Here is a 144,179-nt window from a genome sequence, read left to right on the forward strand (position 1 = left end):
CCTAAGATCCAAGGGTCTGGGTCTGTAGTCACCTAGGCAAATTGGTGAGGCTTTTTACCAAACCTTGTCCAGGAAGTGGGGTGCAAGGTTTTGGGAAGTATTTTGTGGGGAAGGACGCGTCCAAACAGCTCTTCCCCAGTAACCAGTATTAGTTTGGTGGTGGTAGCGGCCAGTCCAAGGGCAAAAGGTAAAATAGTTTGTACCTTGGGGAAGTTTTAACCTAAGCTGGTAAACGTAAATTTAGGAGGTTTTCATGCAGGTCCCCACATCTGTACCCTAGAGTTCAGAGTGGGGAAGGAACCTTGACACCATGCCCTTAGACTATAGAGCAAACTCATTAAATCTCTAAGTGGTCTCAGTGCCACTAGATGGGACAGAACACCACACCCAGAAGGTGTGTGGATTATACTCGCACTTGATCCTTCCTAATATATTATTAGGATTACAGGAAATAGCATTAGAGGTTCAAGTAGAGTTTTGTAACACACATTTGGCAAAATCTAATTTACTTTCAGCCTATACCAGGGACACAAGGCACCCTACATATTTAAAGGTAACCCACAATAAAGAAGTTTTTGAAGTCATTCTTGCTTCTCCCTGAGGAATAAAAAGCTTGAAAATTATTTTAATCTTAATAATTCCAGCCTTCTGTACCTGATCTCCCCTGAAGACTCAATGGACAACTGGAGGACTTGTTTATAACATTCAAGCAACATAGCAAATGAAAATTTGATTCCATCTGTCTCTGGGTTTTCTGTAGAGTCCATCATTATTCTGTCTAAGGCTCTAATCCTGCAAAAAGTGTAAGCATGAGTTTAATGTTCTAGTCTCATTGAATTCCCCATTCACTTGTGTAAAGTTAAGCCTATATGTTTTTGGAGGATCAGAGGCTTGACTCAAAAGGTAAGTGTTTTTTATTCAGACAGTTGTAAAAAAATAAATAGGTGCACCAAAACATTTTAAACAATTGTAAGAAAAAAAAAATCTGTTCAAGATTCAATATCTGTTTTCAGTTAAAAGCTGAGAAAACTTCCAATCATTTCTCCAGTAAGAACAGGAAAGACAAGAATTAAAATACCTGATATTTCTGAAATAAAAGCAGAATTAAAAAAAAAAAAAGACACCCTAAGAAAAAGAAAAGCCAAGCAGTACCTCAGGAAGCCCCTGGAAATCGTAAGATATAAAAAAGGAAGCACAAGTCTCTCTCTCTTTAGGTCATCTTGAGGAAATTGCAATTATTTTAGTACAGGATACTATTTCTCCATCATTGAAACAGACAGACATTTAATAGTAGAGAAGTTTGTTTGTTTTACTTCAGTGAGCAAGGAAGAGATGCTAAGTACTGCTTGCATGAAGTTTGTTCCACTTTAGTACCTCTTGCAACCCTTACAAAGCTAGTGAGCCTGAAAGTAGTTCTCTAATTTGCATATTAATACACATTACCTCACGCCTATGTGTATATTATACATACAATTTCACTCTCTCACCACAGAATCAGAAGCTCAGCTACAATGGTGGGCATATTATAAGAGCCAGTAAAAATACTAACATTTTATTGGAATCATAGAATATCAGGGTTGGAAGGGACCTCAGGAGGTCATCTAGTCCAAATCCCTGCTTAAAGCAGGGCCAATCTCCAGCTAAGTCATCCCAGCCAGGGCTTTGTCAAGCCTGACCTTAAAAACCTCAAAAGAAAGGAGATTCCACCACCTCCCTAGGTAACACATTCCAGTGCTTCACCACCCTCCTAGTGAAAAAGTTTTTCCTAATATCCAACCTAAATCTCCCCCACTGCAGCTTGAGACCATTACTCAACTTAGGAGCCCTATGTCCTAGTGAACTGAAGTTAAAGACTTGGACTTATGGTTTAAAAATATTATTTACAGATAATCTCCTATATTGGGAACTCCAGTGACCACAAGAAGTGGAGTCCAGACACCACAAAAGATTGGGGCGGGGGAGGGGGAGGAGGGAAGAGGAAAAAAAAAACAAAAAACTGTCCAGCCAAACCAAGACAGAAAGCTAGTAAAGAAAAAAGCCACACAAATTATGTTAATGTTAACAGTCCCCTGCCTGGGGTCACGCTCACAGGGGTAGAGAAGGGCATCCTTATTTGCCATTAGTGTGCTGAGAATCTGGTGTGTTAAAGTTTGTGGTGTGTGTTTAAAGAGTTTTACTCATCCCATCATGATTGTTCCATTAATTTCAGGAAGTTATTAGTTTCCTTCCTCCTCCCCCCCACCCAAAAAAAAAAAAATCACTAAATCAAAACTCACTCAGTTACTTTGCAGACAAATAAAATTTTAAACTGTCTATACTAATATAGTCGCCTCTTGAGGCTGGCTATGCCTATATTCATCCTTTCTAATTTAACAAACAACACAAGTAAGTGGGGACAAAAACTAGAGAGGCAAAGGCACAAAATAAGATTAAACTAGTTAAAGACAAAGGATAACAAGAAAACATTCTACAAATACATTAGAAGCAAGAGGAAGACCAGGGACAGCAAGGCCCATTACCCAATAAGGGGGGCAAGCAAGAACAGAAAATTTAGAAATACCAGTGCTAAATGACTTTTGTTTCAGTTGTTTTCACCATAAAGGTTAGTAGCAATTGGGCATCTTGTGAATGCCAGTGAAAATGAGGTAGGATCAGAGGCTAAAATAGGGGAAGAACAAGTTAAAAAAATTACTTAGACAAGTTAGAGGTATTCAAGTCACCAGCCTGATGAAACACATCCTAGAATACTCAAGGAGCTGACTGAGGAGATATAATTGCTAATGGCTCAATCTTCAAAAAAAAGTAATGGAAGATGGGAGAGATTCCACAGGACTGGAAAAGGGCAAATATAGAGCCATTCTACAGCAAGGGAAATAAGGACAATTCAGGAAATTACAGACGTGTCAGCTTTAACCTAAGATACTGAAATACTATGGAACAAATAATTAAGCAATTTGCAAACACATAGAAGATAGAGTGATAACTAACAGTCAGCATGGACGTCAAGAACAAACTTCTAGCAGATCACAGAGCAGCAATAGCAGGATCACAGTTGTGGTCGGTTATCAGATTCAGATTCTCATGCAACATACTCTTTGAGATAAGATAAAAATCTTTAACACTTGATAGGTTACCCACCCTCTCGCAGTTTACATATATATTCCATTTCAAGGGTAGCCCATTAAGGTTAAGACTGTCACTTGCAAAGAGATGTGTTACTTTTTTAATGTTCTAATGGTTTTTGTGCTTCTCCCTTGAAACAGTGTGTCCTCTTTTAGGCCTGTTAAAAATTGTGCTTCTCTCATACAGCTGGCAGATTGGAAGCAATGGAATTAGACTGGTTCAGAGAGAAGAGTTTGTGCATCTCTATTCAGGAAATTTGTCTAGCTTTTTGTACTCTTTAGTATAGCAAAACCTACATCCATTTAAGAACAGGCACCCAGAGCACTACAGTAAAATATTTACATAAAAATACAAAGATCAGACAAGAGGTATAGCCACTCAAAATCCCTAACTGTGACAGAGGGGAGAATACTATGATCAAGTCTTAATCTTTTATCCTTCTCTTTTGAAGAATTAAAAATACAGAGCTTCTTAAATCTTACTGTAAGGCAGGTTTCCTTGGATCATTCTTCTGTTTTTAACTTCCATTTTTGAAGTGTGAACAACAGAACTGGATGCAGTATTAAAGTACTTTTTTCGCCCATGCTGTATAGAGAGGCAATACCACATGAACCACTCAATAGTCTCCTGCTTGTACATCCAAGCATGTGTTTTCCATCCCTTTCAAAGCACTAAAACATGTCAGTGAAATCAATGGAACGTAAGTAATCTTAAAATTAAGCACGTGCTTAACTGATATGCTGAATAGGGATGGACCTTAAATATTATGCTTAAGTTAAGCAGATGCTGAAATGCTTTGCTGAACCGAGGCCATGGACTAATGTACTATGGCTCTCAACTGCTTTTCATGTAGTTTTTCTTGCTTGCTTTTGAATTTGCTTGATAGAATACTTTTTGATGCAATCCTTTTACAACTTAACCCCAGACACAGTATCTACCTCTATATTTTAACTCCGTATTGGTATTAGCTACTTATAGAGCCCAAAACACTATAACATTGGAAACATTTGTAACACAGTTGGAGTGATCAGTTTTAACATGGACAACAGGGACTGAGAAATTCTCCTCATTGTTTCATATTTTATTAAGTTTGCAGTCAATGAGCTCAGTCCTTGGTTCCCAGTTCATCCACTCTGCACTATTCTGGAAGTACAGAGCAGACAAAGCTACTCTAAAAGGGCAGCCAAGAATCACCCCTGTGAAGGGGTATCCTTGTTGGTGTAAAGCCATTTATAGACAGCTCTACACCTCACCTTCTGCCCCCTTCTATGAAGATGGCTATAGCATTCTAGCTGCAATCCAGACCAGTGAGATGTTATCACCCATGCCCTGCAACCTTGGGTGCCTCACAATGCTTTGCTGTTGTAGCTTCCAACTTGAGTTGCTCACAATCAGTTTGCAGGTCACACCCTGAGTGCGTGTGTATAGCCAGAACCCTGGCCCAGCAATTCTGACCCCAGCAGCCTGTGAGCAGCACACCAGCCACACACTGGCATTCAGCAGTCTTAGTTACTACTTGCAGTGTGATCCCAACACACTCCTACTCCTGAATTTTCCCCCCAAAACGTGGGTTCTGCACTGTTCAGCCATCTGATATTTTAGGTCCTTTGCCCCATAATGGAATAAACAACAATTTGCTACTTTAATTGGCATTACCAAAAATTCCCAACACTGGATTAGTTTTGATTAAGAAATAAAACAAGTTTGACTGCAAAGATACTTGCACTCATTTAAAATCTAAGGCACTAAAATGCCTTCTAGTACTAAAGTTTGAACTAGACTTGCTTCAACGTGAAGTCCTTACCCCACGTTCCCAGCAACATTGCTGACCAAATTCGCAAGTCAGCATCTGCTCCCGAAGTCCAAAGGGCTGGTTTCATTTGTCTTCTTAAGTGAAAGAGTGAGTGAGATAGAAAGCAAGAATATCTGGGGTGGTTTTGCCCCTCACTTCTATAGTCCAGTCCCCCTTTGAAGTGGAGTCTTCTGAAGATTACTCCATAAAGCAAAGTTTATTCAAACAGTAAATTAGGCAACAGGAGTCTTGGGGTGACTGTGTCCCCATGCTCACCCCTCCCGTGTATACTGATTTGCCCTTGTCTTCTTGCTTTCTCAAGGACCTTGTCTACTAGTTATATGTAAACTGAGGTAAGCAAACATTCCTTTGTTTAAGATAGACCTGCTTAACCCACTCCTGCTTAATCAGGACTACATAGGTTTGAATGTGCGCTACCATCCTCATTCAGGGGGCATTCATAACTTTACATATAAATGTTGCTACATACATTTCACCATGATATTGACCAGCAAGTTATTTGTAATCAAATGAACCTCTCAAGGCATATTTTGTACAACAATTACAATGGTGGTATAGGGTGTAAATACAGGGTGCAATCAGTTGCAGATAGAGAGAGTCAGGCCAGAGTCATGACCAAGGGCAAGGTGTGCAGGAGAGTGGGAGCCAGAGCTTATAATGCTCTGCCCGATTGTTAACTGCCCCATGAGATCATTACAGCTGTCATAATTGACAGCAGCAGTTAGGCTGTTCTAAGCCCCGAATCAGAGAATGAGAAAAAAAATTATAACTGTCTAAATAGTTAGATTTTCTGCCTTAGTATTGCAATACTTTTCATGGGCCTGACTATCCCAGAACTATTTTACAGTTTAGGATTTATTATTGGGCTCTAATCTTGTTTCAGATAAAAAGCTAGTTTCAAGAATCAGCAACTGTGTCACCTCTGACCCAAGCAGCATCAAATTCCTGCTCCTTCTTCATTTTGCTTTACATCTTGACTGAGACTTAAAATCAAATGCTCCTTTAGAATCAACAGGGCTTGTATGTCTTCATTCAAACAGCAGAGTGAAAACAGATTAGAAAATCCATTAACTTTGACAACACACACATTGATTTATCATCTTAGTATTGCAAGTAGGAAGCAAGCCAAATTGTTTTTTAGAATGATGGACATGTTATAACATTCTGGACCTCCCCACCCCCCAAGGCAGGGTTTGATTGGGCTAAAGTGATAAAGAAGAACTAATGCATATATGCTTGGCCATCCCCAAAATAGCATTAGCATATATATTCTGAGTTATGAATATCCACTTGAGTATTGCACAGATGCTGCTTGGGGCATTTCACTGAACAGTGTGACTGGATGTGCAAGCCCCTTGTGTACACACAGACACACTCTCCAGTCATACTTGCAGTTCCTGCACTCCCTTTAATGTAGGGAATGCCCTTACATCTCACAGGGGAAAGAGCAGAGAAGAGCTGGGGCCACTGCACAAGCCAGTAGAGCAGATGGCAGAACTGGGCCCTTAGTGGACTCTAAACTATTGACTTTTCCAAGACATGCTTTAAAAAACCAAAGCCCACCCACACTATTTTAACCAGGGACACTCAATAGCAATAGCTGTATATGAACCAATTTTCCATCTAACATTAAACAATATTGATCTGAAAAAACGAGTTGTCTTAGTGATTGGCTAGTTCTCAAGCTGACATATGAGAAAATGAAAACAGGTAAATAAAACTTGCCGCATAAAAAAAAACTTAGCCAGTCATTATCAATGCAAATATTGTGTAGCTGCATTCAGCTAAGGCAGCAATTGCAGATCAAAACATCTGGCATTTGTGAAGCCATCCTTTGTTACACAGTCTCTCCTGATTGCAGCAATTATATATAGTAATGCTACCCAACTCTTAATGTCCTTTTGATTCAGAAAAAATTACAGCTACTTGGTCATACTTATTAGTTGAAAATAACTGCTTGTCAGTTCAGGAATTTTACCTTTGCTTTATGGACAAATATTTATGACTAGAGGCAGAAGTGAAAGTAAGCCAGTACAGTCCGGTACAGCATATTTAGTATGCCATGCCGCACCAGACTGGCTTCCCCAGGCTGGCGATTTAAAGGGCCCGGGGCTCCCTGCAGCAGCCAGAGTCCCTTTAAAGTGCAGCCCGAGCCCCGCTGCCGGAGCCCTAGGGGAGTGGCAGCAGGGTTTTGGCAGTGATTTAGAGGGCCCGGACCTCCGCTGCGGTAGCCCTTTAAAACACCCCGGGGCTCCCAGCTTCCTCTGCAGCAGGTAGCTCTGGGGGGTGATTTAAAGACCCCTGGTGCTCCACCCACAGCCAGAGTCCCGGGGCCTTTAAATCTTGATTTAAAGGCTCTGCCTTTTCTGGTTGAGGCCATGCCCCCTGCTCAGGACTCCGGGCGTACTGGTGAGTCCTTTAAGTTACTTTTACCCTGACTAGAGGACACTGTTTCAACACTGATTTTAGCAAAACAAAGGTTACTGTAGTGTAAGAGGTTTACTCATTTATTACTTGAGAGAATAATACAGAAGTAAGGCATACATCCTCCTTGAATCACTTAATCTACTAGCTATATCTATTCTGTCCCACCAACTTCATTTTTTTTTGAAAGTATAATATCCCCATCTAGTGGTTTTCAAACAAACCTGGTTTTAATCTCTACCCACTAAGAACCTCATGCCACAGTTTAGCAAGATACTTAAGCCTGTGCCTAATTTTAAGCACAAGTAGTCCCATTAAAGTCATGTGCTTAAGTATTTTGCTGTATTGGGGCCTGGGTACCTGACCCTGATCTCACTTATAACTGGAAAGGCTTTTGAAGTAATGATCAAAGAAATTTTTTTTTAATTTGAGAATTAAGGATTCTGAGTGAGGGGACAACATCTAGTGGTTATGAAAGAACATAAGAGTGGAGTTCCCCAGATATTGTCATTCCCCCTCCCCACATTTCCATCTACACCATTATGGATAATTTACTCAGCCAATGTGCATCAGAAGGAGGAGATCCTGTTTTCCATTCCGTTAGCCAAAAGAGTCAGTCCCATGAAACGGAAGTGCTGCAAGCCATTTTTGACTTCCATTGGATAAGTTAGCTTGTTCCATAGACTTATGGTGAAATCCTAGCCACATTAAAAATCAATAAGATTTTTGCTATTGCTTTCAGTGGGGCCAGGATCTCAATCCTAGTACCCAAACTTGGTGATGCTGTTTGTCTGTTCAGAACTGAAGGGCCTTTGAAGATAGGTGCTCCAGTGATTACATATTTTATGGCAAATGTACAAAATGTTTTAATAGTCCCTTGGAAGGTAACAAATATATTTTATACCAATAGTCTGGACTCCAGTAATATGTATGGAGTATTTTATCCTGGAACAAAATAGGTCCTAAGAAACTAGAGTTGTCCTTGATGTACTGACAGATTCCGAGTCCCTTTCTTTACCTGTGAGGATATGAGCAATTCTTCACTCCATTTTCCTTTAAAGTGGTGATAAAGTTCTTACTGGAGTGAGTTGATCCATTTATAAGTTTCTGTTTAGTTCCAGTTTTGCTGCAGTGACCCTCTAATGGTGATTCATTGGAAGAAGACCAAGCAGTGCCAATTTCTTTCTGCTATTTTTGATATGAAGGATTGCATGAAGGCAGTCATTTGTATTTGTTGTGAGTTAAAGACATGGAGGCCAATTTATTTTCCTGAAATATGTCCCTATTCATTGGTGCCCCCTTACCTGTCACACTCATCTTTATATAATAGTTTTATCCTTAGTTCTGAATTATGGGCTGTTCTCTGCTGGCAAGAGCCATGTATAGATTGAGACCTACTAAGGGGCACTTGATATAAAGATGAAAACTCAGTGTTTTCCTAACAAGCTAGGAAGATGCAGTACAGCAGGCAGGGGAAGGTATGAAGCATTCCAGAGGGAGCTGCAAGATTTGTTTTAATCTTAAGCCAAACTAGTGTTATTGGGGGAAACAAGGGAACCATTTTACACAAAAAAAAAAGACATGCCAGATTAAAAAGAAAAAAAAATAAGGAACCAGTCCAGTCAATGGGAGCTTTGCTATTACTTTCAATCCTATTCAGACTTTGGGTTCAGTAGACTAGACTACTTTTTAAAAAAAAAAAAGTTTATTTGTGACAATCACAGCTGCTTTAACATATAAGCCAAGATTTTATTTTATTCATGCATTTATAGAATGAGACCACAATCCTTAGAGAAGTAATTCCAGCATGTAAGTGATCCAAGGTCAGATGTTCATTTTTATTATCTCTAGCCTGATTAGTCAAAATAAGAAAACCTGTTGCCACTTGTCTGCACCTTTGTTTAGCTGCTTTATCATAAAATATATTCAAGGTTTATAGAGGGAATGTTTGTTAGTCTTGATCTTACTATTCTTGCCACATAGGTAAATTTAAAATGGGAGATTTATAAAAGAAGGGATCTGATGTTTACAAGAGATCCATTAACCTAATCTCTTTCTGTTCCCCAGCCTGTTCCTTATGGTCCTCAAATACCAGAGGTCCTTTTCTTTCCCCCCATCTGGGCCCAGCTACCCTGCAAGTACACCATGATTTTGCAGCTGGGTTGTGACACTCACCAGTGTTGCTAACTTATCATGAGTCTCACTCCATTCAGTGTTGGTCTTAAAATCCCCAGTTCCTAATGAACGATGTGAATGCACCAGAATCTCAGCTCCCACTTAAATTTAGATCTTAAAGTTGCAGAAGGCTTGAAACTATGAACTCAGGGCTCAGAAAAAAGGTAGCAGATACAATAAAAAAAAAACAACAAATCAGTCATACTTCAAGAATCTCATTATGTTTAAACAAATCTCATGAATTGGGGACAGGTGTGTCCAACTCAGCTGTCCCCTATAGCCTCAGTAGAGGATAATGTCCTTAGGACATGCACACAGCATAGTACCAGCAGCACTAAGGCCATGCACTTTGAAATGTCCTGCCACACACAGGCCTCAGAGGGTGGAGAACTCACTAAACTAGCTACACAATCATGATTAGTGGGTGTGACTAGAGTGAGGGTTTTCTACTCACCACTTGACAGCACCTCCTCCTGGTGGTTCTGGGGATTAGTTCTGCCAGGCTGATTGCAGCTGCAGGATGCGATCTTTGTCACTTCCTGAGTCTCTCACTCATGCTGCAGTCCTTCTCTTACTCCAGGAGCTGTAGTGCTCTCTTTGTGACTCAGCCCTCCAGCCAGGTCACTAAGTGGTTTCCCCTTCCAGGGTAAAGTCCTTCAAAGTTTCTTCTGTTCAAGTGGTATCGGGCAATCCTCATGACCACTGCCCTGATACTATCATTCTTGCACTGCTACAAAACAGTACCACCCTACAGTAGTTGGAACGGATATCTAGGCCCATCCTCTACTCTGGGTTCAGGTCAGTCCTGTCCAGTCCAGTCTAGCACCCTTTACCAAGCAATCAAGGTCTGCAGCTTCCCTAACTTTACTGTTCTTACCTCTAGACTGATTCCACTCTTCCTGGTCAGACCCCTTTTTTCTAGATCCCAGGAATTCCTATCTCTCCTTCCCTCATGGAGGATAACTGCCAGTCTTGGCTTTGTGTAAGCCCTTGCTTGTTCCCTCACAAGTGAGCTTACTTCCAATTAGTGGCCTCTTCCTAGCCTAAACTCTCCCCTGTTTGCTGCTTAATTGGCTGATTGGGCCCACCTGGCCTCATTCAGCTGGTGTGGGGAGTACACTTTATCACAGGGCGTCACATCCATAAAGCAGAATAACAGCATGCTGAACAAGCTGGAGTAAGACAACCATTGACCAACCTTGGCTACTAGGAAGGGAAAAGCATGGTGAGCTGTCAGTTACTAACAGAATATTAGCCGTGTTTTGTGTGGACACAGACTATGCACAGAGCCATCCATTCTCCTAATTAGTTACAAACTCAGTTCAAAGTTATAGTGTAAAGTGGACTCTTGCAGATGGTTCTCTCATGTTACCCCCACCATCAAGAATAGCACCTCCATGTCTCTGTGCCTAACAGAATGACCATTTTCAAAGCACATCTCAAACCCCATCTTTTCTCCAGCAACAGTTTCTCTAAAATAATAAATAAGGGCAGGAGTAGGGGGATTTTTAAAAGTCCTTGCAGGATTCAGGATCATGAACCCTATTGACAGTTCACAATCAAAGTCCAAGAAGACTAAGCCCATGATTCAGGAAAGCAGCCTATTCATCAGAGCTCTTAAACACATGCTTAAATACTATTATGAATAGGAGCCTGTCATAAATATAAAGGGAAGGGTAAACCCCTTTGAAATCCCTCCTGGCCAGAGGAAAACTCCTTTCACCTGTAAAGGGTTAAGAAGCTAAAGGTAACCTTGCTGGCACCTGACCAAAATGACCAATGAGGAGACAAGATACTTTCAAAAGCTGGGAGGAGGGAGAGAAACAAAGGGTCTGTGTCTGTCTGTCTGTCTGCTGTTTTTGCTGGGGATAGACCAGGAATGGAGTCTTAGAACTTTTAGTAAGTAATCTAGCTAGGTATGTGTTAGATTATGATTTCTTTAAATGGCTGAGAAAAGAATTGTGCTGAATAGAATAACTATTTCTGTCTGTGTATCTTTTTTGTAACTTAAGGTTTTGCCTAGAGGGATTCTCTATGTTTTGAATCTAATTACCCGGTAAGGTATCTACCATCCTGATTTTACAGAGGGGATTTCTTTACTTCTATTTACTCCTATTTTGATTAAAAGTCTTCTTGTAAGAAAACTGAATGCTTTTTCATTGTTCTCAGATCCAAGGGTTTGGGTCTGTGGTCACCTATGCAAATTGGTGAGGCTTCTTATCCAACATTTCCCAGGAAAGTGGGGGTGCAAGTTTTGGGAGGATTGTTCATTGTTCTTAAGATCCAAGGGTCTGGGTCTGTAGTCACCTAGGCAAACTGGTGAGGCTTTTTACCAAACCTTGTCCAGGAAGTGGGGTGCAAGGTTTTGGGAAGTATTTGGAGGGGGAAAGATGTTTCCAAACAGCTCTTCCCCAGTAACCAGTATTTGTTTGGTGGTGGTAGCGGCCAATCCAAGGACAAAGGGTGGAATATTTTGTACCTTGGGGAAGTTTGACCTAAGCTGGTAAAGATAAGCTTAGGAGGTTTTCATGCAGGTCCCTACATCTGTACCCTACCGTTCAGAGTGGGGGAGGAACCTTGACAGAGCCTCTGTAAAGTTTAAGAGATTTTTTTTTTTAATATTTTACTTTGTAGGGTAAATAACTGAATCTTTTAGCTTTAAAAGCATTATTTTCTCCCTTTCTCCCTCTCTCTTTAAGACCTCCCACTGAAAAAAATGTTTTTGAACAAACCTTTGAAAAGATCTACAAGGCTGGATATTCTACAATGCCAGGAATCTCTAAATATTTCTAAACATCATCTTCCAGGTTCTTCCATCTTGGAACCTCATACTGAAGAACAAAAATCAAACAAAAAATTGCATTGGTATATTTTTCTGAACTTTTTTATGAAACCCATTAAAAGCTGAAAATTACCTTCTAATTTTAGAGTCTTCTAAAAACTATCCAAGAGACTGTGAAGAAATGGGAGAGATGGACCAAATATTTCAATCTGATTTATTAAAGTTTAGTGAGGCCCAGGAAGACTACTTGTAAATTGTTAATAAGTATTCCAATATTAACTGTATATAAACTTGCTCCAGGTGATCCTGACAAAGCTGGACAATATTGTTTGGTTGTGGATTTTGTAAACTGTTTGCTCACTCATCCCTAAAATATTAGGTAACATTTTCAAAAACGTATAACGATTCCTTGGTTAAGAGTTCAGAGAGTTGCTGCAAAGCTCTTTACTTCAGGACCGCAATATTAGCCTGGGGAAGATAAGTGCTTACGGAGTTGTTCCTTTACCTTGTCAGTACAGCATTTGTTCAAATAGATGCCTAAGGGTATAGTCTTCTATAAATGTGCTGCCTACATCCCATTAATTTAATGGGAGTTCTATTTGCTCTGAGAGGGGAATGTACCCGTGGGTTACCATCTCTCTGTGGCTTTTAACTGTATTTACAACAGTATATAGAAATAAGTGAGTGTGTTTGCCCATAAGAATGAAAGTAAGAGAGAAATATGTTGGTGAGTATAATGTGTAGTATATCTAAATTGGAAGCATTTCAATGAGTTATATAAACTTTTGGCATACTCTCCCTGCATGCTCTGAGTTTAATAATAGTGTGACACCAGGAATGCTGGGAAGAAAGTTTATTTGCTGATACAAGAAATGCCCATTGACTTCAGTGGAAGCTATCGATATAGTGTGAGAGATAATCCAGGCCTTGTTATTTTAGTTAATAACATTGTCTTGGTTTCAGTGGCATCTAAACAATATGATTGAATAGGATAGATGTCAGCTATCACACCTGATTAAAAATAAAGACAGAAGATTACAAAATAAAAGAATGAATCCAAGGCAGAAGTCTTTTAAAAGGAAACTTGAACTATACAGGACCCTTTACTTCAAGCCAGATTCTGATACCTTTAGTCATGTTGAATAGTACATTACTCCAAATAGAACTCAATGTGGCTACTTATGGAGTGAGGTGCCATGTGATGTGAGGAAAGGTGATCAGTCTAGCTCCTTATATTTGCAACAGAATAGTAAAGTGCATTGTCATGGTGATTCACTGCAGGACTCTGAAGATGTCAGACCCTTTCCAATAGGACAGTGATCCCGCCTCCAATAGGACAGTGGTTCCGCGCCCACCTTTCCCCTGTCAGGGCCAGGAGCGAAGCCATGGCTCCGGGGGGGCACAGACAGGAGTAGGGCCAAAGCTGGGGCTGCAGCTGAGGGTGGGTCTGGGGCCAGGGCCAGAGCCACGGCCGGGGTCGAGGCTGGGGGCAGGAGCCAGGCCGTAGTAGCGGCTGGCAGCCGGGCCTGCGGCTCCACTCCCAGCCTCAGCCCTGGTCCAGGAACGAAGCCACAAGCAGGGGCCAAGACTGGGGGAGGGGCCAGGAGTGGAGCTGCAGCTAGGCCATGGTGGGGCCAGCAGCCTGGCCAGGTACGGCTCCATGCTGAGGCTGGGGACGGGGTCAGGTGCAGAGCCAGGAGCTGGGGTAGTAAGGAAAGACCAAGATGACAGTAATGTGCTTATGCACTGACTCATTTTAAGAACATGGACATTTTGGTGGTTCAAGTAAAAGAATTTTGCAGGAACAAAGGACTTGCCAGACCCTGTCACACCTGTGGTCCATCTAAACCAGTAGCCTGTCTGTGGCCAGCACCAGATGCTTCTGGGGAAGGTGCAAAAAACATATAGGGCTAGATTCACAAAGAAAATTGTGATGATGCTGAGCATCACTACATGTAACTTTTAGGCATCTAGAAATCACTTGATTTACAATGCCTGTGTTTGGTGCCTAGCTCCCTATGCAATGAATAGGAAGTGAGAGGCACTTCTGAATGGGACTTACAAAACCAACATGCAAGGCAGCTCCTTACCTACATTAGCCCGTGGGAGATGCCAAACCAAAGGGTGTGTGCTAAGTCATTGGAGTAGAGGGACTGGATCTTGAGTTTCTCACCTCTGGAATGCGCTAGCTACAGAGTCAATCTTGTGCTTACTCTTGCTTTCTGGCCCAATTATTATTTATTCACAGTGGAATAGTTTCAACAGGAGAGACACTCCCCCCCCCCCCCCCGCCATATCTGAATATCCCATGGCACTCACCTGAAAGGTGGCAGATTCCCTGTTCAAATCCTTTCTCCCCCTCAGGGACTGGAACTGGGGTCTCCCACAATTGCAGGTGAGTACCCTACCTACTGAGCTAAAAGTTACGAAGCAGGGACACAAGGCCCCAGAGGATCCTGGTGCAAGAATAGGCTAGGATACCTTTCCCAAGTCTGAAATTTTCCTTACCCCCAACATCACATCCCTCAGCCTACCCCACCGCCTCATAGAATATCAGGGTTGGAAGGAAATTCAGGAGGTCATCTAGTTCAACCCCCTGCTCAAAGGAGGACCCATCTCCAATTTTTGCCCCAGATCCGTAAATGGCCCCCTCAAGGATTGAACTCACAACCCTTGGTTTAGCAGGCCAATACTCAAACCACTGAGCTATCCCTCCCGTCTCATAACATCCTCCATTCCTCCCACAGTCCCCCCTATACCCTCCACCCACTCACTCGGCAGCCTTCCAATCACTCCCCACAATCCACCAACAACTCACCCCCAGCCCCTCACCCACTGCTTCCAGAACCTTCCTGGCCACATGTCAGCACACCCCCGGCCTAGCACTCTACTCCTCTCCCAAGCTAGGGCAGCTCCCCCAAGTCCTGGCTGCCCAGCGGCTCTGCTCTTTGCCGTTGGTCGCCCCGCACTCACGTGGTGCAGTTGAAATTTGAGTGATGAGTGACGTTGTGACTGAGCACACAGGTTTGCAGCACCACTCTGGTTTGGCCTGCCTGCCCCGCTGTCATGACCTGTGCTCCAGATGAAGTGCCGGAGCACCATTTCCTCTGAATGGGCCCCCATATGATCCTCGTGGGCCCTGGCGCCATGGGCAGCGGATCTAATAGGCATGGGGGAGGCTCTGCCTCCCCTGGTGCGGCCGTGGCTGCCAGACCCTCAGTTGTGGGGTTTGGCAGCGAAGTTTTTGTTTTATTATGCCCCCTGCAGGTACCAGGGCGGCTGAGGAGACCTATACCACCTCCTCAGCCACCCCAAAACCTGCATGGGGCATATCAAAAAGCATCTTCTACAGACGCTTTTCCCCTGCGCAGTGGGTGGGTTGGGTCTGGGGAGGGGAGGCACAGCATGGCTGTGGCCAGTCCTGGGCTCCTCCAGGTGGGGGAGGCTCGGGGCTTTGGCCAGTCCAGCCAGGGCTCCTCTAGGCCAGGGAGACTTGGCTCAGGGCTTCAGCCAGCCCGGCCTGGACTCTTCTGGGCAGGTGAGGGGGGGGCTCAGGGCTTTGGCCAGTCCAGGGCTCCTCCAGGCTGGGGTGGGGGCTCTCCAGGCAGAGGGGGGGGCTTGTGGCTCTGGCCACGGGGGCAGGGCATGAAGGGGGTCTTGTGGCCATCAAGAGGGCGTGGGCAGAAGGGATGGCTCTGGGGGCTAGCCTCCCCAGAGTGGGGCTTCACCCGCCACCCATGCCTGGCATGACTGCACCACTTGCCCCATTGTAGCTTTGCCACTGGCTGGTGGCAGTGGCATGTAAGTTTGTCTATAGGGGCCAGTCTGGTAGGTGAGCTCCAAGCCTACATACCAGAGCAGGCCCCTCAGAGGAGTGAGGCAGATGAATGTCTATCTTCCTCTGAGGGAATTGTTTTTGGCATCTGGACACATGGTGTAGGGCTTCAGTGCACATGCTCAGAGGTAGAAACATCAGCACCTAGGCAACTCTAGGTGCTGAGCAAGTTTAAGCATCTACAGGATTTGGGGCAGCTAAGCGGAGGTTTTTGTGAATTACAGTGGGGGCTGATTCTGGGATTTAGGCACCTAAAGTCGCAGTTAGGTAAGACCTTTTGGGAATCCAGCCCATAAAGTGCAGTAGATAAGCTACATGGAACTCCACCTGTTCACCTAATATTTCACAGAATAAAACCAAAGTAATTGGGCTATGAGGTGCTCCTTAAATCTAATCACTTAAATTATTTACTGCACTATTCCTGCTTTGTCAGGACTTCATTTGTATTGGTGTAAGATCACCATCTAGTGGTGTGCAGGCAACATTGTTTTTATCAGTTGAAGTTAAGCCGACAACTGTAATTCTTCCCTAGCTAGCTTTTTCCAATGGTTCATCACCATGAACGTTAAATGTTTGTGCCTAATTTCTAACTGAAATCTCTCTGGCTTCAAATTCCAGCCATAGGTTCTGATTATGCCTTTCTCTGCTAGATTAAAGGGTGCTTTAATGCTTGCTATTTTCTCCCTGTGACAGTACTTACACACTGTAATCAAGTTACCTTTTGATCTTCCTTTTCATAAAATAAACAGATTGAGCTCCCTAAACCTCTCGCTGTAAGGAACTTTGTCCAGCCCTAAAAGCACAGATACCCCAACAGTTGGTGTGATATAAAGGAACTTGAAAAACTAGTACGCTTAACAGTAAAAGGCAGGGTGGGAGTAAACAATATTTATCCCTGTTACCCCTTTCCTTGTGGATAGGTTATTTTAATGGAGTATTGCAAGTTCCTTGCTTCTTCCCCTGAAGCGTCTGGTACTGGTCACTGAGAAACCACTGGACCACTAACCTGGTTCAGTATAGCAGTTCCTATGTTCCTGACACCACATATTCATGGTTACAGCAGCTCATGAAAAATAACAATTGTACTTTTGTACTTCTGTGTGATCTTCCACCCAAGGATCCTGCCAAGCTTCATGGGCATTATTAGCTAAGACTCATGGCCCCAGTGTGAGATAAATAGGTATTATTATCCTCATTTTACAAACTGGAGCACAGAGGTACAGAGAAACTAAGAAATTTCTCCAAAGTCACATGGGAAGTTTGTGGCAGTGCTGGGAGTAAAACACAGGTCACCTGGAGCTGAACATAAACTACAAGATTAGCTTTCCCCTCAAACAGTTTCAAAGATCTGGAAGCCAACCTGAACAATTAAAGAAATTAACTTTATTCATTAGTTATTTCATATAGTAAGTAAAAAACAATGGGAGTTCATGAATAAAATCATGTTTAACTCATAAGGAATTATATACAGTACCATATCTAAATTTATACAGTGTCTGTACTTTCTTACAGTGTACTCAGGAAGATAACATATTTTTCTCAGTCCGAAAATTAAACAGAATTTTCCCCCTCTAAATAACAGATTATGTTTCCAGTTTATATTATAAAACATTTTGCTAAAAATTGAGGGTGAGATTTTCAAAGGTGTAAGTAATTTCTAAGTAATTTAGAAGCGTAGGTCTGATGGAAAGTCAATGGGATCTTTGCTCCTAATTTTTGAAAAATCCCATCCAGAGGCAACATGCAGAGGAGAACTGCATCAGTACAAATAACTCAGAGACTATATCTTGTTTCCACATGCTGAGCCTCAGATGATTTAGACAGCAAAAGATTCAGACACATTTTGGTTAACTTTACAATAATATCGAAGTGTCTGTCTAAAAAAAGTATAATAAAATATGTGGGGGAATGAATGATATTGAATATTAAGTTCTATTAACTATAGTCTTGTTTGTTAAAATAGTTGTAGAACCTGTTAATATCAACCAGCTGCTGGTGTATTCACTCTGTCCCTTTTCATTTATTCAGTCATGCATTCAACTCATTGTTCACGGAGACTGTTTATAGATTATGTTTTGCAATAGACCTCAAAGAGTGAGGCAGCTGAATGCATACGATAGAAAATAGAAAAAGGCATTGCAAGGTTAACAACAATTATCCAAGGTTCAAAGCCAAAAACTATTTCTTCCAGTCCATTGTCATACTCTGGGCGGCAACCAAATGCTGGTGGAATCCAAAGCTGCATGGAAAGAAAACAACACTGGTATCAGTCATTATCTTCATCACGTGATGCTTGCCTATAGTGATTGTGGTATAACGTACTCATTCCTTCGATACTGCAAATGAACCAATATCATTTGGTGTCAAAGATCACTGAGCCCAATTCTCTATTCACATGGATTTCAGCAGTTACTCCTCGTTTATTCCAGTGTAAGCAAGTGGAGAATCAGGCCCTCTGTCTTGCTTAAAGCTAACAGATGTGGCCTGAGTTCCTTTCCATATAGTACATTAAGAGGTGGCTTGTAATGCAAAACTGTGTACTTACAATATAATGTATATTGCTTAGTTCCATAGCAAGATTTCTGGAAAGAACTGTCAGTTTTTAGGGCCAGATTTTAAAGGTATTTAGGGGTTGTTCCATTCAACATTCACAGCCTAAGTGAATGAGACAAGTAAGTCCTATTTTCAGGAGTTATTTAGGCATATAGTAGACTAAGTCCTGCTGACTTTCAATGCAACTTGGGCTCCTGAGGGCCAGAATTTTAAATGTGTTTAGGTGTCTAAAATGCAGATAGATGCCTAGTGGGATTTTCCAAAGTACCCAGGCAGAGTTAGGTGCGTAGGGACTTTTGAAAACCTCACTAAAAAAGACCTGTCTGCATCTTTAGATACCTAAATATCTTTAAAAATCTGGCCTCAGGCACCTATCTTCATCTTCAGATACCTAAATAACTTTAAAATGTTGCCCTTGGGCCTTGCAGTGCTGAGCAGAGCAATGCCTAAATACCTTTAAAACTGGGGCCTTAGTGACTTTTATAAAACAATTCCACAGCAAGTAAATGAACCCTTATCAAGGAATTCTTGTCTCAATGTGTGTACATAATTAATAGTTACTTTAAGGAGAGCTACATTTGTGCATTGAGTTGACAGATAAATAAACCCCTTAGGCCACGTTACACTGAAGTTTTTAAAAAAAAAAAAAAAATTCCCACAGGTGGTATCACAGGGACAACTGAACCAGTCTTAGCACTAGCGTGAGCCCTACTATAAACAAGGATCCCATGGAAGGGCCCACTTTTACCATCATATTAAACCTATAATTTGGGGCTAGTTATTTCACAGAATATGGTCCTATCTTGAAAGGTGATGAGTGCTTTCAGTTGAGGAAGTACAGTATGTTGCAGAATCAGGCCCATAGTGTTTCTGGTTTGGGGAAGTTGCGTGGGTGGGAAGTTATGAACACCAGAGTTACAAACTGACCAGGAAACCACAGACAGCAACTGGTCAGGCAGCAACAGAGTTTTTTCTTAAAGCAAATACGGTACAGTACTGTATTAAACATAAATTATTGAAAAAAAGAGTTTAAAAGATTTGACAAGGTAAGGAAACTGTTCCTCTATTTGTTTCATACAAATTAAGACTGTTAAAAGCAGCATTTTTCTTCTGCATAGTAAAGTTTCAAAGCTGTATTAAGTTAATATTAAGTTGTAAACTTTTGAAAGAACAGCCACATTTTGTTCAGTTACGAACAACCTCCATTTCTGAGGTGTTCATAACTGAGGTTCTACTGAATGTACAGTACATTTTTACATAACTATGTACAAAGTTTAGCCTAAAAATGTAGTAATTGGGGAAGCAGCTGCTCATACACAAGCTAAAAAAAGGGACTTTAAGGGGTTTTGTATTGTCCATGTCCTCAAAGCAAATCTGTCTGGCAGAGCAGGTAGTAGCACTGGCTAGTCACCCACATACAGTCTCACCTGAGACTCGGACAGCTAGCCCAGGCTGCTGCTAGCACCACTGAGACTACACTGCTATTTTTAGCACACTAGTTCAATCAAAAAGTTAATGTATGTACCCAAGCTGGAAATTACATCTCCAGCTACAGTGTAGATGTACCCTAAAAAGGAAACTGTGAAGTCATAATGATGTGGCTATGTCATCATTCTCAGAATGGAGAGGGGGCTGGCTGACTGACATGTAATGGCAGACAGCTAAAAAGTGACCATTTTTAAGTGCTTATACAAATTCTAGAAGTCTAAATAATAATATGGGGAAACTAGAGTGCCTTATATTAAATGAGGATATGGAAATAATAGGCATCACAGAAACTTGGTGAAATGAGGATAATCAATGGGACACAGTAATACCAGGGTACAAAATATACTGGAAGGACAGAATAGGTCATGCTGGTGGGGGAATGGCACTATATGTAAAAGAAAGCATAGAATCAAATGAAGTAAAAATCTTAAATGAACCAAATTGTACCACAGAATCTCTAGGGATAGTAATTCCATACCTGAATAATAAGAATACAGCAGTAGGGATATACTACCGACCTCTTGACCAGGATGGTGATAGTGATTGTGAAATGTTCAGGGAGATTAGAGAGGCTATAAAAATAAAAAAACTCAGTAATAATGAGGTATTTCAACTATCCCCTATTGATTGGGTACATGTAACCTCAGGACACAGAGATAAAGTTTCTTGACGCTTTAAGTGACCGCTTCTTGGAGCAGCTGGAACCCATAAGAGGAGAGGCAATTCTTGATTTAGTCCTAAGAGGAGCACAGGATCTGGTCCAAGAGGTGAATATACCTGGACCGCTTGATAATAGTGATCATAATATAATTAAATTTAGCATCCCTGGGGCTGGCAAAACACCACAGCAGCCCACCATGGTAGCATTTAATTTCAGAATGGGGTATTACACAAAAATGAGGAAGTTAATTAAACAGAACTTAAAAGGCACAGTGCCAAAAGTGAAATCCCTGCAAGCTGCATGGAAACTTTTAAAGACAGCATAATAGTCTCAACTGAAATGCATACCTCAAATTAAAAAACATAGTAAGAGAACCAAAAAAGTACCACCATGGCTAAACAACAAAGTAGAAGAAGCAGTGAGAGGCAAGAAGGCATCCTTTTAAAAAATGGAAGTTAAATCCAAGTGAGGAAAATAGAAAGGAGCATAAGCTCAGGCAAATGAAGGTAAAAAATATAATTAGGAAGGCCAAAAAAAATTGAAGAACAGCTAGCCAAAGATTCAAAAAGTAATAGCAAAAAAAATTTTAAGTACATAAGAAGCAGGAAGCCTGCTAAACAACCAGTGGGGCCACTGGACAATCAAGATGCTAAAGGAGCACTCAAGGACTATAAGGACATTGAGGAGACACTAAATGAATTAATCGGTCTTCACAGCTCAGGATGTGAGGGAGATTCCCAAATCTGAGCCATTCCTTTTAAGTGACAAATCTGAGGAACTGTCCCAGATTGAGGTGTCATTAGAGGAGGTTTTGGAATAAATTGATAAATTAAACAGTAATATGTCACCAGGGCCACATGGTATTCACCCAAGAGTTCTAAAGGAACTCAAATGTGAAATTGCAGAACTACTAACTGTGGTTTGTAACCTGTCATTTAAATCAGCTTCTGTACCAAATGACTGAAAGATAGCGAATGTGACGCCAATTTTTAAAAAGTGCCCCAGAAATGATCCTGGCAATTACAGGCCAGTAAACTTGATTTCAGAACCAGGCAAACTGGTTGAAACTATAGTAAAGAACAGAATTGTCAGATACATAGATTAACATAATTTGTTGGGGAAGAGTCAACATGGTTTTTGTAAAAGGAAATCATGCCTCACCAATCCAATAGAATTCTTTGAGGGGGTCAACAAGCATGTGCACAAGGAGGATCCAGTGGATATAGTGTACTTAGATTTTCAGAAAGCCTTTGACAAGGCCCCTCACCAAAGGCTCTTAAGCAAAGTAAGCTGTCATGGGATAAGAGCTAAGGTCCTCTCATGGATCAGTAACTGGTTAAAAGGTAGGAAACAAAGGGTAGCAATAAATGGTCAGTTTTCAGAATGGAGAGAGGTAAATAGTGGTGTCCCTCAGGGGTCTGTACTGGGACCAGTCCTATTCAACATATTCATAAATGATCTGGAAAAAGGGGTAAACAGTGAGGTGGCAAAATTTGCAGATGATACAAAACTACTCAAGATAGTTAAGTCCAAAAGAGACTGCGAAGAGCTGCAAAGGGATCTGTGATGGGGCATCTGCCCCACACTGGCTCATAAGGGGTTAATAGAGCCCTAGGGTGGCTGTGCAGGAGACAGACAATTAGAGAGGGGCTGTGAGGAGCAGCCAATCAGGGCTGGGCTGCCCCATATAAGAAGGGCTGCAGAGCAGCTTCAGGTTTCAGAATAGCAGCCGTGTTAGTCTGTATTCGCAAAAAGAAAAGGAGTCTCTAAGGTGCCACAAGTACTCCTTTTCTTAGAGCAGCTTCAGTTGCTCCCTGGAGACCAAGGAGGAAGAACTGGATGCCTTGAAGGAAGAAGAATGCTAGCATTTTAGACAGAGACAGGCAGGATCAGGGGAGTCAGAGTGAACTCCTGGCTGACTGCCAAGACTGGCATGCTGAGGCCCTGAGATAAGGGCGGAGATGGGGCTGCGGGGAAGTGGCCCAGGGAAGTAGACTGAGACTGGAGGAGATGCAGCATGGGGCTGTCATCTACAGAGTCCCTGGGTCCTCCCCTCACTCCCCCCTCACCACTGAGGAAGTGGCTGGACTGAGGGACTGAGATAGTGTCCCCGCAGAAGGCGGGATCACAGTGTGGCACAGCCAGAGGGCTGCGTCCTGAAGGGGACATTGCAGTCCTTGGAGGGAAATGGGTCTTGGAGCAGAAGTGATGGTGGTGAGACGCTATCAGAAGAGGGCACACCCTTAGCAGAGCTGATCCCTGGGGCATCCAGCAGGGGGTGCTGCAGTGGCAATTCCCACCCCATCACAGAATCTCACAAAACTGAGTAACTGGACAACAAAATTCAAAGTATAAATGCAAAGTAATGCACATTGGAAAACATAATCCCAACTATACATACAAAATTATGGGATCTAAATTAGCTGTTACCACTCAAGAAAGAGCTCTTGGAGTCACTATGGATAGTTCTCTGAAAACATCCACTCAATGTACAGCTAACAGAATGTTGAAAATCATTAAGAAAGGGATAGATAAGACAGAAAATATCATATTGCCTCTATATAAATCCAAGGTCCGCCCACATCTTGAATACTAAGTGCTGATGTGGTCTCCCCATCTCAAAAAGGATATATTGGAATTGGGAAAAGTTCAGAAAAGGGCAACAAAAATGATTAGGAACAGCTAATCATGGAACCGCTTCCATATAGGCGAGATTAATAAGATTGGGACTTTTCAGCTTGGAAAAGAGACGAGTAAGGGAAGATATGATAGAGGTCTATAAAATCATGACTGGTGTGGAGAAAGTAAATAAGGAAGTGTATTTACTCTGCCTCATAACACATGAACTAGGGGTCACCAAATGAAATTCATAGGTAGGAGGTTTAAAACAAACAAAAGGAAGTATTTCAACACACAACACATAGTCAACCTGTGGAACTCTTTGCCAGAGGATGTTGTGAAGGCCAAGACCATAACAGAGTTCAAAAAAGAACTAGATAAATTTATGAAGGATAGGTCCGCCAATGGCTATTAGCCAGGATGGGCAGAGATAGTGTCCCTAGCCTCTGTTTGCCAGAACCTGGCAATGGGTGACAGTGGATGGATCACTTGATGATTTCCTGTTCTGTTCATTCCCTCTGTGGTACCTGACATTGGCCACTGTCAGAAGACAGGATACTGGGCTGGATGGACTTTTGGTCTGACCCAGTATGGCCGTTCTTATGTTATGTTCTTATCATAGAATACTAGAATATCAGGGTTGGAAGGGACCTCAGGAGGTCATCTAGTCCAACTCCCTGCTCAAAGCAGGACCAATCCCCAATTTTTGCCCCAGATCCCTACATGGCCCCCTGAAGGATAGAAGTCACAATCCTGGGTTTAGCAGGCCAATGCTCAAACCACTGAGCACAGTGGTTGACTGACAACCAATAAATTGACTGACAACTATTGAGTGGCCAATATGAAATGGATTGGGAGTCTTCTACTGGAATACTCTCGCCACTATAATAGTCACTAATTACATCCTGTCTTGTTAGCAGTCGCAACAGAAAGACCAAGGATGGAGACTGAATTACTCTTTTCTCCTCTGTAAGTAGTCCTCCATATCATTTTGGGGGCACATTGAGAGGGCAGAGTTTCAGGGATCACTGCCTGTGTCATTCCTGTACTGTGGATAAACAGACTTTAATCTCCAAGGTTAAATACCTTGTCCCATGCCTATTCCGCTTCTAAGTAGACATTATTACCCAATGGTGCAGACAATCCACCTCCTTTCACAAGCACTAAAATTCACTTATTATAAAGAGTAAAACTGAGTAACATTAATATTCTTCGTCTTGGTGGTTTTAGAGAGCTTTTTGGTATTAATTTTGTGAATTACATTCAGAATACCTTACCGAAAGATTACACAGGAATAAAAATGCTGCAATGTTCTTCAGGATTCTCCTCTTATTGTTAACTGAGTTTCGACTGTAGAGTGAGAAATCTGAGGTTGAGTGTCTGACTGGACTGCTAGCTTGACTCCTGACTTCATCAAAACCATCACCACCACTTCTTTCTCTCATGTAGATATTCTCATTTAACATGTATGGAAACTTTCCATTGTCCATATCAGCTGCTCCATTGTAAATTTCTTTGTATGATGGGGTAAATGACAGGGTGCTCTGACTGGATACAGTTACTATTCGAAGAGTTTTAATGTCATCATTCACCTTTTCCTGTTCACGATGTATGGACTCAATGATAAAGAGGTTCTGAATATATTTCTCAATAATAACCAGGATGGAATAAGGCAGATTGTACCATGTGTATTTTGGATGGGCCTGGGCACAGATAGTCGCTAGGATAGAACCCCAAGAGAGGAGCCAGGAACCTGAAGCTGTGCCAATTAATAGATCTGCATCAAGTTTCCTGGCAGGATTTTTTGAATTATCCATTGATCTTTCTTCTAGTCTGTAAATTAGAAGGGCGACAATTCCAGCTGCACACATAAGAGTCAGTACGGAGATAGCATATAAGTAAAACATAGTAAGTGCTAACTCACTCTTGATTTTCGAACGTCCTATCTGAATTAAGTACACGACAACGATCGCTATTGTGCTAATCAGCACAATCAGTCCAAAAATCGTGCCCACTGTTATGCCATGAAACTTGAACGGTATTTTGTATTGGTGGTGGTGTTCTACTTTGCGTCCAATATTCTTCCACAGGACATAGAGCATTGTGGATGCTAAAATATGATACTCTATGTTGAAGGGATATAGGTAATACATTCCTTGAGAAAATATCGAACAGAGAGTTGTTGTACAATTACATTGGGGTGCATGGTCATCTAAATCTAAAAAAGGAGAAAGAGATTAGATTTTGTTGTGCAATAAATGTTTTTTCTTTTAAATGAGACAACACCATAACAAGGAGAATGATTATTTCAGTCAGACAGCTCATGTCTTACATTTAGTCACCTGAAAAAAAAAATTAGCTGGGTGTTGGACACTAAAAGCACTAGTCTAAGAGCAACTTTTGCACCTCCTCCAAAACTTGAACGACAGCCTTATTGCAATTTCTAGGCAAAATCCTCATCAAAAGTGAATGTTAAAATTTCACACACATCTCTTAAAGTTCAGCACGGTTTTGATGAGAACAATGTATTTAAAATATTTAAGATTCCAAACCAGTAGGGGCTTGATTCTGCTGCCATTCTACAGATGAAACTCCTACAGAAGCTAATAGGAGTTCCATATCTGGAACAGATGCAGAATTCAGTCCTAACTGTGTAGGGCCTAGTTCCCCTTTCAGTTATACACCACTGTAACTCCACTGACTTTATTCCTGATTTACACATGTATAAGTGACAGGATAATTGGTCCTTATATACTTACACTTAAATATTACCAATATTTTAATTTAAAATAAAATATTTAAAAATCAATTCCCTTCCCATTTATCTACCAAACTGTGAATTATGGCTTCTACCAGCTATTGTTGGGAAAACACAGGCTCAGTCTTGTCAGGCTAGTAAAGGAGAAACTAATTATCACTTTTATTTTGCATTGAATTTATCTGTAATATGTAAATTTATATATGGGACACATTTTCAAACAGGTCACAACTATAGTGTACTTCGACTTTCTGAAAGCCTTTAACAAGGTCCCTCACCAAAGACTGTTAAACAAACAAACCAGCCACGGGATAAGAGTGAAAAGTCCCCTCATGGATCAGTAACTGGCTAAAAGATAGGAAACAAAGGTTAGGAATAAATGGACAGTTTTCACAATGGGGAGAGGTGAATAGCGGCATCCCCCCAAGGATCCATACTGGCACCTGTGCTGTTCAACAAAAGAACATAAGAATGGTCATACTGGGTCAGACTGTTGGTCCATCTTGCCCAGTATGTCATCTTCTGACAGTGGCCAGTGCCAGATGCTTCAAAGGGGAGTGAACAAAACAGGCCACTTTATCCAGTGATCCACTTCCTGTCACCCAGTCCCAGCTTCTAGAAGTCAGGTGTTTCAGGACACCAAGTCCACATACACTATATCCATTGGATCACCCTTGTTCACATGTTTGTTGATCCCCCTCAAAGAAGTCTAACAGATTGGTGAAACATGATTTTCATTTACAAAACCGTGTTGACTCTTTCCCAGCATATCGTGTTCATATATGTATCTGATCATTCTGTTCTTTACTATAGTTTCAATCAATTTGCCTAGTACTGACGTTAGGCTTACCAGCTTGTAATTGCCAGGATCACCTCAGTAGCCTTTTAAAAAAATCAGTTACACATTAGCTACCCATCAGTCATCTGGTTCAGTGGGTGGTATAAGTGGTAGGTTACATCCCAGTTAGTAGCTCTACAATTTCATATTTGAGTTCCTACAGAACTCTTGGGTGAATACCATCTGGTCCCAGTGACTTACTGCTCTTTAATTTATCAATTTGTTCTAATACCTCCTTTACTGACACACCAATCTGGGACAGTTCCTTAGATTTGTCATCTAAAAATAGTGGCTCAGGTATAGTAATTTCCTTCATATACTCTGCAGTGAAGACCAATGCAAATAATTCATTTTGCTTTTCTGCAATGGCCTTGTCTTCCCTGAGTGCTCCTTTAGCACCTCGATTATCCAGTGGCCCTACTGATTGTTTGGCAGTCTTCCTGCTTCTGATGTACTTAAAAAAACATTTGCTGTTAGTTTTTGTGTCTTTCGCTAGTTGCTCTTCAAAGTCTTTTTTAGCCTACTTAATTATACTTTTCAATAAATCGGGCTTGCCAGAATTTATGCTTCTCTTTTCCTCAGTACAATTTGACTTCCAATTTTTAAAATATGTCTTTCTGTTTCTAACCACATCTTTTATACTGTTGTTTAGACGTGGTGGCATTTTTTGGTCCTCTTACTTGTTTTGTTTGTTTTCTATTTAGTTTGAGTCTTTATTGTGGGTTTTTTTAAAACTTCCATGCAGCTTGCAGGCATTTCACTCTTGTGACTATTCTTTTTAATTTCATCTAACTAGCCTCCTCATTTTTGTGTAGTTCCCCTTTTTGAAGTTAAATGTTACTGTGGTGGGGGGGTTTGGTATTTCCCCCCTACAAGGATGTTAAATTTAACATATTCATAAATGACCTGGAAAAGGGGGTGAATAGTGAGGTGGCAAAATTTGCAGATGATACAAAATTATTCAATACAGTTAAGTCCATAGATGACTGTGAAGAGTTACAAAAGGATCTCCTAAACTGGGTAACAGTGACAAAATGGCAGATGAAATTTAGTGCTGATAATTGAAAAAAATGCACATTGGAAAAAATAATCCCAACTATACATACAAAATGATGGGGTCTAAATTAGCTGTTACCACTCAAGAAAGAGATCTTGGAGTTATTGTGGATAGTTCTCTGAAAACATCCATTCAATGTGCAGCAGCAGTCAAACTATCAGAATGTTAGGAACCATTATGAAAGGGATAGATAATAAAAATATCTAAAAAGAAAGTATCATAATGCCACTATATAAATCCATGGTATTCCCTGGAATACTGCGTGAAGTTCTGGTTGCACCATTTCAAAAAAGATATATTAGAATTGGAAAGGTGTAGAGAAGGGCAACAAAAATGATTAGGGGTATGGAACAGCTTCCATACATGGAGAGATTAAAAAGAGTGGGACCGTTCATCTTAGAAAAGAGACGACTAAGGGAGGGTATGATACAGATCTATAAAATCATGAATGATGTGGAGAAATTAAATAGGGAAGTGTTATTTACCCCTTCACATAACACAAGAACTAGGAGTCACCCAATGAAATTAATAGGCAGGAGGTTTAAAACAAACCTAAAGAAGTAATTCTTCACGCAACACACAGTCAACCTGTGGAACTCATTTTCAGGAGATGTTGTGAAGGCCAAAAGTATAACTGGGTTCAAAAAAGAATCAAGTAAGTTCATGGAGGATAGGTCCATCAATGGCTATTAGCTAAAATGGTCAGAGATGCAACCCCCATGCTCCCTAAACCTCAACCTGCCAGAAGCTGGTACTGGACCAGAGGAATCATTCAAATTGCCTTGTTCTGTTCATTCCCTTTCTCTGAAGCAACTGGCATTGGCCACTGTCAGAAGGCAGGATACGGGGCTAGAGGGACCATTGGTCTGACAGAGTATGGCTGTTTTTATGTGTTAATTTGGTTCTAAAATTTCACCCACAAATATTTGTGCCTGTGGGTTTTTTGTTTTTAGTGCAAACTACACAGAGGTGCAAACAAATAGAATTCTCAAATCATTACTTGGTGTGGAACACATGTTAATTCAGAGATTGACTCATGGATCACCTGTTCCAGTCATCCACAATTGCATGGACTATCTTTTACCATTTGCAATTGCATCTCCTCTGTGGCAACCACAGCCATTTATTACATAGAAGAGTAATACAGTAAAACCTCAGAGTTATGGACACCTCGGGAAGAATGGAGGTGTCCATAACGCTGAAATGTGCGTAACTCCGAACACGACTTTATGGACTTCAGCCACTGGGGGAGGCGGGTTGGGGCTGCAGTCGCGGGGGTGGGACAGAGCTCTGGGTAGGGGGCGGTCAGAGCTTCTGACCCTTGGAAGCACTAGGGCTCAGGCCTTTAGATCTGGAGCGTGCGCTGGGGCTTGGGGCTTCAGCCCTGTGGCTCTGCTTCCAGTTTCAGCCTCGCGGGCGGCGGGGCACCAGGGCTCAGAGCTTCAGCCCCATGGCTCCGCTCCTGGCTTCTGCCAGTGGGGGCGGGGCTCAGGGCTCCCCATGGCTCCACTCCCAGTTTCAGTGGGGTAGAGGGGACACACCAGAGCTCGGGGCTTTAGCTATGGGGGGAGCGCTGGGGATGAAATCAGTGCTTCCCTTGTAGCTAAAGCCCCGAGCCCCGGAACCACCCATGGGGCTGAAGCCAGGAAAGAAGTCACCAGTCTGAAGCCCCAGGCTGAAACCAGGAGAGGAGCCATGGGGCTGAAGCCCCAAGTCCCAGTGCTCCCCCCAGATCTCGAGCCCTGGTGCTCCCAAGGGTCAGAAGCCGTGACCCCCACCCTGCCCAGAGCCCTGACACCCCTCACCTGTGGCTGCAGCCTTAACCCCCACTCCCCAGCTGAAGCCCTGAGCCCCAGGGCTAAAGTCCCGAGGCAGTAAAGTATTTCCTTTTTTTGTGTCTCTGCATGTCTCCACTGCTGCCTGATTACTTCCGGTTCCAGAGGGTGTCCAGTTGACTGGTAAGTCCAGAACTCTGGTGCTCATATCTTTGAGGTTCTGAATGTTTTGAATGGATTTTAGCTGTCTCTAAATGCAATTTAACAGATGGAAACTAGGAAGGAAGCCAATAACCTGCTTTCTGCTGGCCACTGGCATGTATTCCACAGACCACCAGTGCTCTATGCAGTACAACTGGAGAAAATCTCTGAACTACATATCTAAATACTGGATCTGCAGCAGCAATCAGGTAATGTGGCATCTGGATTCTATTTGTACCTATATGGGATAGAACTTGTAAATTGCAGGTATAAAACTGTGGATCCAATTTCAGAGGTAGTTTTTGAAAATGTGGACTATATTATTAATAGGGTGACGAGGTGTCCGGTTTTCGGAACACCCAGTCGAAAAGGGACCCTGGCAGTCCAGCCAGCACCAGCTGCTGAGGGGGGGTGGTGCCTGCAGGCGAGAGCAGCGCACAGAGCCACCTGCTTGCCTATCCCTAGGAGTTGGACCCACTTCTGGGGTGTAGAGCGGTCTGTGGTGCCAGGACAGGCAGGAAGCCAGCCTGAGTTCCCGCGCTGAGCTGCTGACCGGAAGCTGCCGCAGGTAAGCCTGTGCCCCAGCCCCATGCCCCAATCCCCTGCCCCAGCCCTGACCCCCCCCAACCAGAAACCCCCTCCTGTACTCCAAACCCCTCATCGCAGGCCCCAGCCCAGAGCCCTGACCCCTCCTGCACCCTAAACCCCAGCCCTGAGCCCCCTGCAACCTGGAGCCCCCTCCTGCACTTCAAACCCCTCATCTCCAGCCCTACCCCAGAGCCTTTACCCCCAGCCAGAGCCCTCAGCCCCTCCCACAACCCAACTCCCTTCCCCAGCCCAGAGTCCCCTCCTGCACCTTGAACCCCTCATTTCTGGCCCCACCCCAGAGCCTGCATCCCCATTTAGATTCCTCATCTCCTCCTGCACCCCAACCCCCCTGCCCCAGCCCAGTGAAAGTGAGTGAGGGTGGGGGAGAGCAAGCCACCAAGAGTGGGGGAATGTAATGAGTTGGGGTGGGGCCTCAGGCGAAGGGACGGGGAAGGGGGCATGGCTTCAGGGAAGGGGCGGGGCAAGCATGTTCGGTTTTGTGCCAATAGAAAGTTGGCAATCCTAATTATTAAGTGTATTTTTTACCAGTTTTGGAATTTACCTTGAACTCTACTGGGAGCAATGGAAAATTGCAAACTAACTATTTTCAGCTAATCCTCAACAGAGGGAGGCAAAAATGTGGTTGGTTTGGGTTTTGGTTTTGAAAAACCAAAACCAGGGGTTGTCAAGATCCAGGTGCTACTGGATTCACTAGGAAAAAATATTTACACCAAAGCTGCAAGCATATTCCCTCCTTGCATATATCTGGCTCTCCTCCCCGTCACCTGCAGTGAGGATTAGTATGATTCCAAAAATCCTACAGAACAATTTTGGGAGCAGAAGAGAAGTACCCTCACTTGCAGAGTGCATTTATCTCCCATTTAAACTGCTGACTACCCTCAACTTCCCTTAATTTCATTGGGAGTTGAAAGCGCTCAGCACCTCAGAGGATCATGTTCATAGTTTGTCAAAGTCTGTGACATATTATCAGTGGAGAAAATTGTCCAGTATGAGAAGAGACTCTTATAATACAGAAGGCAAACCAGCACTGACATACAGAATCTTTACTTCGGTAGCGCTAATTGGAGGGGGCTGGGGAAGGGGCGAAGGAGAGCAAATGCTGCTCCACCCCATCCCGAAGGGTTTTGCACTTGCTTAAAGTTCCATAGGCTGCAGAGCAGGGAAGCAGGTGCACAGCCTGAGCACGTTGAAGCAGTGGTTCAATACTAAATAAGTACAGCTGCTGCCAGAGTGGTCTGGAACATCGCTTTGGCTGTGCAGTCGCAATGCCACTGAAATTTGACCTCCCCTCCCCGCCAACCCCTAGCCTGGTGCACCGGAAGTCTGTTCCTGTACAGTGGAGTGCAGGGAAGTCTGCCGAGAATTCAACTCCTGGTGCCACTGGCTCATATACTGTGTTAGTAAGAGAGAGGAGAGACTCCCCAGTCAAGGAAGACCCTGCAGGAAAAGGACCAGAACAGGGTCCCGGGTGGGGGTGGAACAGGGTCTGGAATTTGCTTCCCCTCCTTAAGAAATATCTGCTTGGTGCCACCGGAGCAGTTCCATTGAATTCAGTGGGACTCCTCACCTGACAGGCTTTGCAGGATTGGGCCCATGTCATGAGAGATGCTTACCACTAGTAATATGGCAACAATTAAAATCTCTTTTAACTACATGCTTTGTTCAATTACCCTCTGTGCTTTCTTACTGGATAGGTGCTTTGAGGATTTTATACATCAAAATAAATGTTAACAACATGCCTTTTTTAGAGTCTGTGGACATTATTGTTACTCTGGTCCTGATTCACTAAGGTGCTGAGAACCGTCAGTTCCCACTGAAGTAAATGGGAGTTGCAGGTGATCAGGACCATTATTCTTATGTATGGACCATTGCAGGTGATCAGGACCTTATTATGTATGGTATGATACTTACCGTTGACCTGGTGGGATACCATATGTAAGGGGACTGTTGCCCCCTTACTAACAGTCAGTGGGAGTGTTTTGGTTGGCTAGCTCCCAGTACTAAAAGGGGAAGGGTCGCTGGGAAATCAGGACCCTGAGACTGGCAGTCCCCAGGAACAATAGGGAGAGGCCAATGCTCCAGGTCAGCCCGAATGACAGGGCAGGCAGGCTAATCACAGAGTCAGGAGGCCAGGGAGATCCCGTCCTCCGTGTGAGCTGGATTTGCCTGGGTCAGACAGAGTGGGGCTGAGCTAAGGAGAAAGCAAGGGCCCAAGCTGAGCTGCGGAGCAAAGCTGTGCCAGATCCAGAGAGAGCAGACCCTGTCCTGGGAGCAGAGCTGCAGCCGCAAAGCCAGAGGCACACCCCAGAGAGAGCTGACTTGCCCTGGGAGCAGAGCTGCAGCAACCAGAGCCAGAGGGGCCAGAAAAGCAGCCCAGGCAGCAGGTCAGTGCTGGGAGCAGAGTCACGGAAGCAGCCTGCAGAGCAGACCTGTCCTGGGAGCAGAGCTGGAGCAACCAGAGCCAGAGGGGCCAAAGAAGCAGCCCAGGGAGCTGGAGGCAGAGCAGCAGCAGTGCAGAGATAGAGTGGTGGAGCTGGGGCTGGAGCAGTCCGGAGCTGGGTGTGGTGAGCAGCTGAGGAGAGCGAGGGGGACCCTGGGCAGCGGGCCCAGCACAGGGAGACGCCTCAGCCAAGGGGCTCTGCAGGCCAGGCTTGGATCATAACCCCGACAGGGCGGGAGTGACACTGGGAAGAAGGGTCCTACCACTTAGAGCCTGAGAGCGTGTGGCCACCACCAGAGCAAGTGTCCAACCCACAGCATCCCTGCAGCACAGCCAAGGCCTGAGAAGAAGGCCTGGGTCTTACAAGGAACAGACTGTGAACTGCCCTGACATTCCAGAGACACTGTTTGTGATGTTCCCTGCCACAGAGCGGGGTGATGTTTCCTTTAGCCTTTCCCATTTTTCCTTATTCTTTTTAAAATTAATTGTTGATTAAATAACTTTAACTTGTATGTAAAGGTCAGTGGGTCAGAGAAGTGCCCATTGCAGAGAAAGTACCCCGGAGTGGGGACACCCTAGCTCCTGTCCTAGGTGACCACAGCAGGGTTGGGGGTCGAGCCCCCCAGGAATCCTGGGCCCAGCTTTGTTGGGGTTACAAGGACTCTGCCAGACAGGAGAGTGGAAGGGGAGTCTTCAAGGGCAGGGAGGCCACTGGGTAAAGGAAATGGGAGCAAAGACTCAGATCCTTTCGTTAGTCCACTTCACCGGGGTAGTACAGAAGCCAGGAAAGTTCCCCACAAGAGCGGGACTATTCCCCCGCTTACACATATTTAGAATGATCATGCATTGTAGCAGAACTTCCAAAAATGTACCAACCCTTTAGCTTACCTATTGTTATGTTTCCAAAACCAAGTGTGATTAGTCTTTCCTTGTGTTCATTGAGTAGGTGTTTTGATTCTGTTAACACTCCATTTGTCCACAGGAGTAAATTTGTAAACACGGAATGGATCACCCCAAACCTAGAAAATAGATTAGTTATCGATACAATCTGTACAAAGGATTTCACCCCATCTATCTTAAATGGAATACATCACTTTTTACTGGGTACAACAATTGACACTAGTTTACTCCTCAATAGCCATAAAACAAATGCTAAATAGTCTTCTTACGGCATGCTTCATGGTGAAACAGGTTAGAAAGGTGAGTCTTTCAGGATGTTATAAAAAGGCAGTGGTTTAATCTATTAAATTGCATTGTAAGTAGGATGCTGCTCTTATTTGCTACAATCCCTTGTACAATGGAATTGTTTATATGATGGCATTATGGAATAGCATACGTCATTCTTTGGAAATAGTCATATATTATATGGCAACTTTCTGGATGGGTTTTTATGAATGTTCACATTTATGACAATGATTTACTAATCTAAACAGGAATTGATTAGTGTTAATAGGCTCTACTGCTCCCACTCCTGCACAGGTACCTCAAAGCATTCTGCACTCCTTCCTCACACCCACTGTAGTCATCCTTTCCTTACAGAGATTCCTCTGCCTTCTCCAGATTCCACTCCATTCATTTCCATCTACTGAACAAGATTTCCTGGTTAAAATTGTCAAAGCCACATAGGGGATTTAGCCACACAGTTCCAATTAAAATAAATGGGAATTGTGTGGTTAAGCACCCTAGAAGGCTTTGAAATCTCAGTCTCAGAATGTGATCCAGTCTGGGGCAAGAGAAAGATGTCTGGGGTAAGCAGTGAGATAATGGGTCAAAACATAACAGTAATTACAAACTGTGATGTTTTGATCCATTATTATAGAATGCTATGGTAGTTTTTCCAAGAGTGAGCCAGTCTTGGTCCCTCCACTTCCCACTGCTTACCACAGACTTCTTTCTTTTGCACCAAATTTCCAATGTGTTTGCATTCCTTCTTCTAGTCAGCTTCTCTGATCAATTCTTTATCTTGCTTTTGCACAAAGTCCCAGATTCAGAGGTAACACACTATAAGCAATCCACTTATAAATAGATCTATTTCAATAGCTCACATTGCAAGCCTTATTTTGAAAATAAACTAAAAGAATAGTATTTTACATGTTTAAACAAACAGAACAATATGTTTTAATGTCACCCTGTATAGAGGTACTGTAGAGCATATAACAAAGGCTCTATTGTGCTGCTGCAGTGAAGCTAATAATGGAAGTAAAGAACTAATACATCACAAATGTTTTCAAGAGCATTCCCACAGTTGTATAAACTGCCCCCAAATCCAACTAACAGTATTAGTTAGTGGTATTGTGTGCGGATTTTCACAGTTGTGATGCATAAAATATGAGTTTTTAATTCAGGACTCAGGAACCTGTCTAAAAATGAAAGCCAAGTCTGGTCCAGATATTTATTATTTGTATAACAGTAGCACTTGGAAGCCCCAATCAAGGTCAGACCTCATTGGCTCTGTATAAAGACACAATAAGAGAAAGTCCCTGGCTCAAAGAACTTACAATTTAAATTGACAAGACAAACAAAGGTGGGAGACCAAACATAGTGAAAGTGACCTGCCTAAGGTCACACAGCAGGTCAGTGGCAGAGCCAGGAATAGAAACCAGCTCTCCTGGCTCCCAGGCCATTGCTGTATCTATTGGACCACGCTGCCTCCCTTGCTCAGGACAGCACACTGGATCACCTCATACTGTCCCTCACTCTTTCTATTTCACTCCTCACCGTGACTGTGTAAGGTAGCCGAGTAATATGCGGAACATGATACAAAGAGACTTGCTAAGAGCCACAGAGGGGGTCATTACTGCTGGCAAGATTTGGATTTATGAATTCCTGGCTCCAACTACTGAACTTGGATCACTGGACCACACCTGTCTCTGCTCAATACATCAGAAAGCCTTATAATCATAGGACTTGACTTATTTTCTTTTCTATATGTTTACCTAATTCTCATTGGTGTTCATGGGATTTATACACAAACCTAAAGAGAACAGAACCCATAGGCAAGGTTTCTGAGTCATTTTCTTATTTTGTTTTCTATAAATATTTGGCCAGCTCCTGTAGTTTGTTTAGCAGTGATGTTTCAAGATGAGCATTATGACATTTCATAGAATCATAGAAGATTAGGGTTGGAAGAGACCTCAGGAGGTCATCTAGTCCAACCCCCTGCTCAAAGCAGGACCAGCCCCAACTAATCATCCCAGCCATGGCTTTGTCAAGCTGGGCCTTAAAAACGTCTAAGGATGGATATTCCACCACCTCCCCAGGTAACCCTTTCCAGTGCTTCACCATCCTTCTAGTGAAACAGTGTTTCTTAATATCCAACCTAGACCTCCCCAACTGCAACTTGAGACCATTACTCCTTGTTCTGTCATCTGCCACCACTGAGAACAGCTGAGCTCCATCCTCTTTGGAACCCCCCTTCAGGTAGTTGAACACTGCTATCAAATCCCCCCTCATTCTTCTGCAGACTAAACAAGCCCAGTTCCCTCAGCCTCTCCACGTAAGTCATGTGCCCCAGCCCCTTGATCATTTTCGTTGCCCTCCGCTGCACTCTCCAATTTGTCCACATCCTTTCTGTGGGGGGGGGGCCCAAAACTGGACACAATACTCCAGATGTGGCCTTACCAGTGTCAGAGAGAGGGGGATAATCACTTCCCTCAATCCGCTGGCAATGCTCCTACTAATGCAGCCCAATATTCCGTTAACCGTCTTGGCAACAAGGGCACACTGCTGACTCATATCCAGCTTCTCGACCACTGCAATCTCCAGGTCCTTTTCTGCAGAACCGTTGCTTAGCCAGTCAGTCCCCAGCCTGTAGCGGTGCATGGGATTCTTCCATCCTAAGTGCAGGACTCTGCACTTGTCCTTGTTGAATCTCATCAGATTTCTTTTGGCCCAATCCTCTCATTTGTCTAGGTCACTCTGGACCCTATCCCTACCCTTCAGTATCTACCTCTCCCCCAAGCTTAGTGTCATCCACGAACTTGCTGAGGGTGCAATCTATCCCATCGTCCAGATCATTAATAAAGATGTTGAAAAAAACCGGCCCCAGGACTGACTCCTTGATGCCGGCTGCCAACTAGACATCGAGCCATTGATCACTACTCGCTGAGCCCGACAATCTAGACAGCTTTCCATCCACCTCTGTCAGGCATCACCAGATAAACTTGTTGGCTTACATCTGTGGCGCTTCATCATTGTACAATACCACACATGATGACAGTAGAATGGACATTCTTTTTTATTCTTGCTAGAGATCTTTTGACATTTAGGAGTGGAGGTCCACTGAAGTCAATGATGCCACATGAAGATCTCGGGTAAAACTTTCAAATGTACCTATGTGAGTTAGGAGCTTAAATCCTACTGAAAGTCCATAGGACTTAGGTTTCTAAGTTACTTAGGCACTTTTGAAAATTTTATCCCTGGCCACTGTAAGTCTTTTTGCTGATTTCTTCCCCTTTCTCAGTGCTGTTGCCTATATTTTTTATTACTTTTTCAATCATGGTTTAATTTTGTCTCTGCTGAAATGCTGCCCACCTGTGCAACCATAGTTTTAAGAAGTATTTTCATAGTTACTACATAGTTTGACATTTCCATCTATTTAATTAAAAATAAAAAGAGCTATCACTAAGATATACAAGATGCTGCTCTGTATTCCCACATGAGAGGCCCCGTTGGATCCTTAAAGAAGAAGAAAGCCAAAAACGATGGGGTGGGAAAAGCAGGAATTGACACTAAGGGTTTGATCCTTCCTTCCTTCCTACCTGACTGTGCAGCTGCAATATTTTCTGAGTGCACATTAACCTTATGCAGGCAAAACTCCCGCTAAAGTTAATAGCAGATTTTTAGGATTGGACCCTAAAAGAAGAATGTATTTTTTAAGGTAATTGTAAGGTAACTAGACAGCTCAGGAACTTGGGGATGGGGTATAAAAACATTTGTCTCATGATCATTGGTTCAGTTTGCCTGCAATGGGAAATCAGATGATGATCTCCATCCTCTGGCTGTAGCACAGTTGATACTTCTGCAAGCAGAGAGGAGACTGCTGCCAGCACTATTGGTGATGTTCCTTCCAAGCCAGAATTCAGACACACTGAGCCTAATTTACAGGGGTGCTGAGCTCCCATAACTCCAAGCGAAGTCAATACAGGGAGTCATTATTCCTGGAAATTGGCCCAACTTTTAGGGAGCTGGGTAGGAAAGGTTTAATTGCTGCTGTCTATTCTATATGTATTTTGTGAATAAAGATACAGGTATAGTCTTTGTAATCTATGACTTTATACTATCTACCTTAGGCACTTATCTGGTCTCCATTAGTGTAGTATCTGAGCACCTCACAATCTCTAATACATTTATCCTCATAACAGCCCTGTGAGGTAGGGAAGTGCTATTAATTCCATTGTACAGATGAGGAACTGAGTTAGAGAGAGACTATATGACTAGCCCAAAGTCACTCAGGAAGTCTATGGTAGAACAGAGAATTGAATCCAGGTCTTCCAAATTCCGGGCTAGTGAATATAGTCCTCTATTTCAAGATCATCTGAGTTTATTTAGTGTTTCCAATTAATGGGATATGTAAATCACACTGTAGATGCCAAGGTCTGCCATCAGATGTGTACACAAATCCCTCTGACTTCAATGGGAGCTATATGGGCATACCTCAGAGCAGAATTTGTCCCACAGTATATTTGCACATTCATATCTGGTCCAAAGAAGGCATTCCCCCATAACAATTTAAGATGTTGTCAAACGTGTGTCACTGAATGCAAGCTCCTACATACAGTGGCTGATGCCAATACCCTTCAGACAGCTAAATAAATTAAACATGAAACATATAGGTGATATTTCCTTACTCTGAGAAGGGTATGTGTAACTCCCAAGATGAAAAGTTACTTTGCTGTAGCAATCATGTTACATGATTCAATTAGTGGGAAAATAAGCATATTCTTTGACTATTTTTGTTAAAGAAGTATAAACGCTGTTTAAATTGAAAATATAAATTAAAAAATAATGATTCACCCTCTCACTTACTCCAGTAAATGGAATTGCACCTGATTTACACAAACATAAGTAAAAGGAGAATCAGACTCCAAAAGTTTTCACTATCTGCATTTTTATATGATAATACAGTACATGTTAAAACAATATACATACAAACTAGAAGTAATGTTCTAGAGCTAAATCATATTCATTTTACCTTTCAAGTGTTTTGAAAGACTGGATAATATCCTTGGCATGACACCAAAGAAAATACACCTAAATGGAAATACAGATAAAATACAATCAGTTCATTTAGGTAAATGTCACTATATTTGTGAGTATTAACAATGAAGGTGGATATACAGGAAAACGCTGATGGCCAGATTCTCTGCTGGTGTAAATTGGTGCAGATCCATTGCCCTCAGGCTCAATTGATCTGAAATGTCCCTTGGTCCCCTGTGCCATTCACCCAGAACTGCCTGCCACTCAGAAATCTAACATCTCTCATGGACACAAGACAGTGGAATAGATTGCAGTAGAAGCTTCATTAAATATGTCTCATCCAAAATATATCCCATACTTTGAGTTTCTGTATCTGGAAAGACTTTTATTTTTCAAGCAGTGGTGAAAAATGTGAAGGAAAGTACCAGACTGACAGCACAGAAATATAAAGTCCGCTGTCCTAGGGGTAGGCAGCCGCCAAAGGCGGCATGCGAGCTGATTTTCAGTGGCACTCACACTGCCCGGGTCCTGCCCACTGGTCCCTGGGGCTCTGCAGTTGACCTGGGGTACCGGCCACTGGCCCCCTGCCAGTTGGGGTTCTGTCCGCCGGCCCTGCTTGGCCCGCTCCTGGCCCCGGGTCCTAGCCACCGGTTCAGAGGGCTCTGCTGCTGGCCTGGGGCAGTGAGGGGTGCAGACAGGGGCAAGAGGGGGCACAGTTCAGCACCCCCACCTTAAAAATTGTTCCAGCGCCACTGTACTTGGATATTTTTAAGTCCTGATTTGCTGCTTACATCACTATCACGCCACGTGGAACAGTGCACTGCATTTGACATTGAGATTAGAATGTATATGCAAGAACTGGAATCAGAATTTTCTGACAGATTTCAAGACTTCCAGAGATTTGGCCCAATGCTTTCTTTTCTAATTAAACCTGAAAAGTTCAACAAAAGCGACTTAGATTTGTCTGTATTTCAGTGGGCAGGTGTTGAAGATTTCAAAATGCAGCTCATTCAGTTAAAAACTCAGAATTGTGGGCAAAGTTTGGAGATCTGCGGAGTGCACTTGAAGCTACCGAGAGAGATCATGGGGCCTCTATTCTGACCTGCTGGACGTCCCTGCCAGTGAAATTTAACTGTTTGAAGAAAACTGCATTTGCAATGCTTTCAGCATTTGGATCCACATACCTGTGTGAATGGTATTTTCACACATGAAATCTGTCCTCTGTCCCTCTCGGAGCTGGTTAACAACTGATCACTCAGAAGCCTGTGTGGAGCTTAAAGTATCCAAATACGTGCCAGACATTGGAAAACTCAGCAAACCAAAAGCAAGGGCAAGGATTACACTAAACTGATAAGAGCTGCATTTTAATTTAATTTTAAATGAAGCTTAAACATTTTAAAAACCTTATTTACTTTACATACAACAATAGTTTAGTTATATATTATAGACTTATAGAAAGATACCTTCTAAAAACGCTAAAATGTATTACTGGCACGCGAAACCTTAAATTAGCGTGAATAAATGAAGACTCGGCACACCACTTCTGAAAGGTTGCCGACCCCTGCTCTGTCCACAAGACAGGTATTGCAACTGCAACAGTAGCAGTGCTGCCATGAGCATCTATCCTTCTCCGAGAGGAGCATTTTGATGGGTAAGAGGTTCGAACTGGTTCCCAACCCATATAAAAGAGTGTTTCTTGCCTGAGGCTGCCAATTAATAAAGGGCTTTTATCTTGCAGCACCTGTCAATTAGCAACCAGTATTATTAATTTAAAAGGTATGGGCCAGTACATTTACATTGGGCTTTACAGCCTGATCAAGGGAGATGAATCCCCTGCCCCAAGTCTAAAGTCTAAAATAGACAACAATAACACACATGAGACAAGTTACGAGATAACATTTCAGATGAGAGATCATTGGTGAGTGGAACAAGGTAGGAAGAATTCCAGGAAGATGAGAGATTTTAGGAGGGCTATGAAGGAGATCACAGTGAGGGCTCCCAGTGGACAAGAAATGGGAGACTGCTCCATGAATGAAGTGGCTGCATGAGCAAAGGCACGAAGCCAAAAGAAGGAAATGGAAAGGAGCGGGAAGAAGAGGAGAATGAGAGGAATGTAGGAAGTGAAAGTAAGAAGTGAGATCAGAGATGCAGCCAGCAGTGAGATTTATGTAGGGCCTGGTGAGGCTGAGAATGTTGAGAATGATGAGGTAAGAGACAGGTCAATGAAGGGATTCAAGGTGGAGGGGTGCTGTGAATAGCCCGCAGGGAGGAGAAGTGACATACAGAAAGCAGGAGAGAAGGTTGGTAGTAATCAATCTGAGAGACAACTACAGCAGATACAAAAGTTGTAGCGGCCAAGAGAGCACAGAAAGGTCAGTTTTGGGGGATATTAAAGAGGCAGAGCACATCAATGGAGACTGGGTCTGAGAGGTGGGAATGGGGGGGAAGAAAGAAGAATCAGATGATACTGAGGTTGTGGAAGGATAATGGAGTGAGACTTCAGGATTTAGTTCCCTATTGATGCAGTCTAGTGGAATGAATGAGGAATGCAAGGTGATAATAGAAAGATACACCAGATTCCACAGGGATGCTGGCATGGAATCTGGAGACATCAATCTCAGTTAGGTTCCCAGAATACTGAAGTTTGACAATAGAGGAAGTGCTTGAAAAGAGGTCAGGCATAGAATCACAGAGTTTAAGACCAGAAGGGAACACCAGATCTAGTCTGACCATCTGCATATTACAGGCAACCAACACTCACACCCTAAACCCAATAACCAAAATTAGACCACTGTATTACAAGCCCAGGAGGACTATTATTTGCCACAGGCAGAGAACAGGAGAGACTGAGGTGCACCAGTGCCCAAGGCCCCTGCAATGGCAGGGAAATGATTAAGTGAGATATACCCAGATAATCTTGGCAAGTGACCAGCATCCATGCTGCAGAGGAAGGCAAAATACCTCCAGGCCACTGCCAATCTGACCTGGAAGAAAATTCCTTCCTGGTCCCACAAATGGCTGGTGATCATGTGATATTTGGGACCCTGACCATGTGAGCTCCCTGAGCTGTGCCAGCCAGACAAGGACCTGAGTGAGAGAGCTCTCAGTGTCATCTCACAGCTCTGGCCCATTGCATCCAGCGTCCCATCTCCAGCTGTGGCAAGCAAGGAGATAAAAAGCAAATAAAAACAAAAACAACCCAGCATAATTGAGGGGCTTGGAGTGAGAAGAGAAGAATCCCTTCCTGATTCCTGCAGATGGCTTGCTGAAACCCTGAAGCATGAGATTTTAGGGACATCAGACTGGAAGTGAGCCTCAGGGCTTGCCCCTACCATCACAAGTAACCCCATCATACAATCACACTCATAAATTTGTCTAGCCCTCTCTTAAATCTAATTAAATTGTTTTCCCCCACAATTCCTACTGGGAGGCTGTTCCAGAACCTCATTCCTCTGCTGGGTAGAAACCTTCTTCTAATTTCCAGCCTGAATTTGTTCATAGACAGTACATACCCATTTGTTCTTGTACCAATATTGTCCTTTAGCTTAAATAGCTCTTCACCCTCCCTGGTGTTTACCCACCGATGTATTTATAGAAAGCAATCATATCCCCTCTCTGCCTTCTTTTTACAAGGCTAAAAATGCCAACCTTTTCCAGCCTCCTTTCATAAGATAGGTCCTCCATTCCCCTGATCATCATACGAACAGAAAAATGGCCATACTGAGTCAGACCAATTGTCCATCTACAGCAGTATTTTGTCTTCCGACAGGGGCTATAACCAGATGCTTCAGAGAGAGTGAACAGAGCAGGACAATTCATAGTAGTGCTTTTCTACACCTGTTCCAGTTTTATTCATCTTTCTTGAATATGGGTGAACAGAACTGTACACGGTATTCCAAAGGAGATCTTACCAGTGCCTGGTATAACCACATTAATATTTCTGTCTCTACTGGAAATGCATCACCTGATACATCCTAGGATTACATCTGTCTTTTTTGCAGTCACATCATGTTGATGATTCATAGTCATCTTGTGATAGACCAACACAACCAGATCTTTATCCTCCTCTGTTTCTTCCAACTGATGAGCCCCTAGCTTATGGCAAAAAAATGCATTAGATCCTAAGTGCATGACTTTGCACTTTTGAATTTCATCCCATTTGTATTACTCCGGTTGTCAGTCATCCAGATCTTCCTGTATAATATTCCAATCCTCCTGTGTATTGACGATGCCTCAAAACTTTGTATCATCAGCAAATTTCACTAGCAGATGTTGACTTTTTGTGCCAAAACCACTAATAAAATTATTGAATTAGATTGGTCCCGAGACTTATCCTTGAGGAACTCCACTATAACCTCCCTCTAGTCCAATAATTCACCTTTCAGCACAACCCATTGTTTTTGCACTTTTATTTACCTTATCATTCACCGCCTTGTACTGATCCTCAGCTTCTCTAATTTCACTAATAATTTCCCATGTGGTATCAAGTTAAATGCTTTACTGAAGTCCAAGTATATTAGATCTAATGCCCTTCCCTTACCTAAAAATGGTTCACTCTTCTCCACAGAACTTTTAAAAACAACATTGCCTGTCTGCTCTGTCTGCTAATGGTCCCAGCGAAATGGAGTTCTGAGAAGTCGAAAACACATTAGGTGGTTTTATAATTAACAGTAAATTAAGGCTTAAATTTTCACAAATGTCCATTCATTCTGGGCACCTCAATTTTTGGTGCCAAACTTGATATCCAGGGCCTGATTTTCTGCAGCCCCCATTAACTTCTGCTAGAATTATGCATGATCAGCACCTCTGATTTAAGGAACTCAAAATTAGTGGACACTTTTGAACATGTGGGCCTAAGTCTACACAGCATTTCATTGGTAAAATTGAGAATTCTGATCTCCAGCCACCTAACCAGAAGACCCACATTGCTGCCACATTTGCCCATCTGTTCAGTGAAACATTTGCCAAATTTAAAAAGGGACTAAACTAGAACACTGGATCAAAAGGCTTCCAAACTTTATGAAAGTTTTGAATGAAATCCAAATTTTCTGGCACAGTTCTTATACTGTGGCCCATCGCCATGTTATCTATGCACCTTCTGGAGGTGCATTAAGTGACCTGACTAGCATCAGTTATCTGTGTTTTTTATTTTTCCCTTCCTCAGTACAGCGCTGCATTGCACATGGAATCGGAATTGGAATTCTGCTTCAGAGCTGGTTGTGCAAGGGAATGGAAGCTAGTTGGGCCTCCCCCAACCACACACTGTGCTCAGCCCTCATACACATGCATAATCTGGCTCACCATCCAGGATGGAGAAATTGTAAAGGATCTTGATTCAGGTATTCAACATTATGGAGGCTATTGTGAAATCTCAACAGTCTCTCCCTTTTGACCTATTACATAATAACAAGGGAGTTGTCTGTAAGTTTAAAATACTAGAAAAGGAAACCCTTCTTTATGCAACATGTAATCAAATGTGGAATTCATTGCCACATGATGACATGGAGACAAATGGCTGGACTTAGAATACAACTGGATAACTGTACACTCCTCATTGGCTACGTTTGCTGCTATCCACAACGTGATGTGCGTAATCAAATAACATGCTTCAGGGTGAAAACCATCATTTACTTGTCTTAGGAAGGAATTTCCCCAGATGAACAAGCATTGCACAACTACATAAGTACATTATGTAGGAGTTTTGCCTTCCTTTGAAGAATTAGATATTCATTACTGTCAGCCGCAGGATACCAGACTAGATGGATCGATGGACTGAACCAGTATGGCAAGTTCCTGTGCAGAAGCAACAGTGAAATGCATGTTTCAGAATAGCAGCCGTGTTATTCTGTATTTGCAAAAAGAAAAGGAGTACTTGTGGCACCTTAGAGACTAACCAGTTTATTTGAGCATAAGCTTTCGTGAGCTACAGCTCACTTCATCGGATGCAGTGATGAAGTGAGCTGTAGCTCACGAAAGCTTATGCTCAAATAAATTGGTTAGTCTCTAAGGTGCCACAAGTACTCCTTTTCTTTTAGTGAAATGCATTTGTCTCATTTCATATAAAAAAAATTATGACAACTATGTGCCTAACTTGAACTACAAAAAGGTATGTCGTTCCAAATGTGGGACCAAATTTTTAGGAGACCTTCTTATCCATGTGAAACATTTATATATACATCTCTATATGTGAGGAGCTAGTTCATTTTCAGATACAAACAGGCATTTTTGGATACAAATTGGGTAACTTCTTGCTCAACTGCCTGGTCTGCATGCTCAAATCCCAGTTTGCATGCAGAAAGGGGTATGCACACACAAAAAGTTTAGCCCTTAACTACTTATCTCCTAATGTTTTTATAAACTAATTTAGCAAAAACAGAACAAGAGGAACAGACAAAAGTTATGCTTGGTGAGAAAAACAGACATAATAACAAGCTAAAACTGGTTGCTTTTACCTGTAAAAGCGTATGCACTGCATGTGTGACAGGAAAAATGCCTTCAGTTGCTGATAAACAGTTTGAAAATCCAATAAAGTATCCAATTTTAAAAGAGTCCAGAATTAAAGTAATCACTGCAAATAATGTAATCCCACCTAAGACAAAACAAATATTAGAAAATGTTAATATACAGTTAACCTGTCTTCAGAGAATCTGTACTAATAAATGAAAATTCATGTTTTGAAAAGGCTATCCCTACTAATCAGTAAAATAAGTAAATGGTCATAAGATCAGTTTACTCCATGCAATAAAGCTCTGTAATTCATGAAAGCTCCTTCACAATCTATGACTTAAACATAACCACAATACATGAATAGCTCATGCAGTATGTAGGGACCAATCTTACAATTCCCAGGGAGTTGAGGGCATTCAGCATCTTGTAGAAGCTGCTCAGAACTTTGCTGGATCAGAGCCTCAAGTAACTGTAGCACAGAGCCAGTTATACAGTCAAATGAATTAATGCACTATATAGCTACACAGCAAACTATACCATTCACAGAGCTGAACAATAATGTTACAGTCTCCTGACCCAAGAGTCCTACACTGGGTAGTAATACAATCACTTGGTATGCCATCTCAATTGTTCAGAAGGTTATACTGAACCACTATAAGTCAGAGACCAAAAACTGTATGCTTTCTTTTTACAAATGCACTCAGATTTCAGACTTCATCCTGAGATCCATTACTTTAACATACATAAATAAATAAATAGTTTGTCTAAATTTTTATATAATGTTTTTAAAGGGTTTTTTTAAATGTTTCCTTTACTGGGTTTTTTAGTATAACTCCAATGTCTTTCACTTCAAAGATCTAAATGGGAACTCATTGTGGAAAGCTATATGATAAGATACAGCTGTGTTGCTATTGAACCTTATTGTACCAGCATAATTAAGTAACAAGACACAACAGGAGATAAAATTACTGAGCCAGACTCTGAGACCTTTATTCAGTTTTTTTCCTAAGTCCTTACTCAGACAAACTCCCATTGACTTTAACTTAACTTTAGCTGAATAAAGCCCAGGTAAAAACTGGCTAAGGACCCTCAGAACGTAGATCACTGTGTCTTTGTCCCTATTTCTTATTGCTCAAAGAGAATTGTGATCTAAAGATGGTAAATGATCTCACAAGAGTTGACTTTATTAAGTATTTATATTATACTTAAAGGTCCAAATCCTGCTCACCTTATTAACATGAGATGTTCCACTGGAATTATTGTTTTGGGGCAATATATATTTTGTTCCCTAAAATTAAAGTTAACAAGTCAACGAAGGAGACCCTTCATTTTTATGATAACATGTTAAATACCCTACTAAAGATGAGCTATTTATTTGAATGAAAATTTTTAAAATATAGTGTAATTGTTGCTGTTTGGGAATTATTCATATTTACAGTGTACTCACCTGTTCATTACAAATGAACAAGAAGCTCCATCATGGGTTAGGTAGTACCTTCTATTGGACCAGAAGTTGGTCCAATAAAAGGTATAACCTTACCACCTTGTCTCTCTAATACCCTGGGACTGACACAGCTACAACAACACTGCATATAAGAAGCTCCAAATCTGGTGCAGTGGAGAAGAAAATACATCAGTCACTTTGCTACAGCCATTTCTAAAATAACACAGTTTATTCAATTTGTTAGCTCTTTGTCAATATACAAATACAGATTTGGGGACAGAATGCAATGTGAAGAATTTCATTTCCATTAGTATTTTTAGTTTTAATATTTTACAAATACTTGCTATATAAAGAAACCAAAGACCAAAATCCCTAGGGTTATACCTTACACCAGCAGAGAATTTGGCCTCAACTTTTCACTTTTATAGTTCAAAAACTAAGAGCCCACTCTGCAAACACCCGTGTGTGTGCGTAATTTTACTCAAGCGAGTATTCCCACTGAGTTCAATTGAACTAGTTATTATGTGAGTGACGTTACTCACATATGGAAGTGTTTGAAGGATTGGGCCCTAGGTTTAACTACACGTATTGTATAATTTTTCATTATGTACACAAGTAAATTGTACTGTAAGGTGGTAGATTCTAGACTGCTTTAGCAGTTAGTCGTTTAGGTTTCCTTCTACAAGGAATTAATATTGTTCTAAAGGGAATTAGCATTGTTAATTCCATTAAAATAACTTGCAGGATTAATTTCTAAAAATACCAGGAAACTACTACCAAAAAAATGCAATTTTAAAAATCAGTCTATTTGGATTTTTTTTCTAATGGTTTCAACATGCCTTGAGGATTTATTTCTTTTTGAATATAATTATCTCATCAACAGGAAACAAGATACTTCTGCTGCAACAGTTTATATCACATTGGAGAAAAACTTATGTGGTTCTTGTTTAATAAATTCTTATACATAGACTGACTTGATGTGTGACTGGAAATGATTTAAGACCTTAATCCTGATTCCAGTGGGAAAACTCCCATTGAGTTCAGTGGTTTAGGCTCAAATCCTAATATATAATATTTATATATTATAAATATATGTATACACCATTTTCTCTCACTTTAGTTAAGTACTATATATAGTAAATATATTTATAATGTAGATTTATAATATTTTATCATTTATAATTATATATTTATAATTTAAAATGGTGTGAAATGGTGAAGCAATGTAGTTGGTGAAAAGGATGCACAGTCCTAGGGTCTGATTCTGCAAGCTCTTTTTCATTACTTATGAGAAGAGTTCAACTGACTTTAAGGCATTACTAAGGTGAAGAAAAAGAAAGAAAGAAAATCAGGTTTAAACACACAAAAGCAAAAATAATCATATCTTAGATTCCTGATCAGACCCCTCCACTACGCACATATTTGTTTTTGCATGAATCAGCTATTGTATATTTACTGTAACTCCCTTCTGTGTAACTTTGTATTACACATGGTCATAGATTTCCTTTAATGAGGGTTCTAGATTTCAAGTGTTTTAGACAATTATTCTAAATGGTCAGTGGAGAAACACTTACTTCCCCCCATACAGCGTAATCATGATTTATGTCATAATGAGTATTTCTGCACACATGCTTCCTTTGGTTCTCTTTAAATATGCTATGGATTCAAACTTGCTCCCACTGAAGTCAACCAGAGTTGTGCCCATTGACTTCAAGGAAGCCAGGTAGGTCTTCTGTGACTCATAAATAAAAATATTTTATTTGGGCTGGTTCAAACAACAAGTAGTACAGCTAATGTCTCAGGCCAATACACCAACAACATATACAAAATGCCCAACATTCAAATTTAAGGCTAAGGGTCATAGTCCACGTTAACTAGGCTGGCCATAATTTATGTATAACTTGTGCTGTTGGAGAAATAGGATAAACTTGCTCATGGGAACAATTTGTTTGTTTCTCCCTTTTTTTTCATAAGATGTCCACCTCATTTGACTGATCTTCATTGTTTTCTTGTGTAGTGCCTATGGCTCTTTTTTAACCATGGGATCAAGACAGGAAAATGCCATACTGGAGTAAGTCAGGCAAAGGACTTCATTTATGCATCTTTCTTGATAAGCTTTGAGGAAATGATTTCTTGGGGCATGCTCATATAATCCTAACGGAAGCAAAACAGCAACTGAAGTCAATAGAAACATTGCCTACATTAAGACTTCAGGAGATGTGCTTTGTATACCATACAAATTGGGAAAGAACAATGCTCTAAGGTTCAAACTGCCAATATCTAGTCACAAAAGGATCTGGTTAGAAATGGATATAAAAAGATACATAACTATATAAAAAGATGTTTTTGTTCAATAATTCTCATCCAACATTTATGCTGGTAAAATGCAAGCCATAAGTGATACAGTAATTACAGTTTTTCACCATGGTATTCACTGATTAAAGAAAATGCATAAAATAGGTCATTTATTGGGTATCAAAATGCTGGACAATTAAATCCAACTAAGTAATCTAGATAAATATTAACATTTTCTAGTCTAACTAGTCTTTTTTCTAGTCTTACCAGTTAATTCATGCACATTTTCTTTATGCAATGAGAACAAAGAGGCACATTCTAAAAAACTAGCTAATAGAGCTGGCCAAAAAAATGAGGAAAACTTGTGAAAATAATCATGAAAATGGTCAGACTAATTAACGGTCAGAGTGATTAACCAGTAGAACAATTTACCCAGGGTTCTGATGGATTCTCCATCACTGCCAGTTTTAAGATCAAAGTTGGATATTTTTCTAAAAGATATGCTCTAGGAATTATTTTAGGGAAGTTCTATGGCCTGTGTTATACAGCAGATCAGACTAGATGGTCACAGTGGTCCCTTCTGGTCTTGGAGTCAAAGAATCAGTGACAAAACGTTTCTTTTTTTTCAAACTTTTAAACAGTTCTACTAGCTAATCATTTTTATCACAACATTATTGATACTTTTTAAGAGATTAGTACTGTAGTTCTAACTCTGGAAAAGGAAGGTAATGTGAGTGTTGCCAGAGTAAGTACTGCAGGATTAGACCTTTTTAAATAAATCCAGGTATGTTTTCTTCTAACATTGGTTAAAGGAATTGTCTAGAATTGTCCAAGCAATAATTTAGCATAGGAAAATGTGGTCTGAATATCAGGAAAATTTTTCTAACTGTGAAATTTATTAGACTGTGAAATAGTCATCCAATGGAAATTTTGGAAGACTCATCACTTGACAAAGCATTAAAGAATGTGCTGTAAAGAGCAATCCTGCATTGGCGGGGGATATGGATAAGATGACCTAATAGTTCTTTTGCATATCTCATTTCTAAGATTCTATGATTCATTATATCCTCCATGGCAAGTGAAAAAATGTGCCACAAAGATAAAGGGCCAGATTTTGCCACCCTTACTCAAGTTGAGTAGTATCTTACTCCTCAATTAATGGAACTACTCAAGGAGTAAAGCGCTACTTAATGTGAGTAAAGGTAGCAGAACTTGGCCCAAAATAAAGCCAAATTCAATCTTGGCATAAATCAAATGACACCCAAGAAGAATTTGATCCATCTATCCTCCTAAAGTAAAACTGTTTAACTACCAGGATTTGACTAAGAATGGCATATTATTATGGGAAATAGTAAATAATAATCAGTGACTATTCATGTGATGCCATGTTAATAGTATAAATTTTTAGCAAAGTGACTATGCAGAAAAAGTATGTATAACTTTGGGTTTTAATAAAATACAAATTTCAAGTACTGTTAATACTGGCAGTAAGAGACTAAAGAAGGCACAACAGTAGGGCTGAGAAAGAATGAAGTTTATTAGCAACTACTTATTGTTTAGAATTATCACATTTTAAACTTCCTAGTGTTTTTCATCTAAGTGATAGTCACTAGCTGCTGCACAGAGAATTTTCTCTATTTGCATCTAAGCCATGAGATATTGATTTGAAAATTTCTCTGGCCCCAGTGGTTTATTCAGCCTCTATATTGCATTTAACTCGTTGGTGTTTCCAGTCTACCATTTACAGCACTACAGGCAGAAAAAAAGACTGTTAATAAAAACAGCCTTGCCAGCTGGAATTCCAAACTACAGCTCAATGGTTACTGCAGAGGACCTTGCTTTTTTCCTGCAATCCTGAAACACATTCTTTTCAGTTAATGTGATTTTGTCATGCTATTCAATACAACATTCAATAAAACCATTGCGGGCCTACATCCCATATGCACATGACTGCGCAAATAATTGCTTCTGCAAAAGCCTTGCAAAGCTTCCCAGAAATTCCCTTTTTCGCTTACAGGTGCTACCAGTATGGTACACATAGTTCATATCCTAAACTGCAAGCTCCTTGGGGAAGGGTCCTTGTCTTCTTGTCTCTCTGAAAAGCACCATAAATACTTATGGTTCCTTAAGAACATAAGAATGCTGGGTCAGACCAATGATCCATCTAACCCAGTATCCTATCTTCCAGCAATGGCTGGTGCCAAATGCTTCAGTTGGAATGGACAAAGCATGGCAATTATTGAGTGATCTATCCCCAGCTTCTGGCAGTCAGAAGCTGAGGTACACCCAGAGCATGGGGTTGCATCCCTGACCATCTTGGCTAATAGCCACTGATGACCTATCCTTCATGAACTTATCTAATTATTTTTTGGACCACAATATAATTTTGGCCTTCATAACATCCCCTGGCAATGAGTTTCACATGTTGACTGTGTGCCCCATGAAGAAGTACTTCCTCATGTTTGTTTTAAACCTGCTGCCTATTAATTTTAATTAGATGACCCCTCCTTCTTGTGTTATGTGAAGGGATCAACAACACTTCTTTATTCACTTTCTCCAAACCATTCATGATTTTATAGACTTCTGACATAACCTCCTCTTAGTTCTCTTTTTTCAAACTGAACAGTACCAGTCTTTTTAACCTCTCCTCATAAGGAAGGTTTTCCATACCCCTAAACATTTTTGTTGCCCTTCTCTGTACTTCTTTCAATTCTAATACATTTTTTTTAAATGGGGCAACCAGAACTGCATGCAGTATTCAAGGTGTGGATGTACCATGGATTTATAGCGTGGCATTATGATACTAACTCTCTTATCTATCCCTTTCCTACAGGTAACACGGGTAATAATAATAGCTTGTTTGTATAGATAGGCTTTGACACCTGTGATGCATTCTGCGATAAAATAAATAATATTGCATTGCTTGAAAAGAGTTCACTTCCCAAGTCCCAAATTCCTCTAGACAAATAGACTCACACCTACACAATTGCCTGATCTAACCTAACTATCCTATTTTAAATGTGCCCACCATCCTGGTTATCTAGGTTTTAAGTAAGTAGGGAGTGTGCATGGGGCGGGGTTCAATCTGTAGTATGTTCATCTCTGTGATTGGTATCCATATAATCTACATCTACATCTATTTTTATATCCAGATATAACTATGTAGTTGATTTTAATTTTTGTTTGGTTGGTTTTTATTGTTTTTGTACAGAAAATAAGAAAATTATCATTATGAAGAACAGAAGAATAACAAAATAAAAAGGAGCTTCAAATATACTGGTGTCAAGCATATGTCGGACTCTGGTAGGAAAGGTAGAAATTAGGGGATTTCAGAGGAACCCTCTGGGAGTAAAATTTCTCTTTTCATAGTAATGTGACTGACAAGTTGCAGGTTGCATGGAATGAATCCACTAGAAATTTCCATTCTGCTTGAGTATAGGAACCTTCACTACTATACGGCCAAGGGTAGGGCAAGTACACAGACCATAGATTTGACCCTAAAAGGCGCTGAGCCCCCTGGGAGGTTGCGGGGTTTTTTTGGCTATCCTCGCAGGGGAAACCAAAGCGCAGACTTGGCTCTGCCAGTAAATGGAAGTGGGACTCGCGACTTACACTTTAACCAGCGGGCTCCTGCGTGGGTGTCTTTCTCTTGGATCAGCGTCCTCTGCGTGTAGCTCCTGAAGATGTACCACAGCATCCAGAGCAGCTGGATGAGCATGATGGTGATGAGATAGGAGAGCAGCTCCTGCTTGCTGATGCCCACGGCATGCACAGCCCAGGCGAACATGAGCAGCAGCCCGGCTAGGAACAAGTTGATGCCGTACTGGCTGCTCAGGATCTCAGCGTTTTTCTGCGGGCAGCTGCTTCCCACCAAGCGGCTGCCTCCAGGCTGCCCTGGGGGCCCCTCCGCCGACTTCTCCATCTCCCACTCCTCCGGCTGCCGGCTGCTTGGGTAAGGCTGCGGCTGGTCCGGGCACCCCTCGCGGCTCTTCTTCTCCGCAGAGCTGGAGGTGGTGTCTGCATTATCTTCCACCATCGCGGCCACCCGCCAAGCGCCCTGAGACCGGCTGGGGGTGGCCGAGCTCCTCAGCGGGACTCGGGTGGGGAAGAAACGGGGGGTGACAGACAAGGCCCCGCAGCAGGGACCCCCCTACTCGCTGTGTAACAGTGAGGAGGCGGGGGGGGGGGCAGCGAGCAGGGTCACTTCGCCGCCTCTGTTAGCGCTCACAGAGACCGCTCAGCTCCACTGCCAGCCTGCTGCCTCCTTCCCTTCCTCCCCCTGCCTGTCCCTTCTCCTGCCCGGGTCACCTCCCTGCTCCCTGCCGGGCTGGGCAGGGCTCAGTGGCCTCAAAGTTCCTCCCTCCTTCCCCGCGGGTTTGCAGGGGCTGCGTGCTCAAGCAGCAACGCGCCTCACTCGCCCGGCTCTCGCTCCCTCGCCTTCGCAGCGCAGGGAACCCGAGCCGGGTTCTTATAGAGCCGGCCGGCCGGCGCGGCTGGGGCAGGTCCCGCTGGCACTGCCCCCGGGTTGGCGCGGGAGGGGATTGGATGTCAGCCGCCCACCGCCTTGGGGGGGTGGGTAGTGACCCCTGGGCAGCTCACGAGCGTCAGCCAGCCCCTGGGCCCCGTTCCCTCCTTCTGTCCCTGCCCCGGGTGCGAGCGCCGCGAGCGGGGCTGGGGGTGGGGGGGTCTAGGTATCCGGTGCGGGAGCGGGGAGCGGGCTGTGGGGTGGGGTGCGCCTGTTGGAGGAGTGTGTGGGAGGAGGTGGGTATGGCGGGTCTGCGTGCCGCACCTCAGCAGGGGTGAGACGGGTGACGGACGTCGGGCGATGCACACGGAGGGGGGTGATTTCGGAGGGCCTGCAAGGCAGCTGGAGAAGGCTGCACGTCGGGCCGCTGAAGCGGGGCGTCGGGGAGTGCGGCGCGCCTGTTAGGGTGGAGGGCTGAGCTGTGTGTCGGGGCTGGAAGAGAGGGGCAGGGTGTTTGGCGGTGGGGAGCCGGGTAGTGTAGCGGTAGCGGTGGGACGGGAGGGGCGAAGGACGCAAGCGGTGGCTGGAGCGGTTTCCTTGTCGGGGTGTGTAATGGAGAGGTGCAGGGATTCCAGTGCGGGCGGGTTGTCAGCGTGTAGGGGCCCGGGCTGTGCGGTAGAGCTGTAGGGGCAGGGTGTGTGGAGCGTGCTGGTAGGAGTGGGAGGTGTTGGTCGCCTTAACTGTGGAGGGGATGGGTAAGAGAGGTGAAGGGGTTCCCCCGTGTAGGGGCCTGAAGAAGGGGTGGTTTGTCGGTGCTGAAAGCGGGCGAGAGTGGATTGTTTCTCGGTGTTTGGGTGGGGAGTCTGTAGCGGTGGTGTGGGACTGAGGTGGGCGGTTTGTGGGTGCCTAGAGTAGGGGCGCCTGACATGAAGTGGAGAGGTGTGATGTGCTTTGAGGAAAGGGAAAAGGAAGAGAGAGAATAATCAGCGCAGAAAATCCATTAGCTAATTTATCTTTCCCAGGGGAGCTTTGTGGAAGGGATCCACAAATAATGACAAAGAGCTAAGCCACGTGGTATCAAGAGAGAGAGATAGAATGTCAGTGTTTCCTAGACAGATTCCTGAAAGGCATATGGAGTCTGGGATCCGGAGGGGGGAATTAATAACAGGTAATTCAATTCCATCTCACTCAGGTGGAAATGTGGTAATTGCCATGATCTGGGACTTTCATTCCCTCTCATCTTATTTTGGCAGGTATTACTTCATCTGGCTATAAAACACTTTTCTTTTCAAGCAGCATCTCTGTTACCCAAGGGAGTACAATCTAGTAAGGAGCTAAGAGTCACGACTTCTAGGCATTGCTGTGTGACATAGGCAAGTCACATACTGTATAGCCTGATCCTATAATGTGCTGAGCAGCTGGGAAGTGCTGAGACTCCCTCAGTTTCCGTTAAAGACAGGACAACCAAGGGCACTGCAGAACTGGTCACTGAACCCTCTGTACCTTAATAACAGGAGTGTTGTGGTGCTTGACTAATTAACATTTGTAAAGTACTCTGAGATCCTTCAGTGAAATGGTTACATATGTGGTATTATAATGTTTGCTTGGTAGAGAATGCCAAACTCGGGGTTTCAAAACAGGTTTAGTTATAACCTCCTATTTTTGCTTATACAAGACATAAATAAGTAAGTAAATAAGTAAATAAGTAAATAAATAAAAGATAGATTTAAAAACACCCTCTATTTGGGCTGAAATTGCCCATCCTTGCTAAATAATTTCCATTTAAAAAAACAGATGCAGTTTTTTCCAGTTAGGGTAGACTGGAAAAGACAGGGGGGGTTATTCTAAAAAAATAATGTCACACTTTCATCACTCTATACCTACTCCCACCACCACCCCCCAGAAGCAAACTGTAGCTCACCCACACTCTTTGTGACATACAAACACACATGTTTTATTTGCTTAGCATGAAAGATATAGGGACACAATTTGCATGAGCAAGCCTATAAATGTCTCATTAAATCACATGCAGTAAAATCCTCCAAATCCACCACCTTAACAGCCAGAGCCAGAACGTGGATGTGATGCTCTGTACCTCAGGGGAACACCCTACACCCCCATGTTCATCTTTATAAAATGACTGTGTGGTATCCAATGCCAAGTTTGTCATGTTAGGTGTCTTTGGAAGGCTCATAATGCATTGAGCATGGCTGTTATAGTGATGTTATTGTTACAGTAACATTATAAGTCATAATTTCATGTATATAATTATGAGGCTGAAAATGTATCCTCATGGCTTAAAGCAAGCCCATGAACAAAACTCTCCAAGAACAGAGAGGCAGTTCACACCTCATCAGGGCATGGTTGGGACAAACCCAGCCCAGCCTCACAGGAACTATGGACACTGGCTTAGGCAGCAACAAAAGAATCTGTTAGACCCTTGAGCAAGTCACCCCCTTCCTTTGGTCAGTTTGAGACTGTGATGAGGTAATGTTCACCTGACTCTAAAAGGGGAGGGGAGCAAAGCCAAGAGGAAAGAAAGGACATGATAAAAGGGAGAGACATTTTGCCATGCTCTTTCTCTTCCTCTTACATCTACAGACATCACCACCACCACCAAGCAACTGAAGCTCTGATCAAAGGGGAGAGCCTGACTGAAAAGTAACCAGCCAGTCTGTGGTGAGAAGCATCTAAGTTTTTAAAGACACTGAAAGTGTTAAGATCAGCTTAGAATGCATTTTGCTTTTATTTCATTTGACCAAATCTGACTTGTTATACTTTGACTTATAATCACTTAAAATCATAGAATATCAGGGTTGGACGGGACCTCAGGAGGTCATCTAGTCCAACCCCCTGCTCAAAGGTCCAATCCCCAACTAAATCATCCCAGCCAGGGCTCTATCAAGCCTGACCTTAAAAACCTCTAAGAAAAAAGATTTTACGATCTCCCCAGGTAACGCATTCCAATGCTTCACCACCCTCCTAGTGAAAAAGTTTTTCCTAATATCCAACCTAAATCTCCCCCACTGCAACTATAGCACTCCTTGTTCTGTCATCTACTACCACTGAGAACAGTCTAGATCCATTCTCTTTGGAACCCCCTTTCAGGTAATTGAAAGCAGCTATCAAATCCCCCCTCATTCTTCTCCTCTGCAGACTAAATAATCCCAGTTCCCTCAGCCTCTCCTCATAAACCACGTGCTCCAGCCCCCTAATTTGTTGCCCTCCGCTGGACTCTTTCCAATTTTTCCACATCTTTCTTGTAGTGTGGGGCCCAAAACTGGACACAGTACTCCAGATGAGGCCTCACCAATGCCGAATAGAGGGAAACAATCACATCCCTCGATCTGCTGGCAATGCTCCTGCTTATACAGCCCAAAATGCAATTAGCCATCTTGGCAACAAGGGCACATTGTTGACTCATATCCAGCTTCTTGTCCACTGTAACCCCTAGGTCCTTTTCTGCAGAACTGCTGCCTAGCCACTCAGCCCTTAGTCTGTAGCAGTGCATGGGATTCTTCCGCCCTAAGTGCAGGACTCTGCACTTGTCCTTCTTGAACCTCATCAGATTTCTTTTGGGCCAGTCCTCTAATTTGTCTAGATTCCTCTGTTTGCTATCTCTACCCTCCAGCATATCTACCACTCCTCCCAGTTTGGTGTCATCTGCAAATTTGCTGAGGGTGCAATCCACGCCATCCTCCAGATTATTAATGAAGATATTGAACAAAACCGACCCGAGGACCGACCCTTGGGTATTCTGCTTGATACCAGCTGCCAACTAGACATGGAGCCATTGATCAGTACCTGTTGAGCCCGATGATCTAGCAAGCTTTCTATCCACCTTATAGTCCATTCATCCAGCCCATACTTCTTTAACTTGCTGGCAAGAATACTGTGGGAGACCGTGTCAAAAGCTTTGCTAAAGTCAAGGAATAAGTTGTCCACCGCTTTCCCCTCATCCACAGAGCCAAATATCTCATCATAGAAGGCAATTAGGTTCGTCAGGCATGACCTGCTCTAGGTGAATCCATGCTGACTGTTCCTGATCACTTTCCTCTCCTCTAAGTGCTTCAGAATTGTTTCCTGGAGGACCTGCTCCACGATTTTTCCAAGGACTGAGGTGAGGCTGACCGGCCTGTAGTTCCCCGGATCGTTCTTCTTCCCCTTTTTAAAGATGGGCACTATATTAGCCTTTTTCCAGTCATCTGGGACCTCCCCCAATCGCCATGAGTTTTCAAAGATAATGGCCAATGGCTCTGCAATCACATCCGCCAATTCATTTAGAACCCTCGGATGCAGCGCATCTAGCCCCATGGACTTGTGCTCATCCAGGTTTTCTAAATAGTCCTGAACCACTTCTTTCTCCACAGAAGGCTGGTCACCTCCTCCCCATACTGTGCTGCCCAATGCAGTAGTCTGGGAGCTGACCTTGTTCATGAAGACAGAAGCAAAAAAAGCATTGAATACATTAGCTTTTTCCACATCCTCTGTCACTAGGTTGCCTCCTCCATGCAGTAAGGGGCCCACACTTTCCTAGACCTTCTTCTTGTTGCTAACATACCTGAAGAAACCCTTCTTGTTACTCTTAACATCTCTTGCTAGCTGCAACACCAACTGTGATTTGGCCTTCCTGATTTCACTCCTGCATGCCTGAGCAATATTTTTATACTCCTCCCTGGTCATTTGTCCATCTTCCACTTCTTGTAAGCTTCTTTTTTGTGTTTAAGATCAGCAAGGATTTCACTGTTAAGCCAAGCTGGTCGCCTGCCATATTTACTATTCTTTCTACGCATCGGGATGGTTTGTTCCTGCATCCTCAATAAGGATTCTTTAAAATACAGCCAGCTCTCCTGGACTCCTTTCCCCCTCATGTTATTCTCCCAGGGGTTCCTGCCCATCAGTTCCCTGAGGGAGTCAAAGTCTGCTTTTCTGAAGTCCAGGGTCCGTATTCTGCTGCTCTCATCTCTCCTTGATCTCCAGGATCCTGAACTCCACCAGGTCATGGTTACTGCCTCCCAGGTTCCCATCCACTTTTGCTTCCCTTACTAATTCTTTCCTGTTTGTGAGCATCCGGTCAAGAGCAGCTCTGCCCCCTAGTGGGTTCCTCCAGCACTTGCACCAGGAAATTGTCCCCTATACTTTCCAAAAACTTCCTGGATTGTCTGTGCACTGCTGTCATGCTCTCCCTGAAGATATCGGGGTGATTGAAGTCCCCCATGAGAACCAGGGCCTGTGATCTAGTAACTTCTGTTAGTTGCCTGAAAAAAGCCTCGTACCCCTCATCCCCCTGGTCTGTTGGTCTGTAGAAGACTCCCACCATGACATCTACATTTATAGTTAATAAATCTGTTTGTTTATTCTACCTGAAGCAGTTTGGTTTGAAGTGTATCAGAGGCTCCCCTTGGAATAACAAGACTGGTACATATCAATCTCTTTGTTAAATTAACGAATTTATCTAAGCTTGCCACACCCTGCGAGCATAACTGGACACTGCAAGACAGAGGTTCCTAGGGTTGTTTCTGGGAACGGAGATATTGGCTCGTGTCATTTGCTTGCAAGTAGCTGTGAGCAGCTGACATGCCAGAGGCTGTGCACAGCCAAGGAGTGGGGGTTCTCAGAGCAGAGCAGGGTAAGGCTGGCCAGAGCCAAGAATTGGAGTGGCCTAGCAGATCACCGGTCCAGATAACACCAGAAGGGAACGTCACAGTGGATATCAGATTTTTTTAGTTTCATCAAAATTACTGCTGCATTCTGCAACACTCTTACTTTTTATCAAGAATTTAAATATATATGTATATTAGGTGCCAAAATATAGCCTTCACAGAATCAAATACATTGCTTCCTTGTTAACTCATCTTTGGAGAAATTTTTTTGCAGCTAAGGAATAGCAAGTCAAATCTTCAGGCTTGGTGCCTGACTTTTTAAATGCTTAGTTACTGATTTGGGCAAGTAGTATAAGGGCCCTACCATCAATCAAATGTCAGCCCCGCCCCTTGACCCCTTAAGCCCTGCCCACCTGTTGCTGGAAGTCCTGCCTTGGGGGTATTATTTCCAGGGTGAAGCCGGACACATGACTGGAAGCAAGGTGTGTCATGTGACCCCTCTAAGAGCTCCTACCACTGCCCTTTACCAAGCAGGATGGGTTTCACCCCCGTAGGACCATCCTGATAGGAGATTTGACTAATTGGGGGGGAGTTTCGGGGCTAGGTGACCTGTCCGGAAGTGGGTAGTGTGACCTCTCTAACAACTCCTCCCTCTGCCCTCTACCAATCAGAGCACAGCACCGTCACCACATAAGTCCCAGTGCCGGGCAGAAGAAGCCGTCTCTTACCAAGAATGTGTGTTTTAGAAATCATGGAAAGGCTGAGAGGAAACATGGACTCCTTCACCACCCCCATGAGAACTTCAGACTTTGTTTTAGCCCTGATAGCCTTCGACCATTGCCGGAGAAAGCGCTACATCAGCAACAGTTTCGAGGAGGAGTAGGGAGCGGCTGAGGGGAGCCCTTTGGCCCAGCCCTTGATGGATATGCTGGAACCCAAACCCAAAATCCAACTGCTCGTGAGACACCCTGACGAGCGTGGTGGCCTCTCGTCGTCAACCCGCCTGGAGGAGGAAGGCAAACACAACTTGGGGGAGTCACCGACAGACAAGGTGAAAGGAAAAGATGTCGCTCAGGTAAATGAACGATTTAGAAGTAACATTAGAGGATTTGTGTGTGTGTGTGCGTATATGTGTAATGGGGTTAGGAACCAAGGTTGTGTAAATCTAAAAACAAGCAGAGGGAACTTACACTTGTTTCTTTTCTGAAACTGTCTCGACAGCTCAACGATGCCTTGCTTGAGGACCCGGAGGCCCTGAACAGCATTGCATCAAGCAGCGAAGATGAACCGGGCCTGCCTTTTTTTTGTTCAACGCTGATATAAATTGTTGAAGAGAACTCCAAGGATGATAACTATGAGGAGTTTAGGAGGAGGCTTGGCATGAAACTAACTGAGCCAGTGCCATGTCAAGAGCGTAAAAAAGTCATGCGGACTATTGTACACGTTGCTGTTTATGCTGTCCTTAATCACTGTCTTAGGGAAAAGCTTTCAGAAGATTGTGAGGGCTGTGTCATAGATGCGCCAGGCCAGCAGCACCATGACTGTGTGACTTGGACTTCAGTGGATATAAACTGCAAGCTCTGGGGCCTGTGTGTTGAGCTGTGTATGGAAAGCTTATTAAACACTCTTATTGCCATAGCTTATGCTATGCAATGTCTGTGCTTAACTCAAGAATATTTAGCGCATGGGATGACTTGATAAATGCTGTGCAATTCAGTGGAGACCCTGACTGTGTTTTAAAGAAAATGACCAAACTGGAAGATGCCTGCTTACAGCGTTATATTGATTGTCTGGTCCACACAAAAAGTTACAGAACCCTGCTTTAGAAAAAGACTATTTGTAAGAAATCTAAAAGGATTAAGTTAGAGAATGGTGAGGGGACAAACATGCAATATAAAACTTGGTAGCTGTAAATAAAAAAAAATCTATTGAAAAGGGCTTTGTGACTATCTGTGTTTCTGTTAGGTCTCTGTGGCCCTTAAGTGAGCTAAAAGTTTTAACGGAGCATCTTGGTGTGTTTTCAAGGAGCTGTACGTCTTTTAAATTAAAAAAAAATTGTTTGTGAGAACCTAGCTCTTGCGTCTTTGTGTAAAAGAGACCCATTTACAGCAAAAAGCTAAAATGTATGTTGTAGAATCTTGGGGGGGGGCCCTAAAAATGTGTTTACAATTTAAAAAAAATACAGGGATGGTTCAGACATGCGTTTGAGTGCAATAGAGCTGACCCACCCTGTTGAACTGTATGGTTTTAATCACACCCCCACTGAATAGCCAGGGTGACTGAAAATACCCACCCTTGTTTCCCTCAGGGTTAATCGTATTAATGATCAGTAACTAAATCTGATGGGTGTCCACCCACAGTAAGGGAGGTGGGTGGGTGAGGATGGTGTGTTCTGATTAATATGAAATGAAATAAAACCTCAGGAGTTTGCAGATGCTATTGAACAGTTTAAATATAACCCCTGGATTTGGTAGAACCACTCCTGATTGATAGAGGGCGGTGTGAGGAGTTATTAGAGGGGTCACACGACCCACTTCCGGACGGGTGACCCTGCCCCACACCTTTTTCCTAGGCTGGCCACCTATCTGGAATGCAGCGTAAGACTGACCTTACCAAGGTCAAACTGGTTTTTCAAAACAAAATACAAAATGGTAGTCAACACACAAAATGGAAGACAGGGTACAAAATGGACGTTATAATTTGTTCAGAGATATCCCACACGGTCACAGTCCCCATTCTTGTATGCATTATTGAAACCTGCTTAACCATTCTTGGCCAGTTTGATTCCAGCTGGGTATTTGGTCCAGCATGAACCAAAGGGGAATCACCAGAGAGATGAGGTGGCTATGCATTTTGCAACCATTCTGAAGTACAGGGAGTCTTCTACCACAAGACTTCATCAAATACACTGTGTTCATTTAGCATGTGAGTCCCTTTGTGGTGTTAAATCAGGATTAGATTTAGTCTACTGATTCCCACACGGCACTGCAAAGTCCCTGCCTGAGCTGATGAAGTGTACACACTGCAGTGGCATTGGAAACGACAAGGCTGATAGTGCTTGGTGACTCCAACATCTGGGTGGATGGTGAATCCTTAGAATCAGCTCCAGATTTCGTGGCCACCATAATAACCAGGCTATTGCCTTGATGACTTAGCTAGACCAACCATAATCTCATTTTAAGGCCAGGGTGCACATACACTGACATGGCAAAGTACTTCAGAGATGGTAGTTTCTTCTGATAGGTCACTCTATCCAGAGTTTGCTAGGATTTTATAATAATCTTCTATCTTCAGTTCTTGATAGGAGGCACCCTATGCACTTTCTTAGTTAACTTTGCTCTCACAAAGCCTTTTTAGTTTGGCAAAGCTGGTGGAAGTAAATACATTGCTGTAGCCTGTCATATCCATCTGTTGTCTGATTTAGACAGTAATCTCTTTGGGGTAGGAACTATCTTTTTGTTGTGTTTGCACAGCACCTAGCACAATTGAGTCCTAATCCTGCATAAACACATGAATGTTGACCACTGAAGGAGTGGGCTTCCACTTGCGTCTACATTTGTGGCAGACCTCTCCTATGTCACTATGCAACTTGCTGTCAGATATATCCGAGCCAACAATTTGTAGCAGATAACCGTCAGCAAATATGTAAGTGCTGTGTGCTATTAAACACTTACAGTCTCCTATGTATAGGCAATGGTAGACAATGAAACATTCGAGATAGTTACACCACCATTTGCCTTTGAAAACTTCTCATTTGTGGCTTCTTACAAGAACTGATTTAATAGGATGAGAAGCTTCTTCAACACAGCAACGTATATACCAATTTGTCTTAATATTTACTATTGATGCTGCACTACCTACAGACTTCAGCATCTTGTCTGCTTTACATCGTAGGTACTTTTTGCAGCACATCAACCTTTTTCCTTCATCTGGTGACAACTCTCTTCTATATAGGACCCAACAGCCTAAGGGACATCTTTGTTATTAATGATTATGCTTGATAATCCTTCCTAGAGCATGAGACCACTATCATGCTGACTAATATTTGTCTCATTTCCATGTACTCGTTTTGTATCCATATCTTGTCTTGTATTTAGCCCTGAACTACATTACACAGTTAGGTCAACACAACGCAGCTTGGTTGACCTAACTCTGTAAGTGTTTACACTACAATTTTGCTCCCAGTGATATAACTCACCCACTACGCTGACGTAATAACTCCACCTCCCGGAGAGGTTGAAGTAGTTAGGTCAATGCAGTGTCAGTGTAGATATTGTGTTGCTTACATCAACTGTTGCTGGCTTTCAAAATCCATCCTATAATGTCCCACGCTGACAATTCAATCCGTGCAAGTGCTTCTGGTGAGGACATGCACCACCAATACAAGGAGCAAAGTGAAGACATGCTCAAGTGATGTAGTTACTGTGACGGCTGTATGCCAATGTAAGTTAGGTTGACTTAATTTTCTAATGTCCTTAGATTGTAAACTGTTTGGGACGGGGCAGTCTTTTTGTTGTCTGTATAGTGCCTAGCAGAAGCGAGGGCAAACTTTTTGGCCTGAGGGCCGCATCAGGTTTCTGAAATTGTATGGAGGGCCGGTTAGGGAAGGCTGTGCCTCCCCAAACAGCCAGGCATGGCCTGGCCCCTGCCCCCTATCCAACCCCCCCCCCAACTTCTCGCCCCCTGACGGCACCCCGGTGACCCCTGCCCCACCCCACCCCACTCTCTGACCCCTGACTGCCCCCGGACCTCCTGCCCCATCCAACCCCCCTCTTCTTCCTGACTGCCCCCCCAGACCCCTGCCCCATCCAACCACCCCTTCTCCCTGACCGCCCCCAGACACCTCACCCCTAACTGCCCCCCGCTGCCCCATCCAACCCCCCGTCCTTCCTGATGGCCCCCCCCCCCAGGACCCCTGCTCCCATTCAACCCTCCTGTTTCCCGCCCTCTGACCGCCCCGACCCCTATCCACACCTCCAGCCCCTGACCCCCCCCGAACTCCCCTTCCCTCTATCTGTCCCACCCCCCACCCCCACACCGCGCTGCCTGGAGCACCAGTGGCTGGCGGCAGGGCTGCACCAAGACAGGCAGCCGCACCACACAGCACAGAGCACCGGGTCAGGCCGCGGCTCTGCAGCTGCACTGTCCCAGGAGCTCCTAGGTGCTACATTAATACAAATAACAATGTTATGGGTTCCTTCTGCCTGGCTGTTATAGGCATCTGCGCTTCTCTTCATTTTGCAACACTTGTGCTGTAGCTGGGTTCACTTTAACCAGGAGCTTTTATTTTGCAAAATAGTACCAAAATATTCCTTGGAGCAGGTTCCTGAGGGAGATGCACATCAAAGTCAAAGTGGGGAAACTGTGGGTGTGTACCATGCAATTTTTTTCAGTCAACAATAGCTGCCACTGGGTGTGCCAATGACTGTGGCAGTCGGAGTACAACACTGGAATTGGCAGTATGGTAAGGATTGTACATAGCCTACCATCCTTGTACTGCCTCGTGTGTGCTGGCATTCACTTATACTAAGACCACACATGGCTGCCATGCTGTGCTCATGTGCCCATGCTGTTTTGCAAATGGGGGGCTTAAGTTACAGATCCACAAGCTCTGGTCTATGTCCTAGCCTGTAACCTGTCCCTTGGGAGAGACCCCTTTAATGTTCTCCGGCCAAGGACCCACAGGAGCAGTTCCATGGCTTCCAAGACTCCGATACTGGGCCTTCAGGCATGAGTAATCTCAGTGTCTCTCCATGGCTCCCTGCAGTGAATCCAGTCAAGTCACACTCATGTGGGAGAGACATGTACTTCAGGGTACAATGCTTTCAGTATTTGAAGTGACACCAGGCAGCTTCTTCAAAACAAGGTAACAATTTATTAATGGCCTAGAGATTCTGAAAGTCCTTAGGTCAGCAGAGAGAGGCAAAGGGTGCCCTTGAGCCATGCTGCTCTCAAAGTCATCTTGGCTCACTCTCCGTCTCTGACCCTTTGTCCTTAGTCTGAGGTGAGAGCTGCTGAGTATCTTCCAACAGCCAACTCTTAACCCACCATTGACCCATGCTGAGTTCACATGTTCCACCTGCTGGAGATTCCCATGGATAAGTATCAACTGTTCAATTCTTGGGGGCTTCCATTATCTTGGTGGATCTTCCATGTTGATATGGGTCAGTTTCAGCCAATCCTTTAACAACCCATTAATTCCACCTCAAATAGTTACGTGACACAATACCTCATGTCTCCTGCTCGGCCCCAAGTCAGCTTAACTCTTTTGCACCCACTGGGTAGCATTGCAAAGTACAGAGGGAAACTGAGGCACACAGACATCATAGAAATATTACAGAAATTTCCCACATTGTCAGAGATTACCAGATAGAACATTGCATCATTACTTGATGAAGGGTCAATATCTGAGGAATTCAGAAGCAATATTTACATGTAAAATGAATACAAATCAAAGATTTGCTACATCCCTGATTAAATAACACCTGTATTTGGAAAATACAAGCAACCATTACTCAAGAAATACACTTAGAAATGTTTCTTCTTGATGCTGACAATGAAATGGTAAGAAAAGACTGAGCAGCTGGCAGTATGCTTAACCCACCATTGACCCATGCTGAGTTCACATGTTCCACCTGTTGGAGATTCCCATGGATAAGTGTCAATTGCTTAATCCTTGGGGGTTTCCATTATCTTGGTGGATCTTCCACATTGGTATGGGTCAGTTTCAGCCAGTCCTTTAACAACCCATTAATTCCACCTCAGATAGTTATGTGACACAATACCTCATGTCTCCTGCTCAGCCCCAAGTCAGCTTAACTCTTTTGCACCCACTGGGTAGCACTGCAAAGTGCAGAGGGAAACTGAGGCACACCAACATCATAGAAATATTACAGAAATTTCCCACATCGTCAGAGGTTATCAGGTGGAACATTGCATCATTACTTGATGAAGGGTCAATATTTGAGGAATTCAAAAGCAATATTTACATGTAAAATGAATATAAATCAAAGATTTGCTACATCCCTGATTAAATGACACCTGTGTTTGAAAAATACAAGCAACCATTACTCAAGAAATACACTTAGAAATGTTTCTTCTTGGTGCTGAAAATGAAGTGGTAAGAAAAGACTGAGCAGTTGGCAGTATGTGTTGTATTGCTCTGGCAAAAGAGAAACATTGCTGGGATTAATATATCTGAAATATTTGTTGACATCCATGTTAATTCATTGATGAATGTTTAAAAAATAACAATTATCCTTGGGGCCTTGTTTTGTAATAGCCTCTCCTGAAATCATTCTTTACCTTTTCATTTACACTACAGCTTTCTGTGATCAGCTTCTTCCCTTCCTTTTGACACACACTGTACGGACTTAGATGGGGGAGTAGTTCTATTACTAGGTGGGATAGCCAGAATGAGCAAAAAATAGCAATGCCTTCTTTAGAATCTAGTGCTCAAAGAGTTTAAACATCCATTGCTTATTTTCTTCCCTTTCCCCTGTGTTTTATAGGTTTTGTTTGTGTTTGGATAACTTTATGATCATTGTTACCATTTACAGCTGTGCAAGGTAAAGAGAATATTATAAATTCATATCTCAAAATTTGGAGCATCAACCAATTGCTTGCAGGACTGGAGAAGGAATTTACTCCAGTGTAAAACATTGCACAAGTGGTTTACGTGAATTGTGGGTTGGGCATCTCTCTTTCTTCTGTCACATCACATAGTGGCCACAGCTGGAGGCAAAATACCAACTAGATTGGTCTGTGGTCTGATTTGGTGTGGCGATTCTTACCTCTTGTTTTTTCTGCATGTGGTTTGTGCATAGCATCTTTTAAATACATTACAATACTTTTCTTTTATTTAACATTCAGCTCAAATGTCCAAGCTAGGCCATTCAATTTTTTTTTAACTTTAATTATTTTTTGAGTGGCCATAATGTCTCGTGTTGTCTCAACAAATTAAGATGACAGATCTAGGTGCAGTTAAAGCTGGAAAGAAGTGGAAAAAAAATAAAAGCACCTGCCTCATTTTCATGACCACCAGCACTACTATCTAGTGATCTAAACACCCTGGGGGTATGCAGGTGCATGATTGCTCCTTAAAAGAGACAGCAGACACTATGAGTGTCCTCAAGTGACTAATTAAAATACTGACTGCTGATTATTAAAATTCTTCATATTTTTACCTCTCTCAGCATCAAATCTGTTGCACTATTTCTAACTTCAAAATATCCCCATAGATTATATATACCTTTAATTTTCACTTTGAAAAGAACCTGGATACCACTGTGATGGGTCAAGTATAACAACTGAACCAGAATGTAAAAAAACAAAGAGAAGGAATGTGTGAAGAACAGCTGTGGTCAATAGCATTAAATGTAAACACAGTATAAATGGATAAATAGAGGGTAGACATGAAGAGTGAGTAAGAGAAAACACCAATTAGACATGGTGTTAAGTATAATGAAGTGGCTGATCAAGAGAGGATTTTGGAAGACTAGCACAACAGAAAGCGACATATTCATAATAACGGACATTCAACTCTGATTAATGGCCAATAGCACCTGGCATTGGCCACTGTCGGAAGACAGGATACTGGGCTAGATGGATCTTTGGTCTGACCCAGTATGGCCATTCTTATGTTCTTATGTAGATTAGAACTTTGTAAAGTTTTTTTCTTTTCCAGTGCCATAAATGTATGAAATACTATTTTGGTTACGTAATAGGGATTATTCTGAAATATACATAGGCTTCTAATATTAGTGTTACTGGTAAGGAAAATGGAAACATGATTTAAGTGCAAGTAACTGAGTGAATTTTGTGCAATCACCTATTCAGGCAAATATGATGCAAATGTTCTACGGAAGATATGATTGTTTAGGTCTCTCTGTCATTGTTCTCATGTAACAAAATATCTACTCTAAGGGCTCGGCTCCTTGATCACTTAGTGTAAATCTACCCTGTAGTAGCCTGGCACACACTAAGTGTCCATGTAGATCCTACTGACATACTCTGACAATTTGTTTCAAAGTGGAGTAGATCAAAGAACACTGAAGAACTGTTAGTGCCCATCAGCAGGATCCCCGAGGACATTTACTGTGCAGCAAGCTAGTGCAGGGTAGATTCACACCCCAGCTTGCTGAGAACTAAATGTTGGTGTAGACAGGCTCTTAAGTGACTTATGAATAACAGCAAAGGAGGACTTCCCACACCGCACACCCCTCTCTTATTTTAAGTTATTATGCCTTACTTTCTGGTCCGCTATAGACTATTGCTAGACAGCCTCTTGTAACGTGTTAAGAATCTGATAATTAAACAACAATTTTCCATCTCTGTGATTTCAGGAAAACAACTATTTTATCTGTAATCCAAATGCAGTATTGCCAACCCCAAATGTTCAGAAATCATGAGTAAGGCTCACCAAAAATCATGAGATTGGCTTTAATTCATGAGATTATGTACAAATAGTAGATTTGGTGTTCTTTTTATTTACCTTCTGCTTTTTGAGCCTTTATGGTGCACTGGGTCACATTGTGAAGCTTTCTCCACAGCCACCAGGGCTAGAAACTTACTTTTTCTTTAAGAATGAAGGCTGAAATCATCACATATCCACTTGACTCCAGGAGCTGAGGCTTTAAGGAAACAATAATTATCATAAGAATCATTGTTGGATCATATTAAAGAAGTTCTGTATTAAAATCACAAATGAGTTTGATTCCCCATAGTTTAAATTCCAGGGTATTACTAATTAAGAGGTCTCTTGTTTTTCGGTACTGTTTCTTTCCCTCTATGTGTGAAACTTGCAAGCTGCTAATTGCGTTAGTACATTCTAAAACAGAGTCTGTTCTCAAAGCAATTCACACAGAGAGAGACTCAAAGCAATACTCTGTAACAACAGAAACAGCACCCAGAGATTCCCCGCCCTTTTGTTGTATTAACAATTGTGATTAAAATAGAGATAGAGGATGTATGTGGATGGATGCTTGGTGTGGATAATAACTGAATGATCAGGAAGGTGCCAGCCTAAGAATCCAGTGTCCATCGGCTGAAGAAGGCGTCAAGTGGAAATAACCAGAGGACCCCCCGGAGGGCAGACTGGAATCCACCCAACAGCCTCAAGAATGGGAGAACCAAAGAACAAGATAACATCTGGCAGCACGGAGCCGTCAGGAATGTGCTATCTGCTGATTGATTCAGCAACAGCATGATGAAGCAATTCCCATAGACTGGCATAGGAAGAAATTCCTATAAAAATGGACTCTGGAAAGTGAGAACTTTGGGGTCTGATTCTGCAAACCAACTTCCAGGAGCATCAGATGAGCATCTGACAAGGCCCTGCTCCCTCCTCATATCCAGGCCACCTGGCCAGTGGCTTGGCATGAGCATCTCTGAGTGTGTGTGTGTGTGTGTGTATGAATGAATGTGTGAATAAATATGAGATTGAATGGAATGTTATAGCTATAACTAACTGCTTACTATGATTCTTTCTGTATTCACAATAAATGTGGTATTTTGCCTTTTCCCTTTAATAAGATCCTGGTGGTTTTTGTTTTTATTGGTATAACATTTTGGTGGAGAATTGCGAAAGGGGGAATATTGGTAAAAAACCTCAGTTATTGTAAATATTGGTGTGCACACCGCCAGCTCTATTGAGCTAGGCTTTTCTATTAGATTAACCAGACCTGCTGGCCTCCGGGAAGCTAGCAGGGAAGAACAGGTTAACCGGACCTGCTGGCCTCCGGGAAGGTAGCAGGGGAAAAACGCATAGATTAAGTACTCCTTTTCTTTTTGCGAATACAGACTAACACGGCTGTTACTCTGAAACCATAGATTAAGCTATGATTTCAGAATCTAGGCTGTGTCACTTGCTAAGTAATACCAGGAGTGACAAAGAGATTGAAATATCCATGTTAAGATGTTTAAAAGGTAAAACAGGGTAAAGCCAGTACCAGAGGGAGGAATGGAGTCAGAAGGAACTCCAACCTCACCTTTTGTTAAAGAAATTACACCTTTTAAACAAATCCTTCAAAAATTTGGGCACAGTCCTTGGACTAAACAAGCCCTAGCTCTATTTCGGACCTAGAGGATAGATTGGCTCAGTATATCCTCATATACAAACCTTCTAGTGCTGCCAAAAGAGATGCAGCAGCAATTTGGTTGTTGTGGGAGGCATGTAAGGATTCTTACCTCCGCTTGTCTTCATGTAAAGAGGAAAAGGCACAAACAGAAAAGGGAGCAACAATTGGAAGGTGCTGGCTACAAATACCCAAAGTCAGCTGAAAATAGTGAAAGAGGCACTCCAGGAATACAGAAAGAGTGAAAAAGTTAACTCTGCAGAGGCTGGAGGGAGGCAGGTAAAGGGGGAGAAGGTCCTATGTACGGCACCCCCAGGCATAATTACAAAGAGAAAAGAGAGTGTAAAAAAAAAAAGTTAACTCTGCAGAGGCTGGAGGGAATTAAGCAGCTAAACTTTGTGAAAATGTTAAAAAGGAAAAGTGTTAGAGAAAGAACATTCTTGGTTTCTTTGCAACCATTCTGAAGGAAAAATGGGCCCTTTTCCAAAGTAATGTCTGTAAATTAGCCAGGCAAAAATAAACTATCTGATTAAAATCATTTGACTGGATAATTTAGTCAAATTTGCTAAAAGAACATAAGAGGGTTCTATTGGAACTTAACTGCCTCAAATGTATAAAGGGAATGTAAGATGTAAAAAACAGAGCAGTGTGGAAGGGATGTTAAGGAAAAGAAAATGTGTATGTATCTATCTGTGTGTGTGTAAATATGTAAAGTTCTAAGGACCAATTGGTTTTGTTTTTGTTTTAAATAATGCCACTAAAAATCCATTTGACTCTTTAATTCAAAGTTGCAAAACTGACAGACCTTTTTGCTAGACACAGGTAATTAGTGTTGTTTGGCTTTGGGATTTGGCATTTGACCATTAAAAGGTAACTCAATGCTTTACAAAATTTAAAATGTTTTTAAGTTGTGGCTGCAGCAGGGCAGTCAAAATCAGGAGAATGGAAAAAAAATTCTGGATTCTTTTTGTTTGTTTGTTTGTTTTTTGTTTGTTTGTTTTTGTAACAAAATAACAGATGAGAGTTGTACTAAAAAAAAAAATTAAAAAAAGACAGTGCCCTTCTGAAGCAACAGCAGGGGTGAGATGCACAAAACAAAAAGAAGCAATGTTAGAAACACTGAGTCTTAAAATGGCTCTGAGTAAAAAGACTGTCACTTTGATAAAGGTACATGAAAACTCTGTAAGCAAAAAAAAAAGAAATAGTTACACCTTATGTAAAAATGGATATGGATAATGTTATAGAAGTTAAACTATGGAAGGAATGTGCATTTGTCCCAGAACATGTGCAGGGTATATTGTAGAAGGGGCAAAAGAAATGCAAACATACCATGCTACTTAATTAAAATGTTATTAGGGCTCCAAAGGGAGCCATAATAGGTTGGATTTTCTTTTTCAGATTGCTGTGTGTTTTGGAAGCAGAAGTTAAAAGTAATCAAAACTCTGGTGAAAGTTGATTGTGTCCCTTTTAAGATAGAGTCTCTGAGCTGCTGATGGCTTTAAATCCAAAAGCAGGAAGTGTCTGTGAAAATGCAAATTACCTAAACGATAAAGGAAGGAAAGAACTAGCAGCACAAAGGAGCTGCAGATAAAGGACACACCTGGTCAGCAAACAAATTGTCTAAATAAAAGGCATGGGATAACAAAATAATTTTAATAAATGTAATGATAATAAGTACCCCTGTAACAATGTATAGTATGTATGATTTTTGGAAAAACCCTTTAAGGTCGTATGGTAATGATGCTTCTCAGTTATTACCTGTAAATAAAACTTAAAGCTTAACACAGCAGGAAAAACATTATAAACTTGGTCTGCTGTATAAGAAGGAAAACTCAGGGATTTAATGACTAAACAGTGGGATAATTTCCCCATAACCCTTAAAAGATAAAAGCCATTGAAACCTGGCCTGCCTATAGAAAAAAAACAGGAAAATGTGGGGGCTATTCCTCTGTTTTGCCTGCAATCAGCAAGGGTATTTGTAAAAGAAATATTTTAAGCAATAATCTGCCACCCCAAAAGGGGTAGAAACATGTTCTTTTTGTCTTTCAGAAAATCAGGAAAAGCTGATGCCAGCTGAAAAGCAACCCAATACCATGAATCTACTGTCACAATAGAAATTGTGTTTTCTGTTCTATGTTTTGTCTTGTTGCTAGCACTGTTGTGTGTTTAAAAAAAAAATACTAAAGACCTGCAGGTAATTAAAAATAAATTAAGCTCTCTGTCCCAGCTACAGGACAGCCTGATACAAAAACAAGTACATGCCAATGTAGACTTGGTCCAAATTGGTCTGGGTAACCTAAAAGGCCGATGGAATCTTTGGTAATGGCTTAATAAGAAAAAAATTTAGAAATAGGAAACTACACTGCCATAGCTATGGGATGCACTGAAATGCAGATACTTGCCCTAGCTACTTTGGAACACAAAACGTTCTGGCTCATATTGGGAAATATTAAGGGTTTGATGCATTTGTTAAAACAAAGAAAGAGATCATTGTTTGACACTTATCAATATGAATGGATGCAATACGTTTCCAGTATTGTAAACCAGACTTGTTAATGGGAGAAATTGTTGTCAAAATTGCACACCAACAGTCCCTGGAGGCAAAGGTATTGAAGGTTAGCCCACTCCCCATATTACACATGGGATCCTTCTGGCTACCCTGGACCTCGAGCCAGTGGGCTGGGGAGGGAGGGAAGCTATTGGACACTAGAGGTTGTACCGAATGGACTCCTCAAAAGTGGATGTGCCTCACCTTGCCTGTTGCCCCAGAACCTTGTAGTAAAGATACATCACTAGGATCATGTAGGTGGGATAAATTGGAATCACAAACTCAAATTGCCTCACAGTACCTTCTCTTGAATAGGCTACATAGAAAGTGACATTGACGATTATAAATCTTAGTGTCAAAAGGGGGATTATGTTGGATCATATTAAAGAAGTTCTGTATTAAAATCACAAATGAGTTTGATTCCCCATAGTTTAAATTCCAGGGTATTACTAATTAAGAGGTCTCTTGTTTTTTGGTACTGTTTCTCTCCCTCTATGTGTGAAACTTACAAGCTGCTAATTGCGTTAGTACATTCTAAGACAGAGTCTGTTCTCAAAGCAATTCACACAGAGAGAGACTCAAAGCAATACTCTGTAACAACAGAAACAGCACCCAGAGACTCCCCGCCCTTTTGTTGTATTAACAATTGTGATTAAAATAGAGATAGAGGATGTATGTGGATGGATGCTTGGTGTGGATAATAACTGAATGATCAGGAAGGTGCCAGCCTAAGAATCCAGTGTCCATCGGCTGAAGAAGGCGTCAAGTGGAAATAACCAGAGGACCCCCTGGAGGGCAGACTGGAATCCACCCAACAGCCTCAAGAATGGGAGAACCAAAGAACAAGATAACATCTGGCAGCACGGAGCCGTCAGGAATGTGCTATCTGCTGATTGATTCAGCAACAGCATGATGAAGCAATTCCCATAGACTGGCATAGGAAGAAATTCCTATAAAAATGGACTCTGGAAAGTGAGAACTTTGGGGTCTGATTCTGCAAACCAACTTCCAGGAGCATAAGATGAGCATCTGACAAGGCCCTGCTCCCTCCTCATGTCCAGGCCACCTGGCCAGTGGCTTGGCATGAGCATCTCTGAGGCTGGTAACTATGATAACAACCTTGCAGAACCTGTGTGTGTGTGTGTGTGTGTGTGTGTATGAATGAATGTGTGAATAAATATGAGATTGAATGGAATGTTATAGCTATAACTAACTGCTTACTATGATTCTTTCTGTATTCACAATAAATGTGGTATTTTGCCTTTTTCCCTTTAATAAGATCCTGCTGGTTTTTGTTTTTATTGGTATAACATCATGACAAAATCATGAGAGTTGGCAAATGTACAAAATTGAAGAGTTGAGCCATAGGAGATTGTGCAACCTTCAAAAACAGTGTAATCAACAAATGGTAAAGTTAGACAAGAGACAGTTACAACTTCCTTGATTTTTCATTCTCAGTGCAAAGCTATATCTGTCAGTTTATGAACTTCAGGAAGGGCTAAGTCATCACTAATTTTATTTAATTTAACCTGACTTTTAAACAACTATGGAGATGATTTTATATAAGTCGTTTCTGCAGCATAAATACTTCAGAAAAATAACTCTACCTGGTTGAAGAATTATTTTCTATATATTTGTAACAGGGAATACTGGCCCTTTAAGACTAGAGGGGACCAAAAGGCCTCTTTCCAGGAACGCTGGAATAAACAAAGGCCCCAGAAATGGTCTTGTTGAAGTAAGAGAGGAAGAAGTCCTGCAGAATTAGTAGTCCTGGTTTTGCCCATCCAACATTGTGCCTTTAAGGGCCTGGGACCAGGAGCCCTGTAGCTTAGAGTGGAAGCAGGGCTCCCCTCTCCCTCAACCAATTGGTGGGAAGCTCTCTGAAGGAGAGCAGTATATAGGCTGCCTACCCACTCAGAAAGAAGAGGGCAGTGGCTGACAGGGAAAAGCAAGCCAGATCCTGTAGGCTAAGCTCTTACTAGGAAGGATGGGAGCTGTAGCTCTGTGTGGGAAGAATAAGAGCTGTGTGTGTGGCAGAAAAGCCAGAGATGAGTATGAACTTTTGCGTGGCTGTGATGCACTTTAGTTTTTTGGGACACTGAATGCTATTTTGAGCAGTGTTTAGCCATTAAGCTAGCCCCAAGCGGTGGTAAGTGGTAGGCCTGAGAGACTGCAGGGCCTGAGGAGGGCACACAGGGTGGATACTGAAGAGGCATCTCTGGCCATTAGGGGTTCCCATTAAATAGCAAGCTGTTACAATATTCTTATCTTACCTACCATTTAAGTATTTCTAGGGCATTGACATACCTAAATACCATAGACGCTGTCCACTAGTCTTCCATATAATATTTTCTATATTATTTTAGCAGTGTGAACTGCTCATTTAATCAGGGATTTTAATCATGATTTAAATCAGCAGCCAGAAAACCTTGTTTTAAACCAGTAGTTTTCAACCTGAGGTCTGCGGACCGCTGGGGATCCCCAGACTATGTCTAAGGGAATGGTTCTCAACCTTTCCAGACTACTATACCCCTTTCATGACTCTGATTTGTCTTGTGTATCCCAAGTTTCGCCTCACTTAAAAACTACTTGCTTACAAAATCAGACATAAAAATACAAAAGGGTCACAGCACACTATTATTGAAAAATTGCTTACTTTCTCATTTTTACCATATAATTATAAAATAAATCTATTGGAATATAAATATTGTACTTACATTTCAGTGTGATACTTCAGCCTGTTTTTCACTTGTCAGCTTTGTCTGAAGACTGAGCCCCACTGCTCAGGGCCAAAGCATGTAACTTAGCTTTGCAGAGCTCGCTGTGGCATGGGGCCCTGACAATTGCCCTGCTTGTCAACCCCTAACACCAGCCCTGCACTTGCGATGCCCCTAAACCCATCCCACAACCCCCAGGTTGAGAAACACTGATCTAGATGTTGAGTACCCCCAGAAGACTTCTGCATACCCTTGGTTGAGGACCACTGGTCTAAGGGGTCCGTGAAAGACTGTTGTTACCATAGAACAGTGGTTTTCAACCTGTGGTCCGCGGAGCCCTGGCGGTCTACAGACTATGTCTAAGATTTCTAAAGGGATCCGCATCTCCATTTGAAAATTTTTAGGGGTCTTCAAATGAAAAAAGATTGAAAACCACTGTTTTAAACAATTGGTTTTAATCTTGCATTTGTACTTTAGTTATTTTCTTTAAAAGGTTCTTTCTCACTTAATGGTATACTCATTAAAACCTGCTGATTTGCAACCCAATATTGACTTTATGCCAAATTTCATAGTTCAGCTACCCAGTAGGAAACACTATATGCACTTATTTTAGGCTAACTAGCATACATTTATTCCAATTTATTTTTCATTATGTCAGAAAATGGTGAATGACATTTATTGTTTACTAGATAACCTTTTACTTGGGATATGGCAAGCTGCCTTTGGATGGAAATTAGAATTCAATAAATATATAAGCATTTTAAATTACTTTTACTAGTTAAATAAAAGTACCTTAAATGTGCAGATATACAAGAAAAAAAGTAAGTTTATCAATATTTTCTCACTTAAAACTGATTTAATAAACAACAGAAATATTAACTGTAGTAAGTAATTGCTGGATTGTTTCATTGGCCAGATTTTCAAAGATATTTACATACCTAAAAATGCAGGTCCAGATCCACACAAAGATTAGGCATTACTGTGATCCAAAATCCCTCTGCCTAGCTGCCACCTAACCCTAAATTCACTCAGTGCCTAAAATTTTGTGATAAAAGTTCCCTCGGCACCTTAGTTTCTGCCTCCGGGCATGCATATAATGCCTTACACCAGACATCCAGGCACCTAGATCATGCCTAAGTCCCAACTCAAGCCCCAAAGCTGGTGGAGATAGGTGGGGGAATACCTTTCTCACCTGCAGGGCCCCTTTCAAAATCCAAGAAGAGATAGTAGTGATGCCTCCCTTATAATTTAGCCCAGCAGTTAGAGCACTCAACTAGGATGTAGGAGACCCCTGTTCAAATCCTGCCTCTCTGAGCCTATCACTGGGCTAAGGGATATTCTGATATGGGTCTTTCTGAGTCTCTCCTGTTGAAGCCATTCCACTGTGGATAAATACTCTAGTGAGTCATTGGGCCAAAGAGAGAGTGACTGACTCCAAAGCCTGCTGGTTAGGACACTCACTTGGAACATGCATGATCTATTCTGGGGGGGCGGGGGGCAAACTATGATCCACAGGCCTGATCCAGCCCGCGAGTTCCTGCTGGGGAGCGAGATCTGGGGCTTGCCCTGCTCCGGCACTCTAGCTGGGTCGCAGGCTAGGGGGGCCGCACCACATGGCTCCCGAAAGCTGCAGCATGGCCCCGTTCTGGCTCCGACATGCTCCAATGGCCCCCTCCAGCACTCCAATGGGAGTGGAGGGGCGGTGCCTGCGGATGGGGCAGCGTGCGGAGCCACCTGGCCGTGCCTCCGCTTAGGAAGCGGAGAAGGGACATGCCGCTGCTTCTGAGAGCCCCTTGAGGTAAGCGCCGCTGGGAGCCTGCATCCCTGAGCCTCTCCCCAAGCCCCAACTCCCTGCCCCAGCCCTGATCCCCCTTCCACCCTCCAAACCCCTCAATCCCAGCCCACAGCACCCTCCTGCACCCCAAACCTCTCATCCCAAGCCCCACCCCAGAGCCTGCACCCCCAGCTGGAGCCTGCACCCCACCCTAGAGCCCCCTCCCACACCCTGAACTCATTTCTGGCCCCACCCCCAACCATAGCCCTCACCCCTTCCCACACCCCAACCCCAATTTTGTGAGCATTCATGGCCCACCCTACAATTTCTATTCCCAGATGTGGCCCTCAGACCAAAACGTTTGCCCACCCCTGATCTAGTCCCTCTACTCCAAAGACTTGTTCGTTATTTACACAGAGCAGCTTTAACAGAGAACCACATCAGAACACCCCCTAGCCCAGTGCTTCAAGCACATTTGTAAGAGAGAAGGACTTGAACAGGCATCTCTTTCTCCAGACCAGGCAGAGTGGGGAAACTGAGCCCAAGTCTTCCACATCCCAGTTGAGTTTTCTAAAACTGGGCTAAAATTTAAAGAAGACCCACCACTTGCAACCACCCTCCTGCAGCCTGGGCATCTAGTTCAAGTAGGTTCACAGCAGTAGATCCCAAGCAGAGGGAGGTGCTTACCTCCAGCCTGGGTGTGGGGCAGAGCACACATCCTGGTCTCCATGTCCCAATGGCTGACTTAGACAGTTCCCCACCTAGCATGCTGGATTTTATAGAGCCTGTTCCCAGGTACCTATCTATCCCCATGCATCATATAGGGAGCTGAGCCTCTCAACACCTAAATTCCTGGGAAGACATAGGCTGCAGTGCCTAAACAGCTTAGGAGCCTAATTTCCACTGATTTCAACGCGAGTCAGACACATAACCTGCTTAGGAACTTTTGAAAGTCACATTAGGCACCTCTCTACATCTTCAGGTACAAAAATGCCTTTGAAAATCTGTTCCCACGTCCTTCAAGTTTTCAGAATTAGACCACCTCTGCTCCTAGCTGGTCTTTAGTCATATGCTGGAAGAGGGAACAAGCTTTCCTGCTTCTTCACCTCCCAACTGGTTTCTCAATTTGAATTAACTAGTCTAAATGAAGAAAATACTCTCTGCCCCTACTAGCTAAACTGAAACCAAATTAAATAAGACAAAAGCTTTTCTGTACAGCAGAAACTGAAAATACTTGAGAAAAATGTAAATACCAGCATTCGCTCCATCATAAAGGATGAAAACAAATCTACTTAATGTAGTAATTACATTGTGACCTTTATAAAGCTTTTGTTGACATCAAAAGTTAAGATGTTTTAGCCCTGATTGTTTCTAGTTTTAAAAGAAATCAGCGCCCTTTAACTCATTAAAGTTTGAGGACTTACTGATGAAGTTATTGTTAAAGTAATTTTAATAGATTATAGTAAATGCAGGCCTTAACACAGGTTGTCAATTTCAGGTTTAAAATGTTTATTTAAGAAAAATATATTTAAATGTTTAATAAATACACCCTGCCTGTTAAGCACAAAACACCACCTTTTTCTCCACACCCTTCAATGTTATACCAAATGATTCTGTCCAGCTGTTGTCTATTTTAGAGTCAGGGGCTTGTCTACACTACAGATGCTTTGTGGGTACAGCACTCTTCACAACTCAGATTGAGTACATTCCACAATTCAAGAATGGTGATAAATTCTGAGAACCAGCAGAATGATTGAAGGATTAGAAAATATACCTTATAGTGAAACTCAGGAAGCTCAGTCTATTTAGCTTAAGAAACAGAGGGTTTAAGGGGTGACTCAAACAGTCTGTAAGTACCTACATAGGGAACAAATATTTGAAAGTGGCTCTAATTTAGCAGCCAAAAGGTAAAAGATCCAATGGCTGGAAGTTAAAGACAAATTCAGAATGGAAATAAGGCACAGTTAAGGTAATTAGCAATTGGAACAGTTTACCAAAGGCTATGGTGGATTCTCCATCACTGGCAAATTAAAAAAACAAAACAATCTGATTTTGACTTTAAAAAAGATATACTCTAAAGGAATTGTCTTCAGGAAGTTCTATGGACTATATTATATAGGAAGTCAGACTGAATACCCTTCTGGCCTTGGAATCTATTAGCTTGTCATGAAAGTCTAACATTTTCACAACTGTGGATCTGAAAAAACCCATGCTTGGTGGCAGAATTTAGCTTCTAAAATGTTTCATTTACAGTCCAAAATTTAATAAGACATTCACAGCCAGTGTCTTAACAATATTTCCTCTCACTGTGATGATGTGTAGACAACCAGTACCTATCAAAACACCTACACAGATGCAAGATGGGTGCGCAGCTAGGACAACTATTTCATAGGCTTCCACACGTCCATGTGCAGAAGAGCTCTTTTGCAGTTGGGCAAGACCCTGGCCTCAATGAATTTGTCCCAAGTGGTTATACAGAGTATTTATAATAACTCAGTGTCTGTCAACACAAGCTAGCAATCAAGTTTTGGTAAATCAGGTATTCTAACCATTTAGAATTCCAGACCCAGTTCAAGAAGGCAGTCGAGCATATGCCTCGCTGTAATCTAGTTTTCATCATGATTTGGGTGTAAAAAAAGTCATAGAGGGAGTTACCTCAAACTTGAGGTGTAAGTTCTGTTTTGACAGTCCAGCCCTGGAGGCTGCTGGTTAGTGAACACTTCATAAATTTAACTCCAATCAACTTTGAGTCATTTCTGAAAACAGCATCCCTTAGCCTGCTTAGAATCATGGCACTATTAAAAATCTATTACCCTTCAATGAAAGTACAGCAAAGATAGTCAAAGCATTTAAAATGTAGAGTATTAATAAGGGGTTTATTTTAAACAACCTTTTTTCCCTTTCCAGTTAGCAGGAGAGAGCTTTTAAAAAGATCCCTCTCAATTCCCCCCCCCCCCTTTTTTTTTTTTTTTTTAAAAAAACCATCTCCCCCATGGCATTACAGATGGCCATAACTGTCCTTTTTGGGGAAAAGAGGTTAGTTGAGATGGGCCGGAGTTGCTGCTGCTGCCGCCGCTGCTAACATCCAATCCTATTTCCTAAAAGGCAAAACAAGACACACATGGGAAAGGAGAAGAATGGGCAAAGATAGAAAATGTAGGTTCTCTGCCTCTGACTTTCACGGGCAACCTCACTGCTGGAAAAATGCAGGCACAAAACAGGGTTTTATTAACCACTTGAGACCTGGCAAACTTATACCAGCAGTAGGCTGTTTAGGTGCTGCCTTTCTGGGCACAGACTTACAGCAGTGTTGCAAAATATGTAGCCTTGACTAGCTAAGACAGATCTTTTAGACAGAAGAAAAGAGAAGAGGGATACAAAAGAAGAAATAAAGCAACACGCGCATGTACGCATGAGACACACACATCACCCCTCCTCCCCAAGTGGTGGCAGGATTTAGCTCGAGCAGGTAGGTGTGGCGAGCTCTTGTCCCCCTCTCTCTGGCCCAGGCTGGTCAGAACATCTCTCAGGATTAGGATAAAGATCGTGTGGTTCCAGGAAATGGTGGCAGCGGCAGCAATGATGGGGAAGCTCACTCCTTCCTCATCTCTTATTTTTCAGTCAGCCAGCATTTCCCCCAAAGTTGCTTTTTGAGGCCCTCAAAAGGGAGTGATGCGTGAAATACCAACCAAATAGGCCTAATTTTTAACACACCAATTTCAGTCCCTTGATTTCTGGTCCCACATTTGTGTTTGCCAGGTATGATCTTAACATGGTCCTTGAGTTATATCAGTAGGCCTCTTTGTTTGGATTAATTTCATCCACTCCCCCAACATTTGTTATAGGTTATTATAACACTTTATGAACTTTCACTTATTTTACAGTTGAGCTCATAATTGGGTAAATTCATAGGCCCAATTATTACAACATACCTGCTTCACAAATCAACATGTTTACTGTGTTCTTGAACACCATAATCAGATTGTTTAAGGAATGAGGCATTGAAAATGAATCAGTCATCTGTATATAAACTTTATTAAAAGCTTCCAGTCAGAAGCTTTGTAAAATTAAGTGTGCTGCATAGTGTTTTATTAATGCAAATATACAAGATTTAAAAGGAACCAATTCATGTTGTTGATGTATACAATGACAGAATTACTACACCTGAGCAATAATACATTTGAGGCATCATGATAAACAAAATACATCTCAAATTTACATATATACACACATGCAGAAACTGTAGGAATTTTTAAAACAAGTTGAAAACCCTGAGCCTGCAGAAAGTCTCCCTTTTATTATTTGAGAATATTTCCAGCTCTCATTAGATCAGCAAGGTTAAAATTAAAAGAGACTTACTCAAGCGATCAACTTATTGTACCAGCTAGTTCAAACAACACCAGTTTTAATTTGATGGGTCACTTATGTTGCATGCTTTGAGTAACATGTTTTCCAAAATGAAGCAATTTGTTTTAAGACAGATTAGAGCCTATCAGAATGATGGCTAGTCCCATGAGCTTCTAAATGTTGACAAACACTTCAATACTAGTGCTATTTCCACAGTATATGATTTTATAGCTTGAGTTATGAAAATTTATACACGTTAAATGATTTAGCCTCCTGTAGTTGTTATATGCTGGCTTGCTATCTCAGATTTCAAGTAACAATCACAAAGAATAAATTTAGTACACAGTAGATGTGAGCTGAAGCATTCTTAAGTTTTAAAATGCCTGTTTTTTGGTGGTATCTTACATTAAGTACTCTACCCAACACCGTCTCTGTGATTAAATGCTGTAGTTTTCTAGAAAAATATTAGTTCATTTTGGTTGAGATTAACAAACAGTTTTACATTCCCAATGTTGCATAACTAGTTGCCTTTAAATTTATAGTAGATTTCCTTCTTGATAAGAAAGGAAAGGGAAATCTGGTTAATAGGCACTCTTCCATGTAATACACAAAATTAATTTAACAGCAGATAGGGAGGAGGAATGGTGAATAAGTGCAATTTAATTCCCCAAATCTTGTATCAGAGAAGCAAACAAAAATCAAGAGAATAAGTGGCACTTGTACTTTTCATAACTTGCTGTGTCTAGGAAAGATCTTAAAATGTACATGTCTGAATTGGCAAAGAAACACAAATATGTACTAAAATTTTATGGATCAATAATTTTTCTAGGCATAGGGCATATTTTCTGTTGCCGCATGGCTGCACAGTGCTGGCAGAATCTGGTCACAGAGCCACAGGAGGGTCACACCAGCAAAGGGGGAACCTCTAGTAGCACCCACTCTTTTGAGATGCTCTAATTTATGCCAGGGATACTAAAGTGGCTAACAATGGTACCAGGATCAAGGGTGTGCAAAGGTGAGGTTTACACCATCGTTGAAGGCCTCCTCCCATACCTGCTTGTGGCTTCTTTGCTATTGCAGATGATCTGGCCCCAAAATTTTAATGGAGGTACAGTAACAGGCAATAGACCAGAATATTTCTTTAAAGATAAAATATGGCATACCAGAAGTTTATAAACATTGTCCATCTAGATTGAGCCTGATTCACTAATTCCAAATACCAATAATTTAGCAGAAGATACACAAACAAAAACTGAACTGACAGCCAGCCAGAAGCTCATCTCTTTGGGTATAAGCCTGGGTTAGAATTGTCATCTATTGTAGGATTACTTTTAGAATTCAAATGGAATTAATAAGGTTTAATTGTGTTAAGTGGCACAACATTTAAATCAAAATCTCAAGTACTTCCAAGTCAACTGATTATTATTTTTAGACAAAATGCATTTAAGAATACATCCCTCGCTTGTTACCTACCTTTGTAATACTATACATAAACTTGGTCAAGAAATAGAAAGATCATAAGTTTTGGGTCACTAAAATAGGTTCTACATTACTGCATTTATACTTTTTTGATAAAAAAGTCAAACAACTGACTGACAAGCTATTGGCTGAGATATTACACAACTTTTGAGTTTAAGCAGAGATTCTCCGAATTATCATTTTTAAAAGGTATGACAGAGCACAGGAATTTAGTTTAAAAGGAAACCGTTGCCTTATAATTTGAAACAGCGAGCTCTTTACATACAAAGCTTAAGGAACCAATATTTTGTGTAAATTTTGTAGGGCCAACAGTTTCCAGTCAATTTCAAATTAGACTGCACACATACTTATACTGCACTATATTTTGATGAGTTTGCATCATTAAATTCAGTACACAATTCAGAGGTTATGTTCCGAATTCACTTGAGTTGTTCAAGTTGAAAGTTCTCATCTCTTCTGAATAGCTGACATTGATATGTTATCCAACTCGCTTCCCATTCCAGACATCTGCTACTAATAACAGACCCTTCTAGGACTCTTTAGTGATACCTTAATTTGATCAGTCCTTTAAGTCAGCCTAGTAGCTTCTGGGCATTGCAGCACATGCACCCCTCTTCCCCCTACAAATTCCAACAATAACATGGCTAGTGACAGACGGAACTGTCATGAATGTTGAATTGATTTGCTTTTGTAAATGTGAATCAGACTCTTAATGTGATATTAAAGTTCTGAAATACAATATTGCCATGTTTTTCAGCAGAGGTTCACAAGGAATCCATAGTATTTAAAGTTTGCACACAGTGTAGTGAACCAAGTTAGTTACCTCCTTGCAAAGGCAGATTTCTTGACACCTAGAAACTCAAAGAAAAGTAAGGATTAGTTATATTATTTTAGCTCTTTTGTGCAAACAAAAGCAAAACTAGCATTATATATTGTCAGAACTATTAGTTATCTCAGATGTGTTAGCTTTAGAGTTAGAGACAGAAACTGAAAGGAGTACATTACATTCTTCATCGCTGTGTTCACATAAAGGCATGCTGGCCTTCTTAGAACGGGTTTACAGGGCCGAGGATGGGCAGGCAGCGGAGGGCAGCCGAGGACAGGCTAACCCACTAGGCTATGCCCTGTAACACCAGTCAGCTAGCCAGTGAACCAGTTTCTCTAGGAGGGGAGCTACCATTGGATAATCCGGATGTCTGTTGCACAGGGCAGTTAATAAAGAGCCAGGCTAAACAGAAGAGGGCCTCTTTCTTGGCTCCAGCAGCTGGTATAAGCTGTTTGCTGAACTGACATGGATATACGTGGTTTTGTGTTGTGCAGCTTGGATTTTTTTTGTTTGCTTTACTTTCAGAGGATCACAATTTTGGGTTGTACAGCCGGTCAGATCCCCTTTTCAGGAGGGTAGTTACTGGGATGGTGGTCTCAAATCTGCAAGGGGAAATTCTTTTCCCTTAGAAAAGGTGGCTCACTTGCAGGAAGCATGAGCCACCTCATGAGACTTAGTGGTTTCTCAAGCCATTCTGGATTGCAAACAAAGAAAGGCTATTGTTTAAGTGGGAAGGATGAGACCTAGGAATGGAATGCTCTGGATTTGAGCATCAAGAAAGGGGAGAAATGGTAACAAATGGGTGTCAATAGTTTTCTCCTTTTTCCTTTGCTACTAGGACAGATTGCCCCCAGAAGTAATCCTTTTGTGATTAATAAAGTTTCAGCCACTTGGCCAAAAGTTCCTGATGTCTAAATTCATTGGTCTCTACTGCTTACAATCCAGACTGACAATGTTTTAGGTAAGGATGGAAAAACTCCCTCAGTTACCAGAGCATGTGGAATATGGGAAATAAGATATACAAGTATGTGGGAGAAATGGAGGAGGAAACCTAAAAGTTCGCCCTGTCCTTGAACGTGAGATGCACAGGATGAAAAAAGGTTCAAGTGAGGAGTTCATATTGCTTGAGGCAAAAGAAAAAATATTGCAATGTTCTTCTCAAGTCACTAGTGTTCTAATACCACATTTATTGGGAATTTTAGTAGAGTTTGGGCCAAGTTTTCCCCTCAGATATCGAGGTAACATTTTAGTTAGGGACTTTGTTTTTTGCTTATTTGTCAATATACGTATTAATTTTAATGCTATGTTAATGGCATATTAGGAACTCAATTCTTAAGAGGCTAGCAATAGTCCCACCTTACTCCAATGCTCTATACAAAGCATGCTTTGCAATTCCTGCTTTTAGTCCCATCTCTTCCTGTAGCTGCCACTCCTCCTTTCAGCCAGATAAATGCCAGCACAGCGTGCACTCACCTACAGACCTCCCCACCCTCAGTCAATCAGTGGTCCACCTCCCTGACAAGCCACTTAATCCTATTCTGCAGTACATTTCTTTCCTGCACTATGGCCAAAGCACCACGAAGACACACACTGATACACCACCTACCAACATCTCTATCCCACTAGCACCAACACAGATGTAACAAATTCCAACCCTGGCTCCTTCCTGAAGGTTGAAAAATAATTCAGAAATGAAGGGTGGGGGGGAGGGATTAGTTTTCAGCATGTAAAAACTGCATATGTTGCATAAGGACTAATTTACAGACAAGATACATTGACTAAACTTGTTAGAGTGCAATTGGTTTGTCAAATGAAAGTTATTGAAATTCAAAAAACAAATGTGTGGATGTACATAAATATTTAAAAATGTGTTACCTTATGTGACTCATCCCAGCAGTGACACAAGCATCACAACACCCATAAACTGAGTGAACAGCAACAGAGGGGTGAGAAATGACCATACAGGCCATAAGGCAATGTTGAGACTGGAAATAAAAACAAAAAGTTTAGAACTACTAAAAAAAATTTAATGTCACGTACTATATCCTGCACATATTTGGCATATTGTACCAGAAGTAAGATTAAGGACTCAATACCCCAATCTTGAAAGACAAAAATTTATTTGAAAACAGTATTGTAATAAGAAAAGGAGTACTTGTGGCACCTTAGAGACTAACCAATTTATTTGAGCATGAGCTTTCGTGAGCTACAGCTCACTTCATCGGATGCATACTGTGGAAACTGCAGAAGACATTATATGCACAGAGACCATGAAACAATACCTCCCTCCCACCCCACTCTCCTGCTGGTAATAGCTTACCTAAAGTGTTCATCAAGTTGGGCCATTTCCAGCACAAATCCAGGTTTTCTCACCCTCCGCCCCCCCCCGCCCCACACAAACTCATTCTCCTGCTGGTAATAGCTCATCCAAACTGACCACTCTCCTTACAATGTGCATGATAATCAAGGTGGGCCATTTCCAGCATAAATCCAAGTTTAACCAGAACGTCGGGGGGGGGGGGTAGAAAAAAACAAGGGGAAATAGGCTACCTTATATAATGACTTAGCCACTCCCAGTCTCTATTTAAGCCTAAATTAATAGTATCCAATTTGCAAATGAATTCCAATTCAGCAGTTTCTCACTGGAGTCTGGATTTGAAGTTTTTTTGTTGTAAGATAGCGACCTTCATGTCTGTGACTGCGTGACCAGAGAGATTGAAGTGTTCTCCGACTGGTTTATGAATGTTATAATTCTTGACATCTGATTTGTATCCATTTATTCTTTTACGTAGAGATTGTCCAGTTTGACCAATGTACATGGCAGATGGGCATTGCTGGTACATGATGGCATATATCACATTGGTGGATGTGCAGGTGAATGAGCCTCTGATAGTGCGGCTGATGTTGTTAGGCCCTTTGATGGTGTCCCCCGAATAGATATGTAGGCACAGTTGGCAACGGGCTTTGTTGCAAGGATAGGTTCTTCGGTTAGTGGTTCTGTTGTGTGGTATGTGGTTGTTGGTGAGTATTTGCTTCAGGTTGGGGGGCTGTCTGTAGGCAGGGACTGGCCTGTCTCCGAAGATTTGTGAGAGTGTTGGGTCATCCTTCAGGATAGGTTGTAGATCCTTAATAATGTGTTGGAGGGGTTTTAGTTGGGGGCTGAAGGTGACGGCTAGTGGCGTTCTGTTATTTTCTTTGTTAGGCCTGTCCTGTAGTAGGTGACTTCTGGGAACTCTTCTGGCTCTATCAATCTGTTTCTTCACTTCCGCAGGTGGGTATTGTAGTTGTAAGAATGCTTGATAGAGATCTTGTAGGTGTTTGTCTCTGTCTGAGGGGTTGGAGCAAATGCGATTGTATCGCAGAGCTTGGCTGTAGACGATGGATCGTGTGGTGTGGTCAGGGTGAAAGCTGGAGGCATGTAGGTAGGAATAGCGGTCAGTAGGTTTCCGGTATAGGGTGGTGTTTATGTGACTATTGTTTATTAGCACTGTAGTGTCCAGGAAGTGGATCTCTTGTGTGGACTGGACCAGGCTGAGGTTGATGGTGGGATGGGCTATTACCAGCAGGAGAGTGAGTTTGTGTGTGTGTGTGGGGGGGGGGGGGCAGAGGGTGAGAAAACCTGGATTTGTGCTGGAAATGGCCCAACTTGATGAACACTTTAGATAAGCTATTACCAGCAGGAGAGTGGGGTGGGAGGAGGTATTGTTTCATGGTCTCTGTGCATATGTCTTCTGCAGTTTCCACAGTATGCATCCGATGAAGTGAGCTGTAGCTCACAAAAGCTCATGCTCAAATAAATTGGTTAGTCTCTAAGGTGCCACAAGTACTCCTTTTCTTTTTGCGAATACAGACTAACACGGCTGTTACTCTGAAACCTGTCAGTATTGTAATAAATTCTCCCCTTCTTCTACACAATCAAATAATTTTGTTATGGTGTGGAAGACAACTCTAAAGAAGTGGCACCATGTTATTACACACCTGTGCCACAATTCTTGGTTTGCTAGAAACCCTCCCAACAAAACAGTTATTAATTATTGTCCTATACAACAAATATTACAGCCATGAAGAGAGGGCATCAGCATAAAGAACTTTTAATTTAAGGCTTCTTACTGTCTGTGTTTAGGTAGGAAATAAGATGAGCAATTTGATTTTCAGATAGTGTTCAGTGTGCAGGGCTGGCAATTATGAAAAGCTTTAAAATCATCCAGCTAAGCAGCCTTGACCATGAATTAATTGACAAGAGAACTCCAAGATATCCTTGTATAACCTGAGAATAAGATTTGACTTAAGCAACAAAAACAGAAATTTTAAGCCAAGTGTGACCGTTTTTCTTCTTTCACCCTCCCTTTTGTTCTCAAGTTTTGTAGCAGATGTGTCATAAGGTCACCTACTGGCACTGTCTGAAAACTCATGCAATAGTGAAACTTGGAATACACAAACTTCTTGTTTTGCAGATTTCTTTTTCTGTATCCATGCAAAATTGTTATAGACTGGGAATAAGAGTTTAGAATTTTACAAAGCAAGGCATCAGGCTGGAGCATTTAGGTAAGAGCCAAGTTATAAATCCTTCAAAAATATCTTGAAATTTTTCTATTTAAGCAGTATTCTGCAAGTTTGATAAAAGCTATCTGTACTGACCAGCAGTCTGGCTATAAGGCAATTTGAGGTAGATGCCACCTTGAAAAACAGGTCAAAACTAAATACTGTCAGTGTACAACTAACTTGTCAGTTATACACTTTATCTTCTCAGCTTTATTTTTAACAATCACCTTTAATTTAACAAAAAGTAGTGAAGGACTTTTCTATCTTCGTAACACTTGGAAAAAATAGAAGACCCAGCACACCTAGAAGTGGACTTAATATACAATTTTGACCGTTACTGGCCTCAGTTCCAGTCTGCAATCATAGCTTTCCAACAATTAGGAATTCACTTTTTCAATACAAGGAAAATGCAACCAAAAAATGATGGAAGTGAGTAACATTACTGGACTTGACCAAAATCTACAGAAGTGACCATTCTATAGCACTTCTAAATTAGACAGCCTGTTGGTGTTACCATTGGTAATCCCTCTTCAGGTTTTGCAGAAGTTTTATGTATTTCTGCAGCACTTTAACTTACCAAACTGCTGCTGCAATAAAAGTGGCAGTTGTGACAGGTATCAATACTGGATACTGGGCATCATAATCCTCAATTCCACAATACCACTCTAGATATATTATGCAGTAAAAAGCAATAGCTAAGCTTGCAACCAACAAACAGCTGCCGAGGACAAAGCACCAACTGCAAAGAAATAAAGAAATTAAATACAGACAAATTTCAGTTTGCATGTTATTATCCATCACTCTAATTCACAAGTAGCTCCTTACTTCATAGATTTTTATTGTGTGGTAGTAAATGCTGATGTTACTAGGAGTACATTACTTTCACAAAATACAACACATCTGCATAAAACAAAGAAAGTACTGAAGCATATCTTAGGATACATAATAACAGCAAGAATAACGTATCACAATAATTCACAAAATTCAGTTACTTGCAACAAGTCTCAGTAATTAGGGGGAATTAGTGAAGTTCTGCTCTGCAGTGTATAAATATACTGGAACAATTCTTTTTGTTAGTCAAGCTTTGTCAACAGATTAACAGAGTCCTATATAGTTAGGCTCATGCCAGGTCTACACTAGAAAAGATTTAGCCATATCGCTATATGGACCAATCCATCTTATACCAGCAAAAGTGCTTTTGCTGGTATAGCTTACACCAAATCATCAAAGTGAAATAAACTATACTACCAAAAGCATTTTTATGCCAGTATAACTGGATCTGTTCTAGACTTTTGCTGATACAGAAATGTATCAGAAACAAACAAACAAAAAAACAAAAAAACCCCACACACAACCTCTCTAAACACACCCCCTTACTGATATTGCTATATTGGCAAAACTATTTTGTTTAGACTTGGCCACATTCCCAAGCCAGAGGATAACCACTACATTTGTATTTCATATGACAGTTTATTATGTAGTTCTTTATATAAAGTGAAGTTCTGAGCTTTTCTTTGAACATTATCAAACAGAAGCCTTCCTGGATTAACTAAAGTTTAACTCCACTTAGTTCTGTGGTACTGCAACCCTTGGAAAAAAGTTCTTTTTTTAAATACACAGTATTACCTTGTTTTCAACTTCTAAACTACAGTATTTTCTCAGATCATTCTCACACGGAAAGTTAGTTAAATGTCTTAATAAACTTTCACATCTGCAAACTCATTACAGGATTCTAATACACTGGCTAAACAAAACCATAAGGAAAAATTATTTCAAATCCAGGCATAACAGTGTATGGAACTCAACATGTATGGAGCTTAGAAAGCTAACAAATTATGGACTATAGGTGATGGCTTCTTACCTCCTAGAAGAAAATTATTTTTTAAAATTATTTTCTGGTGAGATATGTCCAAATAGAGTTCAAATATGCTCAACTTTACAAATTAAGCAAATTTTTATCACCTCAGTTGAATTTACTAAACCACAAAGGACAGCACAGCAATTGTCTTTGTTCAAGAGATCACCTGCTCTGAAATATTGCAGCAAAGCTCTTAGATGTGCACTGGTAGAGACAAGGGGACACTGGGGACCTTATTCTGCATGGAGCTAAGCACTCTCAAATCACAGGGGACCGAACAGCTCAGCACAAAATCGGACCCTCAACCACATTTGGGGACAGATTTTCAAAAATACTCATCAAGCACCAGCCCAACTGAAAACAATGCAAAAGTGTTAGTGCATGCCAAGTCTTTCTACTCTATTCAGGAAGAAAGTTATCGATCTGATCCTAAACATAATTTTTAAATTTAAAGAAAAAAAATACACACATCAGAAGACAAGTTGATATTAAATTTCATTACCTTTTTATAGTACCACAATAGTACTTTACAGCTCTGAAAACTTCTATGTTTTATGGATTTTAAATCTGTTCATATGTGTATGCATGGATGAGACAAGTTACATGAGTGATAATCAAGGCAAACCAAATCCAATGACTGGATATGGAAGTGCTTATCAGTAACAATTATCTGGTTTCCTGAAACATAAAACTGTCTATGTAAAATTCACAATGTTTGTAGAATAATCTTTGGCACAAGATTAAGCCACTGGAAGCAGCTACTTCATTTAAAAAAAAAAAAAAAGCTTGCCACCTCTCCTCACCATGAGAGCCATTTTCATAAAGAGCCCAGAAAATATCAGCAATATTCAAAACTGATAACCTAGTAAGACACACACACGATGAATGAAAACTATGTGCTACAAATTAATTATTATGACTGTGTCTGCTATACGTGCAATATATGGAATTTACGTATTAGCTCACATAATATTAGGCAAGAATTTTAGAATTTCTCCAATATCCCAAAACTTCTCAACAAAGATTAGTTCATAACTTGTGTTACCCCTATTTCAAACCAGCTCAATATTTAGAACCCTGCAAATCTGCAGATATCCATTTTATATCTGTGGATAGCCACATTGGCGGATGCGGATATCCATGCACCATGTTTACGGATTGGACGCAGATACAAATTTTGTATCCGCACAGGGTCTACAAATCTTCACTCCAATTCAACTATAATACTAGTACTTCTATTGACGAGTGTGCAGTCTCAGACACCAATCCTGAAAATATGCACTTTACTACTATGGGTAGTCCCACTCATATCAATAGATTATCCATAGTTGTAAAGTTTAAGCATATGTAAGTGTTTGCACAACTGAGGCCTTATAAAATACTTAAAAGACTCGATCCTCAATTCGCTCCTTCAGAACCAATGGAGGTTTTGAGTTAATGGTTTCAACTTAACCCACCCCCCACAAATACATTAGCTCTGTAAACTAATGCCATAGGACAAACAGCAATGAAAATAAATATTACCTCTTTAATCTTTTGACTTCTATCTTAAATCCAGGTATTATCCCCTCATTTTTACATTTTAATTCCCTTTCCCTCACTCTCAAGGAGTGCAGTAAGCCATCCTTGGTTAATGGTGTTAACTTCTTTCAAAGTCAAATGAATTTTCCAAAAACAGACAGTTTCTGCAGAGCCAAAGTAAGACACAGTATGTCCTTTCCAAAATGTAACCCAATATAGGACCAAAAGACAGAGCAAGTTCTAAATTCTGTTCCCATACACTATAGCAAAATAATGTACTATAATTCGATTACTGGATCCTGTGTTATTGTGTAAGAAGAATTTTTTAAGCTTATATGGAAAAATTAACTTTTTAATTGACCACAAAGATGAAATCTACAGCAATAATGCAAAGTTTAGAAATACCATGTTTTGTGTATGACACTGACGATATACATAGAACTTTTCTTTTTAAGAAGAGGGTCCCTTACCTATCTGCTTGAATGGTCTCTTTGATAGTTTTAAAAAATTCAACATAGTATGTCACAGCAATTGATGCCAAAATCCAGAATGCAGAGTGAATATTAAGTCTGGGAAGAGGCTTCTCTTTTTTCTCCACATTTGTAGATTCTTCTGTAAACAAAATCATGATTGCTCTGTTATAAACCACCAGTAAAAGAAGTATCATTTTATTAAAATAAAATAGGACACTTAATCCTTCTAATTCATTCTTCTTTAGAGATTAATGTATTCACTATAAAAATATTTTGAATTAAAATGGAAGCATTCTAAAAAGGTTCTGCAAATTTCCTGAAATAAAAACAAAAACTAAGCAAGGTGCCTTTTGATGAAAAATAATCAGCATACACTGTTTGTGTATCTTGCCAGAAACATTAAGAGCTGTTTACATTGCTGAAAAGGTTATTTAACCACTTAAGAATCATTATATTCTTTCTTTATATTTGTTTGATATGAAAGACACACATGCAAAGGTAAGACCAGTGTTCCACACACTAATTTCTTTGCATCCATTTTCATTAATTCTGATGTTTGCAAGCTGAATTTCCCCATAGATCGTCTTCCTACCAATGTCACATGCCAAGTTTTCAGTGTCAGGAGCTAGCTTGATACGTAGAGAATATTAACTTGAGTTACTGTAAAAAAGTGATTACATGGAAATCTAGATTTTTCTAGAATTCTCACTGTAAGATCTGAGTGCCTTACAAATTTTAGAGCAGACTGAATCAGTGTGAGGGCAAAGGAGCATGTGGTTCTGAAAGCAAGGGTATATGTTCTTTTACCTGCGATGTTGAAAGACCAACTAATTAAACAAAACACATACATTTAACTAAACTAAAGGGAATATCTGCAGAAATATTTGCATATTTGAACATTTATTATGACAAGCATATTAATTTATAACTGACCTGGATTTGCCTCTCTCTTTTCCCGAGTACTAAACATTCAGTAACACCCTTGCCATGGTAATATATTTTATTTCACTTTATATTTTTCTGTGATTTGCATAATCATTTGCTAAATCTATTATGACACAATTTACCTAACTTACCACTTTGGAACCTCCCTTTGTCTCAACCCCCTTTGGTCCACAGTTCCAGGGGCCTTTATGCTGCCTATAAACATTGCTTTGAGATCCGATTCTTGTATTCCTGAGATCCTCTGCAACAAGGGTGTGAGACCTCTGATTTTTTTTGTCCTTCACTTTTGGTACAGGTCTTCCTCCCCACTACTCTCCCTCCTCTCATGAACATTTTAATAGCTTCATAACAATAAATTACCGCAACCTGATGTCTGACACACCTACAAATTCACAAGAAGGAACTACTGTTAAACTCTCCTCAGCAGCTGTGTGTGGGGGGGATGGTGGGGCTAGCATAAGGGGCAGAGAATATGTACCTTGACAGACAGGGCCAGCTATTAGAACTCACACACAAGGGGCTTGTCCACATGAGAAAGCGTAGTTCGAGGTACCACCCCTTAGCACAGCACACACACCCCCCCATGGATATAGTTATAGCAGGGCATGCTACAGCCACTTATTCCCCTATGGGAAGACTAATAACTGCACTGGCATGAGCCACATTTATACTGGTATAATAGGGGCCACACCAGGGTTTTACTGGTGTTCACTACTTCAATTAAAAACCTCTAAACGACACACTTAACCCCCTAAAATGGAAGTGTAAGGCAGGCTTAGAGCTGAAAGTGCTGCCTCCAGTGTAATACTCCTAGAACTGGTGCAATTTCTCCCCTAGACCAGACATCTAGTACAGCCACCGGCAGCCCCAGAGCGATCGTCTCCCCTCCCCACATCAGCCCGGAGGCTCCTTCTCCCTGCCGGTCTCCTTTGGCTCCGTCTGCCCGGCACCCCGCTGCTGCAGGAACGCCCGGCGGCAGGCACAGCACGCTGTAAGAAAAGCCGCGGGACTGTCGGCGCTGGCGCCCTCCCCGCACGTACCGCATTCCACAGGGGAGCCTCCCCCCGCTCCCCGCAGCCGACACCGCTGCTCCCGCGCGAGGGCTCTTGGGACCGGGGCGCGCGGGCCCCGCCTCGCCCTCCTCTCCCAAGGCCGTGGGGAGAAGGGGAGGCGCCGTGCGCCACCCAGGCAGCGGTCACGCACCACCCCTCCCCCCCGCCGTGTTAAAGGGGGGAGTCCCCCCCACAGGCTCCAGGAATCACCTACCAGCCACTCCCCCGGGGGGAGGCTGTAGCAGCAGCGTCTGGGGCTCTACCTCCTCCCTCAGGTGGCGTCTCAGCCGTAGCAGCGGGTCCCTGTCACCCACCCCCGCCGCCATTTTGGGCTGCTCCGGAAGTGACGCCAGGAGGAAGTGCAGGTAGGGCGGGCTTTTGAGAGGGAGCTATAAATAGAGGCGTTCTAAGCACTTGTAGCCGTTGTGCTCAGCGGCGCGCTCGCTGTAGGGTGCGTTGTCTTGATGTCCATTTTTGTGACTTATTTTCTTGGTAGTTCTTTTTTTTATTAAAAACCACTGTGCGCTTTTGTAGTAATCTGTTCTAAAAGCAAGAGCCCCACAGGTGGCGTCCCTCACTCACGGGGACTAAACGTGGTGCTGGCGTGGGTAGGGTTGCCAGCCATGCGGTTTTTAACCAGACCACCTGGTCGAAAAGGGACCCTGGCAGCTCCAGTCAGCACCACTGACTGGGCCGCTAAAAGTCCAGTTAGGCAGGCTAAGGCAGGCTCCATGCGGCTCCTGCAAGCGGATGGCATTTCCCTCTAGGCGCAGGGACTGGGATGATCAGGGAAGCTCCGCGTGCTGCCCCAGTGCCAGCTCCACAGCTCTCATTGGCTAGGAACCGTGCAGAGCTGCCTGGCCCCTCCACCAGGGGCCGGTTATGCCAGTCGCTTCCAAGAGCAATGGAGCCAGGGCAGGCAGGGAGCCTGCCTTAGCCCTGCTGTGCCGCTGCCTGAGGTAAGCACAGCCCAGCTGGAGTCTGCCCCCTGCCCCAGCTTGGAACCCCAAACCCCTGCCCCAACCCTGAGCCCCCTCCCAGAGCCTGCACCCCAACCACCTGCCCTGAGCCCCCTCCTGGAGCCCACACCCCTGCCCCAGATCAGAACCCACCCCGCACCCAAACTTCCTCCTGGAGGCCACACCCCCTCCTGCACCCCAGCTCTGAGCCCCATTCTGCACCCAAACTCGCTCCCTGAGCCTGCATCCCAACCTCCTTCCCTAGCTCTGGGCCCCTGCCTGCACCCTGAACCTCCTCTCCCAGCCCGGAGCCCCCTCCCACACTCCAAACCCCTAAACTCCAGCTCAACCCCAGAGCCCACAGCCCCAGCCAGAGCCTGCACCCCCTCACACCTCCCCAATCTTATGAGCCTGCTCCCCCACCCCAGCCTGGAGCCCCCTCCTGCACTCTGAATCCCTAATTTCTGCCCCCACCCTGGAGCCCCCACCCCCTCCTGCACTCCCACCCCCTGCCTCAGCCTAGTGAAAATAAATGAGGGTGGAGAAGAGCGAGTGACTGAGGCAGGGGCTGGAGTGAGTGGGGGGCGGGGGGCTTAGAGAAGTGGCGGGGAAGGCACGGGGCAAGGGTGTTTGGTTTTGTGCAGTTAGAAAGTTGGCAACCTTAGGCTTGGGGATGACCAAGCCTATAGCTGTGGTGTCCATCCACAGTGTTTTTGCCCCAGTCACTGGGGCAGGTAGGTGCCTGTATCCTGCCCCAGGATGTAGGTGCCTGCATCCTGCCCCAGTGCCACAACTGCTACACCTATTTCAACCTCTTAAGTGTCCCTTTGGTGGGTGAGTGGCGTTGACCTGTAGCATGGGTGCAGGACACAGGGAGACCAGTAATTTGGTAGCATTGTATCTTGACTCACCTTGAGCCCATGGGAAGGATAGATGGTATCCACTGGTACATTCAAATACAATGCAAATCTCTTGAAGTATTTTTGAGTGCCACCAAGGAGTCATCTCTGGCAAGGGATGATATACCAGTGCCCAGAGAGTGGGTAATATGCTTCTGAGGTATGTTAGTCATCTCTCTTCAGTTTGGTGGTGGAATTGAGAGCTTTCTTCAACCCATCACTGTGTCAGACTTGCTCAAAGCGTGTGTGTCCGGGATAAGTCAGTCGCTTCTTATACCTACGCAGGAGAATCTGTACATGGTAAGACAGGAGCCATAGAAAGGCTTCAGGCCTATTTGCAGTTTTTCAGTTTCTTTCCAAAGAAGGTTTAAATATAGCACAGTATGTCAGTAAGTGTTCAGTCTTTATCCAGTTTACTGCAGTTTGTTGTTTCTTTTCAGAAAATAGGATTGCTCTATATATATATCACAAAATACAAATCAAATTTGTATATGATGGCTTTTTATAGTTTTATATATATTTTTGTTCTAATATTGTACAAGCATGTCTTTACCTACAAGACCCCACCTACCTGACAAATACAACCAGGAGAGGGGACTCATCTGGTGGTCCCCAAACTCACTTACTACATATTTTCATTTTATATATAGTGTGTTCTGTAACCATACTAAAGCCTTGGACATATACAAAACGCATTCAGAAGGGCAGCCTCACCGGGATAATGATTAGCAGTGGGAGAGGGTTGCTGTTTTTCCTAACCTGGAAGAATCTGTTAGAAAAGTAAAGTTATAATTTATGGCTGGAGCATTATATGAACCTGCCAGTAAAAGTTTTGATGTATACTTGTTTGCTTTAACCTTTTATAGGTAAAAAGGGCACAAAAGATTTTTAATAAGAATAATACTATGCTACCGTATAGTCATGAGTCAATTTGTAACAGAAGAGGTTTACTCTGTAATCACTTTGAGAACTATTCTAAAAGACAATTGATAAAGAGTTATGGAGTGCCAAAAATAGAAATGTTGGTTGAAACTTGACAAAACAAAACAAGTGCATTTACCTGAACTTTGGCAAAGAAGATAAAGGCAAAACACTTTATAATTTCATGGGATGACTGAAGACATCATAGGATGTATAAACCAGAAACATTTTCAGTAATTGAGTAATAAGAATAGAAGTGTTTATCTGATATTTATATGTGGAGTGTTTATTTTCTGGGAAGGATCCATTTTATTAAGTATATTTTTCCCAAGGAATGGAAAGAGAATAACCTTCAGGTGAAAATGTTTTAAATTGTATTAAATGTCCCATGTCTCCTGGTAGATCATAACCAGAACAAGCCAGTTGTTGGTCATCTTGATGCCTAAAAGGGAACCTTACTTGTGTTCAACAGGTTGTTACAGTGTTTGTGTCTGAGCGTGTGAACTAGAACAATTTTGGAGGAAACTATGTAACGGAGAACAGTAAGGTTGAGGTCTATTCCTGTATACATGTAATATCCCCCCTTTGGCTTTCTGTCTCTGTCAAATAGATTAATATACATTTGTAATTTCACTGGTCTAATATATTTTATAATTTCACTTCAAGTTTATGTCTATCTTTCATAGTACACCAGTGGTTCACTTCCTTGTGGTAGAGTCCAGATCTTATTAATTTTGGGTCATGTTTTTTTTTTATGATAAATATATTTTAAAGTATTGTGAGCAGTGCTGTTCTACATGGTTCTTCATTCATGTTCATAAGAAATTAATCCACTTCATCAATACCTCTGCTCTATCATAGTTATCATACCCAAGTTTTTAGAAGTGCTTTTATATAGCTATTACAAGTTTTGTCCAGAGTTCCCAGAGCACTGAAATCCTCTATTTATGCACAGAACAGTATTCATCTCCAATGTGTCTTTACTGTGGTTTGGAGGCATCACGCTAAGCAATACACCAGATACTATGATTTATAGGGCTTGAAAATAGATGAGTCTGCAGGGCCATTCAGGTTTTGGTCTTCCTGCAGAGAATATTGATGATGTGCTAATTATAGTGCCAGTGTGACATCTGTCCTTTGAGAACTAGAGTGAGACCACTAACTCGTATCTGATGAAGTGAGCTGTAGCTCACGAAAGCTCATGCTCAAATAAATTGGTTAGTCTCTAAGGTGCCACAAGTACTCCTTTTCTTTTAACTCGTATAAGCCAGTCAGGGCCCAGATCCACAAAGGGACTTAGACACTGTTCTCAATCCCAGTTTTAGGCACCACTGTGATCCACAAAATCCCTGCTTGGCTGCCATCTTACCCTGTAGGTACATAAACTCATTCGGTGCCTAAAAATTTTTGCTGTAAAAGCTCTCTGGGCATCTATATTTCTGCCTCTGGTCATGCACACTGCTACCTCATTCTAGGCATCCAGATACCAATCTCATGCCTAAACCCCTACATCAGTGGTGCCCAAACTTTTCCTCTTGTGCCCCACCTTACCAGTAATGGAATATGTCTGCACCCCCTGGGCGGGAAGCAGAGTTGCAGCCAGGCTGGGGGCTGGAACTGGAGCCACAGGAGGGAGCAGGGCCAGAGGCTGAGAATGGGGGCTGGTGGCCAAGCAGGGGCTGAGGGCCCATGTCTGAGCAGTGGCCTGAGGCCAGGAATGTAACGGGCTGGGGACAGGGCTGGGACTGGGACAAAACTGGGGGCAGAGCGGAGCTGGGTGGCATTCTTTCCCCCCCCCCCCCCGCCTTAGGGGCTGGCCCAGGCCCTGCTGTGCACCCCCGGACATTCCTGGCATGCCCCAGTTTGGAGACCACTGCCCTACATCATCTGCAAACCAGGGGAATATAGGCATTCCCCCATTTATCTTGCTTATGTGGGGCCTGATTTGGTAAGCACCTACCAGATCAGGGCCCATTCAAAATCTGACTCATGGTGTTGGTGCCATCTCCCTTATAATTTTTAAGCCAGGGGTTAGAGTACTCACTGGGGATGTGGGAGATCTGGGTTCAATTTACTCCTCTGTCTGATGGAGGAAAAAGACCCCTTTTCGTATCCTGTCTCCCACCTCTTAGGATAATCGTGCCTTAATCCCGGTGATGTTCTCCCTCATTTTTTCTGTTGAAGCCATTATTCAGGTGCTTAAAGTTAGGCATATATTTAAGTAGTTTGCTGAATTAGGGTCTCAGTGGGTATAACCTACACTATATCCATTCTATCAAGAAAAGGGTCTTACTGGCTTTAGACTTCCAATTACGCTCACATAGAAGAGGAAGCTTTTTTCTAGTGGTTGGAATACAGGACTGGAAATTAAGAATTTTGGGTCCTATCTGTGTTACATACCAGTTCTACCACAGACTTCCAATGAGGCAAATCACTTAGGCCTGATTTTGCAAAGCTGAAGGTGAAAATTCTCATGTGGGAAGTGCAAGGAACAGAAGCAGTACCACGTGATATTACTAATCTGATCAACCAGAACTAAACACCATAATTCAAATAATAAATGTAAACTATTCAGTGCTCTAGGAAGATGCTTTGCAATCAATTCTTTTTTTTTTTAAGTACCACAAATTTCTGAATGATTTCAAATAATGAGTAAACAGGAGAAAATCTCAATCTTTTTTCAGTATTCTGTGATTAGAAAACAAATTTGAGTTAGTTGGATAAATTATTAATTACAAATCATTCACCCTGGTCCAGTAAAAATGCCTTTCCATTTCATTCAGGTTCTTTACTTTTTGTTCCCTAGGTTATTTCTCACTTCTTACAAATAAAAGCTGCTTCCTACATGAATTGCTTCAGGAAGAGAGATACAATTTGTACATGTTTTCTAGGGAGAGACAATCTTATGCATTCACCCATAACCAGTTATGGCTATGGCCCCAATCCAGCAATTGAACCCATACAAACAGATCTTAGTACCACACAGAGCACCAGTGAAGTCAATGCTAGGTAACTGGATCCGGCTTCAGAATTGAGGCCCATAATATAAAAATAATTTAAAATCAGGGACTCTCTGTAGGTTCTTTTGGCTGTCTCATGCTGTAGCATTTAATCAGTCTAATGGTTTCCATTTAGTTTTTTCTTTACTTTTAATTTCTGGAACAAAGTACAGTGGCTTGGTCAGATTTTAGCAGAATGAATCATAGGAACTGGTTCTTGGACCTTTACCATCTTAAAAATTAAATTGCAGAAGAAATAATCCAATGTAGCATTTTTAATTTTTTGTTCTTTGCTTTATATGTGGACAGTTTTAAAAACTTGTTTTGAATATTTATTTAATCTATTTTACATAGAAATGGCACTTCTTTGTTAATGGAGGACATCATTTATCAGTTGAACTGTAAATATGTTTAATTACATGAAAAGATAAGGTGAATGTGTTAACCGGCTAGGCAGGTCACTATTACAACACAAACCCTCTAGCACGTCAATAGCATAGGGAGCTAGTATTTGCCCTTAAACTCCCTTCCAGTACAGATTCTTCCCCTCCTTCCCCCCCCCATTCCCGTATCTATCACCGGAAGTAATAATGACTCTTAAAGTACTAGGAGGTAAATATAGAGGTACAAACAGAACAAGGTTTATTAAACAAAGAACCCCACAACCAATAAGAGTGAACAAGCAATATCTATTCAGGGGACACCATCAAAGGGCCTAATAACATCAGCCACGCTATCAGAGGCTCGTTCACCTGCACATCCACCAATGTGATATATGCCATCATGTGCCAGCAATGCCCCTCTGCCATGTACATTGGTCAAACTGGACAGTCTCTACGTAAAAGAATAAATGGACACAAATCAGATGTCAAGAATTATAACATTCATAAACCAGTCGGAGAACACTTCAATCTCTCTGGTCACACAATCACAGACATGAAGGTCGCTATCTTCCAACAAAAAAACTTCAAATCCAGACTCCAGTGAGAAACTGCTGAATTGGAATTCATTTGCAAATTGGATACTATTAATTTAGGCTTAAATAGAGACTGGGAGTGGCTAAGACATTATGCAAGGTAGCCTATTTCCCCTTGTTTTTTTCTACCCTCCCCCCCCCCCCCGACATTCTGGTTAAACTTGGATTTATGCTGGAAATGGCCCACCTTGATTATCATGCACATTGTAAGGAGAGTGGTCAGTTTGGATGAGCTATTGCCAGCAAGAGAGTGAGTTTGTGGGGGGGGGGGGGTGAGAAAACCTGGATTTGTGCTGGAAATGGCCCACCTTGATTATCATGCACATTGCAGGGAGAGTGGTCGCTTTGGATAAGCTATTACCAGCAGGAGAGTGAGTTTTTGTGTGTGTGTTTTTTTGAAAAAAAGGGGGTGGGGGGGTGAGAAAACCTGTATTTGCGCTGGAAATGGCCCACCTTGATTTTCATACACATTGTGAGGAGAGTGGTCACTTTGGATTAGCTATTACCAGCAGGAGAGTGAGTTTGTGTGTGTAGTTTTTGGAGGGGGGTGGGGGGGTGAGAAAACCTGGATTTGTGCTGGAAATGGCCCACCTTGATTATCATACACATTTTAAAGAGAGTGGTCACTTTGGATGGGCTATTACCAGCAGGAGAGTGAGTTTGTGTGTGCGGGGGCGGAGGGTGAGAAAACCTGGATTTGTGCTGGAAATGGCCCAACTTGATGATCACTTTAGATAAGCTATTACCAGCAGGAGAGTGGGGTGGGAGGAGGTATTGTTTCATGGTCTCTGTGTATATAATGTCTTCTGCAGTTTCCACAGTATGCATCCGATGAAGTGAGCTGCAGCTCACGAAAGCTCGTGCTCAAATAAATTGGTTAGTCTCTAAGGTGCCACAAGTACTCCTTTTCTTTTTGCGAATACAGACTAACATGGCTGTTACTCTAAAACCAAGCAATAAAGCACTCCTATGTTAACAGACAAATAGGCTTGAAGCCAAGGTCCCCAAACAATACAGGTGGTTGGTAGGTATACAATAAATCAAGATAATTAATACATCACCATGTGATGTTCCTGACGAACAAGGAACGAGACAGGATCACATGAGGACTCGGGAACAGGAACCAGGAACTCTGGAATCCACAGGAACAGCGCAGGAAATCAGGAGCAATCAGGAACAACAGGTAAGTTCTGGTCTTCTCTTCTGGTCAATGTTCCCTCTAATTTTTTCCATCTATGTGCAGAATGAATTTTGTTATGTGCACCAATATCGAGGTAATATGAGGATGGGCACCACCAGTAGAAACAAAAAACCTAGATATAACATATATTTTTTAAGTTACCATAGGTATGGAAGAAGAAGAAAGGAAGAATATTAAAACAAGGTACACTGCTTCAGATGTTTATTTAATATGAAATCAAATAATAATAAAATTAACACTGCAAAAATTTCAGTAGCCTATTAGGATGTTACATGTATCTATTCCTTTTGAGACATAAAAGAAAATTATCAATTTTCTTGATATAAGAAACAAAATATTTTATCATTAGTATTGATGCATGAAATAAAATGTTTACACTTTATGCTTGAAATTAAAGATATCTCTTGGCTTGATATGAAAAGTTTTCATCTAGTGTCTTTATGTATGATTGATATATATATTCCCTTTTTTTTGTGACACCTGTATGAAATTACTTTATTTTCTTGATTTAGGAGACCACTAATCACTGTCACTGGAATGAGACCCCAGGCCAGTAGTTAGCAGATTAGATGATGGGGCAGACACTTGCCACTGGCTATGAACCTTTTCTCTTCTGTCTTTACCACTCTTCCAGTGTATATATAGAGTGTCAAGGTTTACTTCTTCACCACTTGAAGTATGAAATTTGATCCTCATTGGCATATCCAGGTGATTTTATTTCAATCTGTTTCATGATTTAGTTTTGATATTATTCATATGGCTAAAGCCATGCTCACAGTCAGCATTGGAAACTTGGAAAGTTGCACATATATCCACCAGTTGTGAAAGTACACTCTATTGTTCTGCATTTTTGTAGAATAAAAGTCACCATTTCCTGGAAATTTATCATCAACTTTGCTTAATGTTTCTCTGCAATTATGTATTTCTAATCATTGTATTTGTTCACAATGGACTCCTTTTTTTCCCATGGTGTTTTGGGTAGATGACTTCACTCGGCTAAGGTCCAAAATTTTTCTGTATTTGTCAACTAGCTTGCTAATGTTTTCAATGCTAAATCATAACTGATTTGCTGTGATGAAAGTAGGCAAAATCAAAAGCTACCTATTCATTTAGTTCCTTTTCTGGAAACCTTTTATTCAGATGATCACACAGGAGATATGAAACTTAGAATGGATTCACCGCTGAATTGTTCATCTCTTGTGCTTGATGCAATTAGATTTTTCACACTGTTGGTCCAAGAGACTGTTTCTCCTAGATAGTGTCCTCTCATCTTGCGGATCTGGGCCCTTGCTAACTGTACAGCTTCAACTGTTGTTAAAGAGCTCTTCTGAAAGCATTTGGTCAGTTCTGCTAATTCATATAAGACATCATTTAATGCAGTCAGAGTGATACCGTAATTAGTGTCAAAAAGCTTCTTCAGGCAGTACTTTGCTATCGGGTGAATTGAGATTTCAAGTTCAAAGTATCTAGGAAGGGTCTTTTAATTGCACATCAAAGCACTTACTGTGAAATGTCTATATAGCCACCTGACTTCATTTAGAGGTTTAAATGCTACAGTCTCATTTTCTGAGACGTTTGCTATTTCCTCAAATTGTCCTCTTTGGACTGAGGATCTGCAGAAGACTGTATAGATGGTCTTCAAAAGTGTTTCTATTTTCTTCAACATTGGTACTTTGTTCCACGCATCGACTAACTCCAGATTTTCTCAATGGACCACACAGTGTTTTTCTGTTAAATGTGGAATGTACTCCCTGAGTTGCGTGGCAGCACCATTGTTTTTCCTAGTATGACAAAAGCACCATCAGAAGTGAACGTCACCATTTTCATCAAGTCTAGCTTATTGAGAGTGTAGAAATCCACCAAACAGTGTCTTAAACACTGCAGCTGCTGCATCTCTGAACTTAACAAAAATATCTGTGCTTTCTTCAATAATAAGTGTATAATAGGAAGACAGGCGAATCTCTGACATGATTTCTCCATGGACAACACTGTTGTTTGATTCCAAAAACTCAAAAGCATAGTTTTTGCTACGCCATCTCATTGGTACATGCAGATACTTTGCCATGTGATCATTTATATTTTGCACAGAGTTTATGGAGCTGTTCATTTGTACTGCAAGCAGAACGTTATGAGAAATTTGATTTCTTCTGGCTTTGAAAATTGTCTTTCCATCAGTTCCAGTCTCTTCTGTCTGTCGTTAGTGGTTTCGGATAGAATACTTTGCAAGTCAAATCCCAATGGGTGAGAATTTATGCTTCTAAGAATATGTGCAGCAGATTCAGGACCTTTGCTTGATAAATGCCTCTTCATGTAGTCCAATTTCCATCTATCTTCCCATTTCTTGCCTGTAGAGAAATCACTGGATATTCTAGCTCCAGCACAGATTTTGCAGATCAAGCCCACATCAGCACTGTATTGGAATATTTCCCTCAGTTGTACACGAATCTTGCCTCTAGATTGTTGAGATTCTGTTTCTACTATTTCATCCAGCCACTCTCCTTTGAACGTGAGGCAGCATTTCTTCTTAGGATTTGCTCCTTTGTTGGTTGATACTGTTTGCCTTCATTTAAACATGGCTGTTGAAAGGATATGCTTTTGTTAATAAATAGAATCTCCACAAAAATAATTAAAATCAATAATAATTTTTAAAATTCTACATTAAACTCTGACATTTTACTCAATTACTGTAGGCAAGACTTTACCAATAGTATTTGTTTTATATGTTTGATGTGAGAGAAGCAACTTGGAACAGTTAATCATTAAATTGAACAGCAACATTGTTAAATTGAACCGAAAACCCTATAAGGTTATTGCAAATATGTACTTTTATCAGCAAAACACACATATATTACAAGTATAAATTCTATCAATCTTACCGAAAACTGGGTGAAAATCAAGAGAGTAGCAACTGCACACCACATTGCAACTGCCCCTTGGCTACGTGTCCTTCTCTGTCCCAGTTTCCCAGCACAAAGAGAGATGTCAGCACCAGTCCAGCGAATACGGAGCAAAATTCAAGTTATTTTTTTCTTTATTCCTATCAAAAACATAATGAAGCCCTGACATTCTGACAAGTTTATTTGACTGAATTTACCAAGATAAACACAAGTTGCCATCGCTCAGGATGTGCGCAGCTGTAATAATCAAGTGCGTGGCACTTGATGGACTGTTATGTGGCCATGCAGGCACACAGCTTAGAGGGAATGCTGCTTCTGGTCTTGACTTGACTTGACATCTCAGCTGGTTTCACTTATTAGGTACTGGGCTGCCCTGAGGGCGGACAATCTGGAGTGCTGTGCGCTTAGTCCTTATATAACTTCCTGTCTCTGGGCAGATTACACTTGTTACATGATCAGTTCCCGTCTTTGTTTGAAAAAGGGCACCATCTTAACAAACACGAAGGGGTACCAACATGGAGGCCAAACAACAACCCTGGTAAAACAAAATGGCGATTTAGGAATTGGCCCTACAAATGTATATTTATTTTGATGAGTTATGATAATAGGTGAATTTAAGCCATGTTATTGGACTCTAATTCTTAAGGTTTATTGTATTTTCAAAGTAGCCTAAAGGATTTAGGCGATGGAATTCCATTGATTTTTTTCAATGGGATTTGAGCCCCTAATTCCCATAGACTCCTTTGAAAATCCCAGCATGAGATTTAGAGAGAGAGTGTGTGTTGTGAAACCCAACTCTATTGAAGTCAGTGGGAGTTTTGCCATTGATATCTGTGGGCTCAGGATTTCACCAATTGCGTACTTAGATTGTTATGTCTTCAAGGCAGGGGCTGTGCACTTTGCACAATGAAGTTGGGCCCATATTTATTTGTAATACAAATAAATAAGAAGAATTGTGCTATTTTTATACATTATGGTTCTTTGGCAAGACTTCAGAGGAATACTTTGCAAACTGTACTTTCCCAGGATCATTTTACAAAGCAGATATTGCCCCTCAGAAGGATGACTAGACAAATGCTACATTAATAGAGATACAAAAAGGAGAAAATAAACCATTATCACAGAATGTGGTGATTCACTGTGGGCTCGATCCTGTAGATCTTTTGATGCTTTTGATCATGTCTGATGCTTTAGGATCTAAAGCCCTAGCTACATATCTTTTTCCAAATGTACTGTAGTCCCAACTTCAAAAGTATAGAAGTGTAATATATGTATTTATGATAAAATTATTTCTGTAAAACAGTCTAAATTCATCCCTGTTCTTCACACATACAAAGCCTTTTGCAAACCTTGTTGTGCAGTTGCATCCACTTAGAACAAAGATAGAACAAAAGTCTAGACAAGACAGGAGTCAAATATAAGGGTTTGGGAGTTATGAGAACTCTGGGTATCCTGTAATATTGTGGGAGAAGCCTGTAATTGAATTTAATAACCAGGTTCTTAGTACTAAAACAGAAGATAAAAAGAAAAGTTTTAAAAAAACTAATAAAACAGTACAATAGATTGCCTTTGTTTCAACTCTCAGTAGATGAATTATCTGTCATATAACTACTTTTGATAAATTCACGTAAGCATGTTTCAATAAACACAGCCCACAGAATTCCTAATAAGCTTACTGTATAGTTGCTTTCTTTGTTACTCGAGCATGTGGACAAGGTAAAAATTAGGGCTCAAAATTTATTTATCTAGTCCATTTATCTTTGGTATTTATAAGATGTCTCTGTTACATTTTCATCTAATCATCTTTAATGATATGTTAATTGAATACAATTAATGAAGTAATCATATTTTTGTAGCTTTTTATATGGCAACAAACATACATCTTACTAATAGTAATTATTAATTAATTAGAAAGGGTAATTCTGCTTCATGATATCTTTGATTACTGATGTGATACTGACATTTGAATCAGTAAAGTCAGTGGAAGTTTTGCTTAAGTAAAGGCTGCAGGAAAGCCCAATATCTGTAACTGTCAAGTGTGGCATCTATTAAGGTTAAATGTTTGTAACACTTTAGTGGTGAATGATCACACAGGAGGAAATGGAGAATTAACCTTTAGTAGCTGGTCAGCTATTGGTAGCCTCTCACTGGAAAAAGAAAAATAGCTCCACCATAGAAGAATGGTTAAAAAACATATGGGAAGTTGTGGTTATGGAAAAAAATTAAGATACCAATGATGTATCCAGCAAAATAGACAGAGGACAAATATATACTAGATATTTGGTTACCTTTTATTCAGTACTCAGAAAAAGTAGATTCACCTTCAAAAAAAAAAATCCGTACGCCTATCCAGTTGTTTTGAGTATTAATATTTGATAGACATGCCTGGTCTGTTAAATATGTGTAATAGAGAGATTTCACTCACTCTAGTAATGATATACTATAGATGGTGTAATGACGCTCACTCTGTAATATGATAACACCCTACAAAATAGAAAGATCTGATTACTATATTCCTGTCTCCTTAAACAAAAGCTAACTTGTAATAAGTGTTATGTTTCTGATAGTTACATGACAAAGATTGGTAAACTTGTTAAAACTTCCTAAATAAATAAACATTAGTGGTGATTGAATTTGTGCAGAAATACTTTAGTGAAACTGTATGAGTTAGGATCTTGGTAAGAAACTGTTGCTGGATTGAAGAAAATAAGTAATTTCTGTATTGTGTTGCTTTACCATACCTATGGACTGTAACCTGAAATCCAGGCACAATAAGATAGATAATAAATGTTTGTTTTAAATGTATTACATTTTAAATTATTGCATAGAGGGTAGAGAGTTCTCTGTTTACATGGGCAATGAAACAAATGTGATGAGAGAAAATTCTTCATCAAAGAGATCAAGTTTCATGATGTATATAACTGGAAGTACTATTTAGATTACAGGTTTCAGAGTAGAGCCTTGTTAGTCTGTATCCGCAAAAAGAAAAGGAGTACTTATGGCACCTTAGAGACTAACAAATTTACCTGAGCATAAGCTTTTGTGAGCTACCGCTCACTTCATCGGATGCATGCAGTGGAAAATATAGTGGGAAGATTTTATATACACAGAGAACATGAAACCATGGGTGTTACCATATACACTGTAACGAGCGATCAGGTAAGGTGAGCTATTACCAGCAGGAGAGAAAAAAAAAAACCCTTTTGTAGTGATGATCAAGGTGGGCCGTTTCCAGCAGTTGACAAGAATGCGTGAGGAACGGAGGTGGGAGCGATAAACATGGGGAAATAGTTTTACTTTGTGTAATGACACATCCATTCCAAGTCTTTATTCAAGCCTAATGTAATGGTGTCCAGTTTGCAAATTAATTCCAATTCAGCAGTCTCTCATTGGAGTCTGTTTTTGAAGTTTTTTTGTTGAAGAATTGCAATTTTTAGGTCTGTAATCGAGTGACCAGAGAGATTGAAGTGTTCTTCAACTGGTTTTTGAATGTTATAATTCTTGACGTCTGATTTGTGTCCATTTATTCTTTTAGGTAGAGACTATCCAGTTTGGCCAATGTACATGGCAGAGGGGCATTGCTGGCACATGATGGCATATATCACATTTCCCCCCTCCTTCCCCTGTTCCTCACACGTTCTTGTCAACTGCTGGAAATGGCCCATCTTGATTATCACTACAAAATGCTTTTCTTTTTTTTTCCCCTCTCTTGCTGGTAATAGCTCACCTTACCTGATCACTCTCGTTAGACTGTATATGGTAACACCCATTGTTTCATGTTCTCTGTATATATAAAATCTTCCCACTGTATTTTCCACTGCATGCATCCGATGAAGTGAGCGGTAGCTCACGAAAGCTTATGTTCAAATAAATTTGTTAGTCTCTAAGGTGCCACAAGTCCTCCTTTTCTTTATATAGATTACAGTATGTTTTACCTTTAAACAGTACCATGCCTGAATATTTTGCAAAGAGCCATTGATTAAAAAAACAAACACTATAAATATGAAGAAATATTGAAGGGTGGGGTGGGTCAGCTTTTACTCACCATGAACATTTGCTGTGAGAAATGTATATAACCTTTTTTTTTTCCTTCGATTTTGTAGACATTAATTCATCATTCGGTGGAAAATTAGAAAGTAGAAAAGATGGAATTGTTTGCTATAGTTACATAACAACAGTATAGTTAATTACTGCACTACTTCTCATAGTATGGTAATTTTAAAATTGGAGTGGAAATCAATTGCTAGAGTTATTTGAAACTGAACTTGACAGAGTACTGGAAAGTGTATTGTACTGTTTGAAAAAACCCTGAACTGGTGGGGTAACGAAGGACCTGATCCAAAGCCCATTGAAGTCAGTGGAAAAATCCTCAGTGAACTAATAAGTCTTTTACAGCATAATTCATTACTGTGTTACTCCAGTTTTATGACCGTTTAACTCATTTATTTCAATAGTTTCACCAGCTAAAAGGAGGAAAAATCAATTCCCTGGTTTCTATAATATTTCCTTTACCATCTGTTGTAACTTTTTGAGGACGCAATATTTTTTTAAAAGCTCACTTTGGATCTCTCTCAAACCCAAAGAGAAGCAAGCAGTTAGGCAGTCAGTGTGTAATTAGATAAAATGAGATTAGTTTTGGAGTTGACAGTTTTGGCATATAACAATTGTGTGAAACATCTACCAAATAGTTTGGAACACTGGTACCTCTGAAGAAAGGATCTGCTTGTAAGATGGTCTAATCTTTCAAATCTGGAGCATACTAGAATGGAGTCTGACCAGGACTGCAGTGAACAGATAGAACAGAACTTGTCATTGAGTCAGTCTGATTGCTGCATGATAGTAGAACCCACTGTAGTTTAATGAAACTGAGATACAAAAACAAATAACACCCTCACCCGACCCCAATCACATAAATTCCAATGTTGTAATATAAAAATGGATATACATATTTGTTGTCAACAATTTCACATCTGCACCAAAAATAGACCGAATGCTTCATCGTAGCTACCCAATAACCATGCTACTAAAATATTATAATATTCAGATAACTCAGCTGTGGAATTCCCAGTCAGGCTCCACTTCCAACCCCAACTATCAGTAAGGTAGTCTGACAATAATGAAATGTATGTTTAAAGTATTGAGCAAGAAAGAAAGTATTGCATGGGTGGTATAAACAGTGTATCTAGTATATTGCATATGTAGACAATGAAGAACCAGTCCTGCAGACTTTATGTATGTAAAACTCCCATTGACTTCTCCATGAAGGTTATGAGAACAGGTCTACCTTGCTGCCCCAGCGCCCCTCAGATGTGGAATGGGACATTCTGCCAGCTAGTTGTCACCTGATGACTCAGGTAAAGAAAGCCAATCAGCTATGGCTGAAGTTGAGATAAGAGAGCCCAGCCTTCTTAACTAAAAGACAGCTAAAGGTAAGGAAGAACTGAAGTTAGGCCAGGGGGTCACCCATCTCAGCTTGACTAACTTCTCTTTTCCTACTCTCTCAGAGGATCAAGGGTCCCAGCTCTGGCAGGGATCTTCACTTCCTCCCAGATACCTCGTGATGTGAAATCTTTGGGGCTACTCCCCTTCCCTTCCCCTAGAGGCAGGAGGAGGGCAGTGCCTGGCAAGTAAATGTGTTTTACAAAGAAAATACACATGTGGTATGTGTAGGCAAGGACACTTCCCTACCCCCACTCAAATTGAGGAGAATATTTTGTTTGGGAACTATGCTCTTAAACTTACAGCACTGTCTATGCCAGTCGTTATCAAACTTTTGTATTAGTGACCCCTTTCAGACACCAAGCCTATGAGTTCCCTTATATTAAAAACACTTTTTAAATATTTAATACTATTATAAATGCTAGTGGGGTTTGGGGGTGGAGACTGACAGCTCACGAAGTGGTGTTTAGGGGTGGAGGCTGACAGCTCACGAACTCCCATGTAATAACCTCATGGTCCCCTGAGGGGTCACAACCCCCAGTTCTAGAACTCCTGGTCTATATCTAATTAACAAGTCATAATAGCAAAAATATAGGCTATAAAATAAAACATTTGTCAACAGCTCCCAAATTTAAGAGCTGAACTATATAAGGAATGAAAATTAAATAGTTTACTTAATGCTGCTTTGAAGATTCAACACACTGTTATGGAAGCAGATCATACTAGTCTCTGTCAGCTCAATAAAATCGTTGTTTGTTTTTAATTAAATCGTTAAATAATCCCCTGTTTTCTGAACTGCTTACAGCACTGTGCAATTATTCTAACACTAAACTCCTAGTCATTCTTCAGAATGTCATAACTGCTGATTTTCTTCGACATCCTTAAGACATTCTATGATAAATTAAAAGGCCTGTTTTAATTAAATAAGTATATACATTCTTTCATCAAAGTAGCTGATTCACCAAATATTATTTAATAAATGAAATTTCATATCCAGAAATATTTCTAAATTCTGAATGGCATTACTGTAATATGTGTTGCTTTTCATAATTACAACTTTATTAATTTTAGATATTGGCACACTTCTGTCATGTTATGCAACTTTTTAGTTTTTCAAGTATTGAATTTCATCATAAATTCTATTTATTATTGACTGTGGACAGATTTTTGTAAAATGATGCAAAAATACCACTGTCTTCAAATATTACTTCTTGTTCCCAAGTTTTTCATGATGTTGAGGAACTTGAAACAGGCCTAAACCTCTTATAACACTGTAGTTTTGCAACACAGCCAATTAGTCTGGTAATGGGAAATCTAGGTGCTGAAAAAATGTGGGATCAGGCCTAAAATACATATTGTACAAATAGGATATAACTGTTGCTTGATGTGTTGAAAAAGCAGAACATGTGAAACCTCCAACGATGTGGCTTTGAACATAGTCAATTGGATAGGATATTTTCAACTTAAGGGACAAAAATAATTTCCATGATGAGCTCAAGCCTATATTCTCTGTACACCTAAAGCTCCCATTGACTTTAATGGGAATTTTGAGTGCACAAGAAATGTAGCATGGACCCTGTAAAAGGAAAGCTCCAGTTACTGTGTGGTAAATTTTCAGAAGAAATGGGTTAATAGAATCACAAATGTTCATTATTAATGTGTAAAAAGAAAAGGAGTACTTGTGGCACCTTAGAGACTAACAAATTTATTTGAGCATAAGATTTCGTGAGCTACAGCGGGATTCACAAAGGATTCCCGCCTTATGCAAAATATATATAAATGGGTGGAACCGAACAAAGAGGTAGCCATCATGAGAAATCCCCTAGCTACCACCTGAGCTGGAATAAGGGCTGTACGAGGGGAAAGGATTGTGCCCAGACTAGGAACGTGTTCAGTCTGTGAAAGAAACTTATTGAAACATCTCTGAAGGTGAGATTTTATCTGTATTCAATTTTATTACTGTACTAGACTTAGACTTGAGTGTTTTTTTTATTTTATTTTGCTTGGTAATTCACTTTGTTCTGTCTGCTATTACTTGGAACCAGTTAAATCCTACTTTCTGTATTTAAAAAAATCACTTTTTACTTATGAATTAACCCAGAGTATGTATTAATACTGGGGGCGGCGGCAAACAGCTGTGCATATCTCTCTATCAGTGTTATAGAGGGCGAACAATTTATGAGTTTACCCTGTATAAACTTTATTTATTTATTTGGGGTTTGGACCCCATTGGGAGTTGGGCATCTGAGTGTCAAAGATAGGAACACTTCTTAGGTTACTTTCAATTAAGTCTGCAACTTTGGGGCACGTGGTTCAGACCCTGGGTCTATGTTGGAACAGACTGGTGTGTCTGGCTCAACAAGACAGGGTGCTGGAGTCCCACGCTGGCAGGGAAAGCAGGAGCAGAAGTAGTCTTAGCATATCAGGTGGCAGCCCCAAGGGGGCTTCTGTGATCCAACCCGTCACAAACACCTCTGCAGTCACAGGACAAAAAAAGAGGGGTTGTGGGTTACAAATTGTTGTAATAAGCCATAAATCCAGTGTCTCTGTCCAGTCCGTAATTTTTGGTGTCTATCTGAGTAATGAATTTAAACGTTCAGGTTCATCTTTTGAAAGTGTTCCTTTGAGGATGAAGACTGATAGGTCAGATATAGAGTGATCGCTTTGTGAAAAGTGTTCACCTACAGGAGATAAGGTGGTTTTTTTTTTTCTTTTTTTTCTATTTGAGAGCACAGTGATTGTCTGATTTCACTCACATAGTTGTTATAGGATCATTTGGTGCCCTGGATGAAGTATACCACATATTGTGATAGGCATGTGTAGGATCAATGGATCTTGAAAAGTGTGTTGTGGGGAGAGTTGATCATTGTTGAAGTGTAGATATGTCTGCCAGTTTTGCTGCTGTTTGTTGTTCTTGTGGGATCTGGTGCCACTTTGAGTTGGTGTGCCCTGGTCTGTGGGGAGTTTTCTTCTTCTGATGAGCTTGGAGAGGTTGGGGGATTGTTTGAAGGTCAGAAATAGGGGTTCAGGAAAGATTTATTTCAGGATGGGGTCCCCATTGAGTATAGGTTGTAGTTGTTTGATGATATCCCATATGGTTTCCAGTGTGGGGTGGTAGGTAACAACTAGGGGTTGTCCAAGAGTTTATATTACAAGACGCTTTCAATTGCTTATAATTTTGCCAAACTAACCATTGATCTGAAATTTTCCAGACAGGGAATCTACCTTAGGCTGCTTATTTAAAAAAAACAAAAACAAAAAAACTTTCAGCAAAAACTAGTTTAGCAGTTTCTGGGAATGAGATTGAAAAAAAAAATTCCTTTAATGTTATAAAAACTTATTGTTTTGTTGAGAAGTGCGCACCTACAAGCTTTGCAGCAGGGACTTGAAGTTTTGCCTGGTAGAAGAAGGTATTTCTTTTGTGTCAGGAATGTGCCTTTTGCTTTTCCTGTAAAAACAGCTAAATTTGATTACGTTATAAGCCTCTGAAAAGTTTCAGTTTGCACATGTGGTAGCTAAATTCTCAGAAGATTCTAGATGTGTTGAATATGATCTTTGCCCAGAACTTCAAAGGCTGAGCAAGACCTGCCTTGTAATTGTTTTTCCCAGCTGCTGTGGCATCAGGCACCAGAGCAGGGCGACTGGATCTCCTGTGTGCCCAGTGGTCCCTCTGCTGCTGTTTGGCTCCTCTGCCACACTTCCCAGACAAGCCTGACTCAAATGCAGAGAGGACAAGAGCTGGATTGGACAAGGGGCTGGGGGTGTGGAAGACAGAGTGAGTAGATTGAGACAAGGATCCTGGTGGTAAGGGGAGGAGGGAAGATCTGGGACCGGGAGCCAAGGGTGAAATGGGGGAAACACCAGTTGGACAAGGTTCAAGGGAGAGATGTGGGAGATTGGGATTGGGTGGGCAAGAAAGCTGGGATTACTAGCAAGAGTGTGGAAGGAAGATGGAGTTTGCCTGGGATCTGTCCGAGAGGAGGTACGCTAAGTGCTGCATTAGGGAGGCTGTCTTGGTGAGTATCTGAATGTCTGTTGTGGAGACAGTTTGTCAATTTGACCGTGTGCTTTATTGTTTGAAAAGTGTGAATTGGGAGTGCTTTGTTCTACGTGAGCCTTAAGTGGGCCTGACTGTTATAAAAAGGCAGTCAGCGGCGAACCAGGGGAGCTGCAAACAGAGGGAGTTTGCCTGGGAGTTCGCCTGGGGAGAGCCCACTGAGGCTTTCATCTTGCAAGCTTCTCTGAGTAGTTACTACAACACCTGAGGAAGCTCTTAGAAGGAAGGTAATATGGATGGTGAGTGTTCAGCTGCTGTTACCTGCACAGGATGTGCCATGTTTGTCTTTCTTCCACAGGACAGAAGTGACTTTGTCTGTACAAGGGCAAGCTGGTCTCCATATTGGAAGAGAAGGTTCGAGGTCTGGAGAAACAAGTATCGACCCTGCGTTGCATAAGAGAAACTGAAGATTTCCTGGACAGACGTCAGGATATGCTTCTACGGGCATAACATTCTGAAGATTCAGAACAGGCTCTGCAGCGGAAACAGAAGGATGGTGAAGAAATTTGGCAGCATGTGACCTCCAGAAGAAGAAAGGGGAGCATCCATGTACCAGCAATGCAGATACAGGTAAGCAACCATTTTCATGTTCTCTCCACAGGTAGTAATGCGGAGAGTGGACTAGATGATACATCCGAGGGAAGGGAGCAGAAGGAGACTCCGCTGATTGGAAGGCATGAGATGCACTGTCTTAGGGAAGGGAGTTCCATGACCACTGCTCCCAGGAGAAGGAGGCAGCGGGTGGTGGTGGTCGGGGAGTCCCTCCTCAAGGGGACTGAGTCATCTATCTGCCGCCCTGACTGGGAAAACTGAGAAGTCTGCTGCTTGCCAGGAGCTAGGATTCATGATGTGACGGAGAGACTGCTGAGACTCATCAAGCCCTCAGATCGCTACCCCTTTCTGTTTTCCACATGGGCACCACTGATACTACCAAGAATGACCTTGAGCGGATTACTGCAGATTACATGGCTCTGGGAAGAAGGATAAAGGAGTTTGAGGTGCAAGTGATGTTCTTGTCCATCCTCCCCGTGGAAGGAAAAGGCCCGGATAGAGACCATTGAATCGTGGAAGTCAGTGAATGGCTATGCAGGTGGTGTTGGAGAGAAGGCTTTGGATTCTTTGACCATGGGATGGTGTTCCAAAAAGGAGGAGTGCTAGGCAGAGACGGGCTCCACCTAACGAAGAGAGGGAAGAGCATCTTCGCAAGCAGGCTGGCTAACTCAGTGAGGAGGACTTTAAACTAGGAGCACTAGGGGAAGGAGACCAAAGCCCTGAGGTAAGTGGAGAAGTGGGATACCGGGAGGAAGCACGAGCAGGAGAGCGCAATAAGGGAGGGCTCCTGCCTCATACTGAGAAAGTGGGATGATCAGCGAGTTATTTTAAGTGCCTTTACACAAATGCAAGAAGCCTGGGAAACAAGCAGGGAGAACTGCAAGTCCTGGCACAGTCAGGGAATTATGATGTGATTGGAATAACAGTGACTTGGTGGGATAACTCACATGACTGGCAAAAAGAAAAGGAGTACTTGTGGCACCTTAGAGACTAACCAATTTATTTGAGCATAAGCTTTCGTGAGCTACAGCTCACTGATGAGCTGTAGCTCACGAAAGCTTATGCTCAAATAAATTGGTTAGTCTCTAAGGTGCCACAAGTACTCCTTTTCTTTTTGCTAATACAAACTAACACGGCTGTTACTCTGAAACCTGTCACATGACTGGAACCCACATCACTGTCATGGATGGATATAAACTGTTTAGGAAGGACAGGCAGGGCAGAAAAGGTGGGGGAGTTGCATTGTATGTAAGAGAGCAGTATGACTGCTCAGAGCTACGGTATGAAACTGCAGAAAAACCTGAGAGTCTCTAGATTAAGTGTAGAAGTGTGAGCAACAAGGGTGATGTCATAGTGGGAATCTGCTATAGACTACCAGACCAGGGGGACGAGGCTTTCTTCCGGCAACTAACAGAAGTTACTAGATCGCAGGCCCTGGTTCTCATGGGAGACTTCAATCACCCTGATAACTGCTGGGAGAGCAATACAGTGGTGCACAGACAATCCAGGAAGTTTTTGGAAAGTGTAGGGGACAATTTCCTGGTGCGAGTGCTGGAGGAACCAACTAGGAGCAGAGCTGCTCTTGAACTACTGCTCACAAACAGGGAAGAATTAGTAGGGGAAGCAAAAGTGGATGGGAACCTGGGAGGCAGTGACCATGAGATGGTGGAGTTGAGGATCCTGTCACAAGGAAGAAAGGAGAGCAGCAGAATACGGACCCTGGACTTCAGAAAAGCAGATTTTGACTCCCTCAGGGAACTGATGGGCACGATTCCCTGGGAGAATAACACGAGGGGAAAGGAGTCCAGGAGAGCTGGCTGTATTTTAAGGAATCCTTATTGAGGATGCAGGAACAAACCATCCCGATGTGTAGAAAGATAGTAAATATGCCAGGTGACCAGCTTGGCTTAACAGTGAAATCCTTGTTGATCTTAAACACAAAAAAGAAGCTTAGAAGAAGAGGAAGATTGGACAAATGACCAAGGAGGAGTATAAAAATATTGCTCAGACATGCAGGAGTGAAATCAGGAAGGCCAAATCACACTTGGAGTTGCAGCTAACAAGAGATCTTAAGAGTAACAAGAAGGGTTTCTTCAGGTATGTTAGCAACAAGAAGGTGGTCTAGGAAATTGTGAGTCCCTTACTGAATGAGGGAGGCAACTTAGTGACAGAGGATGTGGAGAAAGCTAATGTACTCAATGCTTTTTTTGCCTCTGTCTTCATGAACAAGGTCAGCTCCCAGACTACTGCATTGGGCAGGACAGCACGAAGAGGAGGTGACCAGCCTTCTGTGGAGAAAGAAGTGGTTCGGGACTGTTTAGAAAACCTGGACGAGCACAAGTCCATGGGGCCAGATGCGCTGCCTCCGAGGGTGCTAAAGGAGTTGGCGGATGTGATTGCCATTATCTTTGAAAACTCATGGCGATCGGGGGAAGTCCCGGATGGAAAAAGGCTAATGTAGTGCCCATCTTTAAAAAAGGGAAGGAGGAGGATCCGCGGAACTGCAGGCCAGTCAGCCTCACCTCAGTCCCTGGAAAAATCATGGAGCAGGTCCTCAAGGAATCAATTCTGAAGCACTTTGAGGAGAGGAAAGTGATCAGGAACAGTCAGCATGGATTCACCAAGGGCAAGTCATGCCTGACTAATCTAATTGCCTTCTATGACAAGATAACTGGCTCTGTGGATGAGGGGAAAGCAGTGGACATGTTATTCTTGGACATGTTATTCTTTGACTTTAGCAAAGCTTTTGATACGGTCTCCCACAGTATTCTTGCCAGCAAGTTAAAGTAGTATGAGCTGGATGAAAGGACAGTAAGGTGGATAGAAAGCTGGCTAGATCTTTGGGCTCAACAGGTAGCGATCAATGGCTCAATGTCTAGGTGGCAGTCGGTATCAAGCTGAGTGCCCCAAGGGTCAGTCCTGGGGCTGGTTTTGATTCAATATCTTCATAAATGATCTGGAGGATGGTGTGGATTGCACCCTCAGCAAGTTTGCAGATGACACTGAACTGGGAGGAGAGGTAGATACGCTGGAGGGTAGGGATAGGATACAGAGGGACCTAGACAAATTAGAGGAGTGGGCCAAAAGAAATCTGATGAGGTTCAACAAGGACAAGTACAGAGTCCTGCACTTAGGACAAAAAGAATCCCATGCACTGCTACAGACTAGGGACCGAATGACTAGGCAGCAGTTCTGCAGAAAAGGACCTAGGGGTTACAGTGGACAAGAAGCTGGATATGAGTCAACAGTGTGCCCTTGTTGCCAAGTAGGCTAAAGGCATTTTGGGCTGTATAAGTAGGGGCATTGCCAGCAGATCAAGGGATGTGATTGTCCCCCTCTGTTCGACGTTGGTGAGGCCTCATCTGGAGTACTGTGTCCAGTTTTGGGCCCCACACTACAAGAAGGATGTGGATAAATTGGAGAGAGTCCAGCGAAGGGCAACAAAAATGATTAGGGGTCTGGAACACATGACTTATGAGGAGAGGGTGAGGGAACTGGGATTGTTTAGTCTGCAGAGGAGAAGAATGAGGGGGGATTTGATAGCTGCTTTCAACTACCTGAGAAGGGGTTCCAGAGAGAATGGTTCTAGACTATTCTCAGTGGTAGAAGAGGACAGGACAAGGAGTAATGGTCTCAAGTTGCAGTGGGGGAGGTTTAGGTTGGATATTAGGAAAAACTTTTTCATTCGGAGGGTGGTGAAGCACTGGAATGCATTACTTAGGGAGGTGGTGGAATCGCATTCCTTTGAGGTTTTTTAGGTCAGGCTTGACAAAGCCCTGGCTGGGATGATTTAGTTAGGGATTGGTCCTGCTTTGAGCAGGGGGTTGGACTAGATGACCTCCTGAGGTCCCTTCCAACCCTAATATTCTATGGCTCTATGATTCTAAGAGGACAGTGGGGATTGAGAGCAAGTGGAGGGGCAGGAAGACTGAGGTCAGATGAGGAGTTCGGGGGGAGGAGAGACTAGGACTGGTTGGGCAAGAAGACTGGGACAAGGAGTTCGGAAGCGGGAGATGACTACATTCCAGCGAGGAGCCCTGTGGTAGGCTAGGGGCTGGGATGAGGAACCCAGGGATGGAGACTGGGCCTGGGAGCCAGGGTGAGGAGAAGATTGAGGCTCAAATAGTGAATCTGGAGAGAGAAACTGGATATGACCAGGCAAAGAGATTTCCATTGGAAGTGGGAGACCAGACTTAGGCTGGAGGGGACAGGGGAAGAAGGGTGTGGTACCACTAGAGAACACTCCCATCCAGAACCTGGAATGGAACCCAAGATTCCCTAGTGTCAGCATTCCTCTTTTTGCAAATATATGTGAAACCCTGTAACAAATGGTGTCCGCCATCCCTCTGTAATACCATCGACAGAGGATGGTAACCTACAACTGCCATCATTTACTCTGTTAGCTCAGGTGGTAGATGGCTATGCCATGGATCTACAGGTTCCAACCCTGCTGGTGACCTATGTGGGCGTCAGTATTATTCGCATTAAGACTGCAAAGTCAAGCACTCAAAAGTTAGTAAACGCCAAATTTAAGGTGGCCTGTACAACCTTAATTCGTACCACTTGTGTGTATCCACTGTGATAAAGTCTTAAATTACATGATCAAATAATATTTTTTCCTTGTCTCTCTGATTATCTATAAAGCAGGCATTGTGCAAAGTACTGAAATAAGAGCTTCTCATCACTACCTCCCTATTGACCTTAACCCTAGACCACTAATGTTCAGCTTTTGTAGAGTGGTGGTGATGTTCACTTTTCATGGAGCTTCTCCAACAGAGAAATTGAAAGCTTGGTAAAGAACTATCAGTTATCAGGCTAGGAGGCAGACTGCCCCAAAATGACTAAAATGTTAGGTGAGGAATCAAAACAGTGGGACTCTTTGCATAGGTAATGATTATTCCTGGGCATTAAAGTTGCAGATTGGTGTAGGGATTAGCAAAAAAATTCAAAGTTCTTTATCTGACTAATTGCACCTCTTTCTATCTGCAGATTGTGATTTTTTTTTTCAGTTATTTGCTGTATATATTTCTATGAATAATTCCTGGTCTAGTAGAATCTGAATGTTTCCCACACTATCAGAAATTGCTTAGGGCACAAACAAGGCTCCACCATTGCTGTTTATCTTGGACTGTTCTTTGCATGTCCTCTGTGTTACTAACTCCCATATCTTTTCCTACTCTGGGTAAAATTCAGTGGAGGGATTCTTCAGGAGCCCCTCTTGCATATTCCAGCTGGTTGAAAATTTTCCTCTAGACTTTCCCCCACAAAAAAGGCCCTTTTTTCAATGAAAACTTTTATGGAAAGTTGTTTTGTTCAAAAATGTCTATTTTTTCAATTAAATACCAAAAGCTGAACATTTTTCAGTTTTCAAAATCCGAGTCAAAATCCGAGTTTTTTCAAAAAACAAACAAAAAAAATGTTTTATTAAAAACCAAGGGTTTTTTTTGTTTTGTTTCATTGAAGAACTGGAAAAATTCCACCAAAAGGTGGTTGGTTTGTTTGTTTTTTATCGAGTTTAGAAAAATGAAAAATTTGTTTACATTTTGCCATTTTCTGACCAGTTCTAGTGTCTAGATTGTTTGCTTATTGGGCAAATTTAACACAAATTCTTGATTGGACACATAGGCTGCATGGTATGTTTCGGTTCCCTGATTGAAGAGGTATAATTCTTAGAATCAGGTTTTTGTATCAAATTCAGATTTCATTTTCCACAAGTATTCTCCAAGGTTCCATGAAATGTATTGTTATGGCAAATATTCCTGCCAGTATACTTGTTCACTAGAATATCTGCATAAAGAAAACACAAGGAATGTAAACAGTCTCAGCAAGTTTGTTTAAAAATTTGAACTTCTATTCATGGAAAAAATCTTGCCATATTCATCCAGCTCTTGATTTGAGGACCATTTGAGATAAGAGCTCAATGTGTGGACTTGTATCAGAAGAATATCCAACCCTTTTGAGGTTTTCAGTATATATTGCAGATTCTGGAACATCTAACTATACAGTCTGACATTCTGTCTGCATCAGTGGTCAAAACTCAGTTCTTCAGAGCAAGACTTAGGGAAAAAATAATTAAAAAAATACATTCTCCACCTCATAATGCATCTAGCCAATTATACAGTTCTGTACATTGAGTTGGGAGAATGATGTATTTCAGAGTGTGAAGTGGGATTTCCCTGCATCAAAAAGTACTTCCAAATTTATTACACAGCAGGTAAAATCTGAAAATGGCAAGCAGCCTGTGGAAGACATGCACCCTTCTGGCTGGGCATACATAGCAGCTCTTTCCTCATATACAGCCCCCTTCTGACAGCTGCTCTAGCTCTGTGGTGATTTCTCTTCTTGTGACGTATCCCTCTGACCAGGTCAATTTAAAGTCTCTCCCCATTTGGGGTAACAAAAGTAAAAAAAGGTCCCAACACAAAAGTTCCTTTCCCCCCCCTTGGGCTATTCCTTGGCCCCTCTTGGAGGCTGAGCTTCAGGTCCATCCTGGGCTCAGTAGTCCTTATATTGAGCTTGTATGCCCCTTCCTTGGGGCTGATAGAAGAACCCAATCCCACCCTCTTGTCTGGGTTCTAATCCAGGGATCCTGTATTAAGCAGGCAGGTCTGCTCCTTCAGATGCACTGCTGTTTCCTTGGGCCACTTACTACTTGGCCCCAGGCCTGTGGCTTCTCCCTCAGTCCTCCCAGCTCATTCTTTCTCTGCTGGAATGCCAACCCTTCCTGACTGCCTCTCTGTGCCTTGCCCCCCAAAACTCACCACCGGGATTAACTCTGTCCCTGTGGCCTTCTTTAGCTTGCCTTCCTCAGGCTCTTCCCAGAGAGCAAGAACTCCCTATTGCCTCTCCCCTGGGTTTCTCTGTCCTGGCCCCCTCTCCTGGATCTCCTCTTCAGCTTTTACTTCCTTGTTTATGAAGAAGCTCTTCCCTAAGGGGTGTCATAATAAATCAAGCCTGATGCCTTCTCCAGGTACAGCAAGGTGGGCTAATTGGGGTCTCAAACTCCTGTTAACCTTTTGTTCAGCTGTCTGGGGTAGCCACCTTATCACACAGACAAACCTGCTGAGGCTCCACAGTAGCAATTGTAGGTTACCAAAGGTGGAAAGGTCTGTTCAGAAACAAAGAAACTTTTGGCCAGAGAGAGAAGGCACATATCCAAAGCTACAGAAATGTTTGCGGTCAGTTTTATGTTTGTATTATTGGTGGTCGTCAGATGTTTAGTTTAAATAATAATATGAGGCAGTCACCCATCCTTAAGACCTAACACTGGCACGGTGATATCCCCACTGTCCTTCCCTTAATGTCAGAAAGTGGTATTCAATATACTCTTGTTCTCCTGCAACGACATAGAGGGTGGGACACCAGAGGTAGGAGAGAAGGTAAGGGAAAAGAGATGAAACATTGGGGAGTGAAAGGGACAATAGGGGAGAGGTATAGAGATGTATACCATCAAAGTGGAAGGTCAGAAATAACACATGGGAGGAGAGTTGAGGGGACTGGATGCATTTCACAGTCAGGGCATGTGGGACTCATACCACCACTCTCCAACTACAATCACACCCCATGGGCATAGCCTGTGGGGCAGAGGCTTCCCTTGCCAGAAGTGGGTTCCAGAACTCCACCCTTTGCCTTGGTGTGGAGACCCCCTCCTACAGCCTGTGAGGAGCCAAGAATTCATCCTCAAGTGATGCCAACACCATTATTAGTCTCACTCAGCTTTATCAGCAAGGCACCTTGATCAGCAAACAAACAGCATCAGTGTCCCCCCAGCATCAGCTTCTCTGTCACCAATCCTTCCCTCTGGGCTCTTGGCTAGTCTCCTTCCCTCTGGGCTCTTGGCCAATCTTCACATGCAGCATAGTGCTGGCTCACCAAGGCCACCCACTCAGGCTGCTCCCTGAGTTTGTGCCCTGGACCTGGGCTCAGACGCTCTGCAGTGTCTCAGCAGCCATTGCTGCCACACCCACACATCCTCTCTGGTTGCCTGTGAATTCTTCACCCAAGTCCCAGAGAGCTTTTAACAGGAAGTTAGGGGCAGGATTTCCTGCCACCTCTCTATCCAACCAGAGCTCTTGCCAATCAGATTTCTGCTATGGTGTTACATTCCTCCTTTCCAGTGAAAGGAAGGAGGACCAGCAGCAGGAACTCAGGGGTGGGATTTTCTCCCAGTCTCTTACTGAACTGGGGATTTGGGCTGGCTCCCCTCTCTGCCCACCCCCTAATTAATCAGAGGGCATGGAAGCTGGGCTTTCCCTTTCATGCTGATGCTATTCTGGGGGGTGACTGCTCCACACGTGCTATGCCCTCCTACACAGGGAGGGTGGTCAATGGATCTGCACACCAACTGATTATGCTATAGGGTAGGGTTCTGTAGTAGATTGTAACACCACAGAAGCAAGAGGGTGGCATGCAAAAAAGAGATGCAAAATTGCTTCCCTGGGCTGCTCCTGGGGTGGTACATCTAGGTGCCATGCCTTACAGAGGGCAAATTAAAAACACAATCTAACTCTGAGATTAGGAAGAAGCCATTTAATAGTACTAAATCTTAATGGGCTTTGTCTAGCCTGTCTTTTTTTTTAATTATTTTATATTCATTATTAAATATAAAACATCACCAAAGAGTTGAAAGCACTTGGAGTCAGCAGCTTAATGCAAATCTGCTGAAGTATAACCAGAGGTTAAAACCTGATCTAACTTGAACATTATACATATACAAACTGTTGAGTTCAAGTGAGAATTCTCATGTGTGTATTAAATTACAGTGCAACCCTGAGCTGACCCTTTAAGAGGAAGACAATACATATAATAGTGTATTTGATACAAAGAATGTGCTATAAGCAGGCATGCATTTGAAGTGCATGAGGGGAGAGGTGGGAAGAGAGGTAATGTAAAGGCAGTTAAAAGGTGAACAGGGCACCTTTGGAAGTCTAAGGCAGAAAATTTAAAAGAGAGGCACTGTATAAAAATGTCATCTGATCTACCCAGCTACTACATCCTCTGCTCCAAAAGTTGTCAGTGCAAATTATGGAGCATGTAGTTTATCCAGCAACATTGCTTTAGTCTGAAATTCCTGACTCTCTCCTTGATGAAAGATAGTTTCAACACTTTACATTGCTCTGCAAAAGAATCCCTGGCTACTTTAAAGGGATGATTTTTGCCCTCACTTTTGCCGTCACCAACAGTAAGAATATAATGTGAGGAGACATTATGATCTCTCACTAAATCCACACACTATTTCTCTCCTAAATACTTTCTGCAATATTTCTCTTTACAGTTTCAACAAACTATTCTTACTTTCACAGGGATTTTAACACTGTGAATGTTTTCCTCTGTGGGACTATTCTGCTAGAATTCCCTCCCCCCGCCCCCGCACCTCCATATACATTTAAGTACATCTGGGGGCAGCTTTCAGGGTGTTAAGACTTTTTTTGACTGTGTGTTTGTTTATTGTATGTATGAAAGAGAGGGAGGGATATGGTGGTTTCTGTGGTTTTGCATCTACTCTTGAAAACAAGCATGTGGGTAGTTTTTAGAAAATTAGTAATCTATTAAATTTATATATGCCCTACATCCTGAGGCACTTTAAAAACTTTCACATAAACTATATTATCACTACATCCACCATTGAAATACACAGGGATCACTTTATCCCTTAATGAAATGCACTGTCCTCTACAGTAGAATACAAAAACTCCTTAACACTGCACAGCAATACAATACAATGGCTGAAGGGAACATATTTTTAAAAAGCTGAATTGTACTTCTCTGAAGTAGCTAAACCTCTTGAGACTCATGGGCACTTACTTCAGTAGAGGGCAAGGTATCCATAATTTCCACAGAGGGTGGGCAGTTTAATGTCCATTGAGAATCCACTTCAGTTCAGGAATTCTCCATTTTTTTTAATAGTGTGAGCCACATCTGAACAGAGATTGTCTCACTGACCAATTCCCATTCTACTATCCAAACACAGTCCCATTCACGATCAGCATGCCTATGACAACTGCAGCAATTGCCTCCAAGGAAAAATCAGAATAGGAAATTAGTCAAGAATTTTAAGATGACTAATAGGATAAATGTTTTGTTCATTTGAAACAAATGGTTTATGCTCTTCATTTAAATCTTACTCCCATCTATTCTGTTTTTTCCCCAGATTTCCATGCACATGCTTCCCTGTTGGCTGGTCCTCATCCCTCCAATCTTCTGCATATTCTTTTCCCGCAGATAGCACCTGGGTAGTTACTGGTAGTCCCTCTAGGGGCTGGAGTATCTAAAGTCCCACTCCAAAAAATACTTACACACTTGCTTAACTTTATGGACTGTGAATAGTCCTACTGAAGTCAATGTGCAGAGAGTGTAAAATTAAGCAGGTGCATTAATCTTCAAAGGATTGGGGTTTGTAGGGAGCCAGGGTGGCTTCCCTCCGAACAGAGGGTAAAGAGCCACCCTCTCAGCCTGAGTGGGTGGGGCCAGACCAAGCTTACGCTGATCCCTGGAAGGGGAGGGGTGGGACAGGAAGTACAAAGGGGGGGGCCCTTTGCCCAGTGAGAGGAGCACCAGGGAGAGAGACAGACACAGGCTGCTCCCTCCAGACCCTGCTGCCGACCCAGGAGGAACCTGACTGGGAGGAAGGCCTGTGGCGATCAGGACTGCCAGCTGCTGAGTATCCGGAGGACCTGGAGGGGCCAGGCTGTAACCTGGGCCAGCGTGAGCCTGACACAGAGGGGGAGCTGGAGCTGCCAGCAGCTGAACGCCCGGACAAGCTGGAGGGACCAGAGAGGCCCACTTGAGAGACCAGGAAGTAGCCCAGGGGCAGAACTGCACTGTGTGGTGGGTGTATTTGGTCAGCGGGGCACGGATGGCCCCCCGCTGACCCAGCGGCAGGACCGTCTCCTCCCGCCACTGTCAGGGCGCTGGGCTGGAACGCAGTGGAGTTGGGTGGGCCTGTGTTCCCCTGCCTCGGCCAACCTGCCTTGGGTAGCAGACTCGTGCCGGCGCGCCCCGGGGCTCGAGGGGGCGCGCTGCAGACTCGTGCCGGCATACGTTTTCCGCTAATTCCCCAGCGCCCGAAAGGTGTGACTAAGGCCTGCCCGTGGGACCATAGCTCTCCATCGCCCCCTAGGGGCTTGGTGGCCCGATTGAAACCTGTCACAGGGTTTAATGATGTTTCCTGTCCTTCTCCTTTGCTTATGGAGGCAGCTGGCTGGCTCCTCCCCGTTGTTTTCATATAACTCTGCCCCTGTGAAAAAACAGCCATGAGCCCACAAATATTTGCACATAAACGCTTTTGAACTTTTATGGTTCCATCGGTTCCAGTCTACTTCTTTGATCTTGCTCTGCAATCAGGGTTGGACCCAGCAATCCATCCAGACTGCTGCTGCTCTATGGGTTTGTCTTCACTGCAAAGTTAATTTGAATAATAACCCAAGTGTTGCTCCTTCCTTGAATCCTGACCACACACAAAAACTCTGAACTTCTGTGTGGTAGTGCTTTAAACTTGAGTTGTCTGGCCTGTCAGGAAGTGTAGGCTAAAGTTTGAGTTACCACAACTTATCAGCTCCATTCTGCAGTGCGGACGTAGGCTGGCTCCATTCAAGTGTTGCTAGTCCTCCGGTGCCTTCCCACAATTTCCCCTGTATGCCCAGAAAGGACAAACAAGTTTTTCCACAATTCACTGGGAAAGAAATTGAGTGATTCAGCTTACTTCAGCATAATAAACCATGGAATATGTCCCTGGAAACTTTAGTGAATGCAGCACTAGTGTGGATATAGAAGTCAAGTGTTATTTCACAGTGTGGCCACCCTTACTTGAGCTAGGCTAACTGGAGAGAAGTAACCCAAGTGTAGTCAACTCAAGTTAACTCTGCAGTGAAGACACCCCAAGTCTCCAAGGGCTGGTGGGATGTGTGGGGAAAGATCTGCCCACTCAATAGGGCAGGAATAAGTGGGCTATGGATACTTTTGTGTTGCATCTGACCTGGATTGCCGGGTTTTCTGTTGCTCCAAATGGTCCTCAAGAGTGTGAATGAAGGATGGCAGTAGAATGTAGAGGGCATTTTTTAGGTCCAGTGTGTCATCCCTATATGAGATCTTCTCTCCTCTGCAGGTCACTGCACATCCTCTTCCTCGTTATTCCTTATAACATTCATTTCCTTAATGTCTGAAAGGCAAAACTACTTAAATAGACTTTTTGTATGCTGTAATTGGTTTTGCATGTGGGGTTTTTTTTTAAAGAGAAGCTTTGCTGAGTAGTGGAGCCCAGGGGGAAATTGTGAAATCTGTGAAAAATATTGCTGAATAGAGGAAGGCTTTTTCCCCCTGGAAATAATCACTCACATATTTGTTCAAAATAACTCATTTAAATCATTGCTCTAGAGTGGGAGAAGTAGGTACCGTAGTACCTTTACAGAAAAATACTACAGTATTTTACAGTAATAGTCCAAACCACTATCATAGAGAAACTGCAGTGTTTGCAGCAGTTACTCTAGAGTATTGTGGGGGATTTTGGTTGTTTACATTGTTTTGTTTTATAAAAATGGCCAAATTGGTTCAGCAAAGCAACATTTAAGAGTCTCTACTATGTCAGGCAGCAAAGTAAAAGACTCATGCATAGGACTTCCACTCCTAAATTTGATAAGACTGTACTTTGCAAAACAATTGACTACATCTTTTGGGCTAAGATGTTTTTGTAATTAGGTTGCAACACGCACATCTGCTCTGGTTACAACAAACACAGCTAAGTTGTGTCTACTGAGCAGCTTTTCCCACAATACAGTCTTGTGTCAAGTGTTTATATTCCACATCTACCATTTTGTGCATTAGTGTATACTGTGAAAATCTGGGCATACTGTTTCAGAGGACAATACACACAGAGCCATACTAAAAACAGCAAGGCACAGGACCGGCTCTGGGCACTAGCAAAGCAAGCATTTGGGGCAGCACAATTCCAGGGGTGGCATTTTGGCTGACCCCCATCCTCCCCCCCTTTTTTTTTTTTTTTTGCTTGGGCAGTTGCGCTCTCGGAGCTTGGGGCGGCAAAAAACCTAGAGCCGGCCCTGGCAAGGCAATGCACTTGGAGATATCCTACAGCTAAAAGAGTTGGGAAGCAGAATGACCAGCCAACTTTGTTACACAAACATGGTTCAGGGCGTTGTCTGCATTGCAGAACAACTGTGTTATGATACGACTAGAGGAAAAGAACTGTGTGGCAATATAGGCAACTGGCAGGAGCGGCAAGTTGTATGGGCCCGTGGTGCCTGGGCTCCAGCAAATTCAGGGCTTGGGGGGCCCGACTCTACCAATGGTCAGGGCCGGGTCTCTCCCCCGGCCCCGCCTGCTGCTCCCACATGCCCCTCCCCCAAGCGTCCCCGCCTGCCCTGGGCAGCGGGCAGCTGCTCCATGCTGCGCTACCGCACTGCCGGCTACAGGGGCAGGGGCAGACCGAGGGGGCTGCTGCACCTGCAGAGGGAGGAGGCACATGGAAGCCCCCGCTGCCCCAGTAGGCGATTCTGAATTGACTCCGGGGGAGTATCCTGGCTGGACCTCCTGAGTAGCAGCCTGGGAGGGCTTGGATGAGTGTTGAGCTGGGGAGGGGCCCCTCTCGTCCGCAACTCACTGCTGCCGGCGGGGAGAGGGCTGGGGGGAGTCCCCTCTGGCCTCCTGCCCCAGCCCTGGGGCAGCCTGCCCTCTGCACCCCAAACTCCTAATTCCTGGCCCAGCCCCATGCCCTGCACCTCCTCCCACACCCCAAACCTCTGTCCCAGCCCAGAGCCCGCACCCCTCCCGCACCCAAACTCTCTCCCAGAGCCTGCATCCCGGCCCAGAGCCTGCACCCAGCACCCAAACTCCATCCCAGAGCCCACAGCCCTCCTGCACCAAAACTACCTCCCAGAGCCTGCACCCCAAACCCCCTCCTGCACCCAAACTCCCTCCCAGAGCCTTAGGCAGGTATTGGGGGGCGGTGGGACTTGGACCCATTCTGGGCACCACCAAAAATTATACAAACCTGCCGCCCCTGGCAACTGGCAAGACTGATTAACACTTCATTGTCACAGTTACTAATTGGAGAGACAAGGTGGGACCAACTTCTGTTGGTGAGGGAGACAAGCTTTTGAGCTTATACAGAGCTCTTCTTCAGGTCTCAGAAATATACTCGGAGTGGCCAATAAATGATACTACCTTACCCATATTGTCTCTCTAATATCCTGGGACCAACACAGCTACGACACTGCATGTAATTTCTAATTGAGAGTTAATCCTGTTGTGTGGATGTAAGCCATCTTGCTAACTGGTTACAAATTTGGTTAAACAATACAATGTAGACAGAACAGAAATTGAAATTTTCTTCTCACTGAGGTGAATGAGGTTGAGGAGGGACTAAAATTCATACTTTCGCTGCTTCTGTTTGGCTGGAGACATTTTTTTGTGGACCAGGATAACAAGAAAGCAAGCTTGGGTGCGATAAACCTCAACATGGCAAATAACTCTTTTCCTATCATCCCACAGTTCATCAGTCGCTGCTTTGACATCCTGTTTGGTCATGCTTTTATAGGCTACTGACACGATGGACAAAAGCAGTCAAGGGCTCAGGAAGGAGAAAGGATCTGAATGTTTTTTGTGCTAAACATAAAGACAGAGATCAAGGGAGAAGAGGGAGCTGTTCCTTGGCAACTGAGCTGAATTCACTGGTATTTTAGCTGGTGTTCCTACAAGTGAATTAGGAACAAAGGATGCAGGCTGGCAGGGACTTCCTGGGTCAACAAGTCCAGTCCCATGCTGTTGCAGGCGATCCCATCATATAATTCTGTTCATAAATTTATCTAAATCTACACACAGTTATTGTGACACTCTCTTTTGGGTTATTTTCTGTCCATTGTATTGTTTTCTTATTTGCACAGTAGTATTGCCAACCCTATACATTCAAAAATCACACCGATTCAAATATCTCAACTATAGCTTAATCATGAGATTTGATTTCAAATATTTCATCTTGGTCTGTTTTCTGATTTTTGAATGCTCAGGGGTAATTGCCCCTGTTTGTGTGTGCCCATTTCAGGAAACAACCTGAAATGTACAAAAAAAAATGTACAAAAGAAAGACACACAGGGTTAGGTGTGGGCTGATTAGACATCATGATTACAATGTGAATGAAAAGTATACTGTCAAGGCATTTTTTGTCTGTGTGCAGTTTCTGCAGTTGTTACTTTCTATTCATAGTAAATAGGACTTGGGTTTATTTTGTAAATAAACAATGAACACTAGAAAATACCCAGACTCTGTCACCCATTTCTTTTCCCAGAGGAAATTTCCCCAACCGCAAACTCCCCAGATCTGTTGCCTCTCAAATGGTCAACAATGTAAACAAAGCAAAGCTAGAAACTATGAGCTGGGAACTGCAACAGTGAGAAAAAAGCAGGTGTGTACTTTATGGTGTAAGAGAAGGAAACTGAAAGAACAAACAGTTTTTCTAATGAATTAAAGTGTTTCTGAAAATCAATAAAAGCCTGAAGTTCAATGGAGTGCCTATGAAAATTTATAAAAGCTTTTGCATTAGCAAATGATTTAGGAGTCTAAGGCAGGATAATTTTGAAGTAGAGTATTGATTGGCTGCAGAGCTCTTACTTTGTCTGCTAAGAAAGAGGAGTCAGGAGAAGACTTTTCTCCCACCAAAAACCAAACCATTAATCCCCTTACATAGAATCATAGGACTGGAAGGGAGGTCATCTAGTCCAGTCCCTCGCACTCATGGCAGTACTAAGTATTATCTAGATCATCCCTGACAGGTGTTTGTTTAACCTGCTCTTTAAATGTGTGTGTATGGTGCACACCCATGAGCCTTATGCTCCCTCCCTGAAAGACTGTGTCATTTATTCATCACCAAGAATCAAAGGGTTACATAGGGGCAGAAATCAAACCTATAAGTGCCCTTCATTCTTTGTCAATAATATATTAATGTTGTTCTTTTTTACCTCAGGGGTTAGCCAGGTTTTGGAGTCTTGAGGATGGTTTCTGTTATGAGGAGAAATTGATGTGGAGTCAGATATTTCTTTGATGCAATCCTGTTTATTTACAAAGAATATACAAAGTCCTGCCTCCCAGAACACAGCTGGACTCAAACAACAGGGGACAGTTTGTTTGCTCATAGTTCCGAGCCCCATTCCAGCCAGCACTTAGCCCAAAAATTCTCTCAACTTTTTCTCAGTGTCCTGCTACCAATGCTTCTGTGGTTGTCTGGTGCTACCTTGTTGCCTTCTTTCTCCTGTAGTGGTGTTTATGCATGTGTCTACACTCTCTCCCATGCCCAGCTCCAACAAACAATAACCAGTGAAACCCCTCCCCCCACATAGCTCAGTGTCTGACCAGCTCTGCATGGCTTTCGTGTTTTGGGGGCTCCTATGGTTTCAGCTGTCTATTCCATAATGGAGCTTGATTGTTTCTTACATTGATCCCGAATGAAGGGCATTTTAATGCAGCCCTCAGCATAACATTAATATCCATATGCTAAGAGCTAGCATGAGAACATGTCACTGGGAAGAACAGAAGGAAAATCTGTTGTGAAGCTCTGAATACCACTTGCAGTAAACTGAAATTGCAGCACTATTTTTCACTCATTTTGTGACTTGTGTCACAGTGATTTAAATGCTTTAAAACAGATTTATCCTGCATGCTGTCAGGGTCAGAAGAGAGGGCTTTAGAGGAAAGGTGACAATTTAATTTATTGACACGCATAGGCCATGTGTACGCTGCAAAACCTATACTGTACTGGCTTAGCTACAAAACCATAGCTATGCCAGCATAGCCCCACAGTGCAGACAGACTACATCAAGAGATGCATTCTTCCGGCAGCCTAGTTGCACCTACATCAGGAGTTAGGTCAGTATAGATATGTCACTCAGAGATACGGATTTTTCACACCTCTGAGTAACGTACTTATGTTTGACCTAAATTTTAAATGTAAACCAGGCCTTAGCTTAATAAAATGAGGGGATATCCTGATGTCAAAGAGAAAGGGAAAGTTAGAAATGTGAAACTGCAGGTAGGGGTAGATACTGGAGCAAGGGCGGGCAAACTTTTTGGCCTGAGGGCCACATCAGGTTTCCAAAATTGTATTGAGGGCCGGTTCGGGGAGGCTATGTCTCCCCAAACAGCCAGGCGTGGCCTGGCTGACGCCTCCTATCTGCTTCTCACCCCCTGACGGCTCCCCCAGGACTCCTGCCCCATCCAACACTCCCTGTCCCCTGATAGCCCCCCACAGGACTCCTGCCCCATCCACCACCCCCTGCTCCTTGTCCCCTGACTATCCCCAGACCCCCCACCCCTGACTGCCCCCTGTCACCCCATCCAACCCCCCCCCCGTCTCATTCCTGACTGCCCCCCTCCCCCGGGACCCCTGCCCCATCCAAGCACCCTGTTCCCCGCCCTCTGACTGCCCCGACCCCTGACCACCGCCCCCAAACTCCCCTGCCCTCTATTCAACCCTTCCTGCCCCCTTACCGCACTGCCTGGAGCACCGGTGGCTGGAGGCGCTACAGCTGTGCCGCCCAGAGCACCGGCTCATGCCACGGCTCTGTAACTACGCTGCCCGGCCGCCCAGAGCACCAGCTCATGCCACGGCTCTGTAACTACGCTGCCCGGCCACCCAGAGCACCGGCTCATGCCATGGCTCTGTAACTATGCTGCCCGGCCGCCCAGAGCACCGGCTCATGCCACGGCTCTGTAACTACGCTGCCCGGCCGCCCAGAGCACCGGCTCATGCCACGGCTCTGTAACTACGCTGCCCGGCCGCCCAGAGCGTTGCGCCAGCGACGTGGTGCGCTGAGGCTACAGGGGAGGGGGAACAGCAGGGGAGGGGCCGGGGACGAGCCTCCCAGGCCAGGAACTCAGGGGCCAGGCAGGAGGGTCCTGCGGGCTGGATGTGGCCCATGGGCCATAGTTTGCCCACCTTTGTACTGGAGTATAGTTTTGGCTTGTTCTTTGGATATTTTCTTTTCCAAAAATATTGAAGGCCAAAAGAGGAAGAGCTGATAGTGAAAGATTGTCCAATTAATCGTTCTTCCAACAGGGCAGTTTATGAACCTCTGTTCCCTTCTCACTCTCAATTATGATATCTTTCCATTACCTTTTAAAAAATATGTAGAGAGGAATAAGCTTTCTACCATCTCAGCTTGGCTAGGAAACTCTGTCCCATCCTGGCTTGTTCAGATGACCTGGCCTCAGTTATTCGTGCATTCATCACTTCTTGGCTGGATTGCAGTGATGCAGTATAGCTGGACATGAAGCCTTCTGTACTCAGAGAACTCCAACTAGTACAGTATGTTGAAGCATGTCTCCTTAGCAACACAGTCTACCACGAACATACCAAGACCCGTCCTTTCCTCTTTACACTGGCTTACCATAGAATCTCAAATAAAGTTCAAGGTCTCTGTACTTATCTTCAAAATGCTCCATTGCCTGGGGCTCAGGATATGTAACAGATTGCCTTAAGGACAAAGACTGGAGTCAACAAACTGCTTCTCTGGCACAGTGGAACTCTCAACAATAAGAGTAAAGCTCATCTGTGCAGGACAAAAAACTTTCTCTGGGGGCAGTCCAAGACTGTGGAATAAACTCCCATGGAAACTAAGGACCTTCACAAATCTCACCACTTTATGCACAAAGTGCAAGGAATAGAGATATCAGTTTCTCTTTTCTTCTTGCCAATAGTGCTATTCTTTACATCCTAAGCAGGTGGGAAAAGAACAATCCCAAATGTATTTCTGCCTATCTCTTCACTATCCAGGAGGACGTTGAAGATCCTAAGGTACTTTTCAAAAACAGTAGGGTTCAAGAGAAAACGGTAGTATCCTGGCCAAGCTTCCCTTTTCTCAATAAAACAGGCTACATGTGAGAGCTGGGGCAAGTGCCTATTGGTTGCTCCACTGCCCACGAAGTCACTCTACTCTCAGTAAGTATTTACTAAGATCCTGAGTATAAAATGTGCTATATGAAACCAAGGCCTCGTCTACACTACCAAGTTTTGTCGCCAAAGCTGCCGTTTGTCGACTCAAACAGTGAGTGCGTACACACTACAAGGTGAATTTTGTCGGGAGAATGCCTGGTTTTGGCAACAAAATACATCTCACAAGAGATTTACATCTTTTTCGTCTACATTTTTATAACAAAGCGCGAATGTAGACACCACATTTCATTTCATTGCTTTAATTGGCCTCCAGGAGGTGTCCCACAATGCCCATCCTGACCGCTCTGGACAGCAATTTGAACTCCACTGCCCTGCAACCAGATAAAAAACCATCCTCCCCTCCCCCTTATAAGCCCCAGGAATATTTGAAATTCCATTTCCTGGTTGCTTGGCGTGGAGAGGTCTCACCTCATCTTCCCAGGTGACCATAGCGGGTTATCGCAGCAAATGCTCTCCCGCTTGGACCACTGCAGAGCTGTTGGATCTGCTCAGTATATGGGGAGAGGAGGCTGTGCAGTCCCAGCTGTGCTTGAGCCACAGGAATTGGGATACCTATGGGCAGATTTCTCAAGGCTTGTGCGAAAAGGGCTATGATTGGGACAAGCTGCACTGCAGAGTGAAGATAAAGGACCTGAGGCAGGCGTACCATGAGGCAAGGGAGGCAAACCATTGCTCAGCTGCTTCGCCTAAGACCTGCTGGTTCTAAAAGGAGCTGGATGTTTTTCTTGGTGACAACCCCACCTCCATCGCCAAGACCCCCGTGGATACTTCGGAGGGCACGGAGGTGGCAGAAAGAGGACCTAACTCGGAGGACAAAGTTTTTGATGAAGAGGTGGAGTTGGATGAGGATGTGCAGCTCCTCGCGGGGTCACCCGGTGGGGCATGCAGCCAGGAACTGTTCTCCACTCCAGAGGTGTCTAGCCAGTCTCAGCAATTGCTCTCCGGCAAGCAAGAAGCAGGAGATGAGACTCCTGGTAAGTGGCTGTGGCTTGTGTAATGCAGCGGTGGGTTCAGGGCATAGAAATGTGGGAGGCTGGCTGTGTTTCTGTGAGCTGGAGATTTCCCTCTGTAGCAAATCAGTACAGTGGAGCAGGGTGTTGATGCATGCCAAGATCTCATGGGAATACTCCAGAGACGTACCTCCAGGAAACTTTCCTGGAGATACTGGGTAATCCTCTACCAAAGGATCCGTGGCAGAGCAGCTTTGTTCCTTCCCCCATTGTAGGACACTTTCCCGCGCCATTTGGCAATCACTTGTGCAGGGACCAAAGCGGCACACAGGTGAGCAGCATAGGGAGCATGACGGAAGCCACAAGAATGGAGTAGATGTACCCTCGTTTCCCTGCTTACCCTTAGCAGTGAGATGTCTGCTAGAATTATCCCCATATATGGGAAAGTGTGGGAGAATTTTAGAATTTGTTCCTTAGAACGCTGCACCACAACCCTTACTAAGAGTATGTGCTCTCTTTTCCCCTTGTGGTGCACCCCCAACACTCACCATGTTTTGGGTGTTCGCAGAGATGTGAGCCTGGCGAGGGTGAGTGAGAAAGTGATGGCAATGTTGCAAAAGGTGTGTTTAACAGAAATGTTTCAATGCTGTGTGTGAATTTAACAATCCCGCTGCTGTGCATTGTCCCCTGTGCTTCACCAGATGTGGCCTTCAGGAACACCCCACGTACCCCGGCCAAGCGTCTCTGCCAGATAAGAAAGCGCCCAAGACACAGCAAAGAAAACATGTTCCGGGAGATCCTGCAGTGCTCCAAAGCAGAAAAAAGGGAACGAAAGGACTGCTGGGAAGCCGAACGGCAGGACAGAAAAGAGAATCATCCGCTTGTTACGGATGCTATGTAGCGGATGACTGACGTAAGGGAGGAGCAAACGCAGATGCTGAAGTCCTTAATAATGCTGCAGACTGAGCAGATCAGTGCCCAACCTCCACTGCAGCACATTCAGAACTCTTTTCCATGCCCTCCCCCAAAACTCCGCCAGCACTTCCGTCCGGGACTTCTCAGTTTCCCCTTCACTCCATCCCCTCGGACAACTTTCGCAATGATAGCTGGACCTACACTCAGCTGTGAAAGTCTGCCCTTCCCTGGTTCCTCCTTTCCCGCCAGGCATTTGTGTGTCTGTGTGTGCTGTTTCTTGTGCAATAAAAGCAAACTTTTATAATGGTGAGTATGTTTATGTTTATTTTTTTTCCTACAAGGTGAGATTGCAGGCACTGCCAAGACATGCACAGGCATTTTAATCACTTTATTACAGGAATATAAGGCCCCAGACGTCATCATTGCCCCCTAGGAAAACGACATGTAATGTAACATTGAAGCAACCCAGACAGAGATATGTTACTGGTGGTCATTGTCAAAGTGCTGCCTCAAAGCCTCCCTGATTTGAATAGCCCCCTCTGGGCTCCTCTGACAGCCCTGGTATCTGGCTGCTCAAAATCAGCGGCCAACTGGTCTCCCTCAGCATTCCATCCCTGAGCAAACCTTTCACCCTTAGCTTCACAGAGATTATGCAACATACAGCACGCAGCTATGACCATAGGAATGTTATCCTCAGTGAGGTCTAACCTGCCTAAAGGCATTGCCAGCGTGCCTTTAAACTGCCAAAGGCACATGCAACTGTCATCCGGCATCCTGTTGTTGAACCGCTCGCTACCGCTGTTCAGGTGTCCCGTGTAAGGTTTCATGAGCCATGGCTGTAAGGGGTATGCAGGGCCCCCCGGGATCACTATGGGCATTTCAACACCCCCCACTCTAATCCTCTGGTTAGAAAAGAAAGTCCCTGCTTTCAGCTTTCTGTATAGGCCAGTGTTCCTGAAGATGCATGCATCATGCACCTTCCCAGACCACCCCGTGTTGATGTAAGTGAAACGCTAACGGTGATCCACAAGCACCTGCAACACCATGGATAAGTATCCCTTCCTATTGAGTACTCCATCGCAAGGTGGTCTGGTGCCAAAATTGGAATATTTGTGCCACCTATCGCCCTTCCAGTTAAGGAAACCCATTTCTGCAAAGCTGTCCACTATTTCACACACATTTCCCAGAGTCACGGTCCTTTGTAGCAGGATGCAATTTATTGCCCTGCACACTTGCATTAATGCAGCCCCAACGGTCTACTTCCTCACTCTAAATTGATTCACTACCAACCAGTAGCAGTCTGGAGTTGCCAGCTTCCACACAGCAATTGCGACATGCTTCTCTACCAAGAGGGCAGCTCTCATTCTGGTGTCCTGGTGCGACGAGTCTGGGGTGAGCTCTGCACACAGTTCCAGGAAGGTGGCTTTCCGCATCCAAAAGTTCTGTAGCCATTGCTCATCATCCCACACCTACATGACGATACGATCCCACCATTCAGTGCTTGTTTCATGAGCCCAAAAGCAACGGGTCTACCCTATGCATCTGCTTTGTGAATGCCAAAAGCAATCTAAAGTTGCTCCTATCCATATCACACAGAATGTCGGGCGCCCGCAAGTCTTCAGTTAGGAACTTCACAATTAACTGCACTGCCATCCGCGATGTCTTCATGACAGTTAACAGAGCATAGGAAAGCAGTGTGGGATCCATCCCTTTTCAAAAGATGCTGGGGTGCACAGCAAAGAAGGGCTGTTGAAAAAATACCATGAAAGAAAGCTGGAAACCCATGGAGTGCTGAGACACAAAGTAATGCATCACGGGACATTTAGTACCGTCCCAAGATGTGCTGCAATCCACTCCGTCGTCCCACAGCACCTAGCGACAGAAGGACTGTGGGATAGGTACCCACAGTGCACTGCTCACACTGTTGATGATGGTGTCCACACTGTGGATTCGATCTGCCGACAGAGGGAGCAAGTGTGAACATGAAATAGTGATTTTTATTATGTCAACTTTTGGGTGTCGACATCACTTTTGTCAACACAAATTGTTAGTGTAGACATGGCCCAAATGTGATTCTGTTCTTAGCAGAAGTAGGGCAGGCATTTTTGAAGCCATCAATAAATTTGTCTGCTTAGTGCACAGTTCATCTCTGACATAGTATATAATCACAGCCTAGACTTTTTTTTCCCCAACATCCTAAATAGATTGTCTGCATTCACGGACACAGCATTAAATCACCAGTGAGGATAAAGGTGATAGTAAATAAAGGGCTAGGAACCTGCCACCTTACATTTGCAATACATATGATGGATTATGTTAGCATAGCTGTATAGAATAGCAACTCTTCTGTATCAAGTGATATATGATATTTTATGTTCCCAGTTTCACAAAAGACTAAGTTAAAGCGACTTCCTCCCTAAATAGTGTTTCCATCCATCTCACATTCTTATATGACCCTCATTATAGTATCTTTTAATGAATTTATCCTCACAGCACCCCTGTGTGGTAGAAAGTTCTATTCCCCCCATTTTTTACAGATGGGGAACTGAGGCACAGAGAGACGAGCTAAATTCACAAAGGGATTTAGGTGGTGTGAAGCTGAGCATTGCAATGGCTAACTTTTAGGCTCCTATAAAGTCACAGAAACAATCCTAGTTCATGAATTGCTCTGGGGCTTAGGTTGAAAATAGGAATCTAAACACCTAGAGTGATGTATGCACAGAGGAAGAAAAATAGGTGCCATGGAAACTTTTACCCTAAAATTAGGTGCACAGTGAATGTAGGCATCAGAGGACCCAACCACATCAGCCACACTATCAGAGGCTCATTCACCTGCATGTCTACTAATGTTATATGTGCCATCATGTGCCAGCAATGCCCCTCTGCCATGTACATTGGCCAAACCGGACAGTCCCTACGTAAAAGAATAAATGGACACAAATTGGACATCAGGAATGGTAACACACAAAAGCCAGTGGGAGAACACTTCAATCTTCCTGGACATTCTATAACAGATTTGAAAGTAGTTATACTTGAACAAAAAAACTTCAGAAACACACTTCAAAGAGAAACAGCAGAACTAAAATTCGTTTGCAAATTTAACCCCATTAGTTTGGACTTGAATAGGGACTGGGAGTGGCTGGCTCATTACAGAAGCAGCTTTGCCTCTCCTGGAATTGACACCTCCTCATCTGTTGTTGGGAGTGGACTATATCCACCCTGATCGAATTGGTCCTGTCAACACTCGTTCTCCACTTGTGAAGTAACTCCCTTCTCTCATGTGTCAGTATATTTATGTCTGCATCTGTAACTTTCACTCCATGCATGTGAAGAAGAGAGGTTTTTACCCACAAAAGCTTATGCTGAAATAAATTGGTTAGTCTTTAAGGTGCCACCGGACTCCTTGTTGTTTTAGTATATTTTAACTGTTTCAAGCCATGTATAAATAATAAACATAGCATATATGGTGAAAAATACATTTAAAAATCAATATTTAGTAATCTAAGATGTAATATCACTTTGTAAAAATGGCCAGGACTATGCCAAGAACCCCAGGTTTCAAACTCTGTGCATCCTGCCTGCGATCCTTCTCAGTCAGTGATGACCATCAATGCTGTCTCTACTGCTTGGGAGAAGCTCACACTGCAACTAGGTGCTGTATTTCCCAGCCAAATCCAAGAAGGCTGCGTTCTTCATCTCCGCAAGAATCTCATGGAGAGGGCCATGAGACCACACTCAGATCCAGGTCAGGGAACCCCTCCTGTACATTGGTCTGATTCAGCGAGGAACATGCCTCCCACTACTATGTCTGACTCTGGTGCAACCACTCCACTGACCTCATGGTGGGGCCTAGTTGGGAAGTTTGGAAGCACTCCCAAAAGCATGGGGCTAATTATTCCTCTAAATCCAAGAAAATGGGCCCTTCCTCCATTAGCTCAGCCTAAGGGGACAGAGCACATTCCAAGTACAACAGACAAGAGAAGAAGACCCAGAAACTATGGGATCCAACTGTCCTGGGCACTGAACCACTGGTACTGCCTTCACTGGCACCCCACAACTGCTCATACCAGGGAAGTTCTCAGTGCAGTGCCGATGGAGGAAAGAATGCCCCTCATAGCAGGAAGATCCAGATCAGTAGCTGAATCTCAAGAGGTCTTTGCCTTACCAGACTCAGAGATCTCACTTCCCTGGTCTCCCCTCACTGTCTTCCTCATGTCAAGCACTGCCTCGGACCAAAAAGTATTTTTGGCAAGAGCCTGAGAGCCAACAACCACAGAGCCTAAGACCTCGCGACCCCTCCACTCCCTTTAGGGGTTGCTTAGCACCAAATGCAATAACAGACAAATGGGTGCTGAATATCATCCACCACAGCTATACGATCAAGTTTGTCATGCTACCTCCTCCCCCCCACCATCTGCCTTCAGGGACCACTCTCACAACAACTATCCTCACCTACCAAGTGAACTCCTTATTGCATCGGGGAGCAATAGAACACATTCTTCTAGAATATCAAGGAACAGGGTTCTACTCAATTTACGTCCTGATCTCCAAGAAAAAAGGCAGTTGGAGACCAATTCTTGACCTCCGCCACCTCAATCACTTCATACATAAACTAAAGTTTTGCATGGTCATGTTGGCAGCGATAATTCCATCCCTAGAAAAAGACATGTTGTTAATGGCTCTTGATATGAAGGATGTTTACTTCCAAGTCAACATTCATCCTGTCCACAGACTTTTTCTCAGATTTACGGTGAATGCTGACCATTTCCAATACCAGGTACTGTTAAGGAAAAGTTAGCACATGTGACTCCATTTTGGTTTGGGGCCCACCATTGTTTAAATGCAACACATCATACACCAGGAGGAGTGATCCTTAGATACTGAATCCCTGTGAAAATCCTCCTCCTTGTCTCCAGCCTGCCTTGACTCCCAGTATCTGTTTTTTGTCAGTCTCTAACTCCCTGTCTCTTGGTCTTGATATGAGGCCTCCCATTCTGATAATAAAAGTTACTGATGCATGGCTTTAGGACCACGCTGTGTAATTAACATACTGGCATAGCACGAGGAATGCACCAAGCAGGGATAGGTGGTAGATAAGACAAGGGTTTGTTTATTGGCTAAGGTTTCCAATGCACGAGGGCAACATGCTTTGCTAAAAAGTATATAACCTTTGTATAATCTGTATTCAGGGTCCCCCCCTGGCTAGCAGGGGGGCACCACGCTCGAGCGTAATAAACTTAGTGTCTTTTGGGAACTCTGCAGTTGTGGACTTTGTTTCTGTGCCTCAGCCTAGATTTGAACTGTGCGTGACCTATCAGGTATGATTCGCTGCATTGGTATGTGTGTCCTATCAGGTATAATTCGTAGCATTGGTGTGAGTGTCCTATCAGGTGTAATTCGTAGCATTGGTGTGCGTGTCCTATCAGGTGTAATTCGTAGCACTGGTGTGCGTGTCCTACAAGGTATAATTCGCAGCAGTTGTATGCGTGTCCTACCAGGTGTAATTCGTAACAGTACTTCCTTCAGAATAGCTACCACTCCCAGAGACTTCGAAGTATTTTCTGTAGTAGCAGCTCACATCAAGCATTATGGTCTACTTGTTTTTCTGTACCTTGACAACTGACTCCTGACAGCCAAGCCTGCCAAGAGGCCCTCGCATTGACCTCCATGTTACTCAAGTCCTCGTTCCACTGAGAGACAGCATCAACATCAAGAAATCAATCCTCAACCCCACACAGTTGCTAGACTTCATTGGGGCTATCATAAACTCTATCACATCAGACAGACAGACTTCAGGCAATGAACGCTATCATAGCTCACATAATGAACCATCCACATGTACCAGTCATGACTTCCCTGTCTCTTCTGGGCCACATGGCTTTGTGCACCTCTGTGACCACTTTTGCAATACTTAACCTTCACTGCCTTCAGACATGGCTCTGAGCTGTCACTCTATGATCCTCAGGTGGACAGTCCTGACCAAGGTACTGTTGTCTTTTCTAAGGTGGACAGACCCACATCACACATGCATAGGAATTCCCTTTCTTCCCTCCTCTCCAAGCAAATTTATCATCACTGATGTGTCTCTGGTAGGCTGGGAAACCATATGGATGACTATATGGCACAAAGCAGCTGGACACTTTGAGAATTCAAGATGCATATCAATATCCTGGAACTTTGAGCAGATTAAAAGATGTGCGAATCCTTTCTCCCACTCATTTGATCTCATCATGTCCTGATCATGTCAGACAACACCACCACAGTTTTCTATATCAACAAACAAGGAGGATGCTAGATCTGCACAGAAGTGGTCAATCTCTGGAACTGGTGCATCAAACATCAAATCGCCTTACCCACAACCTATATTCCAGGGATGCAGAATGTTCTTGCAGACTCGCTCAGCAGACATTTTGTGACTGACCACGAGTGGGAGCTTCATGATACAATGCTATGCAACATTTTTGAACAATGGGAGACCCCAATCAGAGACCTATTCACTTCTCAGACCAACAGCAAATTGTACTTCTCCAGAGGAGCCCTCGATTATCATTCCCGGGGCAATGCTCTCCCGTTTTCATGGTCAGACCAACTCAACTATGCTTTCCTCCACTGCTGCTCCTATCTCAAGCACTCCACAAAATCTGACATGACAGGGTGATGGTCATCCTCATCACCCCTTTCTGGATCAGACAATTCTGGTTCTCCAACCTCCTCCACATGTCGTTCCATCCTCTGATTCCCATCCTGAACTTCCCTTATCTCCTAAGCCAGCACGGTGGCAGAATCAAACACCCCACTCCATATCTGCTCCATCTCAGGTGATATTTGGATGGGCATCCATCTAGAATGGGCATGCTCCTCGACTGTACAAGACATTCTCTCTAACAGCAGGAAAGACTCCACTAGACAATGGTACTCGGCTAAATGGAGGTGCCTTTCTTCTTGGTCCCAATGTAAAGGGGTTCTACCTCAAGACTGGGATGAAGGATCTTCCCACTTTCCTGGGTGAGGAGATGAGGAGTGTCCTGGAAAGTGATTGGTGAGCAAACAGCCAGCTTTATCAGGTAAAGAAACCATATTTGTCGGGGCCAGGTTGGAACTATTAGAATGATTCTGGCTTTGCCCTTTTTTATTTTGAGTAAACTGTGACTATTACAGGAGTGAACACGTACAGTAGATCTGACAACCAATGAAGGTGAAAGGCATCCCCCAGAGATTAGTGACTCACCCTGTCTCTGGAGCAAAAGTGGGCACATTTTTTGTTTATTGCTATGGTGAACAAGTCTATCTGGTACTCCTGAGGGAATTCTGCGCCAAAAAATATAAAATTCTGCACCAAAGAATTAAAAATTATGAGCACAATATTTTAAAATTTTGCTAATTTTATTTGTCAATAAATAAATGCGGCTCCTGCATGACAGTGGGGAGCACAGGCCACTGGCTGCATTGATGTGGGAGATCACCCTGAAGCCCCTACCTCCCCTGGTACAGGGACTTGGCAGTGAGGCTGCACCTGACCCAGACACAGTACAAGAGCGGGGCCTGTCCCAGAAACACCCAGTTCCCTGCCCCTCTGCGCCAGGCGCACCAGGTGTCAGTGGGTAGGCTCAGCCCAGCAGGATCCAAGTGTGGAGGGACTTAGTGTGGGGGGATTCAGGTGTGGGGTGAGAGGTTTCTGTGTGGGGCAATCTGGGTGCGG

At 42.7% G+C, this 144,179-nt stretch overlaps 2 protein-coding genes across 3 annotated transcripts; both read right to left on the minus strand.

Moving 5' to 3' along the window:
- Nucleotides 1-17,836: 17,836 nt before the first annotated feature.
- OTOP1 (otopetrin 1) lies at nt 17,837-53,571 on the minus strand. The gene is made up of 6 exons (XM_077814636.1): nt 53,148-53,571; nt 45,802-45,938; nt 39,345-39,403; nt 34,040-34,170; nt 24,751-25,691; nt 17,837-18,391 (listed from the first exon to the last, which is right to left on the minus strand). Exons 1-6 carry the CDS (start codon nt 53,569-53,571, stop codon nt 18,221-18,223), a joined length of 1,863 nt encoding a protein of 620 aa, XP_077670762.1. The 3' UTR covers nt 17,837-18,220.
- Nucleotides 53,572-67,515: 13,944 nt separating this feature from the next.
- Nucleotides 67,516-95,094, minus strand: TMEM128 (transmembrane protein 128). Of its 2 annotated transcripts, none has more exons than XM_077815852.1 (5): nt 94,975-95,094; nt 92,761-92,902; nt 89,489-89,650; nt 86,245-86,354; nt 67,516-69,235 (listed from the first exon to the last, which is right to left on the minus strand). In XM_077815852.1, exons 1-4 carry the CDS (start codon nt 95,084-95,086, stop codon nt 86,255-86,257), a joined length of 516 nt encoding a protein of 171 aa, XP_077671978.1. In that variant the 5' UTR covers nt 95,087-95,094; the 3' UTR covers nt 67,516-69,235; nt 86,245-86,254. The 2 variants fall into 2 exon arrangements, with proteins under 2 accessions (XP_077671978.1, XP_077671976.1); XM_077815850.1 differs by lacking the exon at nt 67,516-69,235 and adding an exon at nt 81,730-84,394.
- Nucleotides 95,095-144,179: the final 49,085 nt, after the last annotated feature.

This window comes from Eretmochelys imbricata, chromosome 4, assembly GCF_965152235.1.
Source record: "Eretmochelys imbricata isolate rEreImb1 chromosome 4, rEreImb1.hap1, whole genome shotgun sequence".
Classification (NCBI taxonomy): Eukaryota; Metazoa; Chordata; order Testudines; family Cheloniidae; genus Eretmochelys; species Eretmochelys imbricata.

Excerpts from the sequence above, each read along its gene's own strand:
- OTOP1 (XM_077814636.1), bottom strand. The coding sequence starts at position 53,571 with ATGGTGGAAGATAATGCAGACACCACCTCCAGCTCTGCGGAGAAGAAG. Across the intron at positions 45,939-53,147 it reads AGGAGCCCGCTGGTTAAAGT|GTGGGATTACATTATTTGCA; the intron begins GTAAGTCGCGAG and ends GTTTTGTCTTAG. Across the intron at positions 39,404-45,801 it reads CAGTGCATACGCTTTTACAG|GTGTATTTTCTTTGGTGTCA; the intron begins GTAAAAGCAACC and ends ATTTCCATTTAG.
- TMEM128 (XM_077815852.1), bottom strand. The coding sequence starts at position 95,086 with ATGGCGGCGGGGGTGGGTGACAGGGACCCGCTGCTACGGCTGAGACGC. Across the intron at positions 92,903-94,974 it reads TCCCCCCGGGGGAGTGGCTG|AAGAATCTACAAATGTGGAG; the intron begins GTAGGTGATTCC and ends TTTTGTTTACAG. Across the intron at positions 86,355-89,488 it reads TTTATTGCAGCAGCAGTTTG|TCTCAACATTGCCTTATGGC; the intron begins GTAAGTTAAAGT and ends TTTTATTTCCAG.